The 144,179-nt window shown below is 40.9% G+C and overlaps 1 long non-coding RNA gene across 3 annotated transcripts; it reads right to left on the bottom strand.

Moving 5' to 3' along the window:
- Nucleotides 1-73,793: 73,793 nt before the first annotated feature.
- LOC120395282 lies at nt 73,794-127,443 on the bottom strand. 3 transcript variants are annotated; one of them, XR_005592560.1, is made up of 6 exons: nt 127,378-127,443; nt 127,060-127,121; nt 120,428-120,587; nt 119,282-119,435; nt 89,214-89,277; nt 73,794-73,958 (listed from the first exon to the last, which is right to left on the bottom strand). It is a non-coding gene; the product is annotated as an uncharacterized LOC120395282 (long non-coding RNA). The 3 variants fall into 3 exon arrangements; XR_005592562.1 differs by having other exon boundaries at nt 127,032-127,121; nt 127,378-127,406; XR_005592561.1 differs by lacking the exon at nt 127,378-127,443 and adding an exon at nt 123,975-124,051 and having other exon boundaries at nt 127,060-127,120.
- Nucleotides 127,444-144,179: the final 16,736 nt, after the last annotated feature.

Below are 144,179 nucleotides of genomic sequence, written 5' to 3'. Positions count from 1 at the left end.
AGGGTGAGTAGCAAACAGCAGGTATGTTCTGCTGCTGGTACTCCAGCCTCAGGATAGACACCATTCCCCCAACTCCCTCTTCTGAGGGGGCAATGGGTAATGGTTTGCCACTGCCCAGCCCACAAAAAACTTCCTCGTGCAACAGATCGTGGAACGTCCAAAGGGCTGGACTTTATGAAATTGGAAGCAGACCCCAGATGAATGGGGCCATGAAAGTTAATGCAACTTTGGACAGATAATCTGCCCCTGAAGTGGATAGGCATTGTGCCTGATTAAGTACTGCAGAAGGTGGTATATGTGACTCACTGGTTGGTGCACCTCCCTTGTGGCTGGGCATTGTGTAGAAATCTCTTACTTTTGTGAACATTGCTCCAGCCCAGCAGAGACTGGCTTCTTCTTGTGACTCAGCCCTATGTCAAGGCCTTTCCCCTCTACTAGGTTTTGGTCCAGGGACACTTTAATAAGCAATAAGAGCACCTGTCTCACTTCCTACTTTGTCCTATATAGGCCTTCCCAGGTTCACTGTACGTCAGCATCACTCTCCCCAAGCCTCCCTAGCAATTTTAGGGTGTTTTTAACCTGTTTCATGAAAACATGATGAAAGGCACAAAGTCATAAGCTTTCCCTTATTTGAAAGGCCACCGTCTCCTATTACTGTCAACGAGGCTGAAGCCAGAAAGATGGCTGCCATTTCCCTACAGTCTATCTGCATGTGGAAGTGAGGCTACCCTTAATAAAGTTGGGCATCAACTCCCCCTGTATCCAATTGGATTGAAGCCATGTCACAGGCAAAACATCTGTTCCTCTCTATGGTTCAGGGGGACTTGACAGAATACAGGGACTGTGTGGAATAGCAGAGACACTGAAAAATGGATGGGAAAAGTGAAGGGGGAGAGGGTACCGGGGAAAATAGGAGGTAGTTTAAACTGGTCTACAGGGGAATGAGTTACAGAAGAGGGGTCTGGAGCAATGGGAGGCAGAGGAGAAGTGTGTGGGAGGATGTGAGTGCAGCACAGTCTCAGACAGAGAAGTATGGTGGAGCCATGGGGGTTAGTGGGTGAAGGAACTGTTGTTTCTTGCAAAAGGCTAAACCAATCCCATATTGTTTTTCTCTGATGTTATTGCTTATATGAATGCTTGATATACATGTAGAGTTCTTTAATATGTGTATCTCATCAACCCTAAAAGTAATATAAATTCTATGTGTGAGTGTGAATCATGATGCATTAAGTCAGTAGTTCTCAAACTATTTACCATCCAACCCTTCTTTTATTAAAGGAAATAAAGGAGGAGGGGAGAGAGTATAGGCAGTCATAGGGAACGGGTGGCACTTCCCCTATCTCAGGAATCTCCACTGAGCAGCCAGGGAGAGACATACAGTTTTGTGTGCATTCAAGGTTGACTTTTTAACGTGAAATTACCACACCTGCATTGGCAGACAAGAAGCATCAAAAAGACAGACTGAAATACATGATTTGATGGGTTTTTTTAATCTCATGTTTTTTTTAATCTCATGGTTTAATCTCATGGTTTCTCATGATATTTTGATATGTTGAGATTGGCAGTTCTGTTACCCAAGGTTCTTTCAACCCAAAGCTCTCGGTAACTTTATTCTGTGCAAGGTAGTGTCAGGAAATAAATTATTTGAGACATGGCTTCCGACTGATAGATGGCTGGCACAAACAGTACAATACGAGAGTGCACTTACTTAAAGCTACACTTTACTTAGTCTCAATCACTTACACACGTCTGCAACACGTTAGTAAAACAGCCCAATCCACAATAATCACCAAAGTTTGGTGTGGTGTGGCTCTCGAGTGGTACAGCAGCAGCCCTCTGATTGGCCTATCTTTCAGCTGCTGTTTGGAGACCCCAAACTGTGTCCCTGAAAAGATCCCGAAGAGCCAAACTTCTCCCCCCTTACTTATCTTTGTTAGTAGACAATGGCACATTAATCAAAAGACTTGTGAGGCAAGCAGTTTCAAAAGCTAAGCAAGAGATTTCCTCAGATTACTAATTAGCCAAATGTGTTCCTGCAGGTTCTGCATGACTTGAGTTCCTGACATACATATCCCAGAAGGCAAATAAAAATAAGTGTCTTACTTTACTCCTAGAACACAGACCCCTAGCACACCCAACAGAGATTTCATCAGGAAGGGGTTCAGGGTCAGGCAAAGGTTGAGCAAGAGTCTTAGTCCTCCTGGCTTAGTCATACTAAGGCTGCACAGGCCTGCAAAAAGGCCCATTAGTTTGGCTGCTGTTAGCAACAAGTATGATAATCAATATTATACTATTGGTAATGATCCCTGGCCTTTTACTGGTCTGTCAAAATCTCCTTGTACAATACTGCTTTCAGCCACCCAACTGGTTCTTCTTCAAGAGACTTTTCTCTAATCCCCAAGCAGAAATATTTCTACTCTCTGTAGGCCACTCCACCATCATAAAGAATCCTGGGCAGTCTCACTTTCTCTTCCTCCAACTTCCTTTCCCAAATATCTTGGGGTCCCTGTGCAGGCCCTGTGTGTGGGTGTCTCTCACTCTCTCTTGCTGAGGTGGTTCCACTTTGAATTGATTCATGGAATATTAATTGGGTCAGAAAAAAGTGTAAATGACTGTGTGCTCCAGCAGTTTAGGACATTCACCTGAGAAAAGGGAAATGGCTGTTCAAATCCCTTCTTGTCATCAGGAAGGACTGAACGGGGGCCTTACTTATGCTGGCAGATTTCCCTAACCACTGGGCCAAAGGTGGCAGGTGGTTGAATAAAGCATTGATCCTACAAACACTTACATATATAAGTAGCTTTAAGTACATGAGTTCCACTATCTGCCTGAGGAGGGAGAAAGGATCTGAACAAAGGTCTCCACCACTCAGGAAAGTGATGTAACCATTGAACTATGGGATAGTCAGGGGTTGGCAACCTCTGGCACGTGGCTCACTGGGGTAAGTACCCTAGTGGGCCGGGCCAGTTTGTTTACCTGTTGTGTCGGCAGATTCGGCTGACTGCGGCTCCCACTGGCCGCAGTTTGCCGTCCCAGACCAATGGGGGTGGTGGGAAGTGGTGCAGGCGAGGGATGTGCTGGCCATGGCTTCCCGCCACCCCCATTGGCCTGGGATGGCGAACCGCGGCCCAGTGGGAGCCGTGATCAGCCAAACCTGCCAACACAACAGGTAAACAAACTGGCCTGGCCGACCAGGGTACTTACCCCAGTGAGCCACATGCCAGAGGTTGCCGACCCTGACTATCCCATAGTTCAATGGTTGCACCACTTTCCTGAGTGGTGGAGACCTTTGTTCAGATCCTCCCTCCCTCCTCAGGCAGATATTGGAACTCATGTGCTTACCCTGGCGAGCAGCGTGCCAGAGGTTGCCGACCCCGGGATAGTCTGATGTGCATATGGGAATGTCCACTTTGGGTAAGTACTTAGTCATTAGGCTAGAGACAGAGAAAGACAGTGAGAATTACTCTATAGCTTGGTGGGTGGAAGAGTCAGGGTCCAGTACCACTACCCCAGTGACTCCTTAATCATTTATATACAGTGGAACAGCTTCAACAGGGCAGCTTGAGGTAGCCCTTCATCAGAATATTGCATACTCAATGGTTAGAACAATTTCCTGAGAGCTGGGAGACCCCTGTTTAAATCCTTTCTTTCCCTCATGCAGAGGGAAGAATTGGATCTGGGTCTCCCACATCCCAAGTCAATGCGCTAACCACTGGGCTAAAAGTTATAAGGTCACTACGTCCTCCTCCAGCCACCTTGTATGGAGAAAGTCACAAGCTATTAAAGCTGCATTCCTGCAGCACAGATTTAGGTGCTTATCTCCAAGAGAGGGGAAGGTCTTAGAACACATCCCTATCCCTGGCATCTCCCATTGTCTAGTTTAGGAAGTTACACTCATTCTTAGGTGCCTATTGCTCCTCATTCATTGTACAGGGGTGCCTAGGCACATAAATTAAGGCTTCGTGGATTGCACTGTTGTTCCACTGATTTTCTAGATGCCTATAATCCTTTGTGAACCTCAGCTTAAGAGGCATCAGTTTGTATAGCAGAGCTAATTAATACACACTAAAGGTGCTTAGTGAGACCAGCTCGGTGTTTCCTAATTAGCACAACACAATCTGTAGTATATAATTACAATGATAAATTAAGTGTATGAAAACATGTTTAAACTGCTAATATTTTAAAATGTTTTGATCATTAATTTGTATAAAGTTCTTTAGTGCTAAAACACTGGGGACCTGTCCTTATGGAATTTTTAAAGTCAAAGTTAACTTTCTTATTTGTTTTGAAAAAAGTTAATTGATTATATTTTCAAAACAACTGTAGTTTGGGAGTCACCAGGATGTGTTTTATAGAAAGAGAAGGGAATTTGTTGGGGAATTAGGAAGAAAAACAGGTGCCTTCTCCTAACCCTTTCAGGTTGAGAATGCCCCTCTTTCTGCCTAACCTATCCACAGTTCAGAACCATCCTAGAGCTCTGAGCACTCTCTGACAGAACACTAAAATGTGCTTAGTGTACATCGACTCTCATACCCACCCATACCTCAAGGCTCAGATAAACAGTCATTACATTCAAAATTCTTCCCTGCCCCACTTGCCACTCACCATCCCCATGCTCAGAAGCCCTTATCTTCATCCCTCCCCAACTAACTTGTTCTGGGGTTTGGAAAACAAGAGCAGAGGCAGGAGGGAGGATGTGCATGTGATCTAAATTAAGCTTGTGTTCCCTGATCTGCATTCTCTCTTTGCAGCCGGCTGCACATGTGCTGCAGGACCAAAAGTTCCCTTGTGGCAGGGTTTCTCAAACAGGGGTCGCCGCTTGTGTAGGGAAAGTCCCTGGTGGGCCGGGCTGCTTTGTTTACCTGCCCCATCTGCAGGTCTGGGCGATCGCGTCTCCCACTGTCCACAGATCGCTGCTCCGGGCCAATGGGGGCAGCTGGAAGCGGCGCGGGCCAAAGGACTTACTGGCCGCTGCTTCCAGCAGCTCCCATTGGCCCGGAGCCGCGATCCACGTCCAGTGGGAGCCGCTATCGGCCGGACCTGCTAACGGGGCAGGTAAATGAACCGGCCCGGCCCACCAGGGGCTTTCCCTACACAAGTGGCGACCCTGTTTGAGAAACCTGCCTTGTGGCATTCTAGGTCTCCTATGGCTAGAACGGCTGCAGTGTCATCAGGGGGCCCTAAGAGGAAATAGGTCATACAGGCCTCTTCAGTACATCACTTTCACTGCAGAGCTGAGAGGCTTAGCCCTATTAGCCTTAATGACTAGAAACCCCTGTGAGTAAAGCGCTGCACTCTCATGTGCCTCTCCAACTACCTTTTGCCTCCCTTCAGGACTGGTTGCTTCAATCAACATCCTAAAACTGGGGGAGATTCTTCCCTCTCTGTAAGCCAGGACAAATGCAGAGGTCTCTGGCTGAATGCAAGCCGACTGGCTCAGAAGTCTGTTTCTGAGATTACTCAAGGAAAACAACTTATGCTATTGCTTCTCCCTTCCCAGAAATGTGGGAGATCAAGAAATGGATCATATATGGCAGTGTCTGAAGAGTTAAACAACAAAATTATTCCTAAGTAATGAGAGCAGGTGGAAGAGAGCCTCACACTGATGGTTAAAGGCAAAATAGGATGGCAGACTCTAAGAACCTGTATAGCAATGCAGGGATCTTCTTTTGAGTCAAATCCTGGGCGCCCCATCATCTCAGAAATTGGCACCCTGACAGCAGGATTGTGGCTTTGTAGACTCCCTCCCCAGACCCTACGCTACCAGTACTCCTAGCTATCTTCGAGACACCACTGACTTCCTGAGGAAACTACAATCCATTGGTGATCTTCCTAAAAACACTATCCTAGCCACAGGGCCGGTGCAACCATTTAGGCGACCTAGGTGGTCGCCTAGGGTGCTAGGATTTGGGGGGCGGCATTTTCTTCGGCAGCAGCCATGGCGGACGGATCTTTGGCTGCCCCAGTCGCCGCCGACATTTAGGCGGAGGGATCTGGGGCAGGGGAGCGTGGGGAGGGCCGCCTGCAGCAAGTGGGGTGGGGGCGGCATGCAGGGGAACTCCCTGTCCCAGCTAACCCTTGCCTCGCCTCCTCCCCGAGCACATTGTGGCTGCTTCACTTCTCCCACCTCCCAGGCTTTCGGTGCCTAAGCTGATTGGCACCGCCAGCCTGGGAGGAGGGACAAGTGAAGCAGCGACGGTATGCTCCGGGTGGAGGTAGAGCAGCGGTGAGCTGAGGCAGGAGGGTGACTCAGGGTGGGGAGCTGCTGCAGGGGGGCACCTCAGGGCAGAGGGGGGGAGCTGTTGGGGGGGGTGCCTCAGAGCAGGGGCTTGGGGACAGCGCAAGGTGGAAGTTTCGCCTACGGCGTGAAACATCCTTGCATCGGCCCTGCCTAGCCACTATGGATGTAGAAGCCCTCTACACCAACATTCCACACAAAGATGGACTACAAGCCATCAGGAACAGTATCCCCGATAATGTCCTGGCAAACCTGGTGGCTGAACTTTATGACTTTGTCCTCACCCATAACTATTTCACTTTTGGGGACAATAAATACCTTCAAATCAGCATCACTGCTATGGGTACGCGCATGGCCCCACAGTCTGACAACATTTTTATGGCTACCTTAGAACAAAAAACTTCAAAAACAGACTCCAAAGAGAGACTGATGAATTGGAATTAATTTGCAAAATGGACACCATTAAATTAGGCTTGAAAAAAGACTGGGAGTGGATAGGTCATTACACAAAGTAAAACTATTTCTCCATGTTTATCCCCCCCCACCCCACCTGTTCCTCACAACTTCTTGTCAACTGCTGCAAATGGACCACTTTGATTACTACTACAAAACATTTTTTTTCTCTCGTTAGAGTGTCTATGGTAACACCCATTGTTTCATGTTCTCTGTGTATATATATTTTTCCTACTGTATTTTTCACTGCATGCATCCAATGAAGTGGGCTGTAGCCCATGAAAGCTTATGCTCAAATAAATTTGTTAGTCTCTAAGGTGCCACAAATACGCCTGTTCTTCATACTACAGTAAGCAACAGTGCAAAGTCTCTGCATTAAGATTCATGGTAATTAATGTTCAGCCACGTTGTCAGGTGGATCCATTAAGCTTCAACCAGAATTTAAAGGATATAGGACAGTGGAACTCATGGAAGGAACCTTTAGGAATATCTAAAGGTGTGAAGGAAAGTTTGGCTTTACTGGTAAATCAAAAGCAAAATAAATCAGCCTAACTCCACAAGGGGATGAAATTTGGGATATGGCTATACTGCAATAAAAAACTGGTGGGTGACCCAGGTCAGTCGACTTGGGGTTGTGGGGATCAGGCTATGAGGCTATAAAATTACATTGTGAATGTTTGGGCTCAGGTTTTGAGGCCCCACATGGGAGGAGGGTCCCAGAGCCCAGGATCCAGCCCAAGTCCAAATATCTACAGTGCAATTTTATAGCTCCACAATCTAAGCCCTCTGAACCCAAGACAGCTGACCTGGGCCATCTGTGGCTGTACCGTAGGTCTTTTATCACAATGAAGACATACCATTGGATGCTAATTCAGACCCTCTGAAACACTCAATTACATATATTTATTTTCCCCTCCTGAATTTTTAAAAGCAAATTTAGTGTTTCATGAAAGTCCGGGGCAAAGTTCCTCTTGGCATGAGACCCAACTGTGCATAAACAGCTTCATACTCTCTTACAATGCGGCTCAAACTTGCACTAGTGGGATCACCACCAGGCTAAAGGAGATATTTTGTACACCATTTTCATTCATTCTTTTGTGTGAATGCTGAAAGATCTGCAGTAACTTTACATTTAGAAATGTAAGCTAATTATAGTAAAATGAACTGAAATGGTTGAAATCAAAACAAAATAATGATTGATCTAAACAGAATTTTTTTTGGGGGGGTCACAAAATGTTTCAATTGTTTTTCTGTCTCAACTTGAAAATTTTCACAGGATAAGAAAACCATTTCCCACCCAGCTCTAGTAATTTGTCTAATGAAAACTGGAATGAAACCATCAATTCATTTCATATAAACCAGTAAACGAGAAGCAGACTTCAGCATTACCAGCTTTAAGCATCTGAGTCAGCCTCCTCAAAATAATGAGATTGGCTTAAAAATCATGAGATTTTAAAACAATAAATCTTGGGTTCTTTTTATTTGATTTCTGGAGTTGGAGCCTTTCAAGATCACATTTTCAGGTTTCTCTCTGCAATCACAAAGTAAGTGTACTTTCTTTTTAATGAAAAATAATTTTCTAATGTAATTACATGACTCCAGCAGCTGGGGTTTTAAGGGAAAAAAAACATGCCCTCCTCCCCCGCCCAAAAAAACAAAAAACAAAAACAAAACACCAAACATTGTGACACTCATGATAAAGTTGAGTTTTGGCTACATTGAGAGAGCCACAGCATTTGATATTTACCAACCTGGTCTAGATTTAAACCAGTGATCTAGATCTGTTCATACTTCTATATATGGAGACATCCATATATCATGACACAGTCCCTCCCAATCACAGAAAAATTAATAAGAAGCCCTGAAGGGAGGGCCATCAAGCCCAATAAAGTCCTGAGCTGCAGCCATATAAGAATTACTGCTTGAGTCTCAGCCACAGATGGTTGCTCTAAAGTACATGCAGATTGAGAGCCTGGGAGTGTGGGAAGTGGATGGCTCATTTGCATAAATTTTAAATCATCTGGGTCAATGGCTCTGCAGTTTGTTGCTTTAGAGATGGTTTGCAATTTGCAGAGAGGAACCTTCCATTGTAAGCCAAGTTTCTTTCTGAATACGTTGGCACATTGAAGACCCAGGGTCTATTGCGTTCCAGGGTAGTTTTGGCTGGATTGGTTTCTATGTTCTTACACGTTATTTGCATTTTCTATGTTACTTTCAACAGTGAATTACACTTTCTAAAAAATAAACAATAGAATGCACTAGGAAACCATATAATACATTAATAGTAATGTTGCTTAGAGAGTTTTACCCTCTCTCCCTTGTCAAGGCAGTGCACAGAATTTTAAACGTATAGTAGAATTAAAATCACCATATAGCAAATAATGTAAAACCAGATAAAATATTTAAAATGGCAATCAGTGTGGTGCCATTAAAGCAAAATGGATTGTGCCCATAGGGGCTGGTTAAAGCTGAAAATACCTCTGAAAAAGTATAATGTTCAGACTATACACTAAAAGGCTAAAAATTAGTTTAGATAAGCACACATACAAATCAAACAACCTTGTAGGTATGATTCTGTGTGCTCTGTAATATCTAAAATCAACTCACATTCACTCTAGTCTTGTACACACTACCCTCCATGGATTTAATGGAGAAAAACTCAGCGGAGAAACTGTAAATATAACTAAATTTTGAATATGTGCATCCTTAATTTGGTAGGGACATAACTGCAATATAGAACATATACATATTTGTTTATTTGAAAACACCAAAGATTGCATGTTTAGAAAAGCATGTATGAGATGTGTTTGGTAGACCCTAATCTGTGGACCCTAATCAATGCAGGACAGATGCAAACACAAAGGAGAGGAGCAGAAGCAAACAGGAAAAATCTCGCTTCATTAGAATAGCGCGGCTGAGGATAATCACATCCATAGCTTTTTTTAAAGACATGGGGCCTGATCATCCACTGTCTTACACCTGTGTAAAGTGAGGGCAATGGGAGGCACAAGGAGAATAGGGGACCCTGGTATTGGGAGAGAAGAGAAATGTGGCCACACAGGATCCCTAACATGGGGGGGAGAACAAAATGGATGGAAGAGGGGCAGACAGAGACACTGGTATGGGGGGAGGAGGAAATGGGGGCAATGGGGGACAATGGCGACATGAGGGAGAAGGAGTGCGGATACCCCCAAACTTTCCCATGGTAGGGAATGGGAAACTGAAAACCTGCACTGGAAACTGTAAAGGACTAATGTTTAACTTTTCAAAGTACAATGGTTCCACACATCAGGTAAGAAGCTCTTGAATTCAAATGGTGAAAGGGAGACACATATTAGTTATCTGTGTGCTGGAGGCACATCTTTGAAGTCAACAAACAATGGAGACCACTTACCTTCCATTAAGAGAGAAAGCATGAAAGGGACTCTAATCCTATCAGTGATGCCATTTGTTCTATACTCAGCAACATAGGGGTAGATCCCAAAGGCTAAAACTGTGAGGAGAGAAGCTTTTGTCTTGTCTTAATGAAGGTAGCACAAAGATAAAATTGAAAGATGGTTCCACAGTAAGAGGGAAAAAATAATACCATGGCTGGGATGCTAATGTCTGGAACTGCTTCGTCTTCACATTTTGTCTGAATCTTAACATAAGAACATAAGAACGGCCGTACCGCGTCAGACCAAAGGTCCATCTAGCCCAGTATCTGTTTACCGACAGTGGCCAATGCCAGGTGCCCCTGAGGGAGTGAACCTAACAGGCAATGATCAAGTGATCACTCTCCTGCCATCCATCTCCATCCTCTGACAAACAGGGTAGGGACACCATTCCTTATCCATCCTGGCTAATAGCCATTTATGGACTTAACCACCATGAATTTATCCAGTTCTCTTTTAAACGCTGTTATAGTCCTAGCCTTCACAACCGCCTCATGTAAGGAGTTCCACAAGTTGACTGTGCGCTGCATGAAGAAGAACTTCCTTTTATTTGTTTTAAACCTGCTGCTATTAATTTCATTTGATGACCCCTAGTTCTTGTATTATGAGAATAAGTAAATAACTTTTCCTTATCCACTTTCTCCACACCACTCATGATTTTATATACCTCTATCATATCCCCACTTAGTCTCCTCTTTTCCAAGCTGAAGAGTCCTAGCCTGTTTAATCTTTCCTCATATGGGACCCTCTCCAAATCCCTAATCATTTTAGTTGCCCTTTTCTGAACCTTTTCTAGTGCCAGTATATCTTTCTTGAGGTGAGGAGACCACATCTGTACACAGCATTTGAGATGTGGGCATACCATGTATTTATATAAGGGCAATAATATATTCTCAGTCTTATTTTCTATCCCCTTTTTAATAATTCCTAACATCCTGTTTGCTTTTTTGACCACCTCTGCACACTGCGTGGACATCTTCAGAGAACTGTCCACGATGACTCCAAGATCTTTTTCCTGACTCATTGTAGCTAAATTAGCCCCCATCAAATTGTATGTATAGTTGGGGTTATTTTTTCCAGTGTGCATTACTTTACATTTATCCACATTCAATTTCATTTGCCATTTTGTTGCCCAATCACTTAGTTTTGTGAGATCTTTTTGAAGTTCTTCACAGTCTGCTTTGCTCTTAACTATATTGAGCAGTTTAGTATCATCTGCAAACTTTGACACCTCACTGTTTACCCCTTTCTCCAGATCATTTATATATAAATTGAATAGAATTGGTCCGAGGACTGACCCTTGGGGAACACCACTAGTTACCCCTCTCCATTCTGAGAATTTACCATTAATTCCTACCTATTGTTCCCTATCTTTTAACCAGTTCTCAGTCCATGAAAGGACCTTCCTTTTTATCCCATGACAGCTTAATTTACGTAACAGCCTTTGGTGAGGGACCTTGTCAAAAGCTTTCTGGAAATCTAAGTACACTATGTCCACCGGATCCCCCTTGTCCACATGTTTGTTGACCCCTTCAAAGAACTCTAATAGATTAGTAAGACATGATTTCCCTTTACAGAAACCATGTTGACTATTGCTCAACAGCTTATGTTTTTCTATGTGTCTGACAATTTTATTCTTAACTATTGTTTCGACTAATTTGCCCGGTACCAATGTTAGACTTACTGGTCTGTAATTGCCGGGATCACTGCTAGACCCCTTTTTAAATATTGGCGTTACATTAGCTAACTTCTAGTCATTGGGTACCGAAGCCGATTTAAAGGACAGGTTACATACCATAGTTAATAGTTCTGCAACTTCACATTTGAGTTCTTTCACAACTCTTGGGTGAATGCCATCTGGTCCCGGTGACTTGTTAATGTTGAGTTTATCAATTAATTCCAAAACCTCCTCTAGTGACACTTTAATCTGTGACAGTTCCTCAGATTTGTCACCTACAAAAGCCAGCTCAGGTTTGGGAATCTCCCTAACATCCTCAGCCGTGAAGAGTGAAGCAAAGAATCCATTTAGTTTCTCCACAATGACTATATCATCTTTAAGCGCTCCTTTTGAATCTCAATCATCAAGGGGCCCCACTGGTTGTTTAGCAGGCTTCCTGCTTCTGATGTACTTAAAAAACACATTTTGTTATTACCTTTGGAGTTTTTGGCTAGCTGTTCTTCAAACTCCTCTTTGGCTTTTCTTATTACACTCTTGCACTTAATTTGGCTTTGTTTATGTTCCTTTGTATTTGCCTCACTAGGATTTGACTTCCACTTTTTAAAGGAAGTCTTTTTATCTCTTACTGCTTCTTTTACATGGTTGTTAAGCCATGGTGGCTCTTTTTTATTTCTTTTACTGTGTTTCTTAATTTGGGGTATACATTGAATTTGGGCCTCTTTTATGATGTCTTTAAAAAGCTCCCATGCAGCTTGCAGGAATTTCACTTTAGTCACTGTACCTTTTAACTTCTGTTTAACTAATCCCCTCATTTTTGCATGGTTCCCCCTTTTGAAATTAAATGCCACAGTGTTGGGCTGTTGAGATGTTCTTCCCACCACAGGGATGTTGAATGCTAATGTATTATGGTCACTATTTCCAAGTGGTCCTGCTATAGTTACCTCTTGGACCAGCTCCTGCGCTCCACTCAGGATTAAATCTAGAGTTGCCTCTCCCCTTGTGCGTTCCCGTACCAGCTGCACCATGAAGCAGTCATTTAAAGTATCGAGAAATTGTATCTCTGCATTTCATCCTGAAGTAAAATGTTCCCAGTCAATATGGGGATAATTGAAATCCCCCACTATTATTGGGTTCTTAATTTTGATAGCCTCTCTAATTTCCCTTAGCATTTCATCATCACTATTACTGTCCTGGTCAGGTGGTCGATAATAGATCCCTAATGTTATATTTTTATTAGAGCATGTCATTTCTATCCATAGAGATTCTATGGAACATGTGGATTCGCTTAAGATTTTTACTTCATTTGAATCTACATTTTCTTTCACATATAGTGCCACTCCCGCCCCTGCACAACCTGTTCTGTCCTTCTGATATATTTTGTACCTCGGAATGATTGTGTCCCATTGATTGCTCTCAGTCCACCAGGTTTCTGTGATGCCTATTATATCAATATCCTCCTTTATCACAAGGCACTCTAGTTCACCCATCTTATTATTTAGACTTCTATCATTTGTGTACAAGCACTTTAAAAACTTGTCCCTGTTTATTTGTCTGCCCTTTTCTGATGTGTCAGACTCTTTTTTATGTGACTGTTTATCATCTGATCTGGCCCTTATATTATCCTCTTCCATCCTCTGCTCCTGAATATAACCTGGAGATTCTCTATCATTAGACTCTCCTCTAAGAGAAGTCTGTGTCCGATCCACATGCTCCTCTGCAGCAGTCGGCTTTCCCCCATCTCCTAGTTTAAAAACTGCTCTACAACCTTTTTAATGTTTAGTGCCAGCAGTCTGGTTCCACTTAGGTTTAGGTGGAGCCCATCTCTCCTGTATAGGGTCCTCCCACCCCAAAAGTTTCCCCAGTTCCTAATGAACGTAAACCCCTCCTCTCTACACCATCGTCTCATCCACGCATTGAGACTCTGAAGCTCTGCCTGCCTACCTGGCCCTGCGCGTGGAACTGGGAGCATTTCTGAGAATGCCACCATAGAGGTCCTGGATTTCAGTCTCTTCCCTAGCAGCCTAAATTTGGCTTCCAGGACATCTTTCCTACCCTTCCCTATGTCATTGGTACCTACATGTACCGCGATCACCGGCTCCTCCCCAGCACTACACATAAGTCTGTCTAGATGCCTCGAGAGATCCGCAACCTTCGCACCAGGCAGGCAAGTCACCATACAGTTCTCCTGGTCATCACAAACCCAGCTATCTACATTTCTGATGATCGAATCTCCCATTACTAACACCTGCCTTTTCCTAGCAGTTGGAGTTCCCTTCCCTGGAGAGGTAACCTCAGTGCGAGAGGCAACCCTAGCACCATCTGGAAGGAGGGTCCCAACTATGGGAAGGTTTCCCTCTGCTCCCATTGACTGCTCTGCTTCCCTGGGCCTTTCATCCTCCTCAGCAGTGCAGGGGCTGTCTGACCAGAAGTGGGACAATTCTACAGTGTCCCGGAAAGCCTCATCAACATACCTCTTTGCCTCTCTTAGCTCCTCCAGTTCCACCACCCTGGATTGGAGTGTGTTCATCCAGTGGTGACTATAAAGTGGTCCAGTGGGATATGGCTTACAAATAGTGTTTCTTTACCTACCTCAAGTTTTGTCCCTAAGACACAAGATGTATGGTATTCCCAACTTATCCAAGTAATATTTCATGTAATATCAGTCAGCTACAATTTAAATGGAAAAAAATGGAATGTGAACAAACAAAAGGGATTTACATAAAACACTTGAACTCCCACAAAAAATATCAATTATGCAAACAAATGCATAATACACAAACATTGGCATACAAAATAATATGTATTGAAGCAACTAGTCTAGCTTTGTATAACAAAACATTTAATCAATAAATGTTGAAGACTTGAGCTAATCTGAAATTAACATGAATTAATTAAGAGAATATGCATAACAAAAGACTATATAACACAGTAAACACTCTTTCATTGTGGCCACTTTGTAATTCCTCAGAATAAACATTCAAAGTTGTGAATCTTCCTTAAATATTCTCAGTCACAATAAGTGCTTCTTGTTCAAGGCATAAACAAATAATTGCTAACTAACCATTCACAAGCTAGTTGTACTTGAAAATAACCCACTCTAGGCTATTCTGCTTCTGTGATGAAATTTCATCTGTATGTTTGCCAGGGACCTTAATGAATAGATAATCATCTAGAATTCATTAGAACAAGAACAAAGGGCATTATTTGGTTTGTTGCAAAACTTTTTTCCCTTCCAGTCTTAAAATACGAATCCACCCATCAATATTTTCTGAAACTTGGGAAAAGTTACAAAAATGTATTCTGATTGGTACCCTGTGAGGTATCTATAATGTCATTATAACCCATTGTGGGCTTGATTCTGATTTCATAACTCAGTAACTGGATTGATTTTTAGCACACTTAACATAAAATGATGTGAGAGAAGAACCAGGTCTGCTGATGAGAATCAGTTGGACCTACTTGGATGTGCAAGAGTGGGGAAAGGAAGGTGAAAGGAGTCTTTTCCCTGAGTTGCTCCACTGTGCAGAGGTCAGTCACATATAGAGTTCAATCAGTGCATTAGTTTAGTGCTGTTGCCAGCACAGCATTCCATAAATGGATATGGGAGGGCTGGGACATGGTCCTGCTCTTTCTACACTTGAGCCCTCACATGGGAGCAAATGCTGTACCCTGGGCAGTGCTTTTCTATAGCCCCAGAAAGTATTCTGGGAAAGTTATCCAGAATTCCTCAAGATTCTCATTCCTGTGAATCTCCTCTTTATCCCTCTATTCTGTCCCACTCAGTCCCCTCTCCCCCCACCCCAGATACCCTTGTCCTATCTCTCCCAAAATACAAAATATAGCCAATGAATTAAAGCCACAGTCTGTCTCATAATATAGAGCACATTATGAGTGTACTTGATATGCTTTGTTATATACAGTTGCGGATGCTGTATTTCTGCATGTCAATTTTTATAGCAATAATGTAATTACTTTTCAGAAATGATTCATTATAGTGGGCAGAATGCTAATTTTCATTGCTGGAGGATATACAGATAACTGGCAAAGACAGTCTAGATTCACAATGAAGTCATGGCATCTTAAAATGTCATCTGAGTAATTTGAAACACAGCTCAGGGTGTTAACATTAAAAACTCTGCTTTGCGAGGCTAGATTTGCCTGAATGCCTTACCATAACTTACTGCAGTTCTTCTGAAGGTAAGTCCATATTTCTTTGTCCACAAAAATCAGTTAGACTTGTTGACCTTTAGTGATACAGCAAAATGGTGCTCAGACACTGAACCCAAAGAAGATGTGCACCAATTTTTATGTTAATAAAAAGACACTTTTGTTAATGAAATATGAGGATTTTTGCTTATTTTGTGGACTATGCTAGTATCTCATACCATATAATTGATTTTTCCATTAAACAGATTTGCTTCTAATTTTGATGTATGGCTGCAGAGCCAAAATAAGTCTGTAAAAAAGGGAAAAAAATGTTGGCAAACACTAACAATCAGTAACTTTAGACCACAAGATTTAAAGACAGGCCCATATTCCACCGCATTTGGCAGGTACAATATGAATGAAAAAATGAAGATCTGTGAAGCTGCAAACAAAGGCTTTCAAGCATTTGTGCAACAATCCAGTAATGCAATATCATTCAGACAGAGACACATGCTAGATTTTGGCTTGCTTCCTCACACATTAGAATTGAGAGACTCCAGAGGGAAAGCTGAGGGTCTCCTTCTATCCCTTGCTGAGCTACTTACGCCAACAGTCAGGATCAGTGCAAAGAAATCTCCAAAGCCATTCAATTGGGACATAACCCTTGCTCCCTTCACTCCTTCCCTGATCTCAAGGTTCAGGATATGGTGTGCAACCTATTTTTCTTACCTGCCCCAAACTCCCACTGCATTCAATTCTATGGTAAATTAGCAAGGGGAGTTGTGTATAATCAGCATATTTTGAAAAGCAGGCCACTTATTGGATGCCTAAATTGAGATTTTGGTGCCTAGATTTAGGCACACAAGTTGGAATATTTTTTTCGTGGCTTCTTAACGTCTGATTTATAACTGGGCACATACTCAAATTGAGTTGCCCCTCCTGCCACTCGCACCACTGCACCTCCTCTTCCATCTTGAGTGGGCTAGCTCAATCAGAAATAGTGTGGGTATGTCTCCTCAAGCTGCAATTTACGTTGCCAGCTTGAATTGTTGGCACACTCTCGATTTGAAAAAGGGGTCCTGGCTCCTTAGGGTATGTCTGCACTGCAATTAAACAGCCTCTTAGCCTGAGCCCTGTGAGCCTATGTCAGCTGGCATGGGCCAGCCATTGGTTTTTGATTGTAATGTAGAAATATCTTTAGTCTTTTGGTTAAACTACAAGAGTTGTGCCTCACTGAGGCAAAAAGGAATTTTAGTTTATGGGCTTGATTCTGATCTTACTTGCTCTAGTTCTACATCAATGTAATTCCACAGATAGTGTAATTGTTCCTGACTTAAACTACAGCAACAGAGCTCAGACTTAGGCCCTATATATTTACAGCTCTTCTTGTCTAGAAATGATTTCCTGAGAGATTGACATAACAGGGCCACCATCCATTTGGAATGTTTTTTACAGCAAAAAGGGACAGACATTTACATTAAAAAAAGAATGTATGAATTCTGGAGAAAGCACAAACAAGCAAAGATTGTAAATAACAACATCCTTAATATGTGCTACTACCTGTGATTTTCTACTGAGTTTTTCAGTAAATTGCTTTTATATAGCTATGCTTTAATTTTTATCACAAGGAGAAACTGATTCTTTTCCTTATGACCCTAGGTGTCTCATCACTATGTGGCTGAAGCAATGCTTGCTGAGTTATTTTGGGATTAATCACATTTATTGTGTGCAAGACTACAATTCTCTTGTTCTTGGGCACTACCCTTGGGAATGCAGGTCACTGTTATCTAACAGCAGTATCTACAGCTGCTCGTACTGACTTGAATTTGAGACTTACTTCCTTGACAGAGGTCATATAGAAGCAATTGAAGTTAATTTTATGAGACATCTGTTATATGTGTGGTTATACTCATTCTTCAAGATTGCCCTCCAAAGTATCAGTTGCTAAAAGAAAATGAATGTAGCAGGCACCCTAAAATGAAAAACAGTGTAATGAATAATGTTTAATATAACAAAGTGGGAAACCACTTTAAATGAACAAATAAATACATTTGGAACTGAAATAAGCTAATATTGCTTATAGAAAAATGTACACAAATAGAATGGACCAAATTTTGCCATATTAGGCTAGTGTAAATCTGGAGTAACTCACTAAAGCTTGATTGAGTTTCAGTAATCAGATACAGGTCAAAGAAAGTACACAGAAGATGCACATCTTTAGTCTTTGTCTTAAATAATACCACCTTAGATTTATATAGTCCTTGTCAAGATGAGGTGTGTAAATATTATCATTTTCCATTGTATGGATGGGCATAATGAGGAACAGCCAAGTTATGTGAGTTAACCAAAGTCTCAGGGTGTGTCTGCAGCACAGTTGGAAACAGAACCCAAGTGTCTTGATTAGACCGCCATTTTGCTTACAGTGTTCAGTTATACACACTGAGAATGTCATACATTTGACTGGCTGTCTTGGAGAATATGCTATTTGTGTCTTGAGCTGTCTTGTCTGGATTCATTTGTGGATGAGTTTTCTGTTAGCAATTAGATCCATTGGTTTTCCATCAAATGTTAGTGCACAAACAAAAAATGGTCCGAGACCTCAGCATTTACTAGTTGGTGGTATAGGACAATGAAAATGATAATACAGGGAACCTAATAGCTCTTAGCAAATGTGACCTGGGTACTATGTCTACTAGAGATACAACTGTCAGGAATGTAAATTTACTAAGCTACTTTGACTGGAGCTGATTAAAATTTAGAAATATATATATATATATATATATATATATATATATATATATATATATATATATGCTCCTACAGTAAATGAACTTTGAAAATAAGGAATGCCAGACATATGGTTGCCCATGGAACCTTAACTTTGCCTCCTTGTCTGTCTATAGTGTGCTCTGAGTGAGACAGGGTCCCGTAGAAGATTGGTCCAAACTGTCCAAATCCTGTTGATAACCCAAGTTGGGGCGACAAAGGGTTCCACATACTAGAATTCATGTTTTTGGGGAGGTTTTTATTAGGAAATTACACTAAAAATGCTACACTAAAAGAACATTTTCTCTGCAGAATCAAGGAGCCAAAGTTAGAAATAAATAGTATGTGGCCATGAAGTTAACAATTGTACCTCTGAGTACGTCTACATTGCAGTTAAAAACCTGTAGCTGGCCTGTGCCAGCTGACTCAGGCTTGCTGGGCTGTTTAATTTCAGTGGAGACTTCCAGGTTTGGACTGCAGCCCAAGTTCTGGAACCCTCCCACCTCACAAGGTCTTTGAGCCCAGGCTCCCACTGGAACCTGGAAGTCTACATTGCAATTAAAGAGCCCTCTAGCCAGAGCCCTGCAAGACCAAGTCAGTTAGGAGGGGTGTCTAACTACAGTTTAGACATACCCATGATGCACTTGCCTTTGCATTGCCATTGCCCATATTAAGGGCCAACTCCCTTAGTACCCAACCTTAGTATCTGAGCTGGTGCTGGGCCGATGTGGAAGTAATCAGAAAAGGTTGGAAAGCAACTCCCTCAGGCCTGCAGAACTCTTAAGCTGAGTGTGTGTAATGGCTGAAGTCACTTCTGAAGCAACATGGAACAAATTACAGGTGGGTTCATGTGTAGAAATATCTGCCCTTCTCTTGCCTGTCTGTGCTTTGTCTCTACTCCCCTCTGAGTGCAGCAGTATAGGGAGCCTCAAAATGTCAGGACTCCATCCTGTGTATGGGTTTGGCCATCTTGCACAGCCTCGTGCCCAAATCTGGCCCCTTCCCACTGTATGCACAGCAAACTTCAGCAGTTCTGCTGACAGAGCACCTTCCACAGTCACAGAGAAAGTGTCTGATTTGCCTTATAGAGCCTAATGCTGACTTAGTGATTAAGCTAGTAGTCAGAGATAAATACCTTAGCTGCTCTGGCACTGTGTTAGGGAGAGATTTTAGGCTTAATGATTAAAGAGGCACCACTCATCTGTGTATGTGATGGAGTCCAACACAGGGCTTCATAGGGAGCACAAATGAATTGGATAGCAATTGATGGGTGGATGGTACAGTCAAAGCAGGGTCACATGTTTGCTGTTACTGTAAAAAGAAGATGCAAGGGCTTCCCTACCTGCAGTGCACACTCTGATCCCTGAGACAGGTTGCAGTGAACCCTTTCCTGCTCAAATCTCATTCAGACTCCTCAATCATCAGCAATCCATCAATGCCTGTGAAGATTATATTTTGGGAATGCATGCTCCTTAGTTTGATGCTCCTGACATATCTTCTGCTCTAGGCAAGTCCCTATACTGCCAAATCCTAACACAGGCACTGATGTCTGAAATCCCAATTCATGCCATCATTTCCTTTTGTCTTGATTGTTACCACCCTCTGCTCCATGATCTTTCAAATTCTCCACACTTCAGACTTCAATATGGACAAAAAACTGCTGCTTGCTTTCTCACATTGCCCCATCTTCAAACAGTGCTATTGGTTCTGCTTTCAATTGCAACTTAGCTCTACTTAGTTCCATTTAAGAATTGTTGTCTTTGCTTCTAAAACTCTCCCTCCGGCTTTCACCATCTGCCCTCTTTGAACTTTCCTTTCACTACTTCCCATCCAGCCTCTCTAGTTATACAGTGCTGTCCTGGCTTTGTTGGGAGAAGAGTCTTTGTCCTCTGCAGCTCCTGCCATCTGGAACATCCTTCCTCTCTCTCACACTCTCTCTCACTCTCTGCTTCATCAGCTCTCTATCTCATTTCAAATCTCAGCAGAAAACATATCTTCTCCCGCCTGACTATTTTTCTTAATTACTTCTCTCTCTGGTGTTATTACTTAACTCTGCAAAGCATTACAGGCTACAGCATATATGAGAAACAATATGAAAAAGAAAGCTGTGTAATATTAGTCTATTGCAAGTATTTTGAAAGTGTTGCAATTCAGCTGCAAGATTTGTTTTTCTTGGAAGATTAGCAAATCTGGTACCTATCACTGGACTTTATTTAGTGATAATTTAGTTCCATGGCTGCAAACTCACAAAAAGAGAAATCAGACATACTGTAGAGGTGATACACTCTCTCAATCTGGGAGGGGAGGCAAGGCAAGGTGCCAATTTAGTAACCAATTTCTGGAACAACATTAACAGTGGCCTTGGAGAAGCCTGCATGATTTGATCTCCTTGTTGGAGGGCAAGTGTAGTTATATAATGAGAGCTGCTTGAGAGGCGGGTGAGGAAAGCACACTGAGGGAAGATCACATTTTAATAACACAGTGAGTGAGAGAGATTGTGTACTAAAATCATGTATCAAAAAAGTATAACAGTATGGTTACCATGAAGTGAGTATAGTTACTATGTACCTGAACTCTTTAAAAATCTATGCATTATATATTAAACTTAAGGGGTAATACTAATTAATTCAGGTAGTAAATACAGCTTCTGGTTATATTAATTGGTAGTAATTGTATGTAACAAAACTTAGAACGGTAATGTAACTACAGTGTAATTATAGTTTATCTCTACTGTAGTTAATAAACTACCTTTAATTGAAGTGTATCTGAGAAGGTAAGCAATATCTCAGGAGTGAAGAATATGAAAATACAGAAGTTATAAAAATGAAGATAGCTGCACTAATTATCGGTGTGGAAGAGGTTGTGCTGATAGACACCCCATGCAATCCTATAGAAATAAATTAAATTCTACAATCTACAAATCAATATGGAATGTGGCCCTTATACATGCAATAACAAAATTAATTAAATAAATAAATAAAATATACTGCCACTGACAAAACAACAACAACAGCAAAGATTTCACTTTTATTTGCCTCCTACTAATATTATTCTGGAGACACTATCTGAATAAACTTTGAGTAAGAGTATATTTCAGTCTTGTACATGTATACTTTCAGTCTATTTCAGTACAAGGATTTTTACCTAGTAACTTGTGTGCAGGGGAAGTTGTTAAGCCATTTTTTTATAAGTGGCTGGCTGCAGATTTTTTTTTATAGCACGTAAACTGTTTATGGTAATTAGGTTTCTCAATCATTTTGTGGAGCAAACTATAATGGAAGTTTTTATAGCATGATCAAACTTACTGAACAAGGTTTATTCTAGATGCAAGTGAATTCGATATCAGAAGAAATGATCATATAGCTAGAACAGTACCAACCATCACCTAATTTTAGCAAATGTCTGTACGTCAGTCCTCTTTTAAATATGTGTATTCATCTAGGGCAGATAACAGATCATCTGCTTTTCATCTTCTTACGGAAAGTGACTGTCAGCATTTTCAATGTTATTAATATTATACATAGAATTCTTGAATTTCTCCTGTCATTTTTCTTGCCTGTGTTTGTATGCTTTTCAAAGCCAAAAATGTGACCTCTGATTTACTTACTGCAGGGGTCGGCAACCTCTGGCACGCGGCTCGCCAGGGTAAGCACCCTGACTGGCTGGGCCAGTTTGTTTACCTGCCGCGTCAGCAGGTTCAGCGGATCGTGGCTCCCACTGGCCGCAGTTCACCGTCCCAGGCCAATGGGGGCAGCGGGAAGCAGTGTGGGTGAGGGATGTGCTGGCCGCGGCTTCCCGCCTTCCTCATTGGCCTGGGATGGTGAACCACGGCCAGTGGGAGCCACGATCGGCCATACCTGCCAATGTGGCAGGTAAACAAAGTGGCCTGGCCCACCAGGGTGCTTACTCTAGCGAGCTGCGTGCCAGAGGTTGCCAACCCCTGATTTACTGGATGATCCCCATATGTTGTCTCTCTTGCTTCACAAATGAATGTGTATAAAGGCATCAGACTAGCTAAGTTTCTTTTGTGAAGATTATTTAATCAGGGCAAGCCACTTGGAGACCCTTGAGATCTTATATTTAGGCTATATCTGAACTTGGTGCCTAGTAGTTTCACTGAAGAATCAAAAACCCCTTATTTTAGCCCAAGACTACAGTTGTTTCATCAACAGTATTGACTTTTGTTGTATTCACTGAAAAAGCATTAATCATCATGACAAAGTGGGTTTTCAATAGAAGAGTAACGTGATTTAATGGAGTGCCTCTTCCATTGTGTTATTACTGCAGTTGCAATCATGGTAGGCACTCAAGCTAAAGAACCACTGTTTTAGGAAGGAAGGATCTAGAACCCACTCTCCCCATCCCTTTGCCACAAATAGTTCAAATCTGGTTATCTACTGTATATGCTACAACACATAGTTTGTGGGCTTTTGATGAACCTATTCTCTGTTCATAGAAAGGCATGAACCTCTGGCTAAGTCAGGGATGGGGAATAGAGAACCTATTTCTGAAATGGTCATGGTGCTTTCTACAATCTGTTGCTGGCCTTCTGCCTCAATAGCTAATCTGGGGGTTTTGCTTTACGAATACAAAGTTGAATTAGGTTTTATCTTTATGGTAGAAGCTAATATTTAGATATTTGCTTCTTTGTTTAACAAACAAATATAGCAGCCTATTTTCCTCAGAGCTGTACTCTCGTGCAGTCTGAACTCCTCTGTGCCACTCTGTTCTTGGCCTCCCTAAGCACCTACAAAGGAAGGGCAGGGAAGCCTTTAAAGGCCTTTAAAGGCTGACAGAATTTGGAAAAGCATCCAAATAATTATTGAAAACAATTGCACCTCAAACCTTTTGAGGTGTTCCTATTTCTTGTCATAGACACTAATACCAGTGGTGTCTGTGCTTGGATACATACAGCCTTTGTCTTATGCTGACATTTCTTCTGGGTGTTGAACATAGGCATAACCACTCAGCCAGAGTAGAGTATCTGCCCCTTACCACAGGTTCCAGACTGGAGGGGACAATATTGGTTTCCTCCCCCAACTGTGAGACTTTATAGGTGGGAGGCAAGGGGAAGCCAGTTTCTACCTAAAATATGATACTGTGTACAATGGCAGCAGTCTTCTCTTTACTCACATGGGGCTATTTAACAGGAGGAGAATGGAGACTCAGTTGACAGGCAGAGGCAGAACTAGACTCGGCCAATAGGAAAAGCCAAAGGGATGAATCAGCCCCTCTTCTGCAAGCATGGGAAAAGGAGAGAAGAGTACCTTCTCCTTGGGGCTGGAATACATGGGAGGAGAAGAGTGCACACCGTCCCCTCCAATGAGAAGGGGATGTTCATTTCCTATTGGGGAGATTGGACCCGAATGGGAGGTGAAGTATATAGGGGAAATATGGAGAGGGGAGCAGACAGAAAGATTGGAGGACACTGGGAGATAAAGAGCAAAGAGGGTTTCAGAGTACAGGACAGGAGTTACATTCAGAGGAGACAGAGTGGTGTACACATACACACAGTACAGTTATGTACACACACAGAGTTTTATAGCATGGTACTACCCGGAAACAAGAAGAAGGTATCCATGCTCAGCTGTGGAAAAGGCTTTTATAGACTCCCAAAAAGGACTCCACTGGAGGAATTGCACCAGTGGTATGGAGTCATGTTCCAACATAGTGTATTTTTACCTTTGACCTCACAAAAGGAGTCATTGTATTGGCATTAATATAAAAGAAGATAGCCGTAACACAATTTGGGGATTGCCTACTGTAACAATGCCTCATTTTCAGAATATCATGAGATCACCTGTGTCAGGTCTCTTACATTCATGCCCCCACCCCTTTTAGTTTGTGTTGAAACTGATAATAAATTAAGATGAACTTGAATCCAACAGCCACAAATCATAACCTAAACCCAACTCAGAGGATTCTCTCACATCTTTGTCAGAGATTTCCTTTGTTATTTCTTAAACATTCATTAGTGAATTTTAAATATTAAAATATTTCTGAATTACTTTTGGCTTTAAGTGATTAGAGCCAGCAAACACTTTCACACTCTAATAGACTCCCTCCTTCCTGGCAGCTTTGGCTGCCAATACAGCTTCAAAAAAGAAATTAACTGTTTGTATGCAGTATTTTTTTAAATTATTTCATCTGATTGCAGTTAAGTTCAACTATATAGATAGTAATCCCAAATGTTATATGTGAGCAAACCTAATTGTTCTGGATTTCTTTAAACAGTTCATTGGAAAATAACATCTAAATGAAGTTCAAGACTGCATTTATACCTGGAACAGGGGTCTCCAGACAACTTTATATCCCCACATGGCGTGATGATCACACTGGTACATATTTTCTCTTCTCAGCCTGCGTCATTTGAAGTGTATTACATTAGAATTGCTTTAACCTATATAGATTTTCTATTTTTGAATGTTTATTGAAAGACTAGCAGGGACAAAATATGAACGAATTTTAGCTGTTCACTGTTAGTACTTCTCTCATTAAATATTTTCTATAGTGGGATAAATATACATTGAAACTACTCATTTCCTCCCATCAATATTGTTCGTTCTTTTCAATAATATAATTACAATACAATATTCTAGTCTTTGAACTGTTTCATAAGCTGTCCATAATAAATCACAAGGCAAAAGAGTCAAAGTAAAATTGTTTATTAAAAATAATTCACACCTTGTTATATTCTAATATTTAAAGGAACACTACCAAGATAAAAACACTATGTTTTAAAAACAGTTACCTATTTCGAAATAGCACTATAAGTTATTAAAAGTGAAAATGTGTATATATATGCTTTACACTCTTTGACACTCTGTCCCTTGAAGTAGCATCCTGAAACCCGCATATTTATCACTGCCATATGAATACAATATGTTTTATACAACGTATTCCATGTGAGATATCATTTAAGAAGTCTTGATTTGTTGAACATTACTATCTCATTGGATTGTATGCACTATCATTGTATGTGAAGTTATGAAGTATTGCTATATGTGCTACTGAACTATGTTGTGAGGTTGGGAAACGCCCACAACCAGCATTTCAGTTGCAACAAAGGATGGCCAGACAGGTATTGGTGGCTCAGCATAAAGAATCCGCTATCGCAGAGCATTCTCAGAAGGTACATACACCCTGGTGGCGAACTAGCAAAGATACTTCTAGCAGCTGGAAGAAAGTATAAAAGAGTGGCAGTGAAATCATCACTTGCCCTCTTCCCCCAACATCTGAACACCTGAAAGACTGCCTGGAAGGCAAAGACTTTTGTCTTAGGGAGATTGGACCCCCCTTCCAGCCTGGGACCAATCTGTGTCTTGAGGAACTGTAAGCTGTCTGTACCATCTGTTAGGGTGAGAGACTATTTGATTCAAATCCTGTTTAGTCAGTTTAATTTAGAATTTAGACTGCATATTTATTTTTATTTCTTAAGTAACCAACTTTGATCTCTGTGCCTGCTCACAACAATTAATTAAAATCTATCTTTCTGTAGTTAATAAACCTGTTTTATACGTTACCTAAAATAGTGTTTGAGTAATCTCAGCTCAGGTTACAAAGGCTGGTGCATGTCCACTTTCCTGTGAAGACATGGTGAACTTATTAATGAGTGTGCACTGTCCAAGGGAACCTTGAGCAGCGCAAGATTGTATATTTCTGGGATGCAAGGCTGGGGCGGGGTGGGAGGGGAATGATTGGAGCCTCTCTATTGATGGTTCATGAGTGGCTGGGAGATCATTCATGTATAGAGTGACCAGATGTCCTGATTTTATAGGGACAGTCCCGATTTTTGGGTCTTTTTCTTATATAGGCTCCTATTACCTCCCACCCGCGTCCCGATTTTTCACACTGGCTGTCTGGTCGCCCTATTCATGTAACTCATTTGAGTGTGTCCCTGTCTGTGGATGGCTACAAAAATGCACTGCCTGTCAGAGGCTTGTAGTTTCACTTTAGCAGTAGAGTGTGAGGGACAGACCAGGCTGATGGGTTTGGAGGGCTCAGTGGTCCCACAGTCCAGCTTGCATACTGGGGACCCTGTCACACACTCTATGCGCAATTTGTTACTTTTTACACTTTGATAATCTCACTGCTTTCACTTTTGTTTATAGACAGTTTCACTTTAACCTTTTTCAGCCTCTCTCTCTCTCCTTCTCCCACTTTCCCTGTTCCAGAGCGCTCTCTTTCCTTATTTCCTTCCCTTGAGTTCTTTCCTCACATGTTCTTTTCTGGAGATCTCTCACTCTCTCATTCTCTCTCTCTCTCCATACTCAGTTTATTCTGCCCCACAGATCTTCAACTTTGAAGAGAATACAAAGTTCTCCAGCTAGTGTCATTGTCTCTACCAAGGCACTGCTGAACATGAATCCTTTAGCTTTGCTGTGTAGACTCTGTGGTAACCAGAGGCATCAGACCTTAACAGCTGCACCTAGAAGTGGCCTCTTCATCATCTATTGCATGTTGCCTCCTGCTGCTGTTAGTGGCACATAAGGATACATAAGCACTGACAACTTGCCATCTTTGCCTTCGGCCACATATTTAAGCTTATTTAAGCTTTAAGAAAAATGAGTTACATTACAGAAAATATTCCTTACCTGTACTGTCACACCATTTTATCATTCAAAGATATGGTAAAGTAACATTTTGACCGTTCACTCCTTATTCCTCCTCTTACTCCCACTTTAGGTAAACTTCACATTTAGCAGTAAACAGAGTAGAAACTATGATACTGATGCAAAAGCTGTTGCTAATGACATGATTTGCTCTCAGTCTCATTATTTTGCGAATAATAATGACAGCTAATTTAAACTTAATGCACAGGCAATTTCTTAGAATATCCATGCCAACAGCTTTAGAAAGACAATGATGCCAAGGCTGAGTTAAGAAAGTGAAGCATAATTTAGCAGATTTTCAGCTCGTTGAGCAAAGATAAAAATTCTTTCAGAAGAAGCTATAGTGCTGCAAATGTAAAATAATTCATTATTCACCAAACATACAAACACATCAAGGACTCATTGTAATTCATGTATCTTGTTCTATTAAATGCACTTATGCATGGATCTCCTCAACTCTAGTAAACCAATGTTTTTGTGCATGTTTGAAATTGCAGCCATTGTGTAAAATCTATAGCTGGATATAGCCTTTATTCGTCAGTTATAAAAAAAAAACAGTTATAGGAGGTATGTAAGTCCATTAATGACATGATGGTGAACCACGGCCAGTGGGAGTCGCAATGGGCCGAACTTGCTGACGCAGAACTGGCTTGGCCCACCAGGGTGCTTACCCTGGCGAGCCGCATGCCAGAGGTTGCAAACCCCTGGCATAGAGCCTTTCATCACCAGACCCCTTATCTCCATTCTCAAAGTGGGAATAAACTTTATCTAGGGGTAACCCTCCAGAAAATGGATTTCCAAAGAGTGACTGAACTATAAATTTAATGGGTAAAACACCCCAAGTTATCTCTGCCTATCCATCTCTCTCTCTCTTTTTCCTGAGAAGACAAAAGAAACAGCCATTGGATTTTGGGAGCAGACCCTGGCCTGAAAATTTGGACAGCAATGGTACTGGAAACATGCGGTAAGGGACTTCACCTTTAACTAAGTCTAGTTTGTAATCTTTCAGTGCTAGGAAGTATTTTATCTTTATTTCTCTAGTAATCATTTCTGATTTTAATGACTTATACCAGGGATCGGCAACCTTTGGCATGTGGCCCGCCAGGGTAAGCACCCTGGTGGGCTAGGCCGGTTTGTTTACCTGCTGCATCCGAAGGTTTGGCCGATTGTGACTCCCACTGACTGCAGTTCATCGTCCCAGGCCAATGGGGGCTGTGGGAAGCGGTGCGGGCCAAGGGATGTGCTGGACGCTGCTTCCTGCCACCCTCATTGGTCTGGAGCGGCAAACTGCTGCCAGTGGGAGCCGCGATTGGCTGAACCTGAGGACGTGGCAAGTAAACAAACCGGCCCAGCCCGCCAGGGTGCTTACCCTGGCGGGCCTCATGCCAAAGGTTGCTGATCCCTGATTTATACTGTACTCACTTAAAATCTATCTCCTTGTAGCTAAATAAACTTGCTTTATTCTTTAATCAAAAGTAACCCAGTGTTGTAAACTGTGTTTATAGCTCCTTTTAGGGTAGCAAACTGTTGTATATTGATCCCCTTAGAGGTGCAATGCACCTAATATACCTGGACTGTCCAGAAGAGGGCTGGACAGTGCAGAACACACATTTTGGGGGGAAACTCTGGGTCTGGAAGTGAGTTGGAGGTCACCCTATAAGTGGTAACCAAGGCTGGGGAAAGCCAGAGTGTGACTGCAGTGTGGCTGGCAGCTGCAGCTATGCACAAATATTCAGGGTGTTACCTGCAGGCTGGAAGACTGTGAGTGACCCAGGTGGAAGCTACAAGAAGCAAAGCACTGTGAAGCACAAGTTTGCAGGGCAGGGGTGACAACAAATCACTGGTCTGGACTGCACCTCAGAATGTCAGACTCGTCCACCTATTGGTGGTCTGCTGTGGAGGCTGGCAGGTGTTGGGTGTTAATCATGCTCAAAGCATGTCTACTGGCCCAGGCCCCAATAGAGGAGACAGGCAGGGGAAAGCTAAGTTTGTGAATCTTGCTGGGACTTAGGTGTGAGTTAGGTGCTGAGTTGCCCAACAGCCTCAGGACTTAGGTGGTTGTATGCATGCTCACTGGGGGAAATGAAGGTGCCTGAAGGAATTTATCTGTGGAAACTTGGGTGCTGTGGGAATTTAGACATATCGAGGGTTAAGCAACAGCTGAGCAGGGGCTTTGAGGATCTCTGTGGTGCCTAAATGTTGGATTTAGGTGCCTAAAGTGGCAGTTAAGGCTCAATCTGAAGTGAAAGTAAAAAAGGGGTTTTGTGGATTGGAGTGGTGCCTAGATCTGGGTTTTAGGCCTTATAACTCCCTTTGTGGATCTCGGCCAAAGTGCCTATGTCCCTCTTGTGAATCCCACCCTTAGTACATTGGGAGCATGTCTTCACTAGCAATGTTTAAAGCTCTGCTGTAGCAGTGCTTTAACCTGGCTGTGTAGTCGCGTAACGCCCCCCACCTCCACAAGGGGAATAGCTACCAGTACTGGGAGCGCGGCTACCAGTGCTACTGCACTGACTACACTGGCACTTTACAGCGCTGAAAGTTACAGCATTCAGGAGGGTGTTTTTTCACACCCCTGAGTGAGAAAGTTGCAGCGCTGTAAAGTGCCAGTGTAGACAAGCCCTGAATTAAAGAGGCATCCTGACCAGCGCTGCCCACACTCCTAATTAGATCTGATGCTGATGCTGTTAGCAACACATAAGAATTGGCATCTTTTGGTAGATCCAGTCTGAATGTAAACATCAAAAAGAATTCCAAGGTCAATGTTCTTGGTCATTACAATTCTAAACATGTTTACTTACAGAACATTGTGTATATGATGCATTCAAATAACTTCACTAAAAAGCTACATATAAAAAAATAAGAGTTTCACATTGTGTTCCTTATATTAATCCCAAATGTTCAAGTTTGGAAGTTTAAAAGAAAACAAAATGAACATGCAAGCACCCTTCCATAGTTCTATTTGTCTATAATGTTTGTGTAGCCCCCACCACCAGGATATCTAAGTGTTGAATTATCTTAGGTTCATTTTTCTACTTCATGTGTATTTGTGATCTTGTGATTATTAAAGTAAATGTAAACATCAAGAAATTGATGAAGGTTCCCAATCACTTGTGTCAGATAAATTCAAAATCAGAATTTAAAAGTTCTAATACTGGCAATCTGCAAATGGGGACTGGAATTCCTTCCATGGCTTTATAAACACCAGTAATTAGGAGCTCATGTATCATTCCTAATGAACTTAAATGAAGTAATCATTTTATGATACATTTTTTAAAACCTAAGTAGGATTACAGGTAATAAATGGTATTATTGTACATTTATTATAATTAAATAGGAATTAACCTATGATGCTTTCATGAATTCTAGTGCAGGAATCATTATTTTATCACATTCATAATTATCCAATTAAGAACCTAAGTAACATATTTGTGATTAATTAAAACATATTTATGTGTTATTATTGGGATGATGTTCCGGTAAAAACTAGGATTTCAATGGGAGTTATACGGGGGTGCTTTTGAGCTCCTCTTCCCTCATCCAGCATCTATCTGCATTTTTAGACACCTAAGTATCTTTAAAAATCTGATCGTATGGCCCTATATCCTGTGAACACTTACGATGAGCATAAAGTTACATGTGTTCATAAATGGTTGCAGAATCAGGCCAAAACTGTTCATAGAATCATAGACTGGAAGGGACCTCGAGAGGTCATCTGAACTCATAGCACAGGGTTTCTCAAACAGGGGTCGCCACTTGTGTAGGGAAAGCCCCTGGTGGGCCAGGCCACTGTGTTTACCTGCCCCGTCCACAGATTTGGCTGATTGCGGCTCCCACTGGCCGCGGATCACTGCTCCAGGCCAATGGGAGCTGCTGGAAGTGGCGGCCACTAAGTCCCTTGGCCCGCACTGCTTCCATCAGCTCCCAGCTCCTCCAAAGCACTTGCAAGCCCTCCCAGCTTGGTATCATCTCTATGCCATTATCTAAATCATTGATGAAGATATTGAACAGAACTGATCCCTGCAGGACCCCATTCATTATTCCCTTCCAGCATGGCTGTGACCACTGATAACTACTCTCTGGGAATGGTTTTCCAACCAGTTATGCACCCCCCTTATAGTAGAGCCATCTAGGTTGTTTGTTTATGAGAAGGTCATGTGAGACAGTATCAAAAATTCTACTAAAGTTGAGATGTACCACATTTACTGCTCCCCCCACCTCCAAGGCTTATTACCCTGTCAAAGAAAGCTATCAGGTTGGTTTGACATGATTTTTTCTTGCCAAATCCATGCTGACTGTTACTTATCACCTAAATATCTTCTAGATGTTTGCAAATTGATTGCTTAATTATTTGCTTCATTATCTTTCTGGGTACAGAAGTTAAGATGACTGGTCTGCAATTCCACAGGTTGTCCTCATTTCCCTTTTTATAGTTTGACAGTATATTTGCCCTTTTCATCACTTCCATTGTGCTGGAGCCATGATGAGTGTCAGTGTAGTCTGAGATGAAGACCCTAGTCAGACATTTCACTCCTGTGGCATAGCGACCCTTCTACAATAAGGGTAAAGCCAGTCTTTGTGGTACATAAAGCTGGTTCAAGACTGTGGAAGGAAAACCAACAGGAACTAAAGACCACAACAAACCTCACTAACTTCTGCTCCAAGTGTAAGGCTCAATTACTTGACCTGGCTTTCTCTAATAAAGATTTATAAACATGCAAGAATAGTATTATATATTTTAAAAGTCCAAAACATTCCATTCCTCACACTTCTTCCTCTTGGAAGAGGATAAGAGGGGGGGAAAAGGTGACAATATGCAGTACAGGAAGGCAGTCAATGCTACAGTAATGGTCATGGTATATGATTCTATATAGGATAGACATTGAAAAAACAATTTTCCAAAGCTCACTGAACTGAATGGGAAACTTTCCACGGAATGGGAGTCTTTCAAATAATTTAGCAAACTGCTGCATTGTGAATGTTCAGTACAAGCTTTAGAAAAAAAATAACTAATTGAAATAAAAATCAATGTCCACTGGAATAAGCTCTTACTCAGGGAGATCTATTTCTGTACCAAATTTCAGCTTTTGAGCACCAGCCATTTTGGCTATCAGGCAGTTTAAAAAAAACAACAAAAAAACCCAGCAACGGTCACATGACATTTCAAAATAAGAAATGCATGTTTGGGTTTTTGTTAAAACCATTCAATAACTCAAAAGTGTCTGGTTTCAGAGTGGTAGCCCTGTTAGTCTGTATCAGCAAAAGGAACAAGGAGTACTTGTGGCACCGTAGGCCTGGTCTACACTAAGGGGGGGGGTCGAACTAAGGTATGCAAGTTCAGCTACGCGAATAGCGTAGCTGAACTCGAACTACTTTAGTTCGAAGTACTCACCCGTCCAGACGCCGCGGGATCGAAGTCCGCGGCTCTCCCGTCGACTCCGCCACCGCCGTTCGTGGTGGTGGAGTTCCAGAGTCGACGGGAGCGCGTTCGGAGTTCGAACTATCGTGTCTAGATTAGACGCGATAGTTCGAACTCCAAGAAGTCGAACGCTATGCGTCGACCCGGCAGGTAAGTATAGACGTACCCTTAGAGAAATAAATTTTAGTCTAAGGTGCCACAAGTACTCCTCATTCAAAAGTGTCTAAAATTCATTTGTTTATACTCTTCAAACAATTCATCTTCAGCTTCAGACAGAACATGGACATTTTTATTCAAAAAGTCAAATTTGTAAAGTTATTGCCATCTGAAAATAGCATTTTATTAAGGTGTCATTCTGTACCACAAACGATAGAGGTAACTGCAATCCAGCGGCAATATATTTAAAATTACTTTATTTAAGTTCATTAGAAATTTGTATGTTAATACCTATGTAATTACAGATGATTGACAATCACTTATTGTCAAGTGTTACCATTCTAACCATTTAGAAATCTGAATGGATCATTACACCTGACACTAAGATTGTCCTTCAATTATTTACTGAAAGTCTTTTTTTCCCCCTAAGGAAAAAAAATAACACTTGGAAGAGCTTTTTAAACACCACCACCTGCAATAATGTGAAAGATCCTAATGATGAGTAACCTTGAATCTAATTTGGGAGCACTAATACAAATTTATATTTGAAAGAAATTATCCCACTAAGCAATACTGTGAAACTAAAAGACTAAATTAAAGAAAATAAATGTAAGCCAAAAGTGTCATCAACTAGAATATAATAATAATCCTTAGGGAAGAATTTCAGTCTTTTATATTAAATGGGATTCTTTATTCTGCAATCGATTAAAATGCACTAATATAATTCTGTGCTCAAAGGACATGATTTTGAAGACCAGAGCATGTGGACAAGTTTTTGGTGATAAACTTAGCACACCTCCAAAATAATATAATCAGGCTCATAAAATCTACATATGAGATTATATTATTTTTATATTAACCACCATTACATCTTTAGACCATATATATCTATGAGCTAAATTTAAAATATTAATTTACTGAATTGCCTTTACAAAAAGAAAAAGCTTATAAAGAATAATAGAATAAGTACTAAGGCCCATCCTAATGTATTCCCTCATGGACAATTTCCATTCATTCTTTTGTTGTAATAACTTTGATTCACTCAAACTGCACTAAATGTAGGAAAATCACTTTCAGGATGAACATGAAATAATACATGTGAAGTCAGTTGGCATAACACATGGAAATGCTGGCATATTCCTCAAGGAGGATGGAGTGAAATGAAAATACCATTTTTTTTTAGGAGGTCCAAAATGGAGATCCAACAGCTGGATCAAAATCAATAACACCATTTGTTGCAGAGCTAACCAGAAGCTTATCCTGAGACTCCTTTTACCCAAAAAAAAGAAGCAGAAACATTGCCTTGTAAAGCTACAGGGAATCAGTGATTACAGTGCTATGATATAACATTGTGATTATTACTGACATAATCCTTTGACTATACTTGATAAAAATAACCAAATCAGACTGAAGGAGTTATTTTATCTCTAACATTATTGTAGCAGTAGATGGCCACTACCTGTTCCTCCTAAATATCCCTCTTCGTGGCCCATTACTGCCGTGATGTCTACAAGAAATACCAAGTAAGGCTGTGATCCTGCAATTTGTTCCATGCTGGTAGAGCTCTACATTGGAACATTGACTTTAATGGAGATCCTATGACAGACTGCTGGCTATAGTGCCCGGGTCACAGAAGTTGCTGCAGCACAGAGAAGGCTGTGAGTTTAACTGTGGCCAATCAATCTGTTTCTCATGGGGATTACTGACATTGGATGGTAATTGCTGGGCTGATAAGACAATTGACCCAGTAATTGGGAGGATAAATAACTGGGAGGAACAGGAAGCATAGGGGAGATCAGAGGGTGAGCTGGGTGGAGGAGAGAACGGTGTAAAAGATTCCTCCGACTGTTCCCCTGTGCTATGTTCTGCCATGTTTGGAAAAAGGATTAAAAATGCACATGGTGGAAAAGAAATAGACTGTATGTGTTTGTGACTGGGGGACCACAGAAACAGGTTGGCTGAAGAAGAGCCTTCTGACAGCCCCCCATTCAGAACAACATTCAGGACAGGCTAGGTTGTGGAGCAGTTGAAGATAGCTGATATTATTCAGGTAATCACTTATTGGCTTCCAAAAATACCTTGACATACTTCTGAACCATCAGGTTTTGCCTATGAAATTTCATTGTATATTTAAGAATTGGCAAAGTGCCCAGAGCTAATGGATCAGAGATTTATTTTACTATTTATAAATCCAAATAGACTAAAATAGAATAAAACTAATAAAACCACACACATTATTAGCCTATGCAACTGTGTGATCTTATTACTGTTACTGTAATTCTTCTTCTCCATTCCCTCCTATTTTTATCTTTCTACTCTCTGTTGCATCTTCTTTCAAATCAGATTGAAAGTTGTCCAGAGCAGGGGCTTTGTTTTCTTACAGGTTTGTACAGTTCCTGGCATAGTGGGGCCTTGAACTTGGCTGGGGCCTTAGGGCACTACTACAATACAAATAATTAATAACTCTAACATACAGAGTTATATAAGACACTAATAAATGGATAAGAATACCTGTGTTATTTGTTCAGCAAATTCTGCATCTTTTTCCAGTAAAATACATCAGACTCCAAATCGGTAATCAAATAACTGCACAACATAAAGTATATATAAGTGTCTGTGATTCTCTCAAAAAACTTAAGGTAGATCTTCAGTCATTATCAGAGAATTTATAGGAACTGTTGTAATAGGATATATATATACACACACACACAAATTGTTAATACTTTGTTTTTTTAACACAATGAAGATTATTAAAAGTTTCAAGTAATATTGGACAAAATGCATAAAAATAAGTCAATTGGTTTTAACAAGGGACGTGCATCTTAGATCCAGGATGTTCTTAATTGGTATAGTCAAACCAGTTTGGACAAGAAAGTGTATGTTTTTATTCGTGCACACCACTAGTCATGAAGTTGGTGCCTAATAAATTATGATAATCAATACAAACTATTCCTGAAATCTCACATCCAAACTTGTTATGACTTCCAAGAGAACTCAATCAAAAAATCTCTTCTCTCCATTATTACATACTGGTTTTGCTTGGGACCAGAGCTCCAACGCTTTTGTCTCTTATTCAAATATAAATCTACGGTTATTTTAAAGTGTGACAAAGAGCAAATATGAGACATGCAACAAAATGTAATTGCAGAAGAAGCTTTCTTTTAGGTGGGTTCTTTTCTTCATCATATTTAACAATTTAACAATTTTGGAATTAAAATAATAAATGTCAATGAGTTGTAGGAAAAAATGATGTGTGGGATGGAGATAAATATAGCTCTAAAATGAATTACATACTTATCAAAGAAGTACATTTGTAAGTTATGCCTGAGACAGAAAGTACTGAAGTGAAATTGGCTATTCTCTCATGTATTTCAGCCCTAGTTAAAACTAATAGGTACTGGATATATTGCCAGAATAACATTTCTAGATCAAAGAGCTTTTGTAAATCATAAAAACAACCCAGTTGAATGGAAACCCTTTCAGATTATTACTTCAAGTATCCACTTATCCACAGGGCTGGCTCCAGGCACCAGCACAGCAAGCAGGTGCTTGGGGCGGCCAAAGGGAAGGGGCGGCATGTCCAGCTCTTCGGTGGCAATTCGGTGGCTCTGGGAGTGAAGGACCTGCTGCCGAATTGCCGCCAAAGAATGAAGCGGTGGCGGTAGAAGTGCCAATCGTGGCTTTTTTTTTCCACCGCTTGGGCCGGCAAAAACACTGCAGCTGGCCCTGCTTATCCAAATACAGTAAAAGGTGTTTTTTCCAGCATGTTAGGCTAATGGGGGCTACCGGTAAGTGAAAAATACCAGTTAACTAAGAGGGAGAGAGTTTGGATGAGGGAGAGGGGTGTGGGGCTGGAGGTTGGGGCACAGGGTGCGGCGCACAGGCTCTGGGAAAGAGTTTGAGCATGTGAGGGGGCTCAGGGTGCCGGATCCAATGGGGGCTCACCTTGGGTGGCTCCCTGCAAGCAGCGACCTTTCACGGCTGCTCCTAGGCAGAGGCACAGCAGGTGGCTCTACCCGCTGCCCCATCCCTGAGCACTGGCTCTGCAGCTCCTATTGCCTGGGAACCACGGCCAATAGGAGCTGCGGGGGCAGCACCTGTGGGCAGAGGCAGTGTGCAGAGCTGCTTGCTGCACCTTTCCTTAGGAGCAACAGGGACAGGTCACCGCTTGCAGGGAGCTGCCTGAGGTGAGTGGCCCCCAGATCTGGCACCCTGCACCCCTTCTGTGCCCCAAGACCCCTCCCACACCCAAACTTCCTCCCAGAGCCCACACCGCTTTGCACCCCCTCCAGCACCGCCACTTCATGCCAGCCCTGCACCAACTGGACTATAAACCAGACTTTCAATGAAGATCAGAAATGCCAGTTTATAGAGCTTTCCGGATGGTGAAATGCCAGATAAAACAGCTTTGACTGTAATCTAAAACACTCTAGCTTACATTAGTCACTATATTTTTTGATCATCATTATAAAACAATGTAGTTATTTATAGTTATATACAATCAAGGGCCTTCCATCTAAACAAGAGTATATTACCCTAAGTGCTGCTCAGCATAAGGAATAGTTGAAGAATTGGGCCCTGATTTCAGACCTCTATGTGCCTAAATTCCTATCTGTAAAATGGGGATAGTAATACTTTTCTAGCATCCTAGCAGCAGTGGGAGAGCTTGGGATTTTCAGAGTAGGCTGATGACTTGTGGGGACATAAATAAGCAAAGATATCCTCAGGCTAATGTTTCTGATCTTTGGCATTCATAGTTTCTGTTCACCTTGAACAAGGATGGGCAACACCAGCAGCACAGTTTCTGTATAGTTAATTCCATTTTCCAGAGCTTTAATTAAAAACAGCTGGACTCTGGCACATTCATCTAAGAGCTTGTATATTCCCCAAACACATCTGCTACACCGTATACTCCCATGTGCATCTCTGTATTAATTCTATCCCAAAGCACACCCCAATAAACCCCAGCTGTCACTTGGGAATCACTAGTCTGAGTTTTCTGCTTTGTTTCCCCTACTGCCCCACCCTTTGTTATTTGCCTGATCTTAACCTTCCTTGTTTTTTCTTCAGCTCATTTCAGTTGAGCTCAGTTTATTTGGTCCCTCCAATCTTCTTCCCAGTCTCATTTCTGTGGCATGGTACTTATGGGAGAATCTCCTTGCTCCAAACAGATCTCAAATGGGTAAGATTATTTTTTCTTCTCACAAAACCACATCAATCTGATTTTAGGTGTTGAGAAAGCAGGTTTGCCTGCCCATTCCCCCCTGCCCTTCCTTTAGGTGGTATCAACGTTTCTGAGCTTGATTTACTAACAAAAATGGAGCCATTTTGGCCTATTATAATTTGACAGGCTCTTCTGTCATTTCATTTATTTTACTATAACTGATAGGCCAGTGTTTAACTTATCTTCAAATACCTAACTAGCTTATTAATCATACCCATTAAAAATGATGCTACATGTAGTAATCCTTTTATAGAGAATGTCATATCACATTCATTCCACTAGTGGGTTTCTTCATCACCTTTGCCATTTTAATAATTGTCTACTCCAAAAGACTATTCATATTCATTCATTAATATTTGTGAAACAGGTGTCTCCTCTGCCTATATTCTCTGACTTTGTGTACTGCTCTGGGGCATATGCAGGAGACAGGAGTCTGGAAACAAAGAATGTGCAGTAGTGCAGATGCCCAGAGGCAGAAACCTAGGCAACTAGGAACTTTTACAGAAGAAATTTAGGTGCCAAGTGAGTTTAGTCAGGGCCGGATTAACCTTTTGTGGGTCCATCACCAAACATATTTGTGGGTCCCCCATGTAGTTGTTACGTGTCCTTTCCATGTGTGGGCATCATATGGTGGTGACATTGGTGCCATAGTAAACTCGGTACTGAATCTCAGAGACATTTTTCATTTTGGTCATACACTTCTGCAAGACTATATGTATTACCCATCAGCCCCCAGTTTTTATCACTGAGCTGTTCACATGTGGTGTCCACAGTGAACAGAACTTTCATAGTCATTAGGAGAAACTCCACACAGATTTATCTTCTTCCTGATTCAGAAGTTCGGTAGCCAAGTCTCCAGTACCACCCTCTTTCACCAGTCACTGTATGTGGTCCTGGCCTCTGCTCAATAAAGTTCCACAATGAGTAGATACCTGACCTGTTCTGAGAAATCGCTGTCCCAACTCCCATCCTGCCATTTGAGCAAGCCACTTCCAAACATAATTTCCCCAACCCTGGCTCAGTGAGCACTTGGCTCCTGGTACCCTGAAGTCACCAATCTTCTTTCTCCCTCTGCTCCTATCTACATGTTATTCCACTACCTTGTCATCACCACCTCTCCCCATGCTTTTTTTCCACTACCTTGTCATCACCACCTCTCCCCATGCTTTTTTTCCCTTCAATATTGGACATACTTTCCAGCCAGCTGGTCTGACTTGCTTCCTCTTTCCCTGCTTCCCTTGAAATCCCTTTCCCATTGGTGACCTCTGTTCCTTGAAGTTAACTCCAGTTTCTTTATCTACTCCTAGCTTAATGGCCCCCCAGTAGTCACAGAGCCCTCTGTATCATCTCTGGCTACATCCATAGGGCTAATTGCCAGAGGCCAGCTTTAGACATCTCCAGCTATTAGCTGTGGGTGGCAATTCCCAGGCTGAGCATGCTTGAACCTTGCAACGACAGCACTAGGGACTCCAAGTCCTCAGCACTGGCCCTAGAAAGCTGCAGATTTTGTAATTAGGTGCTTCCCTCCTACAGTTCATGGCTTTAAGTACTTGAGATGCCCATCACCTGCAGCAGGGGCCCCCAATTCCCATGCACTCCTCAGCTAGCACACAGTTATGCAGAACGTGCAGCCTGAATGATTTTGGAGGCTGGGGTGCCAGGAGGCCAGGTGCCCCAAGGTGCCCCAAGCTCTCACCAGACATGGCAACTTCCGTACTCCCTCCCCCTTCCATTCTGGTTGATAGCAGCCAAGGGAATGCTAGGAGATGTAGTTCCTTTCTTTCTCCAGGGTCAGCTCTCCAGGCAGGGAGCTGGCCAAGGAATTACAACTCCCAGAGTCCCTTGGGCTCTCGGCTCCCATGCTGGATCCCTGCAGAGGGTGAGATCTGGAGCATTGTTGCCTGTCTCCAAATGTGGCAGGGGATACAATGTATCAGGCCCCTGGATACAATGTATCATGTACCAGGGAGAGGCGGTGCATGGTGATGTTACCATCACAGGGACTGGCCAGGCCTGCAGTGGGCAGGGAGATCGGATGTTCTCTGGGACTGGAGACTGGGTGCTATGATAACCAGGGTGCTCCTCGCTCTTGAGGCCTCTCGCTATGCTGCACGAAGGGAGGAAGTGGGTGTTATGGGGCCCTTCTGAATGTGGGCCTATTGCCGTGGTTACATTGTAAACCTGGTACTGAGTTTAGGCACCTACAGGATTAGGTAGCAGCTGAGCAGGAGTTTTGGGGAGCATAATGGTGCCTAAAAATGGGACTTAGACACCTCAAGTGCATTGCGTGAAGGTACTCAGGCACCTAAGTACCTTTGTGAATACAGGTATGATGCCAAAATCAAATTATTTAAAAGAGCAATAGTTTAGTGCTGCTTTGTAACCCCCACTCTGTATAACAGGAGTTTAAATGCTCCCAATTGCTAATACTATTTGCTTTCTTTGCAGGTGAATCTTTTTATATTCCACCCAACATAACTGATCATTCAATCAATTAACTTCAGCTGAATCAATTGCAAACCACATAATGCAGATTATGTTTAGGTAAGGGAACTCAACTGACAAATAGATAACATTTCTTTATGCGGAAATTGGAACTGTGGGCAAGCTATCTAATCAGACAATTCTTTTCAGCTATCACTTCAGTAGTGGATATTCGGATTCTGGCTAACTTCCCCAGAACAGGATATATAACAAACAGAATTGGCTATTAACGCTTAGATGACATATGAAGGACTTTTTATACTTATTGTCTCCCGCATCCCCAAATAGCCTCTGAAAAAGTAGATATGGAAGAAAACTGCCGAAGGAACTAGGCAGAGGTCATTATAAGGAATGGGTTTGGCACCACCTAAGGAGAAGATATGTACTGAGTGTAAACAATTTGGGTCACTTCCTCAGTGGATGTAAATCAGCATGGGCCATTTAAGACAAAGGAGTTATGCCAATTTTACACTAGCTAGGGGTGTGTGGAACTAGATACTGATGAGTAGTAAAATCATTTACTGGTCTCTTTCAGTGGTTAAGCTGACAGGCAAGAGAGGAAGATGACAAGAAACATGAATATCCTCTTCTGTATGCATATCTGATTATATTCTGAAAAGGCACAGGAGGAATAATAAAAGGAAGTCATTATAGTCCTCTTTGCAATTAAATAGTCTTATTCTGTAAGTAGCAATGAAGTAACAAAAAAGATCCAACATAGCTGTAAAACTAACCCTGTGAGGGAGGGATAGCTCAGTGGTTTGAGCATTGGCCTGCTAAACCCAGGACTGCAAGTTCACTCCTCAGGGGGCAATCTAAGGCCAGGAGGTTGGATTAGATGACCTCCTGAGGTCCCTTCTAACCCTGATATTCATGAGTCCCCTCTTTTGATATAACTAGCATGACAGTAAATGGTGTTAAAAACTTCTTTATACTGTCATCTGTTCTTTTTATTTTATAAAATGTGTGCATTTGATGTGAGGATTTTTTTTCATACAATTACTCATTATCGATGAACACCAAAATAAGTCTTCAAGCAAACTCATATATAATTTAGAACTACGTATGTTTCAGCAGCTGCCAGTACTGCAGTACTTTACATGTTTCATTTCTCAATTTTAATATTTTTTCCTACTTTCTGTATCTAGAACCATTTCCCCTGTTTTTATCTTCCCCCCACACACACCCTCCTTTCATGTTTTGGAGGAATTCACCACTGTTTTCACATACTGAAAAACTCTCCCTTTGCTGTACACACTGAGAGGAATCAAGGAAAGTCATGTTTTAAGAAACATTCTGCTCAGCTATTTTCTGTATCAAATAAGAGACATGATTTTTTTTTGTCAACAGTCTCCTTAAGTACACAAAATGTGTATAACACTCTTTCCAATTAAACTACACCAGATTACCAAGAACTGAAAAATGGGGCATGGAGCTTTAAATAAATATGGCCCTTGGAATAAAAAGAAATATAGCCACAGGAGATCATATTTAATTGCATGCTTTTCTCTTTGATGATCTGCTGCATTGCCCACAATGTTTGCTATTATGGTTAATATCCCTTATGAAAAAAAATTACTTTAAAATCCCTTTCCACAGACAACTTTTGTGCACTCTGTTTTCAAACCAAGGCTAATTAACATTTTCTGTAATAAATTGATAACAAAAAGCTGTTACTTTATTTTTATTATACACAGCAGATTAGAAGTTCTAGTAGATATTAATTCTTCAACATGTTTTAAAATCTTTAAGAATTTTTTGAGAACATAAATGTAATTAAAAAAAGTCGTCACATGAAAAAATTATGCCAACCCATTAAACTCCATCTCTCTATTTTCTTGAGGAAGGAAAAGTGCTAATATTTTTCCCCTGTAGCTATTATGGGATTTAAAACATATAAAAAAAACTAACAATAAGTGATTGTAATGGAAAATATCCTAAAGAAACATTATACTATATTCCAAACAAAACAAAAACTATGCTAAAATAATGTTAAAGTTTCAAAGTCAAAAACTCTCAAGTCAGGAAATGCCAAAATGAATACTGCCTGTGCAACATTAACTTGACCCCCTTGCCTATAGGCATTATGATACAATCTTTAATTACATAATGAAGTACTATTTTTCCTGTTGCTCAGGCAATCTTAACTTTGGTACTTCCTAACTTATGAGTCCTTGACTTTGAAACTTTGACATTCTTTGATGTAGAGCTTTTTTTACACATTACTTAAAGTTTTGAAATACTTAAACATTTAAAAACAAAAATATCATCATGTGGAACCATATTGACCTGCCATGTGGGTCATGGAGGGAGGGATAGCTCAGTGGTTTGAGGATTGGCCTGTTAAACCCAGGGTTGTGAGTTCAATCCTTCAAGGGGCATCTGGAGCAAAATCAGTACTTGATCCTGCTAGTGAAGGTAGGGGGCTGGACTCAATGACCTTTTAGGGTCCCTTCCAGTTCTATGAGATAGGTATATCTCCATGTGTATATATATATATATATATATATATATATATAGGCAGGCTTGAGATCTTTAGATTCACAGCACATACCCCTACAATGTGAACTAATGGGTACCAGTTATCTTCTGTGTAGACATTAGACAGGGATAGAAACACACACACAGTTTGCAAGTGAGTTTCATGCCTATTTCCTAGTCAGGCAAAGGAACATTGATAAGCAGGAATAATTATTTCACATGCATCCGACAAAGTGGGTATTCACCCACGAAAGCTCATGCTCTAAAATGTCTTAGTCTATAAGGTGCCACAAGACTCTTTGCTGCTTTTACAGATCCAGACTAACACGGCTACCCCTCTGATACCCTTCTATTTCAGAGTGGAGGAGAGTGTGTCTAGTGGTTACATACCTCTCTGCCCCTGTTTCCCCCACAGCTTTTTCCACAGATCCTATCCCCGCTCTCCTCAGCTCCTACTTATCCCATCCCCTAATGCTGTTCTCAGCTACTGCTTCTGCACACCCTCCTCCCTGCTACTGCGCTATCTCCCTTATCCAGGTTCTGAACGAGTTCCCTTCCCTCTGCTTCTCTTCTTGACCATGCCTCCTTCCATAGCTTCTATAGATCTCACTTGTAAAAGGAAGGACGATGGAACAGATTCTCTGGTCAGATCTAGCCAGCTGAAAAATATCCCCAGTTCTGCTCCCCCATATTCTAATGCATCCATAATTTGGCCCACAAAAATTAGAAATGAAAAACATCTATTATCCAGTCCATCTCTCTGCAGATGTAGGAACCTCAACTGGCATATATCTATCAAACTCAAATCCTAAACAAGCCCTCCACCTGATACTGGAGTGAGGGGCGTATTGGGGCATTTCAAAGCATAACTATAACCTGACAGTTGATGGTCTCTTAAAGACTGTTGACCGCTAACATAATGTTGAAGAGCCCTAGGTGGTTCTATCCTATTAAAGGACTGGAATCTACAAAATGGGCTCCCTGACGGCCTCACTCAATCAGCAGCACTATGAGATCACTAGATTTTGTGACTGCAGGCTTGTAAGCTCATCCTGTATTGCAGATTAATGCTGGTGAAAAATTAAATTGATCAAATATATCATGGCCAAGTTGTGTAATTTAAATGACAGTATAAACTTGATAAATGTAATTGCATATATTAAGGGTATTCATCACAATTATTAAAACACTAATAAAAGTATAGGTCTAAATTACACCTTTACATATCAGAGCTACACAGGGAAAGGAAAAGGGTAGACCACCTAAATAGTGGTGCCTAGCATAGAAGCAATCTGTCTGCATAAGGAAGCAGTGGTGCTCAAACTTCTATACTGGGGACCCCTTTCAGACAACAAGTGTGACCCCCCCCCTTATAAATTAAAAACTTTTTTTTTCATTTAACACTATTATAAATGCTGGAGGTGAAGTGGTTTTTGAGGGTGAATGTTAACAGCTTGCAACCCCATCATGTAATAACCTCATGACTCCTGAGGGGTCACGACCCCCAGTTTGAGAACCCAGGGCTGGTGCAACCTAGGCAGTCACCTAGGGCGCTAGGATTTGGGGGGTGGCATTTTCTTCGGCGGGGACCGGGGCGGCCGGATCTTCGGCCACCCCAGTCGCCGCCGGCATTTAGGCGGAGAGACCTGGGGCAGGGGGACACGGGGAGGGCCGCCTGCAGCAAATAAGGGAGGGGGCGGCACACAATCAGCTTAGGCGCCACAAGCCTGGGAGGCGGGAGAAGTGAAGCACGACAGCATGCTCGGGAAGGAGGCAGAGTAGGGATGAGCTGGGGCGGGGAGCTGCAGCACGCACCCCGGGCTGGGGGGAGCTGCCACAGGGTGCGGGGGCTCAGGGCGGAGGGGTGGTGAGGAGCCGCAGGGGGGTGCCTCAGGGCAGACGGGGGAGCTGCCGCAGGGAAGTGCCTCAGGGTGGGGGGGCAGGGAGCTGCCGCAGGGCTCGGGGACAGGGGAGGGCTCAAGGTGGAAGTTTCGCCTAGGGCGTGAAACATCCTTGCACCGGCCCTGTGAGAACCCCTGGAATAATGTATCCAGAGGTAGGAGATCATGGTAAGCAAAGTGTTTTGCTGCACATTTGAAAAGTTATAGCTAGGTATTGCTCTCCTCTGACACTTCTGAAAACATAGGGTCATGGCCCCACCCTGAAATGCCCTATTTTGGATTTGCTAGCACTGTTGGAAATTCTGGCTGTTCTATTTCCACTCCAGTATGTCTTGTTTCCAGTCACAACCATGCAAACTATGATTGTCTATTGTGTGAATAAGCTAGTTGCTCTGAGGCTCCCATTATCGTTCTGCTCCCCCATATTCTAATGCATCCATAATTTGGCCCACAGAAATTAGAAATGGAAAACACCTATTATCTAGTCCATCTCTCTGCAGATGTAGGAACTTTTCAAATGACACATTTTCTAATATTTTGTCCAGTCAGGGTTTAAGAGTCCCAAAAAATGGGGCTCCCATCATTTCTCTGTGAAGACTCTTCCACAAATCCAGTCCACTTCACCAGTAATAGTATTTCACCCCTGATATTCTGACTACATTTTTCCATTCTTGTACAAATTTGGAACAGTGCACCAGTTCTGGCCTACATATTACTAGAAACCTATTGACAAACTAGAGAGAGTTTAGGAAGAGGAATAAGATGATCTGGGGACTGAAAGGATTGATTCATAAGGAAAGATTAAAAAAGCTAATGTCTATAGCTTAGCTAAGTGAAGACTAAGCAGGGATATGAAGTCTATAAGTATTTGACAGGCATTTCTACTCCATTAGTATATTTACTTTCTAATACCCACCATAAGTTCCCTTCAACAACAATTATTTCTATGGGATTTTTCTTCCTTAATATATATTTCTTGCAGGAAGGATATTAAAAATAGCATTTCAGTGCCATGTCAAATTGACCCCACTCATGTCTTTGTAACCCTTATTTCTCTCTATCATTCTTTTTATCTTGGTGGGTTTTTAAGTCTTTTATTTCCCTTAATCTCTTATTTATAGGCATTTCTATGCAGCTTCTTCCCCTATTTGTGCATCTCTATAGCATTGAAGTGTCTTTGCTTAGCATTAGCTTAACTGGAAATTTGTGCCACCCTGTCTCTTCCTTTCAAATCTTAAAGAACATTCAGTGTTTTTGCATCCTTTCCCCAGGAATCCTAATCTAAATGTAGCCTATGGGGAGGCAGTAGGAGTATTCCCTCTTCCCTGCTATCCCTACAGCCACTTTTCCTATCTGCAGCCATGAAGGGGGCAGATATTGCAGTGAGCAAGTGCTACCTCATGTCAACAGCTATGCACCAGCTGCCTGTTAAATGGCAGAAGGAGGAAGAGATAAGAGAAAATGATTCCGATTTATCCCTTTTTAGGCAGTAAGAACCCTTTTGGAACCAGCATCCAGAGCAGGCAGGAGGCTCCACTAGCCCTGCCTGAGCCCAGGGAGGTAAACGGAATGGCTCCTTATCCCTCACAGGGGAAAGACACAGATATACAGGCCTGTAGAAGTAGAAAAGAGCAGGTAAGACTCATTCCGTGATTTGCCCAATGTCATATCGGAAGTCTATAACAGAGAACCCTAGCTGGGAAATAAACCCAGGTCTTCCATTTCCTATGCTAGGGCCTTAACCACTGAACCAACCTTCTTCTCTCTAGGTGTAATTACAAATTCTACTAGCTGTGTACAGTGGGGAACAGCCACATTTGTCTATCTTTTCACACTCAGGCTGCTGGAGTGGCCTGGTGAAATGGGATATATCCAAAGATATATTTTCATTCACGAATATCCCATAGAACTCTTCTCAGCTGTGAGTTTGTTTTTGTTTTTTGTTATTGTTTTCTGACTGTGGAAGAAGCAGTGCAGCAATGGCTGACCCACATCATCCTCGTGTGGTGAGGGAATATACTCACCAGACTATATTTATGCAGAAATTCTATTTTTATGTAATGTATCCAATAATGTTTATTGCTGAGGGTTGGGCAAGTGAAACTCTGGCTCCCTGCGATAGGTCCTGTTTACAGTACAGAAATATAAACCAGAGTAACTACATGGATGTAACAAGATGTGCTGAACTGATACCTAGCAGAGTTTATCCTGGTTTGGCTTACAGAGATAACTTACAGTTGAGTGCCAAAGCAAGCAGGAAAGCCTTGCTTTACCGATGATGTAGCATGTATGCATGAAGGCCTGGCAGTAGTGTAACTATCTCAATATAGCATATAGCTACACTGCAGTTGGAGGTATGATTACAGCTCCAGTAGACTACCCGTATTAGCTTTACTCTACCTAGCATGGTACTTATATAGATATGCCTACCTGAGCTGCAATCACACCTCCAACCCATAGTTACACTGGGTCAAATGTCTCTAATGTAGGTATGGACCTAGTGCTGTAAGATTTCAGAGTAGCAGCCATGTTAGTCTATATCCTCAAAAAGAACAAGCGTACTTGTGGCACCTTAGAGACTAAAATTTATTTGAGCATAAACTTTCATGGGCTACAGCTCACTTCATCGGATGCATGAAGTGGAAAATACAGTGGGAAGATATATATATATATATATATATATATATATATATATATATATATATATATATATATATATATATATATATATATATATATATATATATATATACACACACACAGAGAACATGAAACAATGAGTGTTACCGTACACACTCTAACGAGGGTGATCAGTTAAGGTGAGCTATTACCAGTAGGAGAGAAAAAAAAACTTTTTGCAGTGGTAATCAAAATGGTCTATTTGCAGCAGTTGACAAGAAGTTTTGAGGAACAATGTGTGTGTTTGGGGGGAAATAAACACAGGGAAATAGTTTTACTTTGTGTAAAACCCAACCACTCCCGGTCTTTATTCAAGCCTAATTTAATGGTGTCCATTTTGCAAATTAATTCCAATTCAGCAGTCTCTCATTGGAGTCTGTTTTTGAAGTTTTTTTGTTGTAATATTGCAACTTTTAGGTCTGTAAGAGTTTAGACAGGCTCTGCCACTACCTCAAGGATTTTGCAGCTTGTGATGAGGATACTGTAATTGTTTCCCATAATCTGTGCAGAGTGTCACTGTGCAAAACTCACCACATTTTTCATTGCCCTCTTTTTAGGGACCAGGTGTTGACGTGGGCTTGCTTGCCCGAGACCAGAAAGGACTGAGAAGGCTTTCAGTGTTTTATCTAAGGTACTAATACAGCACCATTATAATAGTATTCAAGTACCTCAGTCTTTCATATATTTATTATATCTACAAGGTAGGGAAGTACTATGATACCCATTTTACAGATAGAGAATGAAGGCACAGAAAGATTAAGAGCTACATTTTCAAATGGGGACTTACACTTTGAAATGCTTAGCATTGCAGTACCTAACACTTAGGTGTTCTGTTGCCTAGTGGAATTCAGAGTCCTGAATTAGGTGTGCAGTCTTCATATACAACGAAAGAGAGTTAGGTGCCAAAAAAGGTGATTCACAGAAGCTAGCAAGCTGAGCAGGGAACCATCTAAGCTAGCTAGAAGGAAATGCTATGGAGAGGGGTGAGGCTCACATCCACAAAGGGGTACCTTTGGGTTGGAGGGAGATGCCCATTTCCACTCAGGATTCTCAGCCGTGAACCATCTACAAAAATAACCAGAAATCCATCATAATAGAGACGAGCAATCAAAGAGCAATCAAGAAACCATGCACTGCTACAGACTAGGGACCGAATGGCTGGGCAGCAGCTCTGCAGAAAAGGACCTAGGGGTTACGGTGGACGAAAATCTGAATATGAGTCAACAGTGTGCCCTTGTTGCCAAGAAGGCTAATGGCATTTTGGGTTGTATAAGTAGGGGCATTTCCAGCAGATTGAGGGATGTGATCATTCCCCTCTATTCGGCATTGGTGAGGCCTCATCTGGAGTACTGTGTCCAGTTTTGGGCCACACACTACAAGAAGGATGTGGATAAATTGGAGAGAGTCCAGCGGAGGGCAACAAAAATGATTAGGGGTCTGGAGCACGACGTATGAGGAGACACTGAGGGAACTGGGATTATTTAGTCTGCAGAAGAGAAGAATGAGGGGGCATTTGATAGCTGCTTTCAACTACCTGAAAGGGGCTTCCAAAGAGGATGGATCTAGACTGTTCTCAGTGGTAGAAGATGACAGAACAAGGAGTAATGGTCTCAAGTTGCAGTGGGGTAGGTTTAAGTTGGATATTAGGAAAAACTTTTTCACTAGGAGTGTGGTAAAGCACTGGAATGGGTTACATAGGGAGATGGTGGAATCTCCTTCCTTAGAGGTTTTTAATGTCAGGCTTGACAAAGCCCTGGCTGGGATGATTTAGTTAGGAATTGGTCCTGCTTTGAGCATGGGGTTGGACTAGATGACCTCCTGAGGTCCCTTCCAACCCTGATATTCTATGATTCTTCTATGAAGGGGTCTCCTGTTGAAACTGTTCCACTTTGTGTAAGTTATTACATATTCCTTGGGACAGATAGAAAAGTGAGAGATTGACTCTGTAGCTCAGTGGTTAAGGCACTCAGCTGGGATGTGGTATAGTCTGGGTCAAGTCCCTGCTCCAGATCAGAGATTCAACCATATCCCAGGAGTTTGCTCTAATCAGTGGGCTATTGGGTAGAATGAGGAACACATACCCACCCAAAAAAATCCTGATCTGCTTTCCCTGGCTGTGTTTTGGGTGGAGCATACCTATGGGATCAGGCGCTGCTGCTGAGGGATCACCTAGTCTGAAAATCCTACTGAGTCTTAAACGTGAGCTAGGGCTCTAAGCTGCTCATTAGCTGTGAGGCAGTGTGAGGAGTTAGGTACCTTTACACATACCTGCTGGCAGAAACACAGTTGCCTACAGGGTTACACAACAGTTGAGCAGTGCTTTTGTGAATGTCAGTGGTGCAGAAAAGTTGGACTTAGGTGCCTAAATCCTTTTGTGAATCTAGCCCTAACTGATTTTCCCACATGGTCACATAGGAAGTCTGTGGCACTGCAGGGAATCAAATTCAGGTCTCCCAAGGTGCAGGATAGTATCCTAACCACTGGAAGTGTTTCCCCAAACATATTAATCTAAATGTTGAATTAACATTAGGTGGTGCTACAAGGTGACCCACTCCCATTATATACCATGAAGTTAATTTAATGTCTTTGATTCCGGTCTGTGAGCTGGAGTTTTTTGTGAAACCAGATGTAAAGCTGACATTTGTGCTGGTCTTCTCCTTTAAAGAAATTATTTCTGTCAATATTTTGAATGAATAGTGTTCCTCTGTAAATTATGATGGGTCTAGAGGTAAATTTGCAATTCTTAATAATGACAGGGCTAAGTATGATGAGTTCATTTAGTGCAGATTTATGCAGCTTGTTGCTGCTGACAAGAAATGTATTAAAGCCCATGCTATAATAGAATACTTCCTTCTTTTCCCTCATATATACAGAGCAGTGTGCTGTGACCATTTTAATTGCTTATTGCTGTTGATACGTCAGCATTTTCAATACATTTTTATTGTTTTGATCTACCATTATTACTTGAATTATTTGTGTTGTATAGTTATTTCATGTATTTTATTATTTCAAATATTATGCCTATCAAGTGCTTTAGTTGCTTTTAAAAATATTAAGGTACCTATTGTCATAAGACAAAAATCTTCTACAGAAATACATGCCAAAAATGCCATCTTCCAACTTCCCTTTTAACTATAAATCAAAATAATTAACATACTAACTTCCAAATTTTCCTCAATGTCCCACAAAATCCAGTAAATTCATAATCATAGTTAGCCCCAAAATAAAGTCTGTGTCACATTAGTTCATTATCCTAGCACCTGAGACAAAAAGTGGGTGCATGTCTATGAACAGTTGTGCACACATTTTGTGCAAGACATTAACTCATTGATTACCTTTGCCAGATTTTTCCAAGTGGAAAAATTAACAGATGTTTCTGTTATATACATAAATATGATTGTTATAACCATAGGGCCACAACATTATATGAACCTAAATTGAGCACAGAATTCTCTATCAAAATGTTCCCAATTCTGCTATTCAAAATATTCTAAATTTATTTTTAATTATACCAGCAACTTGTATGTTTGTTTGTAGCTTTAAGTATAGCTCATATTTGTTCATTTCATTAACGAACTAGTTTTTTATTGCAACAGTAAATTACAATGGGAATGGCAGGCTGGAAAATATTTTTATTATTTCTAGCTTGCTACCCTAGTGAAGAACATTTAAGAAAAAATACTGTATCATTAAAACTAGTAGACGTCAGTTATAAATCCAATCGTTAGTAGACAATAAGCTGCTCTACACAGTAACATCTAGCCAACTTATTTCAATAAATGCTCCCTTTGGAGTTTCTTTTAATATTCTTTTGTAAACTAATATTAGGTTATATAAGAGTAAAGTTAATTAAGCAAGATGTAATTTGTAAAGAGAGCATGTCAAAGGCAGTAAAATGTTTCCTACAGAGCTGGCTAAGACTGAGGCTACTTCTTTAATATAGCTATTGCTAGACATGTAAAAGCATTTGTATGTGTAGACATCATCTGGGAATTCAAATTTGAATCCCACCCCATTGAGGTTTGACCATGGCCTGAAGCTTGTTCAAATTGAGGTCATTGTGTGATGTCTTCCTTTCAATCTAAAGCTTCCTTTTCATTTTTCTTTTAACCCTTGAAGCCTGAAGGTTAAAAGTAATGGTTATACAACCATTGCATTCATGCTCCAGCCAAGAAAGGGAACCACAAGACAATGGTCATGCTGAAAAAAAAAATCCAAACAGAAAGAGTGATGCTGGACGAAACAAAGGGTGATGGCAAAGATTCCTACATCAGCCTATGGGATACAGGATTGTGTGTATTCATTAACAACTTTACGTCACATGTCCAGCCTAATAGCTAGAGATCTGACATAGTCAAACAATACTGCCTCAAACAGATAAATACCCTAAACCCAAAGCAGTGAATCCCAACCAGACTGAGAGGCAAAACAATAATAGAGAAGATATTGCTCTGACAAAAATGCTAAATCACTTCCAGGGATGACCTCTAGTGTTTCTGTGTGTATGAGACAGGGTGATAATTTAAAAGAAAATCCATTAAATGGACAAATACTGAAATTCTGTATTATGTTTTCACCTTGAAAGGATTAATATTTCATCACAATTACAATCATTAGCTTTTGACAGCTGAAACACTGTGTTCCTCATCCTATTGAGGATATATCTATATGGGCACAGGAAAACAGGAATGGAAGACATGCTCACCATTAGACTTTTATCTCTAATTCCAGTATCTTCAGCCACATCTGCAAACTGTGAACCACTACAGAAGCAAGTGCCAGCCACACCAATACCACATGATGAAACAGCACAACACAACGGTGAAGCTTTATACAAAAGAAATCTGTATGAACAAGTGGAGCAACCCACTAAAGAAAAGGGAGAAAGCACCTCCTAAATCTTAGCACAGTGGTTAGATTAATATATTCCAGGACAGAAAGGACCATTGTGATAATCTAATCTGACTTCCTGTATAACTCAGACCACAGAACTTCCCAAAATAATTCCTAGAACACATATTTTAGAAAAAGATGCAATTTTGATTTAAAAATTAGTAGTGATGGAAAATCCATCCTGACTTTTGGTAAATTGTTCCAATGGTTAATTACCCTCACTGTTAAAAATGTACACCTTATTTCTAGTTTGAATTTGTCCAACTTCAATATCCAGGCATTAGATCATATTATGCCTTTCTCTTCTAAACTGAATGGCCCATTCTCAACTATTTATTCCCCATGTAAGTACTTATAGATTGTAATAATGTCACCCCTTTACTTTCTCTTTGTTAAGCTAAATAGATTGAGCTCGAGTCTATAATACTTTAACAGTTCATATGTCTCTTCTCTGAACCCTCTCCAAATAATCAACATCTTCCTTGAATTGTGGGCACCAGAACTCGACACAACATTCCAGCAGTGGTCACACCAGTAATGTAAGCTCTCCACCTCCTTCTGGAGATTCTCCTGTTTGCACATTCAAGGATAGTATAAGCATTTTTGATCCCAGCATCACACTGGGAGCTCATGTTAAGCTGATTATCGCCCCAAATCTTTTTCAAAGTCACTGTTTTCCAGGGTAGAATCCCCCACCCTGTAAGCATTGTCTATATTCTTTCTTCATAAATGTATACATTTACATTTAGCCATTTCAAAGCACTTCTTGATTGTTTCCATCCAGCTTACCAAATCATCCAGATTGACTGCATCAATGATCTGTCCTTTTCATTATTTACTACTCCCCACATTTTTGGATCATCTGCAAACTTTTGTCAGTGATGATTTTATGTTTTCTTCCAGGTCATTGACAAAAATGATAAATAGCAGAGGGTCACAAATAGATCCCTGTTGGACCTCACTAAAAACATACCCACTCAGTGATAATTCCCCATTTACAATTACATTTTGAAAGCCAGCTGATATTCCCTAGCATACATTTGCTACTTGCACAAATACTTCTGAATTGTTTTCTCCACCTCAGTCTTGCAGTCAGTTCTAGTAGGAGATAAGAATGATTCAGGTGCTCTTTGTAGTGAATGGAAGATAACAAGACAGCATACTACTGCTCCCAAAACCATGATGGACTAGGGTGGCACTGATCTTAACTACAGAGTATTGGAAAACCTAATTCTTCCCCTCACTCCCCGCACAAATATATATCCTGAGAAAAATCTCCTTTAAATCTTTCAGCTGAAAAATTTAGTGTTTTGTGTGGGAATTTTCTAAACAACATGGCATTTTCCATCTAGTATTTTCCAGATGAAAAATCAAAAATATTAATTGTGAAAAATTCAGTTTTGACAAAACCACATTTTCCATGGGGAATAATTTTTTGTTCAAAAAAGTTATGACTGGCTGTAAACGGGTCGGGACTCACCCCTGCGGCGCCTCCTACTGGTGACTCTGGGAATTTGCTCTTTCTAGTGGAGCGCCTCCTCCTGGTGGTGGCCCGTCCGTCGTTCTGTCCTCTGTCGTTGTCTTTGGACCCGCGTTGCTGCGTGCTCGGCGGCGTCCTCTTCGAGGCCACTGCCCTCCAGCAGTGCCCCTTAGTCCATCTGCACCCCCTTCCGGGGGTCAGTGATCAGCAGTCCCACACCTCAGTCACTATGTCCAACCACCCTCTGAGTCCAATCCCTCTTGTCAGGGATCTGGCATAGCAATATGGCCGCTCCCTACGGCCAATGGCTGGGTGCACTACAAGGAGTGAAGTGGGGGACCCAGGCCTGCCCTCTACTCTGTGTCCCGGCCCAGGGACCCTCTGGCGTCAGCCTCGCTGTCCTTCTCTCCCCTTCCGCTGTCTGTTTCCCTGGGCCGCTTCCCCTACGGCCCCTTGCACCCGCTAGGCCCTTCCCTTCAGGGCCTGCAGCCTGGCAGGCTACGGGTTCAAGCTCCCTAGCCTCCCCGAGCCTGGTCAGCACTGCGCTGTCCGTGGTGCTAGTCTCCTCCCTTGGAGACTGACCTTCCCCTGTCAAAGGCCTGGGACAGACTGACTGCTCCAGCTCTGGGCAGGCTTTATATACCTCTGAGCCTGGCCCTGATTGGCTGTCTCTAAACTGGGCCCTGATTGGCTCACAATAAGCCCCTCACTGATTGGCTCACAATAAGCCCTGTCTGCGCAGGCGCCCTGGCCTGCTGCAGCCCGTTCTCACAGGGAGTGGGGCAGTCCGCCCCACTACACCGGCTATAGTCTAACTCAAAGCTGTAAAATGAAGGAGTGGCCAGTTGGAATGGCCAAGCCCACATGGAACAGTGTTACTATCCTGGGGGAAGTTCTGAGTTCAGGTGCATTTAAAATGATAGATAAAGCATCCACACAGTTCTAATGCGTTCTCTATTTTGATTATGTATTATTTGTTGTAGTGCTCCTGATGTTCTCGGTACTTCCTAAGCTTTCAAAGAGAGACTGTCCTTGTCCTGAAGAACTCAGAGTGTAAGGACAGTCAGGTAAATTGGCAATTATTTTTATACAAGTCAAATTTACTGTAATCAGCACAAGCAGAAGTGGGTCTTTAAGAGGGATATAAGGGTAGATAGGATTGGAGACTTGCAGATGTTGCAATTTTGAACATAAGAACAGTCCAGGGAACTACATAAACCATCATAGGGCATTAATGCAATACTTTTATGGTACTAAATAAACAACAATTATACATTGCTGCAATCCTTTTACAATCTTGCATATATTAAATAGTATACTTTGATACAATATGTTTCATTTAAAATGTATGTGAGAATATCCTGAGTCAAAAACTATGTCCCATATCAAATCTTCCATTGTTGGTTATCAGAAAGGATATGAGGAGACAACTCTCCTAGTGCCTGGATGTCTCCTTATCCTTGTTAACTGTCTACAGACCAGAGTGCAGCATGGAATCCTTAGTGAAGGACTTTGAAGTATGCTGGTGAGACAAAGGGAGTGGGAACTCAGGAAGGATGGGAATACTGGTCAACTGTGGTGAGGCCATCTTCCAAACAGGCTTTTAATTCCAATATATATCAAGACTAATGAGTGGGTCCTGGTCTCACAGGGATGAAATGGGGATTCTGAGGCTCTTAGGGATATTTTGGAGTTCATAAATGTAGTGGCAGAAATAAGAGTGGCCTTTTTGTGTTTCCCCCTCCTGCATTACAATGGTACTGACTTACACTTGTTTTCTTTCTGTCAAATTTATGGTGTCCATTTATATAGTAACGGATGTCTGCTTAGTTTGGTTGAGTTTCTGGTAACTTTCTTCTGTTTTTCTGCTAATTTACACTTTTTCATAGAATCATAGAACCTCAGGGTTGGAAGGGACCTCAGGAGGTCATCTAGTCCAACCCCCTGCTCAAAGCAGGACCAAACCCAACTAAATCATCCCAGCCAGGGCTTTGTCAAGCCTGACCTTAAAAACCTCTAAGGAAGGAGATCCCACCACCTCCCTAGGTAACCCATTCCAGTGCTTCACCACCCTACTAGTGAAAAAGTTTTTCCTAATATCCAACCTAAACCTCCCCCTCTGCAACTTGAGACCATTACTCCTTGTTCTGTCATCTTCTACAGTCTAGATCCATCCTCTTTGGAAGCCCCTTTCAGGTAGTTGAAAGCAGCTATCAAATCCCCCCTCATTCTTCTCTTCTGCAGGCTAAACAATCCCAGTTCCCTCAGCCTCTCCTCATAAGTCATGTGCTCCAGCTCCCTAATCATTTTTGTTGCCCTCCGCTGGACTCTCTCCAATTTATCCACATCCTTCTTGTAGTGTGGGGCCCAAAACTGGACACAGTACTCCAAATGAGGCCTCACCAGTGCTGAATAGAGGGGAATGATCACATCCCTCGATCTGCTGGAAATGCCCCTACTTATACAACCCAAAATGCCATTAGCCTTCTTGGCAACAAGGGCACACTGTTGACTCATATTCAGATTTTCATCCACCGTAACCCCTAGGTCCTTTTCTGCAGAACTGCTGCCCAGCCATTCGGTCCCTAGTCTGTAGCAGTGCATGGTTTCTTGATTGCTCTTTGATTGCTCGTCTCTATTATGATGGATTTCTGGTTATTTTTGTAGCTCTCAAAAAACTAATCTCACAGTTTAAGAAACTTCACTGTGAAGAGAGCTTTCCAGATATTCGGCAAAAAGTTCTCTTTGATTGGTTTCAATTTACTTCTCTAAATTACACCCCGTAATCTCTCTACATCCCTAAACCATTCCATTTCCACTTTAAAGCCTGAACTTTTCCTCAGTGAAATCAATCGTTTTACTATTGAATTCCATGGATACTCTATTGAGCCATTAGTGTTTACCTTTCAAGTATTTGTAGACAGTTATATCTATTGTCATCATTTATCCATGCTGTACATATTAGAGTCTGTTCCAGGGATGTGTTAGGCACATCTTAAGAGATGCTCAGCATTCCCAGCTCCCACTGGCTTCAGTGGCCGCGAAGACAGTGCTCAGCTTTATGCAAGATGTCCTCAGCACCTCACGGGGTGTTCCCTCCATTCTTTTATTCTTCCTTCCTAAACCCAACCCTTAATAATTTTCCTTACTTTTCTACAAATTCCTCCAGTTAGTTGACTTAAAATTAAAATATATGATTTTTTTAGCATAACACTATAATTGACTTTTAATTAATTGTATTTCTTCTGTAGTGACCTAGGATCATGTCAAATTTTGATAAGGTTTTAGGGATAGATCTTCCAAAATGGAAGACACATTTTTTTACCCTCACTATAAAAACAGTTCAATAATAGACGTGAGCATGTTACCCTTGATGACTATATTTCCATGTCAGCTTATACGTGCACTGTGTAAATGCAGTACAAGTGGCAAAGACACACACAATTATATGTTTCTTTCAAAAGGTTAACAATGCAATAATGATAAACATTTAAATAAATGAATCTTCAGTAAGGTGGTGTAATTATATTTTACCTTAGTTTCAATCTCATTTGCAGTAACTTTATACTCAAATCTTTCAGCTGAAATTTTCTGTATTGCCCTTATATATCTGCTGCCATTCATGCAGCAAACAAAGTAATAACTGCCTTGTTTTAATCAATTTGCATGAGCAATCCATTTTGCATGAGCAATCAGATTTACTGATTCAGTATATGGCTCGTTAGCATCCCTTTAAAACTAGGATGCTCACTAGGGGTGTTAGAGTTTCACAAATTTGTTCTTGTATATGCTATTGAAGGAAAATACATCATGTGAAATGTGCATTACTGAGCACCCACAGAGGAATGATAAATCTCTAATTCTCTCCCAGCAGTTCCTCTTCTCTGTATTCAATTTATTATACCTAAAACTGAATACATTATCAACTTACAATTAAAAAAAAAAAAAAAAAAAACCAAAACCACCACACCACATATACACAAACTCAAGAGAGACACAAAAATTTAACAAAATTCTTAAGAAATGAAATTTAGAGCTGACATAGCAAGAGAAGGTGGGTAAGGTAATATATTTCATTGAGCCAACTGCTGTTGGTGAGAGAGACAAGCTTTCAAGCTTACACAGAGCTCTTCTGGTAGAACAGATTGTTTAACATAATTAGTGAACACATATTTCAAGAGACCATTCAAGGTGAAGTGGCCCGTTAACACCCCTTCAGTCCTGGGGGGGGAAAGGGAAGCAGTGGAGGAGGTTGTTAGTGGGATATAGGAAACCCACCACACAACATTTTCAAAAGACAATCCTAGGGTACATCTATACTACCCACTGGATCAGTAGGTAGTGTTCAATGTATCAGGGAATCGATTTATCGCGTCTCATCTAGATGCAATAAATCAATCCCTGAATCGATGCCTGTACTCCACCTCAGTTGGAGGAGTAAGCGGAGTTGACTGGGGAGCCGCGGCGGTCGACTCACCACCGTGAGGACAGCCAGGTAAGTCAAACTAAGATACTTCAATTTCAGCTATGCATAGCATAGCTGAAGTTGCATATCTTAGTTCGAAACCTCCTCCCCCCAGTGTAGCCCAGGCCCTAGTTTCTTAAATTCATAACTTTTCTAGAAACTAAAAATCATGAACTGAATAAAGACACTGGATTTATGACTTATTACAACAATCTATATCCCATTATCATCCTCCCCCACAGCTACCCTTTCTCCCCCCATAATTGAAGAGGTGTTAATGGGCCACTTCACCTTGAATGATCACTTACAATATGTGTTAAATACTTATGCTAAACAATCTGCTCCACCTTGTATTTAGCTATAGTACTCAGAGTTTGTTTCTCAGATTTGAAAAAGAGCTCTGTGTAAACTTGAATGCTTGTCTCTCTCACCAACAGAAGTTGGTGCAATCAAATATATTACCTCACCCACCTTTTCTCTCTAATATTCCGGGACCAGCACAGCTACAAGATACCTACATAGAACATTATAGCAGACTTGCCTATTTGAAAGTCCAATAGAATCCTTCTGTTCTACACTGGCGTGTGCTGGTCTCTGTTGGGGTCTACTGACCTCTGTTGGTTTTGGCTGGAGTATTAGTTGACTGACAGGTTTCAGAGTAGCAGCCGTGTTAGTCTGTATCCGCAAAAAGAACTTTTAGTTGACTGATAGATTCATGTACATAGTACGCCAACAGGAACCAATAAGAAGTGTTGGAAGTTTTCAGCTGGAACTTCTGCTTCTGTTTAGGTCCAATGTTACTCCCACTGAAATCAGTTGCAAAGCTCACACTGATTCAGTGTAAGCAGGATCAGTCCCTTCATTGGCAACATTAATAGATAACAGCAGCATGCTAGAATGAATATTTGGGAACTATGGTCATTTTGCTAAAGCTAAGAAAAGATAAGGGAAATGTAAAAGCAGAAGTCTCATTTTAACTATCTCATTGTCAGCAGTTACAAAAAGTAGTAGTGAAAAGGTAATACTGATTCATATGCTCATTCTACTAGTCACTATCTCAGAACAAAAATATCTGTGGCACTCATTTTACTCCAATATGGAGATAGCTACATGCCTTTTTTAAATTTATAAATAGAAGGAAAATTTACAACTAAAGAAATATATTCAAGGAGTGCTCATGCTAATTTAGAAATTTGATCAAAAAATTCCACTAAAAACATATATTTGAAGCACAGTAGATACCTGTTCTATACCATTTCCTGCAATCCGTCATTCAATTTTAAAAAGTAAGCTACCCACACTAAAACATCTGTTTGGTAAAAGATATTGGGGCTGCAAACAAGCCCAGATTCTGGAAAATTCTTGAGCATGTGCTTAGCTTTAAACATGAGAATAATTCCATTGACTTTTAACTAGTCAGAAGAGGAGAGTTATGTAAAAATGAGATTCTCTGTATAAAAGTAGTGTCTTTTTGGCATATCAATAGATGTAAACAAAAATGGTTGTTCAGCCATTAAAAAAATTGCATGGTTAACAGGACTGTTAATGATAGTGGTGGCTGTGTTATTCAGAGATATTATGTAATTGTTTAATTTTTATCCTTTCTTCGCAAACTATCATGTCGAGTTAATAACGACTGGTGTGACATGTAAAGGAAAGCAAAATTTAAGGTATGGATGTCTACTCCAGTCTTCCCCATTTCTCTGCATCTGAGCCTAGATTGCATGATAAGCTGCGTACAAGCAAAAATACATATGTCAAGATTTCCAAATGTATGATCATTCTTCCAGGATCAAAGAATGTAGGTCATATGTGCAGGAAGGGAGATTATCATGGGATGCAGTGACTCTGAAAAAGTCTTGGGGTTCATTGATGATGATCAGTTGAACATTAGCTCCCAGCACGTTGCTATGGATAAAGACTAATGTACTCTTTGGATACATAAATAGGAATATTAAGTAGGAGTAGGGATTTATATTATCTCTGTATTTGGTATTGGTGTGAGTGCTACTAATTGGTGTGACTGCTACTGCAGTACTGGTGTTCATACTTCTAGAAGGATGTTGAAAAATTGGAGAGGGTTGAGAGAAGAGCCATGAGAATGATTAAAGGATTGGAAAAAATGCCTTATAATGACAGAATCAAGGAGCTCAATTTATTTAGATTATCTAAAAGAAGATTAAGGGATGATTTGATTTCTATGGGGAATAGAAATTGGAGAGGGATCTTCACTATAGCAGAAAAAGACATCATAATATCCAATTACTTATTAAAAGTAAAATCAGTGCAGTTTCACTATTTTTTTAAATTCTAAACTCCCACTCTAATTACATTGCTGATTAAAAGTTACATTTTCTACAGTAATAGTGATTAAGAATCCAGTACAACACAAAAAAGGATTCACACTATGTTATCATGTTACTTTGTTTGAGGGGCTGGTATAGTTTTTAGCTGTGATAATTAAAATATGTTCATCTAATCAAACATAGAGGTAACAACTTTTTTTTTATTGTTGAACAGATGTAGTGAAATTAAATTATTCTCAAGACTGTAATATAGTTCCAAATTTCAGTACTTGAATGTATTTGAGATTATATTTTACTACTGGATGTCAAAAATAGAGCTTATAACATTTCCAATATCAATGAGAAATTTACTTTTTAATTCTAAAAAGACAGATATTCTTGAAAGGGGGAAGGGAGCTTTATAGTGAATGTAATAGGTAACTTTTAGTGATTCTTGATCATTAGTTTTTTGTAGTTTACTTATTGGAGTGAGGTCTGTGAAAGAGGAAGGAGCTTGCCTCAAGCTAGAAATGTCTAAGATCTTAACTCCATAATGCAACCAATACAAATAGTACATAGATTTTTATTTGCCATTTCAAAGTAGAGCTGGGCAATTTTTTGGTTGAATAATGTATTCTCCCCTTACCCCCCGCCAAAAAAAAGTTAAGTGTTAACTGAAACTTTGAAAATTTTCTTTTATGCTGAAATTAGTTGAATTTGCAAAGAATTTAAATTAAATGTTGCCAATTTTCATTTGACAACAACATTTATTTTAGAAATTTAGCTTGATTTACTGGAGGAAAACAAGGTAAAAATACCTTCCTGTTATGGGTCAAAAGAAATGTTTTGTTTGATCCAAAATTAAATTAAATATTTCCCCTAATTTCAAAAAGGGGAAAAAGGAAGACCTAAGGACTTATAAACCAGTTAGCCTGACTTTGATACCAAAAAAGATACTGGAACAAATTATTAAACAATCAAGTAATAACTAATATGGATTTATCAGGAAAAAATCATACCAAAACATTCTAGTTTCCTTTGGTTGGTCTGGTAATCAGCCTATGGATAACGGGGAAGCACTAGATGTGATATATCTAGACTTGAGTAAGCACTTCACTTAGGAAGGAAAAAATCAAATGCACAAATACAAAATGGGAAATAACTAGCTAGTTAGCAGTACTGCAGAAAAAGATCTAGGGGTTATAGTGGACCACAAATTAGCTAAGGGCTTGTCTACATTACCCGCTGGATCGACGGGCAGCAGCCATCCAGTGGGGGTCGATATATCGCATCTAGTCAACGGGAGAGCGTCAGCCGCCGACTTACTGAAGTGAAGACACCACAGTAAGTAGATCTAAATATGTCTATGTCAGCTATGTTATTCATGTAGCTGAAGTTGCATAACTTAGATTGATCCCCATCCCCCAGTGTAGACCGGGTCTAAGAGTCAACAATGCAATGCAGTTGCAAAAAAGGCCAATATCATTCTGGAGTGTATTAACAGGAGTGTCATATGTAAGACATGAGAGCTCACTGTTTCATTCTACTTGGCTTTGATGAGGCCTCAATTGGAGTATTGTGTCCAGTACTGCTTGCCACATTTAAGAAAAATGTGGAGAAACTGAAGAAAGTCCAGAAGAGAGCAAAAATTATAATAAGTTTAGAAAACCTGACCTATAAGGAAAAGTTGAAAGAACTGGGCAAGTTTAGTCTGCAGAGGAGAAGGCTGAGGAGGGACATAGTCTTAAAATATGTAAAAGGTTGTTATTGATACGAGCTGAGTGACACCTTATTATGGATTGAGTTAAAATTAATGTGTGGATACACCCTTCACTTAAGATAGTGATAAGAAACACCATAAAGGGCCATTCCTAAAATAAGGCCTAATAGTCTGCCCAGAAACTAGCAACAGGTGGGCAGAGAGAGAGAGAGAGAGTGTGTGTGTGTGTGTGTGTGTGTGTATGTGTGTGTGTGTGTAAAAAAGACAAATGGACAGACAGAAGAGAGACCAAATGAAAGTCAATCAGGAGCCTGTGAGCACAGTGTATGACCCCGGATAAAGCTAGCAAAAGAGTTTTTTAGGTTGGTGTTGTCTCAAGAGGCTTGATGCTGAAAACTAAGAAAATATTCTTTAATTTCTGATTTCTCCTGCATTTAGAGAAGCAGGACCTTATACAATTCCTGTAAATAAACAAGACTGCATCAAAGAAAATACCAGACTCCATTAATTTCAGCCCCCAGTTGGAACATTTCCCAGGGCCTTGAAAACGTTAGCTAGATACTTGGGTCAAAAAATGGCAATATTATAAAAATACAGATCCAAAAGAGAATTCTCTTTAGATGTTTAGGTTCGGCCACCAAACCAAAACATCAGTAATTCATTCAACTCTATTCCAGAGTTTATTGTCACTATAGGGAAAACACTGGTGCCACCTGTAGGCGCAATGGGCCATAGCTACAGCAACATTGCATAGTTGTGCTGTGCTGGGTGCATGTCAGGATTTCTAAAGGCTCCCACACTTACAGGTACGCAGTCACTGTGCACTTTGGAGCCCACCTCTGTTTACTCTCCTTGAATTGCCCAGATCAGAAGGATATGGAAGCAGGTAAGGGGTTGGCCAGGGAGCAAGGGTTGGACTCTTTAGATGCAGTAGTAGTAGTAAAAGCTATTAGAGCTGCCCAGAGGAAACAATAACTCCATCCCCTCAACTCTTCAATTATGAAGTGGGGAGAATTTGGTCTTGGAAAAGCAATAAACATTTAATAGTCTTCATTAAATTGACCTCTCCCATAGCAAAGTAATCCTTCTATGCTAAAATGTTCAGAGGTATTTTGACTATTGGCAAGGTGATGTGATACAGCAGGATTCACCATAATGGTTTAATAAAATGCCATAAGGTCCGCTACTGCATTATCTGAATTCATACCACCCACTTCTAATGGTGTATAATTACAAACCAGAATAAAAGTCAAGTTCAGTTATTAAGGATTTATCTTGAAATGAGAAAAAATCAGAAAAGACCAAGAAACACAATTTCTGGTAAAAAAAAAAATCTTTATTAAAAACTTAAGGACAAATTCTGTATAGCCTAAACCCCATCCACATGAATGGGAGTTGTGTATACATATTTGAGAGCCAAATTTTGTGTACATTATAGTTTTTAAGCTCTTTGGTATATTCATATTTTGTTACATGTCTTACACAGGGCGAAGCTCCATTGTTTCCACAGAACACTAATTAATACTATGCAAATAATAAGTACAATTATAATAATTCATTAGACCAGTTTAAAATCACAACTGTAATAAAACGAGGTCAACTTTATCATGCAGACACGTCCAAAATGGTGTAATGTATATGTTCTTCTGCTCCTCTTAGCATGTATGGTACATTATATTTTACTAACCTCTGATTCTGGCTCTGAAACACCATCATTGGTTCCCCTCAAGTCTGTATATTAAAACTCACACAGCGGTTTCTATAAAGGGCCAGAGTTTGTCAAAACATACCATATATTTACCACAGTTATTTAGGAGTAAACTGTGGTATCACACATACAACTGTTGTGGTAACTGTTGACAAATTATATAGTTTTAGAAGGTGACCACTGTATATACCAAACATAGCTCCCTAAAATTTGAAAGGAAGAAAAAGGGGGAAAAAAATCCATATGATGTTTTCACATTCAATCTTTAGTTTTAGTCTAAATTTAGAATAATTGCTTTCTCAACCTTAGTGCTAGTTTGCATGAAGTGTTACAACTGATTTTAAGTGAGCAAGGAATGCAGGACTTTGTCCTTATTGTCTTTTATTATTTTTATTGAGAGGGTGGATAGTTTTCAGATTTAGGCACTGCAGTGAGACTGGGGAGATCTAGGTTAAATATTAGTTTCTTTCAGGGTACCTCTTCACGGCAGAAGTAACTAAGACGATCCGCATCCAAGTCTGAGCACCCAGGTTAGCCTAGCTTGAGTGTGAGGGTATGTTCATGCTGCAATTAAAAACGTGCCGCTGGCCCGTGCCAGCTGACTCAGGCTTGGGGGTGCAGGTTAAGAGACTGTTTAATTGTGGCGTAGAGTGACATTCCAACTTTGGCTGCAGCCTGAGCTCTAGGACCCTCCCACCCCACAGGGTCCATGCCAGCCTGAGTCAGGTTTTTAATTTCAGTTTAGACATAGAGTGAGCACCTTCACTGCAAAGCCATACTCAAGTGCTACAACACTGGCACTGTACTCATTGGTGTAAGGTGCTAGGACTTCCGAGATCATATACCATAGTTTTTATTGCTGCAATAAGCTGAATCTTGCTCTGATTCTTTCCCAGTGAATTGTGGGGAAATTATCTGTCTTTCTGGGTACATGGGGGAAATTGTGGGTAGGCATTGGAGGACTGTCAGCATTTAAGTTGCTTAGCTTGAGTCCTCACTGCAAAATGGGCAGGTTACCAGCCTGAGTGAAACTATCACTTGGCTTTAACCTATATCCCAGGACAGACCAGCACCAACACCAAGCCATGCTCCATCCCTCACACAAAGTGGGTGTGGGGGAACAGTCATTCAGGCTCCGCAGGAAGTCCCAGCTCTACCCTTCTTATATGGCTAAAGGCCAAGAGCTAGTTCTGGGATTTCACCAAAAGAAACAAACTGGCCCATCTTGTCTTAGTGGGATCAGGCTGGCATTGCTCTTTAGCTCTTCTCTAACACATAACCAGTGCTCTGGTCTGAGAGCTCTAGCTTTGCTTGTTTCAGAGTGCCACCTCAACTCCTTTGACAGGGCTTGCCACCAGGCCTGCCAAGCCACACAGATCCGGAGGGTGGAGCTGATTGTGACCACAGGAGTTCAACTCCTTCTTGCCTTGTGGGGATTATATGCCCCACCACACGTCTTGTGTGACACAAAGTAAGTTACTCGGGCCCAGATCCATATAGGTACGTACGTGCCTAAGTCTAGGGGTTAGCCACCTACGTCCCATTTTTAGGTGCCAGTGCCATCCACAAAACACCTGCTCAGCTGCAGCCTAACCCTGTTGATGCCTAAACTCACTTGGTGCCTAGGTTTTACTAAAGTTCCCTAGTCACTTATGATCCTGACTTCAGGACTCACTTTAGATATCTGGATGCCCATTTCCTGCCAACACCCAGAGTGATCAGTGTGTGGGGCCCAATCTGGCAGGCATGCACCGAGGCCACACAAAACAGAGAGGAGAGCCTGCCTATACTAGTGGTACTCAAGGGATGTGGGACTGCCCCAGTTCAATTAATCTCTCTGCCTGATGAGAATGGAGTTGAACAGGGATGTGCTACCTATTGGGTGTACTCTAACCACTGGGCTATAGTGATTCTCTTTCCCTATTAATATTTTGTTATTCAATTATTTTATTAAATACAGAGATTCAAGGACTCCCCCCCTCGCCCCCACACTAGGATACCACACTGTCAGGTGATTAGAGCACTCACTTGAGAGGTGGCACATCCCTGTTCAAATCCCTTCTCATCAGGCAGAGAATTGAACAGGCAGTCCCCCAGATCCCAGGTGAGTACCCTAGCCACTTGGCTAAAAGATATAAGGGAGGCCCACCTCTTCCTTGGCTGATATATGTGGAATTGAGAAGTCTCTAAACATGCCTACTGGATTGGGCTCTGCAAGAATATCGGTGGAGGAGTGCCTATCTTCCCCCAATTCATGAAACACAAGCAAAGACAAGCATCTCCCTGCAGAGTGGATCTAGGTGCCTATGTCCATGAGAGGGATAGGGCTTAAGACACACCCCTCTTGGTTAGCTTAGGTATTGGTTAGCTTAGGTGACTCCCCGCATCATATTCTAAAGCACCTATCTTTCCACATGCATTGTATAGGAAGTCCAGGCGCCCCACTCAGGCTTTGTGGGGAAGATGATTGTGCTCTCAATCTGTAAAATGAGGATATTTATTCATTTATTTACAATCTGTATTACTGCAGCACCTACAGACTCTAATCCTTGACCAGGACCCCATTGTTCTAGGCAGTGTACAAACACATAACAAAAAGACAGCCTGTGCCCCAAAGAGTTTTCAATCCAAGCATAAGACAAGAAAAAACAGATGGCGATAACAAACAGATGGGGGAAAACACACGGAAACCGGAGGCAATATTTGTGAGTCTGGTAAAGCAATGACACAGCATACACATTCCATAACCACTGTCAGGTTTTCTGTATGCATTGTGGCAGAAGAGATAATGATACTGGTCAATTAGACTGTAAAGTCTGTGGGACAAGGGTTGTCTTTTACTATCTATTTGTACAGTGCCTAGCACAATGGGGCTCTCATTCTTAGTTGAGCCCTGTAAGCACAAATAATAATAAACTTTTTAATTTAATTTTAATTAATACACCTCTACCTCGATATAATGCGACCTGATATAACACGAATTTGGATATAACGTGATAAAGCAGTGCTCGGGGGGGGGGGGGGAGAGGAGGGGGGCAGGGCTGCGCACTCCGGTGGATCAAAGCAAGTTCAATATAACGCGGTTTCTCCTATAACATGGTAAGATTTTTTGGCTCCCAAGGACATTATATCGAGATAGAGGTGTAGTTAAATGTGTGTTACACAGAGCTTGTATTCTCTACATCAAGGGTCGGCAGCCTCTCGCATGTGGCTCACCAGGGTAAGTATCCTGGTGGGCCGGGCCAGTTTGTTTACCTGCCGCGTCTGCAGGTTCGGCTGATCGCGGCTCCCACTGGCCGCGATTCACCGTCCCAGGCCAATGGGGGCAGTGGGAAGCGTGGCCAGTACATCCCTCATCCGTGCCGCTTTCTGCTGCCCCCATTGGCTTGGGACGGCGAACTGCAGCCAGTGGGAGCCGTGATCAGCCGAACCTGCCGATGCGGCAGATAAACAAACTGGCCCAGCCCGCCAGGGTACTTACCCTGGTGAGCCACGTGCCAGAGGTTGCCGACCCCTGCTCTCCATCTCCACTAATGAAATGTGTCTCTGGTTGTTGAACACACTGGTAAAAGCTCATGTACTACTGGGAGACCAGTACAACAATTAAGTCCTACAGTGTGAATTAAATACAGAATTTCATCCACTTTGCTGGATTTCATTGCTTTCATGGTTTTCAGTCAGATGCTTATATTTACTGTGCCATATTTTTGTTGCTATTTAATTCTCCTTTTTATTGCTGTACAAGGGGGAAAAAAGCAAAAGAAATTTAAAACACATCAAACTGACGCAGTAGAAGGTCAGAATCACCTTCAGACATTTTAGCTTGTCTATGGACCAAATTGGATTTAGTCAACTTTAATTAATTAAAGTACTGTTAATATATATTCACAGCATACACAAAGCAATTCCTTTTACATGTGCTGTGAATGAGTATTAATTTCATTATATGAACTCATAATATGAAATACGTAATAAATATAACATTAAGTACTTAATGTGTTCTACATGCAAATTTGATGCTTTTAAAATCTCATTAATTTGGTTGTTTTCCCCCTAAAACTACAAAAAAAAAATAAAGATTGGTTGTCAGCAATAATTCATTTTAAAAATCAATTTTAAAAGTTGGAAAAAAATTGTAAAAGTTATAAAAACGTGTAAGTAAATAAATGGCATCTCTCCTCAAGTTTACAGACCTAGTCTAGCATGGTACTTTCCTTAGTATACATAAAAGTATGAAGTTTGTTTTTGGAAGCCAAGGCCTTTAAAACGCTAAACTAATGGGGAAAAAATTGCTTGGTGTTTTTTTTTTAATCAATATTTAGGCACCTGAATATAGGAGACCAGATTTTCAGAAGTGCAGAGCACCCACAGACCCACTGAAGTTAAAAAGAGTTACACACTGCATATATTCAGCCTCTTTGAAAATCAGGCTATTTTTATTTAGGTGCCTAAATATGTAGTCTAACTTTAGACACCCAGATTTCAAAACATTGTCTTTAACCAGAATTTCAATATTACCTGAATAACATCAGCTTCAGCTGTCAGGTACTTTTCTGAGAGATTCTCAGTCATAGTCCTCATGTTATTCCTCTCCATTATGTCAGGTATTTTAATAAAGCATTGCTTCTTTTATCATCACTTGCATAGGTGCTTGAGTATTTATTTTGAGATTCCTTACTCTTTCTAGGGTGACCTTTAGCTTTTTAATTGAACTTTTGTTTTTTTAAGTATTCATGGACAAAATCATCAGCGCTATCCTCTGATCTCTCATCCATACCTAAAAAAACACTATTTCCATCAATGCTTCTGTAGAACCTCATTTCTCAGAGGTGCAGTCCCTGTGTAAAGTCAGCCAGCACCTTTGGGGAGTGTTTAACTGCCATGAGCAAACTATATCATTAAAGATGCCCCCGCTGATTTCAAGTGATACTCCTGTCATCTTTCCAACTGGGATTTTCCAATCAATTTTATTTTTCCTTAGCAGCATAGTGCTGTAACATGTTGGCAGTAAAAGGATATGGATAATAAAAGTCTGAATGAAAAGATCCAAAACAAACAAACAAATAAACAAACAAAAAAACATTTGTAGGCCTGCTGTGGCTAGAACTCCAAAAGATACACAATCTCCAAGTCCAAATAGATAAGTGATGAGCCCTTGTCACTCATTCAATTAGTCTTACTTTGCTCTCCCTCAGACATGTTTTTTGTGTTTTTTTTTAAATACTTCGTGGGGATTCACTTATAAACCAGAATTTATCGTGTGGAACAATGTGTCTATGTATATGCATAAAACTCATTTGAACTTCATTTAGGCATGCAAATTGTCCAGATATTCAAAATGTGGTTCTATATATCCAAATAAGTAAATTTAAAAGAGGAAGGTGAAGATCACCAGATGTAAGCAGAAGTATTCAAGCAAACCTAGGTATATTTTGCATCTCCCCATCCATATAGCCATTTATCGTGGACCTAGCATCACTTATTTATATCTAAGTACAGTTTCCCACTGGCTATATATTAGCAGAAAGATAAACAAAAAAACCCAAAACAAAACAAAAAGAAAAACACAACCACCAACAAACACTAACATGCTCAACAGGGAAGTGAACATATAGAGCAAGATTCGTAGAGCAAGATTCTGACGTCCTTGAGTACTACCATTCTCCACTGATTTCAGTGGACTTACTCGTAGGGTAAGGTGCTGCCATCACTGAGTAAGGACATCAGAATTTGGACCATAGAAATTAGAGCTGGAAGACATAGAAAATAAGCAAATGTAAATTATGAACATACTAACAGATTACTCAAAAGTCATGTTGCAAATTATACTGATTTCCCAGCAAAACTGAGTTTTTCTAAGAAACTGCCTATTGCATTTGAACTTAAAGCCAAAATGAATTTAAGCTTGTAAAACAATTTAATGCTCCTTAAGCATATTTTTAATGCAGAGTAAATTGTGTGCATAGATAGTGAATACTGAAGCAAATAAACAGCCAATATTCACTCTAAAAAAGGAAGATAAACATCATATAATATGATCAGTCTGCAAATTTTACAATGAATGTTTTTCTGACCTTGTGCAATAACATCATTTGTTACTATTAAGCTTCTGGCAGAAATGTTTAGATGGCAGCTTGCATTTTGCTGTTCCAGAAGAATGATTAGAGCACAGAGTATATTTTCCTTTTTTCCTTTGCTGACAATTAATAGGTTAAAGAAGCTCTCACCTTTTATGGAAACCTAATTTATTAAACACTATGACAAGTCTGGTGGCATACACAGAATAAAAATGTGTTTGACGCTTTGTTTAGCTTTTTTTGGTAAAACATCCAATTTGAAGTTTCTATTTTCTTTCATCATAAATGAACACATTCATCTATTAGCAATGTATTTGTATTTTTAATATAGTGCTAGTAATATTACATTACTGATAATAGGGCCCCTGTCACATTGTGCCTTTTGGTTTTATCATGTATATTTTATGATGTTTTCAATATTTTAATTTATTTCTGAAGAGCCTCACTAAATCATGCTACTTGCAGTGACACTCCTTGGGATTTATTCTATTGTGCAGCGGACAAAAGTCTGCTGCCATTGAGGTCAGCAAGGGTTTTTCCTTGAACGTCAATGAAGTAGGACTGGTTCCAAAGGGAACAAACACAATTAAAAAAGAAGAGTACCCATAGATGATGGATCCCGACGAGTACTTTGTTCATATATTTTTGACAGGCGGGGTTTAGTTTTAATGAGAAATATTTCTTTACATACTCTTTTATTGTACTTTAGTACATTTTATAAAAATAACACAAAGTCCTACTAGTATAAGACCCTGCCATAGCTACACAGCTACATCATTTTGGGGAAGTGGGGAAAGGTCACCTATTTTTATGTGTATATTTTAAAATTGTGTGGATTAATTTGTTTCTGCTGGAAGATATTTTAATTGTTTGTGTAGCACCCTAAATATCAGGCTAGAATGTGGGCATATAAACTAAACTAAAATTATTATATTGGTGCCTCAGCTTTTGAGGCCCACAAAGTCCATAGCCACACCCTTCTCTTTCCTATTAGTTGTTTGGGGGATTTAGAAGTGTCAGAACTAATCTCATCTTCCATGTCAAGAGAAATCAAATGTGCAAATTAACTGCTACTGTTCATAATGAATAACTCCAAAAGATCATATTCATTTTTCCTTCTTCTCTTTCCCTGCCCCTCCATTCTCCCAGCTCTGTCCCTCAGGGCCCATGAAAACCATGATGGAGGTCAATCTGTTTTTGAGAGGACCCCAGATCAGTTTATGGCTGTGGAAGACATTGCTGCTCACTCTACTGTTGATAGACCACACCAGAGACACCACACTGTCATCTAAATCCATCTGAACAACCAGAATGTACAAGGAGTGGCGCCTCAATAACATCGGAGCACCATTATTTAATAGATAAAGCATGAGACTAAACAATGGGAATACCTGAATTCCAATCCCAGATCTGATGCTGATTCATTCATAGTCAAGTCATTTAACTTTTTCTGCCTTAGTTTACCCATCTGTAAAACTGAAATAAAATTCTAAGTAGTTAACATCTGTGAAGCACTACATAAGTGACAACATTCACCAAAATGTACAGATTCCAAGACCAGAAGGGACTATTATTGATTAAACCTCCTGTTTAATTCAGGACATAGAATTTCCCAAAAATAATTCCTGGGGCATATCTTTTAGGAAAACATCCCATCTTGATTTAAAAACTGTCAGTGATGGAGAATCCATCACCACCTTTGGTAAATTGTTCCAATGGTTAATTTCCTTCACTGTTAAAAATGTGTGCCTTATTTGCAGTCTAAATTTGTCCAACTTCCAAACATTGGATCATGTTATACCTTTCTCTGCTAGACTGAAAAGCCCATTGTTAAATATTTGTTCCCAATGTAGGAACTTATAGACTGCAATTAGTTTACCAAAGAGAAGGTTATGGGGTGACTTAAGCAGATGGAATGCCTTGAGTCTAGCATTCTCAGGCATGTTTTCTAATCCTTTAAAGGTTACACACGGCTGTTGAGTGAAAGCTTCACTGTCTGTAGTCCCCTCCCCCATAACTCCGTTAAGGGACTATCACTTAATGGAATCTGAATTGTTACCAACTACAGCACAAGCAGTTCATTTTGTGAGTAATTCAAAGAGTCACCTCACTATATGTCCCCCAAAATACTGGGCTGGCCCAGCACATAGTACTGTGATTATGGTGCAGAGGATTTGGATGTTGAGGGAGGGAATTGTTTTGCAGGCATGCTCCAAAATTCTAAGGGCAGCTGTAACAGAACATGGACATCTTATTATGATATTCGGTACTACTACCTGACCTTAGCATATATAGTGCAATATTATTCTAAAGGGGACTATTTCTCCTCTGACTTATTCAGCTTTTACATAGCTGTAACTCTGTTGATTTTGATAGTGTTATTCCTGATCTATGCCTTATAAGTCAGAAGAGAATCAAGTCCAAGATATTTTGACCTTTAGTGATGAAAATGTAAAATGTTAGATATAATCTGAAAGTGAGAAGTCTGACATTTTAATGTATTGCCTTTTTTTTTGAACCCCAATGTGAAGACTAACTGTTTTTTGTTTGTTTGTTTGTTTGTTTGTTTGTTTTTTAAATATCTGGTACCACTCTTTTCCCCTTGACATGTGAAAATCCTTAAAACTATGTCCTTGGAGGAATATACGCTCAATAAATACATGCTGTAAACCTTTTGGCCACTCATTCTTATAGCCATTGGAGTCAGCAGCAACATAAATGACATTCTGTCTTTGCCATTCATAGGGAACAGGCATTTTTTCCTTGCCAAAGAAAATAGTCTCATGCCCCCCAAAAGACAAAAACTAACAAATTTTTGCCATAGCTTCTAGCTGTACTGTTGTTAAGATTCTGGCTCGGAGCATGAATTGCTCTAAAAGAGTAAAATGAAGAGATCCTATAGTAGAATTGTTAAAGAAAAATTAGGTTTAAAGTCAATTATTTAGGCACTGGAGGTGCAATAAAAAGAAGTAGGCGTGTTTGTTCCCTTCCCTTAGCCTTTTGGGTGAAGGTAAAATATAATCTTTTGGCCTGCCATCATGAGCACGTTTCCACATCCAGCCAAATGTAATGACTCTCTCTTCAATAGTTAATAAGGAAGGCCTGAAGGGTTCGAACCAGCCTGGCTGCAGATTGTGGTTTTCAGTAGAGCTGGTCCAAGATATTTGTTGAAGAAGTTATTTGGCAAATGTTGCTTGTTTTCAAAGGATTTATTTGCTGATAGTAGTAGTAGTAGTATTTTTGCAACATTTGCAACATCTCAATCACTAATCAAATACTGTTAGCTGAATACATTTCCTAATGAAGAATGGCAACATTTTATTTTCATATAGCACACTTCGCTGTGCCTTTGATGTTGTCTTTGCAATATCTCCCCACTGGAGGACACACAGGAGAGAATAGGTCCATGTCACCCTAAAACAAAGTGCATGGTCATCAGGTCCAGGCACAGCACAAACAAGGCCAACATCTTAGAGAGGAGGAGAACAGTGGCCACATTTTCCCCACCTTTTATCTTTATGTTACTGATACTAAGGAAGCTTTGCAGGAGCCTAGGTCCTGCAATACATGCTGTAGTTATGTATTCCCTTCCTCAGGTTCAGTGTCTCCGGGCATTTTTCATACCGATAAGTCCATTTTTACTTGGCTTTGCATCATCTCTTAAGAAAAAGAAGCAATGAGAGTTAGGAGGATGTATCTGAGGCTACATCTTTGGGTTGCCAATGAATAAAAGTACATGCTTCGATGGGGTATAACTAACCATATGTCAAATGGATTCCCTTAATATAATAAAATACAAGTCACTATTTTGTGGGGTTCTTCTGGGAGCTTCTTCTCTTTAGTTCCCTCATCACCAAGAGGCTGCATCACTATGAAACATTTTCCATCAGAGGAGGGTGGATGCTACTGTGCTAAAACCAAATGACATTGTTCTTAACATTGACCAAAAGGAATGCTAAAACAATGCTTGCACAATGCTCCCAAATATTGCCAGCCTGGGTAATCTGGAACAAGTTAAATATGAGAGTTTATAAACTGTGTAACACATTGTGCTCTGCACTACTTTGCTGACTCAAGCTTCACTATTTAAAAATAGGTCCTACAACACAAACTAGGATGGGCACTACTGATGCTTTAATTACTTGAACTGACTGATGATACTCCCACTGAAGTCAATTAAAAAAAATCCTTAATTTCAATAAAATGTAGCATGAAATCCTTAATTATTACCACTGTCACATGAACAGCTAGTGCCAAATACTGCTCCTATTAAAATCAAGGAGATCTGCAGTTGCTCAGCACACCTGAAAGTCAGGCTACTTATTTAGTTACCCAAAAATAGATTTAGATTACGAACTCTAGGTATTAGTCTTAGAAAATTCACTTAAGTGACTTCCCCAAGCTTATGCAAGAAGTCAGTGGCACACTATGGAATAAAACTCAGTAGTTCTGTCTTCCCATATACTGCTTCAGTAATCAAATACTATGATTCCCTTAAGAAATGTTTTAATACCTACTGTACTGTGCTCCTACCCAAAATTCAGTTTTCCTAAAGAAGAAATATTAATTTGTCATAAACAGCAACATTGGGCTCCAAATTTTGCAGATGCTGACTTCCAGAGGAGATTTAAGATAAGCATAGACAACATATTGTTTACATTATTTTATATATTTTCTCTGTGATCTTGCTTAGATGAGGGCCTCCTCTGTCCCTCCATAAAAACAGAGAAATGAGCTTCCTTTTACTGATGCCAGGAGAAAAGATTCTAAGATGACAGCTTATTTTAAAGAGAAAGATTTTAAGATGGTATTTTTTCATCTTAAATTACATCCATTAAAATTAATGCAAATTTTACTGTGATAATGTGCAAATAAATAAATAATACTAAGATGTACTATATATTCAAGTGGATGTCCTCACTTTCTCAAATAAAATTATGGATGCAACAAAGAAGTTTTACTTAGTCAGATGTTCTAGTCCAGGGGTCAGCAACCTCTGGAATGTGGCCCACCAGGGTAAGCACCCTGGCGGGCCAGGCCAGTTTATTTATCTGCCGCATCGGCAGATTCAGCCAATCGCAGTTCACCATCCCAGTCCAATGCGGGAGGTGGGAAGCAGCAATGGCGAGGAATATGCTGGCCATGGCTTCCTGCCTCCCACTTTGGCCTGGGACGGTGAACCGTGGCCAGTGGGAGCTGTGATCGGCTGAACCTGCTGACGTGGCAGATAAACAAACTGGCCCAGCCCGCCAGGGTGCTTACTCTGGCGAGCCGCATGCCAGAGGTTGCCGACCCCTGTTCTAGTCTGTTCTCAGTCTATCATCAGGCAATAGTCTCATTGATTTCAAGGGAAGTTTGGCCTAATTCACGACTGCAGACAGTGGTTTACAACCTATGGTCTGAAGACCCCTATAGCTATGGCTAAAGAGTCCATGAAGGGTTGTCATTACCATAGTACAGTAGCTTTCCACCTGTGGTCTGCGGACCACTGAGGGTCCACAGACTATGCCTAAGATTTCCAAAGAGACCTCCATTTGACATTTTTTTGGGTTCCACAAATGAAAAAAAGGTTGAAAAACACTGCTGTAAGGCTACAAGAGACCACCATCATCAACAAGCCTAACTTGCTGAGTAACACAAGCCATAGAATGTCACCTGGTAATTTCTGCACTGGGCCCATTGGCATGTAGTGATGACTGATGGAGGGCAAGATTTAGCCTACTATTAGGGGGAAAATACTCAAAAAAAATCACTTGAAAGGCTACATGAATAAATTTAACATATCAAGAAATACATGCATCATTTAACAAAAGACTATTTAATTTTAATTATATGTGAAATTGTGTTAAATAAAAGTATTTTAGAGATCTTGCTAAAAACTTACATGCTGTTAAGTTTAACTGCAGTATTGTGCACATACTTGATGATAATTTTCAGAAATAGCTAATCAGTGGTCACACTTTTATATTGCTTAATGATTTCATCATGTGTGATTACTTGCATAGCTGATTTAAATATTATGAAGAATTCAACAAGCTAGTAACATTGTCCTTTTCTGCCAGACAAGGAAAATAAGATGATCTTTCCAATGCAACAAACAAATTTGAAAAAGGATCTAGATGTGATGGAGCAGGGAGGTCCTGTCTCTCCACTCCCATGAATACTACATGAGAAATGGGATGTGTGGTCTGAAGGGGCTGAGTAGAGGGGCAAACTGGTTTGATGTCCATTCACCCTGGCAACATTGCCAGACCAACTGTGCAGAAAGCCTACCAACATTAACCGGCTTTGAACTTTCTCCTCTCCACTTAAAGGGATATATGGGAGCACAGCTGCCAAGAGGGAAAAAGTATTCCAAAAACTGAAGATGATGAAAACCCCATAGGTGAAATCCTAGCCTCTTTGAAGTCAGTGGCCCTTGGATTTTGCCTCATGAATTGTTCCTAAATTACACTCCCATGTGCCTGGATATGAAACCAGGTAGTGTAAATGAAAGTGCAAAGCCCATACTCCAAAGCACTGCAATAATGAAACATGTTTATTTAAGGACAGAGTTCCTAAGCAGAAATTGATTAAAAGTTCTGTTAGCAATCTGGTTTGATGAATGCCAGGATGCCGGCCAACATGCAAATTTTGAATATATTTTTAATATTAATCAGAACAAAATCTGAATTGCAAAATCTAATCTTAAGCAAGTTAAGACATTTATTTCTACCCTTTTTAATAACTTACAAAAATTTTATAGCTGTTCAATAGTTTTGCATATTTTAAAGCCACGTGGCTATACAAGAGCGTTTGTTTTTGTTAGTTTGGTTTTTTTTACTTTGACTTTGATAAGGAACATTTTGAAGAGAGTTGGAATTTTTTATTGGTTTTTCTATTTTTTTATTATTTTTTTTTGTCTCCTTATCCTGCCCCACACTGGGAAAGAGAATAAAAATGTAAAATTCCAAGAGCAAGTGAAAATTTCCCACAAACCAGAAATCCCAGTTTTGATAAGATACAATATTGGATAAGAAGGTTGAGGCACAGTGCTGAAGGGTCTTAAAAGAGTGCATTAAAATCAATTTGTTGAGGAGGAGCTAATGGAGGGTCTCAAAGAGAAGAGGTGACATGGTCAGAACAATAGGTCAGCTAGAGGCTTTTATCATCAGCATTTTGAATGGATCTGAGTGTGAAGCAAATGTAGAGGAAGCCAGATAGAAGGAACTGCAGTAGTCAAAAAAGGGAAAGGATAAGGCCCAGGATATGAGTTTTATTGCGGTAGACAGGGAGAAAAGGACAGACATTGGAAACAGATTTGGAAGAAGTAGCATGATTTGGATAAGGCACGGATATGTGTGGTCAGAGTGAAGGCAGAGGCAAAGCTTAAACCCTAGTGTATGTGTCTGAGAGATAGAGAGGATGTTGGCGCTGTCAACAGTGACTGATATAGGGAGGAGGCTAAGAAAGGATGGTAGTGGTTGTGGAGAAATACCTCCTAGAGGGTTCCTGGGAACTGCATCAAAACTAACCAGAAAGATTCTTTCAAAAGCTGTCCAGAACTAGTATTTGTATTGGTGCAATATTAAAAAGAGAACACTGGTTTGCATCTTCACAAATATTTACATTATGAGGAATAAACTTTTGCACAGTGAATAAAATAAAAAAGTGTCCTAGTTCACTTCACAGCAATAACCCTCAGGCACCATGCAGTACAGTATACTTACCACATAGCATTAACACACACAGAAGTAGCCTGCACTACAATGACCCATAAAGAAGAAATGGATAGGATTTGTGTTGGAGTCATGGAACAGAAGAGAATGTTTATAAGGGGGTTAAGTATCAGAGGGGTAGCCGTGTTAGTCTGGATCTGTAAAAAGCGACAAAGAGTCGTGTGGCACCTTATAGACTAACAGACGTATTGGAGCATAAGCTTTCATGGGTGAATACCCACTTCGTCAGATATGCATCTGACGAAGTGGGTATTCACCCATGAAAGCTCATGCTCCAATACGTCTGTTAGTCTATAAGGTACCACACGACTCTTTGTTGCTTTTTTTAAGGGGGTTGGGATGGAATGTTAAACTGCATTATACAGTTCAGCCACTAGGTGGCAGAGTGTCTAAAGTACCTTATTTAAATAAACCGAAGCCAGACCTGGGAGAGAATTAATGGATTTTAGGAAGAATATCTTTGATGTATATAAGCAAGCTCTGTGACCAGTTCATATCTGGTACAGAAGAATTTGACATGGTGTCAGGAGTAAACTAAGAATAGAAGCAGAAGGAACAGCAACAATGGTTGCAGATAGAAGGAACAAATCAACAAAGGTTGCAGGATCTCATCAACATGCCACTCTTCAAAGCCCCTGAGAACTTCACATTTGACAATCCTTCACAATGGACAGGCTGGAAAAATATTTTGCAAGATTTCACATTGCAAACAACTCCCTAAAGGAACTAGAAATCTACAGGTATCTTCTTTAATCTATGCTAGGGATAAGCAAAGCATATCTTTAAATCCTTTGATTTTACTGAATGTGTTTTATAAAAGAGCATGATTCCACTGGAGAACCATGAAAAAAGGTTTACTATTTTATAAGACATCTTCATACACGGCTGAAAACTGTGATTTTGGGAATGCAAAATAAGAAACTATCAGACAGGCTGGTTATTGGGTTAACAGATAGAAATCTTCCATAGCAGCTACAACTGAAGAGAGATTTAACCCTAGCCACAGCTATACAGATAACACAGCACCCAAAATTAGTCAAACAGAACAAAAGGCAACTTGAAAATCCTGAAACTAGCTCAGAAACTACAAAACATACATTTGAATGTTAAAAACAGGGCCAGCTTTAGGCCGATACACCCGATTCCCCAGAATTGGGCCCCGCACCTAGGAGGACCCTGTGCCAGGGCCCCGCGCCTTAGGCGCCTTTTAATTTTTAATTTTTTTTTTACTTACCCGGCGGCGCTCTGGGGGTCTTCAGTGGCATTTCAGCGGCAGAGGGTCCTTCAGTGATGAAGAAGACCCAGAGCGAACCCCCCACCACTGAAGTGCCGCTGAAGCCCCGGACCACCGCCAGGTCTTCAAATTGGGTCCCGCCCTTCATAAAGCCAGCCCTGGTTAAAAGTCATTATCATAAATCCTGTGAGGCAAGCAGAGAGAACTCCCAGTGTAAGAGGAACAAATTCCATGCACAAGGTGTGTGCCATGGGGTGTATATACCCCCATGATGGTCTAGCAACCAAGGGATTAATGCAGGGGCTGCTGGCCAACACTGGGAGAATAAAAGATCTGAAAAACAGAGGGGTGGGGTGGTTGCTAGAGGAGCAAGCAGGCTGGAGAACGTAACTCCTTCCAGCAAGCTGCTGAGAAACTGCCCTGAGATAGCACCCAGAGAAGGGATAACTGGATCTACAGACTGGAGATAGCAAGGGAGATAGGAAGGAGTTCAGAGCACAGCAGCAGGAGTTGTTGAGGCCTGATTCGACCTGCCTGATTTAAGGGCTCTCAGCTGGAATCCAGTGGAGTGAGTGGTCATGGATTCCCCTACCAACTCCTCAGAGAATTAAGAACCAAAGGGTTTTACAGACCCCTGAGTACCAGAATCAGCCGACTCCACCATGTATGAGCAGAAACTCCTACACTCCAGTGGGGACTGAAACTAATACCCTTCATAGCCCAGAATGGGACTACCATAGAGACTCAGGCAAGAAGAGCAGATTGACCACCCCACCAGATCAAGCAAACTCAGTGCAATGCTCTGTCTGACCAAAGGGGATACAGTCACACCAGCACTTCAGCTCACAGTGTGAAAAAAATAATATCTTTAATTAATTAATATCACACTTTGAGACATGTCTACAAAGACGCACATGGCATAATAAATATATGAAATATGGACATTTTGCAGCTGTTTGCCTTGCCGACTCAGCCAGGAAGTTGACTTATATTACAGACAATCAAGAGCCATTGTTTTCTGGGATCTATCAGTTGTGATGATATATAGCCTGCCCAGAGAGTGAAATGGAATTTTTTAGGGCAAGGCTATTGACTTTTAAATTGACTTAGGAGCTGATGGCACAGTCATCTCAGAAGGGACTTACAGTCATACTCAACCCCTCCCAGAGCTGAAGTCACTTGACACAGCTCTAGGGTGACCAGATGTCCCAATTTTATAGGGACAGTCCTGATATTTGGAGCTTTGTCTTATATAGGTGCCTATTACCCTCCATCCTTTGTCCTGATTTTTCACAGTTCCTATCTGGTCACCCTACACAGCTCAGACTAGCCCAGGAGATATTCTGAACTTTATGGGCCAATTAACCTCAGAAGCAACTTAGAAAGCCAAAAGCTGTGCACTCAGAGTGTATGTGAATAAAGAACCACAGATGAACAGACTGTTTAGCTGCACTGTGGCAGCCATGATGGACCTAGTGAGAAAGTTGAAAGAACACAATGGAATATTTGGTGGTATTGAACTTTTGAAAGGAGATCCAATACCAACAACCTTTAGAGACAATTCTGGACCACAGAGTGTGCATACATCTTGCAGGATTTCTATCCTATTACTCCATAAAGTAGAAACTGAGTTAAAGAGAATGGCATAATTGAGAAAAATCTCTGAGCCAACAGCATAGTGTGCCCCAAAGATACCAGATATAAAGAAAAGTGGACAAACACTAATCTGTGTTTATTTTCAAAGACTTAATGAAGCAATTGTGAGAGAAAAACATATGCTCCAAACACTAGACGACTTTTTCCAGTATTCTCCAACCTGGAGGCCTCAAGCGGATTTTGGCAAATTCCTTTGGCAAAATAAAGTGCTAAACTGAGTAAATTTATTGCATCATTTGGGAGATTTTTCTTTTGAAGGTTACTTTTTGCGATTACCAGTGCATTGGAAATTTTCCAAAGAAAGATGGCAGAACTGTTAATAAACACAAATGGAGCTGTAGTTTTAATGGACAATATTCTGATATATAGATCTTTGATGGAAGAACAGAACAAATCCTCAACCAAGTCATAAAACTAATCAGTCAGTCTTGACTGAAGCTAAACAAGGAAAATGTATTTCTGCCTACCCCCAATCAAGTTTCTGGGACAGACAATCAACAAAGATGCAATAAGTCCTGGCCTTGAGAAAGTAAAAGCAATTCAAGAAATGAATGCATCAAATAATGTACCAAAACTAGACATATACTGAGGGAGGTATATTATGTTGGTCGATACCTACATGATCTTTCTACAGTGACAAAACTGCTCAATGAATTGTTAAAATCCAACACACCTTAGTTTGGTGGGGGGTGTCAAATTAAAAAATTGCCTTCAAAAAGGTAAAATAAATGATCTCAGCAGCTCCAGTTCTCAAATACTATGATGTGGATGCAAGCCTAGGTGATGTATTCTTGCAACAAAATGGCCATTTGCATTTGGTTCTTGCACACTTTCAGAAGCTGAAAAACAATATGCACAGATTAAAAAGGAGTGCCTGTCAGCCATATGTGCATGTGAAAACTTTTAGATACATCAGTGTGGACTGGATTCATTTAAACTGATAACAGACCATTAACCACTTGTAACCCTACCAACGGAAAAGACCTGGGTCAAGCACCACTTAGATGCCAACGTCTATTGCTAAAGTTAATGTGGTTTAACCCAATTGCTCATACGTTGCTTGGAAAAATCTGGTAGTAGCATACACCCTGTGATGAAGTGCAGAATTGCACTCAATTTACCCATGAGCTCAAATATGATGTAAAGATTTACATGGATGCTGTGGACACATATAGACCAGTGTCAAAAAAGAGACTATGCCAGCTACAAAATGCAACATTGACAGACACATAACTTCAGGAAGTTCTAAGTTACATTAGGGGTGGCTGGCCTAAGTATTTAAAGGACACTAAAGAAGTGACCAGAATCTACTTTGCGGTGTGTGGACAATTAAGCAAGTCAGATGGACTCATGATTAAAGGTAATTGCATCATAAATCCAAACAAAATGAGAGGAATAATCCTAAACCTCATCCATGAAGGACATCAAGGATTAATTAAATATCATGAATGGGCCAACCAGTCAGCATGGTGGCTTGGCATCAGCAAGGAGATGAATAAATTATCTGCCTGTGAACATTGTAGAATTAACAGACCAACACAACACAAATAACTTTTAACAGCAACACCTCTATGTGACAGACCTTGGAAGAGACTAGGGGAAGATTTATGCAAATTCAGATGACACCATTAACTGGTCATTGTGGGCTATTTTTCAAGTTATATAGAAATAATGTACATGAAAGACATAACATGTCACAGTGTTATCAAGAAACTGAAGTGCACTTTTGCTCACCTCAGAATTCCAGAACAACTAGTGATGAACAATGGCCCTCAATTCACCTCAGCAGAATTGAAGTAATTCGGAATGAAACATTATTTTGATATTATTAGCAGCCTTCGTTATTCACAAGTGAATGGAGAGGCTGAGAGAGTTGTACAGACAGCCAAGAAAATCCAACAGTAGGAGGATTCATTTCTTGCTCTTCTGAGTTAGAGATCAACAACAGGAAAAGTCCAGGGTAGAGACCGTCGAATCGTGGAAATCAACGAATGGCTACGCAGATGGTGTCGGAGAGAAGGGTTTGGATTCTTTGACCATGGGATGGTCTTCCAAGAAGAAGGATTGCTAGGCAGAGACGGGCTCCACCTCACGAAGAGAGGGAAGAGCATCTTTGCAAGCAGGCTGGCTAACCTAGTGAGGAGGGCTTTAAACTAGGTTCACCGGGAGAAGGAGACCAAAGCCCTGAGGTAAGTGGGGAAGTGGGATTCCAGGAGGAAGCACAAGCAGGAAACTGCAAGAGGGGAGGACTCCTGTCTCAGACTGAGAAAGCGGGACAATCAGCGAGTTATCTTAAGTGCCTATACACAAATGCAAGAAGCCTGGGGAACAAGCAGGGAGAACTAGAAGTCCTGGCACAGTCAAGGAATTATGATGTAATTGGAATAACTGAGACTTGGTGGGATAACTCACATGATTGGAGTACTGTCATGGATGGATATAAACTGTTCAGGAAGGACAGGCAGGGCAGAAAAGGTGGGGGAGTTGCGTTGTATGTAAGAGAGCAGTATGACTGCTCAGAGCTCCAGTATGAAACTGCAGAAACACCTGAGAGTCTCTGGATTAAATTTAGAAGTATGAACAACAAGGGTGATGTCGTGGTGGGAGTCTGCTACAGACCACCGGACCAGGGGGATGAGGTGGACAAGGCTTTCTTCCAGCAACTAAGAGAAGTTGCTAGATCGCAGGCCCTGGTTCTTATGGGTGACTTTAATCACCCCGATATCTGCTGGGAGAGCAATACAGCAGTGCACAGGCAATCCAGGAAGTTTCTGGAAAGTGTAGGGGACAATTTCCTGGTGCAAGTGCTGGAGGAACCAACTAGGGGAAAAGCTCTTCTTGACCTGTTGCTCACAAACAGGGAAGAAATAGTAGAGGAAGCAATAGTGGATGGGAACCTGGGAGGCAGTGACCATGAGATGGTCGAGTTCAGGATCCTGACACAAGGAAGAAAGGAGAGCAGTAGAGCAGAGACCCTGGACTTCAGAAAAGCAGACTTCAACTCCCTCAGGGAACTGATGGGCAAGGTCCCCTGGGTGAATAACATGACGGGGAAAGGAGTCGAGGGAAGCTGGCTGTATTTTAAAGAAACCTTATTGAGGTTGCAGGAACAAACCATCCCGATGTGTTTGAAGAAAAGTAAATATGGCAGGCGACCAGCTTGGCTCAACAGTGAAATCCTTGCTCGTCTTAAACACAAAAAAACAGCTTACAAGAATTGGAAGACTGGACAAATAACCAGGGAGGAGTATAAAAGTATTGCTCAGGCATGCAAGAGTGAAATTAGGAAGGCCAAATCACACTTGGAGTTGCAGCTAGCCGGAGATGTTAGGAGTAACAAGAAGGGTTTCTTCAGGTATGTTAGCAACAAGAAGAAAGTCAAGGAAAGTGTGGGCCCCTTGCTGAATGAGGGAGGTAACCTAGTGACAGAGGATGTGGAGAAAGCTAGTGTACTCAATGCTTTTTTTGCCTCTGTCTTCACAGACAAGGTCAGCTCCCAGACAGCTGCACTCTGCAGCACGGTATGGGGAGGAGGTGACCAGCTCTCTGTGGGGAAAGAAGTAGTTCGGGACTATTTAGAAAAGCTGGACGAGCACAAGTCCATGGGGCCGGATGCGCTGCATCCGAGGGTGCTAAAGGAGTTGGCCGATGAGATTGCAGAGCCATTGGCCATTATCTTTGAAAAATCATGGTGATCGGGGAAGGTCCCGGATGACTGGAAAAAGCCTAATGTAGTGCCCATCTTTAAAAAAGGGAAGAAGGAAGATCCAGGGAACTACAGGCCAGTCAGTCTCACCTCAGTCCCTGGAAAAATCATGGAACAGGTCCCTCAAAGAATCAATTCTGAACCACTTAAAGGAGGGGAAAGTGATCAGGAACAGTCAGCATGGATTCACCAAGGGCAAGTCATGCCTGACTAACCTAATTGCCTTCTATGATGAGATAACCGGCTCTGTGGATGAGGGGAAAGCAATGGATGTGCTATTTCTGGACTTTAGCAAAGCTTTTGATACAGTCTCCCACAGTATTCTTGCCAGCAAGTTAAAGAAGTATGGGCTGGATGAATGGACGGTAAGGTGGATAGAAAACTGGCTAGATGGTCGGGCTCAATGGGTAGTGATCAATGGTTCCATGTCTAGTTGGCAGCCGGTATCAAGTGGGGTGCCCCAAGGGTCGGTGCTGGGGCCGGTTTTATTCAATATCTTCATTAACGATCTGGAGGATGGTGTGGACTGCACCCTTAGCAAGTTTGCAGATGACACTAAACTTGGAGGAGTGGTTGATACGCTGGAGGGTAGGGATAGGATACAGAGGGACCTAGACAAATTAGAGGATTGGGCCAAAAGAAATATGATGAGGTTCAACAAGGACAAGTGCAGCGTCCTGCACTTAGGACGGAAGAATCCCATGCACTGCTACAGACTAGGGACCGAATGGCTGGGCAGCAGTTCTGCAGAAAAGGACCTAGGGGTTACGGTGGACGAAAAGCTGAATATGAGTCAACAGTGTGCCCTTGTTGCCAAGAAGGTTAATGGCATTTTGGGTTGTATAAGTAGGGGCATTTCCAGCAGATCGAGGGATGTGATCATTCCCCTCTATTCAGCACTGGTGAGGCCTCATCTGGAGTACTGTGTCCAGTTTTGGGCCCCACACTACAAGAAGGATGTGGATAAATTGGAGAGAGTCCAGCGGAGGGCAACAAAAATGATTAGGGGGCTGGAACACATGACTTATGAGGAGAGGCTGAGGGAACTGGGATTGTTTAGCCTGCAGAAGAGAAGAATGAGGGGGGATTTGATAGCTGCTTTCAACTACCTGAAAGGGGGTTCCAAAGAGGATGGATCTAGACTGTTCTCAGTGGTAGAAGATGACAGAACAAGGAGTAATGGTCTCAAGTTGCAGAGGGGGAGGTTTAGGTTGGATATTAGGAAAAACGTTTTCACTAGTAGGGTGGTGAAGAACTGGAATGGGTTACCTAGGGAGGTGGTGGAATCTCCTTCCTTAGAGGTTTTTAAGGTCAGTCTTGACAAAGCCCTGGCTGGGATGATTTAGTTGGGTTTGGTCCTGCTTTGAGCAGGGGGTTGGACTAGATGACCTCCTGAGGTCCCTTCCAACCCTGAGATTCTATGATTCTATGATTCTATGAACAGCTACTGGATATAGTCCAGCAAAACTCAGAACTACTGTTTCACTTTTGGAAAGTAACCTATTTCCAAAGTGGCCAGACAGACTAGCCAAATCAAGTAAAAAAGGGTAAAAAAAACCCTTATGAACACTTTTACACTTCTATAATGTCACTCAGAGAACTGCTGGGTCTAGAACAAGAGTCGGCAACTTCCGGCACGCGGCTCACCAGGGTAAGCATCCTGGCAGGCGGGGCCAGTTTGAAGTGCCGCAGGCCGAGGGATTGCTGGCCACGGCTTCCTGCCACCTCCACTGGCCTGGGACGGCGAACCGTGGCCAGTGGGAGCCGCAGTCCACCAAACCTGCCGACGCGGCAGATAAACAAACTGGCAGTAACACAGACTTTAAGCAGATTTTATTTTTATGTTTCTCTGATAAAGATAGTGTACAAAGTATCAAATGTGTGTTTCTGATATCTATGTTAAAGCTCTAGAACCGATACCTCGCAGTTTGAGATTGGGAATATCTTGCTGTATTATCTCCTAATTATTCTAAATTTACATATAAACTTTAAACATGGCTTTAATTGGAGTTTGTATATATGTTTTTCTTTCTTTATATAACAATTAGATAGAGTGCTCCTGTCAGCTAATTCCTAAGTTATTATCTGCAAAAACCTTAGAGTTTTCATGTGCCTAAGTAATCCCTGGAATCATGGTTAAAGTCCCCCTCCCTCAAATCTGAAATGGCGCCCTGGGTGAGTCAGGAGGGCCATAGGCTCTGGCAAGATGCAGCCCCCATGTGATAGTGTGAAGCCCACCTTGAGCCACATACCGAGCATGAGGCACCAACAGCAGTGCAGAAAGGTGGCAATACACCATATGCCATGCCAACCTTATTTCTGGTGGTAGTGGCTTTGCTTTCAGAGCTGGGTGTCCTTCCGGCACCTGCCAGTATCAGGCCGCCCTGCCAGTGCTTAATTTGTGCCAGGGCTCACTTCTAGCCTCCGGCATCTCCAGAGGTGAAAGTAAGCCAGTTCGGTCCATTACGGCATACCAGCAAGAGCCAGTACGCCGTGCTGGACCGCACCGGCTTCCACGGCGGGGATTGAAAGGGCTCTGGGCTGCCCGCAGCTGCAGGCAGCCCAGAGCCCTTTCAATCCCGGCCACGATTCTGGCGGCCGGGCTCGGGCCGGGATTTAAAGGGCTCAGAGCTCCCCGCGGCTGCGGGCAGCCCAGAGCCCTTTAAATCCCCGCCGCATCTGAGATTTAAAGGGCTCAGAGTTCCCCACTGCTGCGGGCAGCCCAGAGTCCTTTGAATCCCGGCCACAGCTCCGGCAGCCGAGCTGGGGCTGGGATTTAAAGGGCTCAGAGCTCCCCACAGCTGCGGGCAGCCCAGAGCCCTTTGAATCCTGGTCACGGCTCTCGTGGCTGGGCTGGGGCCAGGATTTAAAGGGCTCAGGGCTCCCCTCAGTGGCAGACGCTCTGGGCCCTTTAAATCCCTGCCCCAGCCCCGCAAAGCTTGGGGTTCCCCCTGGCGGCTGGAGCCCCGGGGCCTTTAATTTGCCCCTGAGCACCGGCGGCTCCCAGCCACCTCTTCAGCTGGGAGCCCCTGGTTGATTTAAAGGCCCTGGGTCTCCCAGCCACAGCTGGTGCCCCAGGGCCTTTAAATTTTGAGAGGCCACGCCTCTTCTGGATGAGGCCACGCCTCCCTCAGGACTCTGGCAGTACCGTTAAGTCCATTAAGTGACTTTCACCCCTGGGCATCTCTTTCAATACAAATTAAACACTGGGGGAGGCAGCAGAGCCCAGAGGTGATGGAACGCCAAGTAAGAAGACATATAATTTTAACCGTTGAAATGGGCAATTTTAATGCCAGAGAAATGCTGAAAAAAAATTAATTGTGACCATCAGACAGAGAAATGAAAGAGGTGAGCACAAACAAAAATGCGTCTCTTTTACTGTAACAGGATAGAGGACCACAATGAGATAAAAGGAGCCAGATGGCAGGAAATGTAGATTGTGTTATGATAGGTAAGTTATGTGGCATGAGACCCCCAAAAAATATTGTAATGCACTGCAATCACAAATTAGCACAATGGATGCATGAGTAGAAAATGAAGGAGAAACTTAACAACAGAGCAAATCCAAAAGTCTAAAATATAGAGCTGGAGAATTTCAAGTTGCATGAGGTCATTTTGTATGAGTATAATAAAATGTTGGAAATTTTAAAAGGTTGTTCTATTAAAACTGCAAGTTTTAGAGAAGTCTAAAATGTAAAAGTTGAGAGATGAGATTCTGTAAATGCATTGAAAAATATACAAAGGTCTATGAAACAGGCTGGCAGTGCTCAAGGACAAGACAGCTGTTCACAATTATGTAAAAAATGTACATCAATTCTAAGTTATATTTAAGAATAAAATGATCCAATCAATAGAAATGCTAAAACATTAACATTTACCACCATTATACCCTGCATGAATGGCTTTAACAATACAGACCTGATCCATTGAAATGATATTAATGGCTAGATCCTGGTACCCATGTGGAATCAGACTGATTTTGTTGATTTTAGTCATTTATTTTTTACCCAGAAGGTTTACCTAGTTATTACGGATCGATTTTCTTTTTTTGACGCATCAGCACAGGCTACTGTTCTAATTGTAGCTTATATCAAGGGAGTAAGTCAATTTACTTACCAATTTTGTTCTACAGAAATCCTCTGACAAAGTATTTGTATAGACCATTAATTCATACCCTTGTGAGAGACTACAGATTTTTTTTTCTTTTTCTTTTAGGAAGCCAGTACCAAGCTTTACATAAGAACATAAGAACAGCCATACTGGGTCAGACCAAAAGTCCACCTAGCCCAGTATCCTGTCTTTTGACAGCGGCTAATGCCAGGTGCCCCAGAGGAAATGAACAGAACAGGTAATCATGAAGTGATTCATCCCCTGTCGCCCATTCCCAGCCTCTGCCATAAGACAGCTATGCACATATACAATTAGCAGTTTTAAATTTATTTTCATTGAAACATACTTTAAACATAAACCATGACAGTACAATAATCACAATGCTACCAAGTTAGACTAACATCACTAACAAGAGATTGATTATTTTCCTTTAAAATAAAAAAATGTAACAGAGGGTCTACACCCTAATGTTTACATATTTAAAACTTACAAAATAAGTACAGGGACTGGAACTTCTGACAATTGGAGATCTTCTGCTTTCACGTAGGTGCAACCTGGATATTTTAACAGCAATTAGAAAAAAACATTTAGTTGTACCACATAACCAATTGTTTCAGCATCCACACTACTGAGCACATACACAACTTTAAACAAGAAACACTGACAATTATTGTAGCTACGAGACTTACACAGTTTCTTTGGTTCAATGATATAATTCACCTGTTGCCGGCACAAAAGGCCTGAGGCGACAGCAACAGTGGTTCGTTGCCCGGAGTGCCTAGCTCCAATTAGACACACCAGGGTGGAGAAGCAAAAAAAAGTTTATTTGAGATCTCAAAGCGCACGTGCTCGGAGACACACGTCTCAGATCAAGCACACCCCATACAAGCAGCTCTCTGTCTTTATACATGATTTTAGCTAAGCATGTCTATTACCCCCAATGCCCAGCTCCCCCTTCCCCCCCTCTTCTCCCTCCTTTTTAGTTCCCATACAGCAAATACATTATAACGTAGCAATTACTCTAAACAGGTTAGATCATACTTGGCAAAAAACATATTATCTCGTTAGTAACTTTTCTTGACCGGTCATTCTGTTTCATTCCCTTTAGCCAGGTGCAAGCAGGCTGTATAATTGCCTCCTGGTACTGATAACTAGTTGCCACACATTCCATTCTTTCCATCTAGCCTGTGGGGTTAATTAAAGTCTAAACATGGACGCGGTTCGGACAAGCAGAGGCCTAATACAGGGAGCCTTCATTGGCACTGTCATTTTCCACCCCTCTGTCAACACTGGGCTATACCTGGTGCCACCAACACACCTTACAAAGACATTTGGCCTCCAGTCTGTGATTCCTCATTTATGGTGTTTTCCCATCTCAAACTCAGTGAATTCTGTGAAGCTACAGGAAACTGTATTGAGATCCAACCCACAGATTCAGGCTGAGTTACTTCAAGCAACTCTGCCTTATCCCTGCAGGGCTGAGCTGGATCTGATTGGTGCTCAACATGGCTGCCCTTAATGAAGACTTCCAGAACAGCTTCAAAACAACTACTGAGCATGGTTAACAACTTCCTGCACTCCCTCTAGTGTGCTGAAACAGCAAGTTCTAATTTAAAGTCACTCAAGCCTCTATGCTGCCACCTTGCCTGGGAATGTTTCCATATCAAGTCAGAGCAAATAGAAACAGCAGCTGTAATTAGACCAATAAAGGGGGGGGGGGTTGGCCAAACACCAGAAAATAAGGGAGAGAAAAAAAGAAAAAGAGGTTACATAATGTTACATAATATTATCCACAAAAGGTATTTTGTAACGAATTTTAGGAATACTTTGAAGATGGAGTCACAAGAATCATTTTTACTCTAGGTTCTTGACCTCTCTGCAGAGGCAAGGAGGGATTGGTTAAGATCATTCCAGTAACTGTAAATTATTCCTTTCTGGCTACTGAAAATGAGATTCCATCTTTAATTATGTCTGCAATAGTGTTCTCCCTAGTCACTATCAGTATTCTTGTTAGGATTTTTCTGCTGCCTTCAACAATATATGTTATGAATCTGGTAAGCTTTCTTGTGGAACCATATTCTGGAAACACTTGTGTTTAGCATTATGCAAAAACAGCATTCCCATTGATTTAAACTATGGGCTTCTCTTTTTCTCTTACCCCCCCCATATCAAATGTATTTATTATCAATCCTTTTATCTTTTTACCTGTTGCCTGTATTAACCAATCAGAGGTACCTATTGGGCCTGCTTACATTATATCATCTGTGGTAATCTCTTTGTTATAGCATTCATGCTACAAGGCCTATCATTCCAGCACAAGCAGCTTTCTTTGAAATCATTGGCCTTCTGATAATACAATTTTAGCTTCCCAGTTTAGGATCACCATATCAAATTTTATTATCTATCCCCTCTCCCTGAAAACCTTACAGTCTAATTCACGATACTGGGATACAGGCACAGAATGGGTAGAATATTCTGAATTGTGTAAATTACTTAGTAGCTTAAATCCCATTGGAAGTCAATAGGATGAAAAAGCCTATGAAAAATTTACTTAATGTGACCAAGCATCCAACACAAGCAAACATCTGCTGAAACAGCTGTGTCAGGCACTTTGAACCATTAGTCTGGGAAATGGTGCAAATGCTATTTGAAGTGATTCTTATATTTACTGAAGAACATGGTGAAAGGGTAAGAAGTCGAGGGATGAATGGGAGAAAATTATGGCTTTTTGTGACTAGTCAAAAAAGAAGGGAATCACAGAATATTCCCAAGTACATTGGGAATACCCTAACCACAGGAATCAAATCTCAGCATGCAGATAAGCAAATAACAGAATGAAACAAAAAAAGAACTGATGTACTTAAATATTATAAAACTATAATCCAAAATGATAAGCATACATGATTTTAGCAAGAGGTTCAAACATATTAAGAAAATAGTGTGAAAATACCTTAATTATGCCTTTTGTGAAAAAATTAAGAAATGAGATGGAATTCTAAACTTAAGGACCAATTAGTAACATGTCATATACTTACAATTTATACAGCTATCCTGTATTTAACTGAATAACACTCATTTTAAATCTTGATGTCACACTCATGTTTTATAAATAGCTTTCATGGGGTTGACCAAGAATAACAATCAAATAAATAACAAAGAAGGAATTTATACCAATATCCACTGGGTTTAATCGATGGATTATGGAACACACTTGATGAACAGAGGGTTTATTGAGGAAACACATACACTTATGTCAAGTATGCAAAGGTATAGTAAGTCTATAAGAATCTGCAGTGAAGTGTTAGAGATGTAGTACCTTAGATTTCATTTTAAAAGTCTCAGGGAAGGAACATTGTCAAAGATACTTTAAAGTTTAAATATGTTTACAGAACGCATTTAAGAAGGCTGAATGCATTAAGATAAATTCTTATAAGCTAAACCACCTGAAACTGATAATGATGTTGCAATCAATTCACCCTAAGGGTACTGATTCTCATATGGTGAGCCTGTCATCCATAAGGAAGCTCTAAACTTTCCAATGTAGACCTTAGTAAAACTTGACTAAATAAACAGTGAAGGGAAACAAGTGTTCTTCCTTGCTGTAAAGTGTATATTAAAATATGCTTTGATCAGATTGTCAACAACCTTATATTCCCTCTCTGCCCTTTTAATCCCAGGAAGCTCTCACTCTATCCCTATATCAAGGATACAAAATAAGGTTATAAGTTGCACCTTATTTACCCCATCTCTGTTTGCCCAGAATAGAAGACCAACCATCCATGTTTTGGAGACACATTGTCTAAAGAATCTTCCTTAACTCAGGAATAGGAAATGCAATGTTCAAATGAAATCTACAAACTACAGTCAGCCACTAGGCAAGAGACTCTCATAATTACATATGGATGTAACTTATCTCTCCTTTTATGTAACTTGAAAAAAACTACAAAAATTTGTTCTGGAAGTTAAGTTTTAGAGGGGAGCATAGAAAAATGTAGGTTTACACCAGTTGGGAATAGCTTACTTGTGACCCAAGAACCTGAAAGTTCCAGAGGCCAACCTTCTTGATACCTTAAGAAGCACTATAAATGTGCATACAATACATAGATATCTTCAACCCAAACTTGGAAACTGTAGGTTTGATTGTTTTATGATTCAGATCTTCACCTCTCCTACATGGACAGTCTGTCTTGTTCCTCCAAGGTAATGTCTCATATCCTGTAAGCTTGAGAGATGTGAAGTGAAAAATGTGAGAGAGACTCAAAGAATGTATGGATTGTGTCCACTATATTTAGAGGAATTATAAAGGAGTTTCTGTTTCTGATTGCTACATTAGAGAATTGATAGGAATTGTTTAGCACAAGAAAATTAATATTGAAATTATGAGCACATGACCAGGATATAAATTTGCAATGTTAAGAGAAATTGCTAAACAAGAGGATTCCAATTAATAGTCAAGGCAAATAAGGAAATACAATCCATAAAATGAATTAAACCCTCCTGCGAAAAGAAACAGAGAAGAAATTTGTTATTAAACACTGTTGTCATCTACTGGATATCAACAGAAGCATCAGAAAAACTGAAAAAGCTGAAAAGCTGAGAACCATTTGGCAAATGACCAATAGAAATCAGAGTATATAAAACTGAGGTCTCCAAGAGTTTTCCCAGAGCTCACTGAACCCTTGTGTGGGAAAGACTTTCCCTTTTAAGGATCACATGACCAAAAAGCTATCTGAGCCCCTCAGATAACCTCTCCCCTTATTTAGGGTCACAGAACCAAGAACTGACTAAATCCATGAAGAAGCTGCAGAATCCCAAGGATGACCAACACCTGGAAAGGAATCTTCCTTATTCCAGGGTTATCAGGATAAGAACTAGAGGTGAGATTTCATTTCAAATATTGCAGTTCCCCTTCTGTTAGTTAACAAAAATTATTGTAGTTATCTCCTTCAGCCTACAACCTTTAGTGAGACATCAAGTAACCATACTTTGAATTTTAACTAATGCTATATGCATACTGTCCTTTATAGAAGTCTAAGTAAATTGGCCTCAGAGAGATTTGAACTATGGCCTGGTCTACACTACGCGTTTAAACCGGTTTTAGGAGCATTAAACCGATTTAACGCCACACCCGTCCACACTAAGAGGCCCTTTATATCGATTTTAATGGCTCTTTAAATCGGTTTCTGTACTCCTCCCCGACAAGAGGAGTAGCGCTAATATCGGGATGAACATATCGGAATAGGGTTAGTGTGGCCGCAAATCGACGGTATTGGCCTCCGGGCAGTATCCCACAGTGCACCACTGACCGCTCTGGACAGCATTCTGAACTCTGATGCACTGGCCAGGTAGACAGGAAAAGCCCCGCGAACTTTTGAAATTCATTTCCTGCTTCCCCAGCGTGGAGAGCTCATCAGCACAGGTGACCACGCACAGCTCATCTGCACAGGTAACAATGCAGTCTCCTGAGAATCGAAAAAGAGCCCCAGCATGGACTGCACGGGAGGTAGTGGATCTGATCGCTATATGGGGAGAGGATTCAGTGCTAACAGAACTGCGTTCCAAAAGACGAAATGAAAAAGTATTTGAAAGAATTTCTAAGGCTATGATGGATAAAGGCCACAGCAGGGACTCACTGCAGTGCAGAGTGAAAGTTAAGGAGCTCAGACAAGCCTACCAGAAAACCGAAGAAGCAAACGGAAGGTCCGGGGCAGGGCCAAAAACATGCCGCTTCTACGCTGAGCTGCATGCAATTTTAGGGGGCTGCGCCACAAGTACCCCACCCCTGTCCGTGGATTCCGAGGTGGGGGTTGTAATCTCTGCCATGGCTGAGGATTATGTGGATGGGGAAGATGACGATGAAGAAGAGGAGGACGAGCTACCAGACAGCACACAGAACTCCGTGAGCCCCAACAGCCAGGAGCTTTTTCTCACCCTGACGGAATTACCCTCCCAAGCCACTACCCCAGACAATGAAGCCATGGAAGGGACCTCTGGTGAGTGTACCTTTGCAAATATCAAACACTGTTTTTTAAGCAAGCGTTTTTTAATGATTGATTTGCCCTGAGGACTTGGGATGCATTCGCAGACAGTATAGTTACTTAGAAAAGTTTGTTAACATGTCTGGGGATTGAGCGGAAATCCTCCAGGGACATCTCGAAGAAGCGCTCCTGGAGGTACTCCAGAAGCCTTTGCAGAAGGTTTCTGGGCAAGGCAGCCTTGTTCCGTCCACCATGGTAGGACACTTTACCACGCCATGCATGTAGCAAGTAATCAGGTATCATTGCATGGCAAATTATAGCTACGTATGTTCCCAGTGATTGCTGGCATTCAAGAAGCATCCGTTCTTTATCTCGCTGTGTTATCCTCAGCAGAGTGATATCGTTCAGGGTAACCTGGTTGAAAATCAGGAATTTAAGTAAGGGGGATGGCCATTTTCCTACTGGGTTCATGGACTGCAGCATCTTAAAAAAAAATCCTTTCCTGCATGTAGCTAAGTGGGGGGAGGGGAGGAGTGAAATGCCGATGATAATTTTCGTGTTTGGTCAGCGGGGATCTTCCCCAAGCTACCAGCCACGCAGTGGTGGGGGGAAGGGTGTTGATTAGCAGGGAGCTAGCATGGTATTAGCCATGCGTTGTGGGGAGGGGTAAATCACTGCAGAAGCTGAAAGACAGTGGCTTACCATGGCCGCATGCAAGCTGAATTCTGATGCCCGGACCTGTGTCTGTGAGATCTGTAACCTCAGAGCTGCAGGCACTCAGTATTAAGATGAAAAATGCGACCTTGTAGGGAAATCACATGTGCTATGTAAGGTGAATAGTACTGTTCACTGTGAAAGAGTATAACCATTGTTCTGTAAAATGTATCTTTTTAAATACTTCTCTCCCTCATGCAGCTGCAAATTTTTCAAGCCTCCCTGCTCCATCCCAAAGGCTAGCCCAGATAAGGCGGAGGAAAAAGAAGACGTGAGATGAAATGTTCTTGGATATTATGGAAGTTACACGCAAGGAAAGAGCTCATCTGAATGAGTGGAAGGACGTGGTATCAAATTACAGGAAAGATGCCAGTGAACGTGAGGACAGGAGGGACACCCGAGATGAGAGGTGGTGGCAGGAAGACCGGCAGGAAAATCAGCGGTGGCGGGATGCAAATCTGGGGCTGCTGCGTGATCAAACTGACATGCTCCGGCGTCTGGTGGAGCTTCAGGAACGGCAGCAGGATCACAGAGTGCCGCTGCAGCCCCTGTATAACCACCCTCAACCCTCACCATGTTCCACATCCTCCTCACCCAGACGTGTAAGAACGCGTGGGGGGAGGCTCCGTGCACCCGCCCACTCCACCCCTGTGGACAGCCCAACCAGAAGGCTGTCATTACTGTGAAATTTTTTAAGTGGCCTTCTCCATCCCTCCTATCCTCCTCCCAAACCACACCCTTACCTCTCTCCCTCTTTTTATAATGAATTAATAAAGAATACATGATTTTTAAACGAGAGTGACTTTATTTGCATAAGTAAGCTGTACTCGAAGGGGGAGGGTGAGTTGCTTACAGGGAATGAGTCAATCAAGGAGTGTGGGGGTTCATCAAGGGGAAACAAACACAGCAGTCACACCCTACCCTGGCCAGTGATGAAGCTCGTTTTCAAAGCTTCTCTGATGCGCACCGCTTCCTGGTGTGCTCTTCTAATCTCCCTGGTGTCTGGCTGCGTGTAATCAGCGGCCAGATGATTTGCCTCAGCCTCCCACCCCGCCATAAAGGTCTCCCCCTTACTCTCACAGAGATTGTGAAGAATACAGCAAGCTTCAATAACATAGGGGACATTGGTTTGGCTGAGGTCTGAGCGAGTCAGTAATGTGCGCCAGCGCGCCTTTAAATAGCCAAATGCACATTCTACCACCATTTTGCACTTGCTCAGCCTGTAGTTGAACAGATCCTGACCACTGTCCAGGCTGCCTGTGTATGGCTTCATAAGCCATGGCATCAAGGGGTAGGCTGGGTCCCCCAGGATAACGACAGGCATTTCAACATCCCCAACTGTTATTTTCTGGTCTGGGAAGTAATTCCCTTGCTGCAGCCGTTTAAACAGAGTAGTGCTTCTGAAGACGCGAGCGTCATGAACCCTCCCTGGCCATCCCACGTGGATGTTGGTGAAATGTCTCTTGTGATCCACCAGTGCTTGCAGCACCATTGAAAAGTACCCCTTCCGGTTTATGTACTGGGTGCCCTGGCGCTGCGGTGCCAAGATAGGGATATGGGTTCCATCTATCGCCCCCCCACAGTTAGGGAATCCCAGTGCAGCAAAGCCATCCTCTATGGCCTGCACATTTCCCAGAGTCACAACCTTTCGTAGCAGCAGCTTAGTGATTGCTTTGGCTACCTGCATCACAGCAGCCCCCACAGTAGATTTTCCAACTCCAAATTGATTCCCGACTGACCTGTAGCTGTCTGGGGTTACAAGCTTCCACAGGGCTATCGCCACTCGCTTCTCTACTGTGAGGGCTGCTCTCATCTTGGTATTATGGCGTTTCATAGCAGGGGCAAGCAAGTCACAAAGTTCCATGAAAGTGCCCTTACGCATGCGAAAGTTTCGCAGCTACTGGGAATCGTCCCAAACCTGCAACACAATGCGGTCCCACCAGTCAGTGCTTGTTTCCCGGGCCCAAAATCGGCGTTCAATGGATAGAATCTGCCCCATTACCATCAGGATCTCCAAAGCGCAGGGGCCCGCGGTTTGAGAGAATTCTGTGTCCACGTCCTCATCACTGTCATTGCCGCACTGCCGTATCCGCCTCCTCCTGGCCTCGGTTTGAAGGTCCTGGTTCACCATATACTTCACGAGAGTGCGTGAGGTGTTTAAAACATCCACGATTGCAGTATTGAGCTGAGCAGGGTCCATGCTTGCTGTGTTATGGCGTCTGCACAGTTCACCCAGGAAAAAAGGTGCGAAACGGTTGTCTGCTGCTTTCAGGGAGGGAGGGGTGAGGCTGTACCCAGAACCTCCCGCGGCAATGATTTTTTCCCCATCAGCCACTGGGAACTCAACCCAGAATTCCAAGGTGCGGGGGAGGCTGCGGGAACTATGGGATAGCTATGGAATAGCTACCCACAGTGCAACGCTCCAGAAATCAACGCTAGCCTCGGACCGTGGACGCACACCACCGAACTAATGTGCTTAGTGTGGCTGCGTGCACTCGATTTTATACAATCTGTTTTACTAAACCGGTTTCTGTAAATTCAGAATAATCCCGTAGTGTAGACGTACCCTATAACTTTAAGTAATTGATTTTGATATTTTATATTTGTCCCTTCCATGCAAACCAATTCAGATAACAGGAAACATACTCTCAAAGGTGCCTTAAAGACAAGTGCATCCTTACTTCTTGGATAAATGCTGTTCAGTACTAAAGAATTGACATTTGATGATCATAAGTAAATGTCATAAGATATCTTGATAATGTGCATTATTCCTTGATATAACAGCTGAGCCTTAGCCCTAGCCTATAACAATTGTATTGTTATCTATTGTATTGTAATCTAGAACACTGATTATGTATTCTCTTAGTTGATGAACAATTGATTGTATACTGATGTCGTTCTGGATGAATTAATAAATTGTTGTTTGGTTACATGTAACCAAGTATACTGATTTGAGAAATACTGTCCAAGATAACAGTTGATCTGAAAATAACTGTTATATTAGTAAACTAATGCCCCTGGATCATTAAAAAGGGGTTATCCTATTAGATTCCATTATAGGATTGTCTGTAACACTTATCAAACTGGGAAATCTAGTTTGTTAAATTTGAACTATTAAATCAATTTGGGATCTCGGCAAATTCATATAATTGACCCTTTTCACACTTAATTGTTTTTTGCTAGGATTCAGCAAAGCTGAACCGTCTATTGCAGGGATTGGCATGCGGATGCTTCAGGTAGACAAACCATCCCGGCCCATGAGCGTCTTTCCCTGATGGTCCACATGCCAAAGGTTGCCAATCCCTGTTCTATTGTATATAGATTACACACAAAAACAAACTACAGCAAAAGAACATTAGGCTGCAAAATAAAGCACTCAGAAAAACAGGAAAAATATCAGCATGAAGGTTGCCTGTGCAACCTCAATTCATCCCGCATGATAACAGTCTTCAGTTACATGATCCCATACTATTTTTTTTTCAACAGGATCCCTGCCTCATTCAGTGCACAGAATGGATTGTGGTCATTCAGTGAGCAAATATTCAATATTTTGTTTTATTCTAATTGAACAGTGTGTGGCCCCAGGCCTTATTTTCTGCACCCTATTCAAACCCTGCCTTGAAGACAGAACTATTCATTTCCTCATTGGCTTTTTCTTCATTGCTCATCAATATAGTGTCTGAGTACTTCATACACACATAAATTTACATTCATAACACTCCTGTAAGGTGTGTATGTAGCATATTATCCCCATTTTACAAATTGGGAACTGATACACAGAGAGACTGAAGTAAAAAATTACCATTCATTTTGGGTGCCCAAGTTGAGACACCTAAGACTTGATTTTTCAGAGTACTTCACATTATATATGTTGAAAAGCACAGCTCCCATTGATTTCAGTTGAAGCCACAAGTGCTGTACATTTCAGCTAACCAGACCACAGATTATCAAATCAGGCACCCATAAAATGAGGAACCAGTATTAATGGCCATCAGTGAAAAATTTGTTTTAAATGACTTGTTAAACATTACACAGGAACTACATGGCAGCGGTAAGGATAGATTCCAGTTCTCCAGAGCAGAATTGTGTCTTAACCAGGAGCCCCCCTTTCTCTTCCATCAGTTCCCTGCCTCATTCACTACACAGCTTCCAACTCCTGCAATAAATGAGAAGGAGGGTCACTACAGATAACAACCTACTGTACAACACAAACCTGATTCATCCTGAGAGCAGACACATCCTGTGCACTGAATGAGGCAGGGATCCTGCATAAAAAAACCCCATATAATTAAAGACATAATGCATACACACATGTGGGATGAATAAAGATTGCACATTTCTGAAAAAAAAAAGGGGGGGGGTCTCAGCAGAAACTCTTCACTAAATTTGAACTGAGTTCTAAAATTAGTTTTGGTGTTCTGAAAAGTAAATTTTCCAGTGAATTTACTATTCACCAAAAAAAGGTCTCCTGGCTCAACTTAATAGTTGGGACTACCAGCCTTTGCCTATAATTGACACACATACGCACATTCATACATTTCACCTTCAAAACTGATTTGATACACAGTATCAAACACAGTTTAGATTTGATACACAATAGAGGGAAGATAACTTATAATTATCAAAAATCCCTTTGAGTACTCAGGCTAGCAGCTGGGACCAAATATCGCTCTTGAATTTGAGTAATCTGGTTTATCTATCCCTATATGCAAGCCTCTTCCTCATGGTAATATAGAGTTCTACTGAAGGAGAGTAAATACTCAAATTAGGACTGGTTTCTCAATTTATATTGTAACTTTGAAGTATCTAGAAAATAGAGTATAATGACCTATTGTTGTAAGTGCAGATACATATCAGATATGTTTTACATTGAACTCTCTAATTCTAATTCTTCCTGCTGTGCCAGCTGTGATTTGAAAAGTGCCTGCTCCATAAGCTAAAAAGCCAGAGTCACTTTTTGTTAGTATCATAAAGTTCCACTACATTATTTTGACATCAAGCACCACTTTGAAATCATGTGCTAGTTTCATTTACTATAATTCTAATTATTGAAATGATGATCCATATATTTAAATATATTGTATGTCCACATTTTACTATATTCCAAATACATACTTTTAAAATTATATATCCCTATTCATTTACATCAGTGAACAATTGATTTTCATTGTTTGTTTGAATGGCCCATGAAGTTCCAAGCAGCATAACTGCCATGGGAATTTTAAGGACTTGGGAGAAAAATGTTTTTTAAGAAAAATCTGTCAGAATCTGTCAATTTCAGTAACCGTGTATATTTGATAGGCTTTTCAAAATAGTTCCCATTACACCTAATATCAAATAAAATGTGGGTATTATATATTATTTTTAAAAATACGTATTAGCGCTTAAGACTGCACCCACTGAAATCAATGTCCATGGATAATTACCTAGACATATAGATTCTTAATAGAATAAGGATCCTCTGACATTTAGATAGTACTGTAATGGTTGCAATGTAAATATATGACAAAAAGATATATTGGTCAATGATTTCAATCCCCAAAATGACTTAATGAAATCAGTGTAGTTTCTTGTAACCAGGGGTCCATAACACAAAAATAGTACAACTGGCACATGTATTGGCTGTTCCATCAGAATGAATATACTCTCATTCTTAGTGGAAGGTTCCTCCAGGCCTACATTGAGGCTCTGTTGGGTTGGGGTCAGGTAGCTTGTAGTGCCTGGTGTGGGTGTATTCAAAAGCACTCAGTATTGGCCTAATTCTCCTCCCATTGAATTAAATGGCAAAAATTACACTGATTTCAGTGGGAGCAGGATGAAGCAAGTGCTAAGCACATTTGAGAATTTCTCCTCAGTGGATACTGCTCTCACTCTGGCTCTTCCCACAAACACTGAGATTCATTTGACAGTTAAAATAAAGAAAAATACCACTCTGTTCCATTCCATGGGAATCCATGATAGTCAGGAAACCAGGGTTTTCTTTTTTAATTGAACTGAGTTCTTCAGTTGTCTTTTTAGCCCGAAACATGGTATCAGTGGGAGTTTTGTACAAAGATTAAAAGGTAGGCTATGTCTCTGATTCCATTTTTCTTTTCTAGGCTAGAATTGTTGCAAGCAGAAAAACATGCCACATTAGTGCAAAACAGTTCAAAATGTCTCTAATTAAAAGGGACACTTACAGAGTAATTAGTGCCACTTTATGAAAAGTTTAACCAAGAACAACATATACTGTTAGGCAAAACTGCATTACAGTGGCCCAACACAGAAGAAAAACAAAGATCTTTTAACTTAAATATCATTCAAAGAAAATAAATTAATCTACCTGTCAATGAATCTATAAATTCAATCTTATTAATCTGAGCACTTTTGAAAATAATATTGAGCTTCTTTTTATATAATGTCTTTTAAGGAATATAAGAAAAGTATCCTATAAATTTCAAAGAGTCCTGTGGCACCTTATAGACTAACAGACGTATTGGAGCATGAGCTTTCGTGGGTGAATACCCACTTCGTCGGATGCATGGCATATTCACCCACGAAAGCTCATGCTCCAATATATCTGTTAGTCTATAAGGTGCCATAGGACTCTTTGCTGCTTTTACAGATCCAGACTAACACGACTACCCCTCTGATATATAAATTTCAAGGATAATTACAATCTAGATATCATAGTCACCTGCTTTATGTTTGCTGTAGAGTCTTACATTTTATAGTCTTCTATGTCCATGCAGCTTTATGCACTATTTAATTTCACTGAAATAAACATTTGCCATATGTAAAAACTTCAAGTGCTGGTAAATTGGCCTCTATTTTCATCCATTAACTTCAGGGTTTGGACTTGGTAATAAATTCTCAATATGTTCGTTCATTACCTTTCTAAAGGTGCCAATGGCTAAGATGTTGCATTGCCACAGTATGCTGGAAAAGGTCCATTCTTTTAGCACAAAAATAATAAAGTGTTCAGAAGCCACTCTATATGCAGGTCACTTAACCAGTAGCAAATGCATTTTATAGCTTAGAAATAAATTGAGTATTATAGCCACCACACTGAAATTATACTGGCCATAGGCACAAATACAAGGCACGTTTCTGAGTTTACTGAAATCATTAGAAAATATTGGATATTTCAAAAATTTGACTCGTCCCTCCTTCCCATCCCATAATTAAAGGAAAAAAAACGAAAATCCTCTCTGTTTTCAAGAAGTGGAAGGAGGAATATAAGCAGCAATGTACACTCCATGAACAGGAGGAAAAGTGATTAAGTGATCTGCTGAAAATGTTGTCTCTATGATACATCCCCTATATCTTATTCTCTTGGTTCAGTATTATCTGTTACATCGTTTACTATTTGCTTTACTAGCTTGAGTAATACTTAAACATGTGAGAATCTATGGCTAAATAGGTTAGAGAAATGTGGCTTATGTGGAGCCTGGGGAAGAAAGTAAAAATGATTAGGATTGGAGGAAGGATATATAGAAAATAGTATGAAATAACATAATAGTTATGGGGAGGAAGATATTTAAATTTTCGCAGGCACTTAACATTTTGTGAATTGGTTTATACCTTCACTGGAATTTTGTGCAAATCCAATTACTGGGAATTGTTCCTAAAGTCTCATAGCATAAGTACCATCAATTTCCAGGACCTGGGATAGTATTTTCTGTGACTTCTGTTATTTTCTATCCCTTCTTCCTTAATGAGAAGTAAGATGGTAAGTTTTGAGTGCTAGAAACCCATGGTATTTGTGCCTGGATTCATAGGTAGTTGAGCATTCCAGGAGTGAGAGAAGCCAATCTCAGCACTGCAGCTGGACCAAAACCTCCAATCTGCAGCAGGGAGTGCTGCCCCCTGGACAATGAAACTGGTTTAATTAATTCTGTAGTAAGTTTAGCAAGAGCAAAACATTTGCTGGGATTGATTCCTATATGCTACACAGCAAGAGCAGCTAGCCATTTGAACAGGCAAATGTCTAATATCTCTAACACCAATGTGGTAAGCAAAGTCGCATAAACTTGATGCCAGATTGGAGTTATTCAAAATCCTCTTGACAACTATATAGGTGACTTACCTCTCTCTGTCACTGCCTCAGATTCCGCATCTCACAGTGCACCATAAAGTAGTTTAATTAAGCTCTCCAGCTTAATTAAAACAAGCTACACACCTTCTGGGATAAAAGCAGAGCCCAAACAAATACTGGGTCCAATAAGCCTTCTACTCCCTCCCACTCACCAATTTAGGCCATAGACCCTTTTGTAGGGTTAATGTGACCTTTTTTCCCTAGCAGATGGAATCATAGAAGATTAGGATTGGAAGAGACCTCAGTAGGTCATCTAGTCCAACCCCCCTGGTCAAAGCAGGACCAACCCCAATTAAATCATCCCAGCCAGGGCTTTGTCAAGCCAGGCCTTAAAAACCTCTCAGGATGGAGATTCTGACACCTCCCTAGGTAACCCATTCCAGTGCTTCAACACCTTCCTAGGTAACCCAGTCCCATGCTTCAACACTCCCCTAGTGAAATAGTTTTCCCTAATATCCAACCTAGAACACCCTCACTGAAACTTGAGAACATTGCTCCTTCTTGTGTCATCTGCCACCACTGAGAACAGCCTAGCTCCATCCTCTTTGGAATCCCCCTTCAGGGAGTTGAAGTCTCTTCTCTTCTGCAGACTAAATGAGCCTAGTTCCCTCAGCCTCTCCTCATAGATCATGTGTCCCAGCCCCTAATCATTTTTGTTGCCCTCCACTGGACTTTCTCCACTTTGTTCACATACTTTCTGTAGTGGGGGGCCAAAAACTGAATGCAATACTCCAAATGTGGCCTCACCAGTGGCAAATAGAGGGAATAATCACTTCCCTCGATCTGCTGGCAATGCTCCTACCAATATGCCATTAGCTTTCTTGGCAACAAGGGCACACTGTTGACTAATATCCAGCTTCTCGTCCACTGTAATCCCCAGATCCTTTTCTGTAGAACTGCTGCTTAGCCAGTCGATACCCAGCCTGTAGCAGTGCATGGGATTCTTCCATGCTAAGTGCGGACTCTGCACTTGTCCTTGTTGAACCTCATCAGATTTCCTTTGGCCCAATCTCCAATTTGTCTAGGTCATTCTGGACCCTATCCCTACCCTCCAGCATATCTACCTCTCCCCACAGCTTAGTGTCATCCACAGACTTGCTGAGGGTGCAATCCATCCCATCATACAGATCATTAATGAAAATATTTGACAAAACTGGCCCTAGGACTGGCCCCTGGGACACTCCACTTGATACCGGCTGCCAGCTAGACATCAAGCCCTCGATCACTAGTCGTTGAGCCCAACGATCTAGCCAGCTTTCTGTCCACCTTATAGTCCATTCATCCAATCCATACTTCTTTAACTTGCTGGCAATAATATTGTGGGAGACCATATCAAAAGCTTTGCTAAAGTCAAGGTATATTACATCCACCACTTTCCCCATATCCATAGACCCAGTTATCTCATAGAAGACAATCAGGCTGGTCAGGCATGACTTGCCCTTTGTGAATCCATGTTGATTGTTCCTGATCCCATTTGTCTCCTCCAAGTGCTTCAAAATGGATTCCTTGAAGACCTGCTCCATGATTTTTCCAGGGATAGAGGTGAGGCTGACCAGTATGTAGTTCCCCAATTCTCCTTCTTCCCTTTTTAAAGATGGGCTCTACATTAGCCTTTTTCCAGTCACCTGGGACCTGCCCCAATCGCCATGAGTTTTCAAATATAGTGGCCAATAGCTCTGCAATAACATCATCCAACTCTCTCAGCACCCTCGGGTGCGTTGCATCTGGCCCCATTGACTTGTGCATGTCCAGCTTTTCTAAATTATCTTTAACCTGTTGTTTCGCCACTAAGGGCTGCTAATGTCGTCCCCATACTCTGCTGTCCAGTGCAGCAGACTGGGAGCTAACCTTGTCTGTGAAGACCGAGGCAAAAAAAAGCATTGAGTACTTCAGCTTTTTCCACATTATCTGCCACTAGGTTGCCTCCCCCATTCAGTAAGGGTCCCACACTTTCCCTGACCTTCTTGTTGCTAACACAGCTGTAGAAACCCTTCTTGTTTACTCTTCACATCCCTTGCTAGCTGCAACTCCAATTGTGCTTTGGCCTTCCTGATTACATCCCTGCATGCTCAAGCAATGTTTTTGTACTTCTCCATAGTCATCTGTCCAAGTTTCCACTTCTTGTAAACTTCCTTTTTGTGTTTAAGCTCACCAAAGATTTCACTGTTAAGCCAAGCTAGTCGCCTGCCATATTTGCCATTTTTTCAGCACATCAGGATGGTTTATCTTGTGCCCTCCATAAGGCTTCTTTAAAATACAGCCATCTCTTTTGGACTCCTTTCTCCCCTCATATTAGCCTCCCAGGAGATCCTGCCCATCATTTCCCTGAGGGACTCAAACTCTGCTTTTCTGAAGTCCAGGGTCAATATTCTGGTGCTCTCCTTTCTTCCTTTTGTCAGGATCCTGAACTTTTGACCATCTCATGCTCACTGCTGCCCAAGTTGCCACCCCACTTCTACTTCCCCTACCAAATCTTCCCTCTTTTTGAGCGGTAGGTCAAGAGGAGTATGGCCTCTAGTTGGTTCGTCCAGCACTTGCACCAAGAAGTTGTCCCAACACTCTCCAAAAACGTTCTGGATTCTCTGTGTATGGCTATATTGCTCTCCTAGCAGATGTCAGGGTGATAGAATTCCCCCATGAGAAATAGAGCCTTTTACCTGGAAACTTCTGTTAGTTGTCTGAAGAAAGCCTCATCCACTCATCCTCCTGGTCTGGTGGTCTATAGCAGAAGCCCACCATGACACCACCCTTGTTGCTCTCACCTCTCAACTTAACCCAAAGACTCAACAGGCTTTTCTCCAGTTTTGTACTGGAGCGCTGAGCAATCATACTGTTCTCTTACATATGGTGCAAATCCTCCACCTTTTCTCCCCACCCTTCCTACCATGACAGTGATCCAGTCATGCGAGTTAACCCACAAGTCTCTGTTATTCCAGTCACATCATAGTTGCAGGCAATTCATATTGGGCAATAGCTGACTGGCATTTTCACAGTGTCGGTCTGCAGCTGTCTCTTTGGGTTATAACCAGCTCACACCTGACTGAGGTGTGACTGGGTGATAGGGGACCTTTCTCCCTCTTCTAGAAACCCTGAACCTGGGTTACTAAAGGAAACAAAGGATTACCCTAGGAGGATTCCCTCACAAGGTAAGCTTTACTCCCATGGGTCACTTCCTTTACTTTCTTCTACAGCTTTAGGCTAGGCCTCCTTGATTATTCCTTCTATAGCAGGGGTCAGCAACCTCTGGCATGCGGCTTGCCAGGGTAAGCTCCCTGGTGGGCCGGGCCAATATGTTTACCTACTGCGTTGGCAGATCTAGCCAATTGTGGCTCCTGCTGGCTGTGGTTTGCCATCCCAGGCCAATGGGGGCTGCGGGAAGCGGTGCAGGCGAGGGATGTTCTGGCCACAGCTTCCCACCATCCCCATTGGCCTAGGACGGTGAACTGTGGCCAGTGGGAGCCACAGTCGGCTGAACCTGCCTACACAGCAGGTAAACAAACTGGCCCGGCCCGCCAGAGTTCTTACCCTGGCGAGTCGCGTGCCAGAGGTTGCCAACCCCTGTTCTACAGCCCTTCTCAGCCTGTTCTCTGAAGATCCTACTGAGACCCCTGCTCTATCCCACACTGTCACATACCTTTGCCCCTCTCCAAGTTCCTATTTATGAAGAGATCCACAGCTCCTGCCTTTTGTCCCACAAGTGTGGAAGTCCTACAACTATCAGCGGAAGACTGACACATGTAGAGAAAGCAGAATATTGATGATGAATAATGTGTTGATTTGGTGGTTTTATGAAATATTTATAAGTATAATGAAACATTTTCCTCCTTAATTTAAACCATTAGTTTAAAAGGCGTTTTATTATTAATTAATTATTATTACAGTAACTCCTCACTTAACATTGTAGTTATGTTCCTGAAAATGTGACTTTAAGCAAAACGATCTTAAGCAAATCCAATTTCCCCATAAGAATTAATGTAAATGAGGGGGTTAGGTTTCCAGGAATTGTTTTTCACCAGACAAAAGACTATATATATAAATATATATACACACACACACACACACACAGCGTATAAGTTTTAAACAAACAATTTAATACTGGTACACAGTGATGATGATTGTGAAGCTTGTTTGAGGTGGAGGAGTCAGAGGGTGGGATATTTCCCAGGGAATGCCTTACTGCTAAATGATAAACTAAATTGGCTGAGCCCTCAAGGGTTAACTCTTACACTCTACAATGCAGCAGGAATGGAGAGAGGGGAGACAGCATCGCAGACAGAGACACACTGTGTGTGTGTGAGAGAGAGATGCGCATTTCCCCTTTAAGCACACTGCCTTGTTAATTAGATCAGCTTGCTGAGACCACAGCTGCTGCCAGCAAGCTCCCTCCATCCTGAGCCCTGTTGTGTGTCCTCCCTGCTCTATGGAAGATAGTGTAAGCAGGGTGAAGGAGCAGAGGGGAGGGGTAAACCCTGACATTAGCCCCCCTTTACCTCCCCTCCCCCCTGCACAGCAAGCAGGAGTCTAGGGGAGCAGCTCCAAGGCAGAGGGCAGGAGCTGCACATGGCAGTGGGGGAAGGGACAGCTGCAATTGCTAGCCTGGCAGCTGCTGCACAGAGAACTCAGGGGAGCAGGGAGCCGATAGAGGGAGCTGATAGGGAGGCTGCCGGTCCACCCTGGTTCCAAGCCCCCATAAGCTAGCTGCAATGGGCTGCTTTTCCCAAAGCAGGCAGCTGCCAAACGATGTTAGAAAGGAGCATTGAACAACTTTAAATGAGCATGTTCCCTAATTGATCAGCAACATAACAACGAAACAATGTTAACCGGGATGACTTTAAGTGAGGAGTTACTGTATTATTTTTAAAAAGCATCTAACTATAGAGATACTTGTAAAATGCAAACAGTATATATTCTTTTTTGAGAGAATGTTAATATCACCTACAGTAATACTATTGCAGTAAGTCCCTCGGCCCGTGCCACTTCCAGCAGCTCCCATTGGCCCGGAGGAGCCAGTGGGAGCAGCGATTGGCCGGACCTGCTGACGGGGCAGGTAAACACACTGGCCCGGCCCGACAGGGGCTTTCCCTACACAAGCGGAGACCCCTGTTTGAGAAATCGTGTACTATTTTGTTAGGTATATGTCGTAGAGGTATATATAGAGAAAAGTTAGATAGGCAAATACAGAGTAATACTTCCCCAGTTTCTAAAGGTCCTGAACCAGAATAGTATTTAGACATCTGAATAACTGTAAGGATGTAAATTATTCCAATCATTTCAACAAGAATATTCACATTGTGCTTAAATGCTTTTCTGGGTCAAACCATAGCCTTATATAATTTATTTCTCAGACAGTTTATGTTCCATTCTAAGGGCTGGTCTACACTAACGCTGTAAGTTAACCTAAGTTATTCTACTACAGTTATATAAGTTATGTAACTGAAGTTGACATAATTTAGGTTGACTTACACCGGTATCTATAATGCGCTATGTCGATGGGAGACGCTCTCCCACCTTTCTGGGAGGAGGAATACAGACATCAACGAGAGAGTGCTCTGACATTGACTTAGCTTGTCTTCACCAGCCCCGCTAAATTGACACCGCTGCATCAATAGCAGTGGTGCTGATTTAGCCAGAAGTCTAGAAAAGCTCTAGGACTAGCAGCAATGATTTTTGAGTGGGTTCTAAATTATTTCTTTCAGATTGATGGGCATTATGAAAAATCAGAGTTTATACAGTTAATTGCAAATAGGAGAAGTCACCACTCTGTCCACTGTGCTAGAGATGAGTAAAAGTAGGGTGGTTTTGTTTTTGCAAAACCTTGTTGATTGAGTTGCTGTTTTGAAATATCAGTACCTGAGGCGATCCAGATCCATGAGAAATTGTATCTACCTCGCCTGCATTATACTAGTCTTTGTTATTGTCCATCTATAGTCTATTGTCAGTATTTAAGAATTAGCCTGCCTAACTAACTGAACTGGCAATCACTCACATTCGACTGCAGTATGATTAGGTGTGTGAGTACATGAATATAAGTGTGCATAAGAGTTGAGCAATTGGGTCCATGGAGTAGATATTAAAAAATACATAAAACCAACTTCATGTTTTTATGTTAATTTTGTTCTTCCCATCCTGACGTTGTTCCAGGTGCATATGCATTCCTCCTCTCTGCCAACTCCTCCCACTGTTTCTTCTGGGGGGGTTCTGCCATGATTTTGGTGTGTATCAGGAATCTAATGACCAGGATTTTTGGTGCAGAATGAAATGAAGGGCAAAAAGTCCTCAGGGGAATAAGAGGCGGAGATGTGACATAAGCAAAATAATTCCATTTAATATCTGTTGTGTTGCAGCCGAATAGCTTCATCCAAAGCTCATAAATACACTTTATGCCTCCCAGCTTTAACTCTGAGCCAAGTGAGTTAAAACAACAAAAATATAAGTAAAATATATAGTGCCTTATCTGAATCAAATGATTATAGCTGCAGTTTATTTACAAAGTGCAGTCGCATTTTGGTGCCATGCACTTAGTAGACTAGCACAGATAGCATTTGCAAAGTATTGCTAATTAATTGTTAATAACCTGCTGGAAACATAACCAAGACAGACACTAAATTGTGAAACTAGTTATCAAGGGCAGTGGAGCAGAAATGATTTAAAGATTTTAATCAGAATTCTGTGTGCAACTTTTTTTTTCTTGGCTTCCTACATGTATTGTACAAGAGAGAAATCCTATGCCCAAAAGGGGCCTTAAAGTGAAACCAAACGTGATTGTTTGTGATTATCTACAGTAAACAAGGGAGTCACTTATCTGTCTATAATTAATAAACTTTAAAGTAGAAATCAGTCAGTGAGACACTGATTAATGAGATCACCAACTGCTTTGGGTCTACTGGGTTGGGAGAAGGAACAGTGCACTGTTGGAGAAGATAAACAGCAGCACAAGAATTTTAAAGTGATCGGTGACTGTATTTTTGAACTTGTAAGGATATGGTCAGATTGAGGCAAGAATCCTCTTGCATTTAATCTCACCATTAACCCTCAGTGATTTGCAAATAAGTGATATTCTCATAAACCTAAAACGTTTAATGGAAAAAGGAAGCATTACTGTAAAGAACATCAACTATCTGTGACTGGAAATAGGTTGGAGCTGTAATGCAGGTACAAAAATAATCAAAAGTATCTTTGTAACAGTGTATCATTGTTACATTATCATAGAAGAACAGCTATTAACCTTTGAACATGTTGAGTTTGCAAAAATACAACAGAGCCAGCCCCAAGGAGGCAAAGAAATCTAGCAGCTGGTCTGAAAATAGAGTTGTTGGGGTTTTGTGGGTTTTTTTCCCTGTTGAAAAGTGTTTTTCTTTTAATAAAATTCTGTGAAACGTTTCAACTTGTTAGAAAATACCAAAAACTGAAACACATCGGCTGAAAATTATTGATTCAAAATGGCACCACTGTGCCTCATGGGAGTTGTAATGGGAGCATAGTCACCCAAGCTACTTCTATGGGCCAGGATCTCTGGAGCTGGCTTTTTGGGGAGTCTAAGGAGAGTGTGATCTCAAACAGGAACAGCTGGGGCCTACAAGTGCCTCCCCTCCCCCACTGGTTGCATCTCTCAGTGCTCCATAGTGTGTGTGTATGGGATAGGGGAGTGTGCTACTTCTTTCTTGTTCCCTCCCCATGCCATGGGGTTGTGGCAGAGCCTGTTCATCCCATATCTTCTGCCATTGGACAGCAGTGGCACAGGGCCGAAGAGGAAGGAGGGGTAGGAAGTCTTTTCTAATCTTGTCTAATTAAGCTAGGTGAATGGGCAACATGGTGTCATATGAAATTCAGCATTGAAAAATACAAGGTACTGTCAATTGGAGGAAATGCTTTCAACTATTAATCTTCACAGCTGGGATATAAATTAGCTGTAACTTCCTTGGACAAAGAGCTTAGCCTCCTTGTAGGTAGCCCAGGTAAAACCTCTGTACACATAAAGAGGTAGTTACAAATAAAAATTAACCAAATGTTAGATTTTATAAGGATTATAATAGATACTGAAATACTAGTATACCACTGATATTCAATGAAACTGAAAGGAAGCAAATTTAAAACTGATAAAATGAAACACTTACATATAATTAGCCAATGGAAAGCATTGTCACTATATACCATTGATGCAAGAGCTCAGCATCAGTTAAAAGATTGGCCAGTAAGAACTTGCACAATTACATTCAATATTATTTTTAAATACTTGGAAGGAATAAAATCCCTAATGATCCAGAACATATGCCAACCAATAACTGACAGGGATCAAGAAGGTTATTCCCTACTTGTCCACTCTGAATTTTCTTGCACGTTTCTCAAAAGGATCTTGTTTGTTAGAGACCAAATAATGGTCTCTAACAAAGATGATCCCTGGTCAGATGCAATAAGGTAGTCAAGTTACTAGTAATAATTTTGTGTATGTTGTAAAACAGGGATCGGCAATGTTTGGCATGGGGCCCCATCAGTGAAATCCGCTGGCGGGCCGGGTGTTTGTTTACCTGCAGCGTCTGCAGGTTTGGCCAATCGCATCTCCCACTTGCCGCGGTTTGCTGTTCCTGGCTAATGGGGGCTGCGGGAAGTGGTGTGGGCCAAGGGATGTGCTAGCCACCCCTTCCCGCAGTCCCCATTGGCCTGGAATGGCGAACCGCAGCCAGTGGGAGCTGCGATCAGCCGAACCTGCAGACGTGGCAGAAAAACAAATCATCCCATCCCACCAGCAGTTTTCCTTGATGGGCCACGTGCCAAAGGTTGCCGATCCCTGCTATAAAATCTTTTAGTGGCTCCAAATATCTTTTTAAGAACATTTATAATTTTGATGTGTATCTTTTTCTTTTACAGCAAAAACATCACATATTATAGTTCATTTGAAGTAGACCCATAGCTTTTGGAGAAGCAAGTGTGAAAAAAGAACATTTTGGCTCACATGATTTTGAAAGCTATGCATATTTGTGCCAGGAATTCATTGTGAGAGTAGTATTGACTACATTATCTTCAAACTTGATAACATCATTTCCAAGGTTGAAGTAATTTAATTTGTGTATTTCAGAAGATTTGCAGTATATCTGGGCTGAGACCTGTCACATTGCATGATATGTTTCTGACCTGGAAGAAAAAAGGGAGGCCTTATTGCAACCAAACCAATCTTAACATGAAAAATGAAAACAAAACTGGATCTGGTGAGAAAACATTCATGTAGTGGGTCATGGTGAAGCTCTAAAAGATTATAGATGAAATCCTGGTGCCATTGATTCCCTATTAACTTCACTGGGGCCAAGATTTCACCCTGTAAGTGGTGAAGTCACATTCTGGGTGCTACAAGCACAGTAAAGTCTAATTCCTTGACTGTTTTGATGTTTATCATTTTCCAGTCCAATCTTGTTTATAGCAGCTTTTTCCATTACTTGTTTCCAGATGATCCAACTCTTCCCTACAATCTTTTGTTCACCTTTTCTCAACATAAATCTGTAATATAGCTCCCTTTCTTGATGTTAACATATGAGAAGTTCACAATGGATCAGACTTATGACTGGTGTAAATTGTGTTATATTAGGGAAATTCAGATTTAGCGTGATCAATTGTTACTTATTTTTCACTACATGGATGCACTTTTCAAAGAGATCAAATACAAATCCTGCAGGTGAAATGTCCTGTGCTTTCAATGGTCAATGAATAGATAAGAAGTCTTCAAGAAACACCTAAGTGCTTCAGGAAGTGGTGATGGTGACAAACTGAGATCTTGGTAATGTGTACTTGTTTAACAAACTGAGGGGGCTTTTCACAAGAATAGTCATATTAGAAATGCTAGCCTGCCCACATTCTGCCCACCTAATCTTCCCCAGTGGTTCTAGCCTTCACTTCCTGTCCCAAGCTACTGTGTATGTTTTTACTGAGCTGTTGCTCTATTTAATCCAAAAATGATTTATTTTTTTCTTGTGGATGATGGGCTCCTTGTGTATAGTTGTATACTCGTTTGTAAAGTGCTTTGGAAATACTTTGGGATTATAGATGCTATATAAATGTAAGTTAAGGTTTTAGAATGTTTGACTGCTCTTTGAGAAATCAGTATTTCTATTTTATGTTAAATGGCTTGAATATACTTTATAAAGCGAATTTTCGCTCTTAGTGTTCACAGAATTACTTCTTAAAATAAATGAAACAATCAAATGTATTTTCAAAAGCAGCATATTCAGAACATCTCTACAATAAATGTATTTAGCTTAGGAAAAGGCGAAGAGTTGATACAGAGATGCAGATCCTTTCCTTCTTGGTTCTGTATACCATTGTGGACAATGGCAAATTCATACTAATAAAGTGCAGCTCTCTTCTGAAAAGTGACTACAGTATGTAAAATGGCCCTTAACACACATAACTACTTTTTGTTTATACTCAGAGTTATATCTGTTGATTTTAGTGATAAAAATAAGTTTATACAATATTTTTACTCCTCAGAGGCACTGCAGAGCCAATACAGCTATGGGAAGGGTGAAATAAATTTTATTCTGGCATGTGCTTCATAGCTGATGAAGTTCCAATTGCAGAAATAACATAACTATAATAATAAAGGCATATTTAATTAATGCACAGTGGCTGCACAGATGTAAATGAGAACAGAATTTTTATTATTGGTAATGATACATTACTAGAACAGCTTGTATTTTAAATCTTAGGGTAAGGGCCAAATTCTGATCTCACTGACATATCTGTGATTATGATATTGCATGGGATGTAATTGAGTGAAGAATTTGGGCTAGAATTCATAGTGCTGGAAGCTAGAAGAAACATCTTACTTGTATGCTGAATACATCTGATTTTTGTGACACAACAGAAATGGAAATCCACTCAGCCATCTTTTACATAATCACTCCTCAGATTAAAATAATACTTTAATGAAGAGAATCAAAGTTTGCTTATGTATCCCTTTTTATCTATTTTGCACATATAGTACAGATGTGAAAGAATTACCACATGCACAAAGTCAAGTAACAGAGATCAGCCATACATCTCAGCCTTGATCGTTTACCTTAAACTGTAAGCTAGAATTTGTATCTAGGGAACATTTAGATGACTATACGTTGTTGATTAAAATCTATTATATGTTCCACACTCAAAAGAAAATATTTTTTTAACTTCTAGCTCAGTTAGCCACCACCCCCCCGATCCCCCGCACATTTAATCTTATCTTATTATGTGGTTACCCATAAAGAGAGATTTATTTTCTTTTTTTATTGTGTAGTATAACTATGCGGTTTACCTTGTTGGTTAATTTGGCTTCCTCTCAAGCCTAGTACATACACCTTAAATTTGCTTGTTCAAAGACATTTCATGAATGCATTGAATAGACAAGTAAATGTAAAGGATGTAGAATATATTAATTCTCCAAATGATTATTTCCACATTGTCCCTGGGGATGGAGACATTAAACGTATTCTGCGAGTTCAGTGAAATGCCTGAATTCAGAAGTTTTACTTCTCACGCATAATTAACAGGAGAGATACATGGTGGAGCAAGAATGACTTTACAACTCATCAGTAAAATACATTGAGAGGAGCTAGTATGATGATGAGGCTATATATGTACCTACATAGTTACATGTAATTAAATGGACTCCTAATGCCAGGAGTACGCTAGAGTTTCTTGAGATCACTGAGAATGAAAAATCATTTGGTTTTGCTAAACAAACAAACAAACACACACAAAAAATACAAGGGCATGGTAATAAACATGCCAAGAACTTTTTCATTTTTGTAAAGATAGATATCTTGGCAATCTGAGTTCCCTGCTTCAGGAGCCAATGGTTCTGTTTCAAGAAACCCTAAAAATATGTCAGAAGTCTTATAATTTTAATGATCAGACTCTGCACTATATAGAACAGACAACACTATTCTCTCCACCACCACCCCCAAACAAACAAACAAACAAAAATCTGGTGTTTCTGGATATGATTGCTAACAGGAATCCATGAACTGTAAGGAATTTAGCAAAATCTCAAGACTGCACATGACCTGACAATCAGAGGGCATATACCTTTGATAGAGTTAAAAGTTGAAGTTCCTGCCAATTCTTGAAAGTGTATTTTCATTCCTATTATGTTGCCATCCATCTTTGTTCCATGGTTTTGCCTGGATTTATTTTGACCAAGCTTCCTTTTATCAAGGCTCATTCAGACATTGGGATAAGAATCAAACATCAGTGTGGTTTAAACTAGAACTATCAATTGACAAAAAAAAATCAATCAAGATTAATCATGCGATTAAAAAATTAATTGTGATTAATTGTGCTGTTAATTGACTACCATTTATTTAAATATTTTTGCATGCTTTTTACATTTTCAAAGATATTGATTTCAATTACAATACAGAATACAAAATGTACAGTGCTCACTTTATACTTATTTTTTTATTACAAATATTTTCACTGTAAAAAAGAAATAGTGTTTTTCAATTTCCCCATTACAAGTACTTTAGCACAATCTCTTTATCATGAAAGTTGAACTTACAAATGTAGAATTTTGTACAAAAAAACCTGCATTCAAAAATAAAACAATGTCAAATTTTAGAGCCTACAAGTCCATTCAGTCCTACTTCTTGTTCAGCCAATCACTCAGACAAGTAAGTTTGTTTACATTTGGAGGAGATAATATTGCCCACTTCTTCTTTACCTGAAAGTGAGAACAAGTGCTCGCATGGCACTGTTGTAGCTGGCGTCACAAGATATTTACGTGCCAGATGCACTAAAGATTCATATGGCCCTTCATGCTTCAACCACCATTCCAGAGGACATGCGTCCATGCTGATGATGGGTTCTTTTTTATAATGATTCAAAACAGTGTGGACCAATGCATATTCATTTTTATCATCTGAGTCAGATGACACTAGGAGGAGATTGATTTTTTTTCATGATTTGGGTTCTATAGTTTCCGCATTGGAGTGTTGCTCTTTTAAGACATCAGAAAGCATGTTCCATACCTTATCCCTCTCAAATTTTGGAAGGTACTTCAGATTCTTAAACCTTGGGTTGAGTGCTGTATCTGTCCTTAGAAATATCACAGTGGTACCTTCTTTGTGTTTTCTCAATTCTGCAGTGAAAGTATTCTTAAAATGAACAACATGTACTGGGTCATCCTCTGAGACTACTATAACACGAAATATATGGTAGAATGTGGTTAAAACAAAGCAGGAGGCATACAATTCTCCCCCCAAGGAGTTCAGTCACAAATTTAATTAAAGCATTATTTTTTTAACGAGTGTCATCTGCCGAAGTATGCAGGTGCATACAAATGTTTAGCATATCTGGCACATTGCTACACCAGCTACAAATGTGCCATGCAAATTCCCGTTCTCACTTTCAGGTGATATTGTAAATAAGAAGAGGGCAGCAGTATGTCCCATAAATGTAAACAAACTTGTTTGTCTTAGTGACTGGCTGAACAAGAAGTAGGACTGAGTGGATTTGTAGGCTTTAAAGTTTTACACTGTTTTGTTTTTGAGTGCAGTTATGTAACTAAAAAAAATACCTTTGTAAGTTGTACTTTCACGATAAAGAGATTTCACTACAGTACTTGTATGAGGTGAATTGAAAAATACTATCTCTTTTGTTTATTTGTTATTTATTTGGTATTACAGTGCAAATACTTGTAATAAAAATAATAATAAAAAGTAAGCATTGTATACTTTGTATTCTGTTTTGTAATTAAGTCAATATATTTGAAAATGTTGAAAAACATCCAAAATATTTAATACATTTCAACTGGGATTCTATTGTTTAACAGTGTGATTAAAACTGGGATTAATCATGATTAATTTTTTAAATCACGATTAATTTTTTGAGTTAATCGCATGAGTTAACTGTGATTAATCTACAGCGCTAGGTTAAACTATACATTTAAGCAATTCAGGCTTACTCAATGACGGTGCAGGAATGTAGGATAGGGTCCTAAAGGAGTACTATATAAGTTACGATGTCTAGGGGAAATTTGGATTTGGAAACTTCCTTTCTATCACTTGCAATAGACATTCTACATCCATAGATAAGATTCCTTCAAAAATCAAAGGGCAAAATCTGATAGAAGTTTGGCCTCTTTTCCATAGTGCAGAAAGTTGTTGAGCATTCCTGTATAATATGGACATGCATCCGACGAAGTGGGTATTGTGATAAACTCAGGACAGACAGCTGCAAGGGAGGGGTAGGAATCAGTCCCAGAGGGTTAAAAGGCCCTTCTCCTTATCAACTGGGAGGCAACTACAGGTCAATCAGGTTCAGCTGAGAAAGGGTTACCAAGGTAGCAATTAGAATCAGCTGAGGGGGAGCTACCTGAGGTTAATTAGGATCAGCTGATTCCAACTTAGGGCTGCCTGAGACCTTTTTAAACCCTTCCCTGGGAGGAAGGAGGTGGGAGAGCAGAGAGAGAAGGAGCCCTGCTGCCAGGAGTGTAGGAGCAGCAAGACAGCAAGCCTCACCAGGAGGAGAGGCAGTACTCTCTCCCACAAGGGAGTAAAAATACTCTAAACAGGACTGGTGGAGATACGGGGAGTAGACTTGCCCTGTGTCCCAAGGGGGACCGCATTACCCAAGCCTGTCTCACCACGGCTAAGAGCAGCAGAGGCTGGGGAGACTGAGAAGGTGCCTTGCCAGAGTATTCACCCACGAAAGAAAACGTCTGTTAGTCTATAAGGTGCCACAGGACTCTTTGCTGCTGTATAATATTGAATGCCATAGCTCCCACTGAAGTCTTTTTGTAGTTGAGGGAAATCAGCATCATATAGGGATACTCATCAACATGAAAGATAGAGAGCCCACAGAACGCAGAGATGAACCCAACATTTTTTCATTGTGGTTGCCTTTTTTTTCTATCGAGGGCAAGATTGTCCAGAAGTTTAGTCTCAGAATATTTTACCTTAAATACTTCACAACTTTATATATTCTTTCACAAGTTAATTACCATTTATTAAATATGACATCTTAATGTCACTGTGTTCACATTTTATCAAAATGGTGACAGCTCCAAATCCATAATTCATAATTTTTATTTTAAGCTACTTAGTAAAGACATAAGAAATGGAAACAGTATTGACAGTGCTATGCACCTCAGATATCAACAGTAATAAATCAGTGTCATGACTTTGATATTAAAATGATATTACATTAAGCAAATATATACCCAACTTATGTATATAAACTAGCTGTCCTTTAAGACATCTCTGTCAGGTTTTTAGATACCACTGATATTATCATAAATATCGGGAGCATAAATACATTGATAACTAATAACCCATTTTCTAGACACTGGGCTGACATATTGATGTGAAATGGTTATTGTGTTTTGTTTAACATTACAATGAATTTTGTACCATGTTTAGCAAATTGCCTTCAGCCCAATGATGTGTGGTGCTGGGAAACAGATTCTAAGATGAACACGGGAATCTTGGGTTGCTGGACGGTACAGGCACTTCACTTCACAGTTGCAAATATGCTAAGTCAGCCTATGGGGAGAAGGGTTTTGGCTGTAACAATCTTACAGAGCCCTCTGGTAGTAGTTATACAGATCGGAATTTGCATCCTCTGTACTATTGCCCTTGGATAAATGCTATGATTGTGATCAGGCAAGAGCATTAGGAAATAGGAAAGCAACATTGAAAAAAAAAACAATTCTTTCAGCTTAATTTCAGAATGAATAATGACATTTTTCTCTTACAATGATCTCATCCCTTTATCCCAGAGGATCCAAAAGGGACTGACAAATCTAGGACTTAGTCTAACACATACCTCGCACATGCTTAACTTTCTTCAAATAAGTAGTTTCATTAAACGATAAATGGATAACTCAATGCAACCACTGCCTCTTAAGAGCATAAACCACATTCTCTCTCCTGGAATATGACCTGGAGCCGGGATGTCTCTCCATCATGTTTTACTCTCTCTGAAGAAAGAGGAAAGAACTGATATTTAGAAAAGATCAGTCAATACTGTCAAAAATTAGTCAACTTTCTGTTGTTTTACCTACACCAATGGGTGTCAGGCTGGTCTGTGGAGCTCTCATAATCTGCAGAATTAATTTTGAGACCCAAGCAACAGGAAAATTGAACGGGGAGGAGAGCCACAGGATTATCTCGACTACAAAATAGTAGTATTAAGACAACACCTGTTATATGGATGAAATAGCTTTTTATATAAACTAAAGCTACAATGCAAAACCATAGAGAAAATAAACCACTTTGCTCAGGCCTAGACATCTCTACCAATCCTTTGGTTCTGAACAAAGATTGTTACTATCTGAAATCACACATGAAACAGCTTAGTAGCTGTCTTTTTTCTGACCAAAAGTTCTATGTTGAGGTCACACCATTTGGGCGAAGGCAGGAACCTCACCTTGTACATCACTTCCAAGGCAACAGCAGTCTTGGGGTGTGCAGAATAACCCTGCAGATGTATCCCTTAGTAGGGGTATAGAACAGCCCAAATAAAAAGGAAAATAGTTCCTCGATCTTTGGGTGGCCTCCCTCACACAAAAGAGGAGAAGAAGTCATCAGACCCCATAGGAAATCTCAGCTCCCACCCTCCTGACTGTCTAAAGGAGAAGAGTTGAACCTGAGGATTTAAAAAAAAAGAAAAGAAAAAATAAAAGAAATAGACCAGCACATCTTTTCCCCAAAGGTCTCAGGCTGGCAGGGCATTCAAGCCATTCACCAGCAAGTAACCCAGTGCTCTGGTCTGAGAGCTCAGCTTGCTTCAGAGAACCTCCCTTCACCTAAGCTGATTCCCTCATGGTGTGTTTGGTCGGGACCCACAGGAGGTCTCAAACCGCTTCTTGCCTACTGGCAGTGGGACATATCTTCCCCAACAATATATGGGATACAGTACACATTTTACTTATTTTTGTTAACGTGTATTCTTTTGTGGTTAAATTCCTACCTGTGCCAGATGCTTCCACATTCTTTCCAAACCTCCTCTGAACTGAAGTAATTCAACAATAAACTAAGTAAATACCCATGTCCTGGTTTCACATCCACTGTTTTCCTCCCAAATGATTATCTTTTAACATTCCCCATCTTCTTTAATGGGTGTGCTTCGGCTAATTTGGGGAAAACAAACAAACAAACAGATTTATTTAAAAATGATTAGTTAGTATTCAAATATTATCATTGTAAAGCTGCCTGCAGAATGTGAGTACCAACCTCAGGGCAGATTGTTAAGAAGCAGGGCACAAACTCCAAACTGATTGTGAATTTGCTTAGATTTCACCAACCAATTATCAAGTGTCAACTCCTCAGGCACTATAACAGCCTAAACATGGAGTTGCAGACAATTTCCTTGGGTACTCCAATCAATCTTGCCACTCCGATGAACATAACTTTGTGATAAATTGTCTTTTATTCCAAGAATCACAGCAATATTCAGGTTACTCTCATTCCCACTTACCCCAGGTCAATTGTACCATGGATCCCACACCAAAGACAATGCTCCTAGCCAATCCTATAATAAACTATATAAAGATTTATTAACTAGGAAAAGGAAATGAGAGGTCTTTACAAGTAAACATAGATACACAAATGATTTCCAATCTTAAATTTCAAAAGGTAATAGAAACTTCTATGCAAAGCAAGCTCTATATGTCCTTCAGGGCTAACCCAGGATAAGCTGCTGGAAGGTGCTTGCTTATGCCTAGAAAACCTTGCTCCCCCCTCCCCAACCCCAGTCCAAGGAACATAGAGATTATCATTTTTTTTCTTTTTGGGTTTTTTTTTATCCCTCTCCTTCCATGTGCTCTGAGCTGCAAACTCAGCTGATGGGAGGAATTTACTTGCATGACTTATCTTTGTTTGTGTTGGTGGGGTGGGAAGAAGGGGGGAGCAAGACAAATCTTTTGTCCTCTGTAATGTTCCATAATAGTGTCTGGTGTAATGGGCCATCTCCATTGGGAAGAACATAACACCTTCTGTTGGAGACCAGCACTTTACATTAGCTAATGTCTCTCTCCTGTCTGCTCAGATATAACCTTAGTGGAGTACAGACGTTATAAGTGAGATTAATGCATGCAGCAGTTCACAAGCATTCAATAAAATCTGAAAACTAAGCACATTCTTATAATTCTAATTGCTATTTTAACAATACTAATACGTAGGTGAGCCAAACAGATTCCAGCTATGGATTTGTCAGTGTTCTACTGAGGCATGGGAACCTTGGCCTGAGCTAGCACCTGGTCTGCCAGCATCATAATCATCAACTCATGTGGATACTAAAATCATAGACTACAACTATTACTGAAAAAGGTTCTAAGGGTTTCATTGGGGCTTACCATTTTCAGGATCATACTTTGTAATATTCTCAAAAAGATAAACACATTTAATAAAGGACTTTCCATCTGGATCCCCAAATCTGTTACAAAGTGTGGCTGAAGTTGTGTAATCCTTATTCCAAGCAAGACTCCCAATCACACAATACATTTTGGGAGGTTCTGCCTGAGGGGGTTCTATTAGAGGAGAGAAGCCTTCCAGTGCTCCAAAGCTGCTGATCCAACAGAGGCTACCCAGTGGTTGCACATATCCTAACTGCTGTGTTATCAGCCCTGAGCCCTGCTGACCCATCACACCTATTTTATTTCTGTAGCACTGACCAGCTTCAAACTCCTTTTGGGTTGTAAGGCTTGGTGGGGTTGCACCCTACTGCAAGCAGACTTGCTGAGACCAGGGTCTCACAACCTTGGTTCTGCCAGTGCAAAAAGGTGAAGCCAGCCATTTATCTGAACAAAGGGATAATATAAAAGCAATTCTTCTCCTAAGCCTTCATATCTAGTATGACTGTTGTCAGCACAGGAAGTAAAATCAAATTTCTTGTAAATCAGTTTTTCCCTCCTCATGCTTCATTCCTCTAGTAGACAGCTTAATGAAATTTGACTCTGTAACCTGTCCACTTCATCCTTGTAGAGTTTATGTCATCTGTTGCACAGCAGAAATGATAAATCTTATCCTACAGCCTGGATACACTTTTACTGGATATACTTTTCATGGCAATTTAAATGACTGTTTCTTATGCTTCCTGCACAGAGCTTATCTGGTAGCTGTTTCTTTCACTATTGCTAACCGAATACATAAAGATAGCATCAAGGCACTACAGTGGAGTGGGAAGTAAAAAGCTTCTGATTATCCTAGAATGGTCAAATAATTGAAGAGAAGGTAACAATAGGCTATCATCTGCCTACTCTTCAAAGAAAAAAGTTTATTTCAAGATTAATACCTAAAAATGCTTAAAGGTGAACAGAAAGGCATTTTATCTGCCAAGTCCTGAGTTTACTATTCAGTATTTGAAATGCAACAATTATGACAACACTGACACCTACAACAGGGCAGGGATCCTAATTTCCTGTGTTTGTTACAGGGGTTTTGATGTCACTGTCGTTACCCATGGCAGCAGGGGGGAAAACATAGCCCAGAAATCATATCTGGACAAGCACAAAAAGAAGAAACAGCTTTTCAGATATTTTTGTCCAGACATATATGTATTTGTAAAGTGTAAGTCTCCCTGTCCTGTAAACTTAATAAATTTTAATGTCTTTTACCATTTTATCAGTATGTTAGAGCACTGACAGCAAACAATTCTATAGTGGAAGTTAGCCTTTCATTTCTAAATACATGCAAAGACAAAAGAGAGTGTCTCCTCGAACATTAATTAATTGCTAATACTGAGAGGTATTTGTTTGTATTCTTTTCTTATTTTGTTCACCACTGTAGTTCTTGTTTTCTTTGGAAATTTTGACTTTGTGCCATAATTATTTGTTCAGCTTGTGGATGATTCATTCTATTTGATCAGCCTTAAAGACCCTTTTGCACTCTTTATTTTAATTCTAGAATATGAGGCTCTTAATATACAACATTAATATTTATGGACCTTCTCCTTTAAGGTGCTGATCAGCTATTCTGATTTCAGATTCACAGGAGAGTCTCAGCACTTTATCATGCCGAATATTAAAGGATCCTGCTTAATGGAGATACTGTTACCCAGTGTAAAACTATTAAGTGATATTAATCACTATGTTATATAAATATGAAATTCTAACATCCATTTTTTTTAATTAGAGAAGTGGTCAAATAAAGATTAGAAAGAGAAGAAATAAAGGTCAACTGCAATGATTTCTTTTATTCTTAGAGAGACAAGGTGGGTGAGGTAATATCTTTTGGCCCAATAAAATATAGTACCTCACCCACCTTGTCTCTCTAATATCCTGGGACCAAGAGGGCTACAACAACACTGCATACATTGATTCTTGCAGTTCTGTTCAGTGTTGTATTTCATTTCACTTTAAGTATTGTCAAGCTTTTATAATGATCTCTTCTCTTAATGGGACTGCTTACTCAGGACAATATGCAGCTGACAATAATTTGTGACTGTCATCTACCTATCAACTCTAGAACCAAAAGGTAGACTTTATCATCTTCTGCACTTTATGTATCTGCCAACTTACTGGCCAAGGTCGCAAATGCAGCATTGCTTCAGCTATTTCAGGTTTTATATATTGTCTGGAGTAGTGCTAGGAAGCATCTAAAATATAAAAAAAACACTTTAATAAATAATCTTAAATTGACATACTCTCAACCGAAAAAGCTCTCTTACTTGCAAAAAACTCAAAACCTCCCTATTCAGTTTCCCTCTCATTAGAAGGGAAACAGGTGAGCTTCAAAAAGCAGCTGGTTAAAAAATGCCAATTATTTCTTTTGCAGGAAATTTTGAAAAAGATTTGGGTTTTAGTCTTACTTTTTATGACTTTTTTTATGAAGAACAAAAATATTTTGGTTTTCTGTAAGTGGTTCCATTTTTGGTTAATATTTACAGTTTCAAAAACCCCAAACTAAAAATATTTATTGAAAACTGACCATTTTTTCTGAATAATGTTATATTTCTAGCTTTTCATTTAAAAAGTATACAATGTCTATGGAAATTATATATATATATATTGATAAAAATTTACCATTGTGTTATAGAAGACACTTTTCCTTGAAAAATGTTTTGATGAAAGTACTTTGACCTGCTCTACTATAAAACATCCCCAGTATTCAGAAATAGGCTTCAGGCACTGAAATCATCCTCACTCGGGCTATTACTTTGTATCAATAGCTTCCTCATCCTTATTATTGTTATTTATTTGTATTACATTTAGCACTGGAAGCCCTAGTCATAGACCAGGACCCCGTTGTTCTAGGTGCTGTACAAACATTGAACAAAATGATGATCCCTGCTCTAACGGCTTAAAGATTAAGTATCCATCCCATCTTTATGCTGCTATGGTAGGTTCTGTGAGTCTCATCCCATACTCCAGGAGAATGGGAGAGGAAACATGGGAGTATCCTAAAAAAGCTCCATCAGGTTCAGAATTAGGTTGTTGATTTGCTGATCTCTCCATTGAACACACAGTTCAGTTTGATGTTTCTGTCTTGATCTTCAAAGCCCTGCTGCTAAATAGGTAACCACATGGCTAATATACAGAATAACTCGAAGGGATATAGTACTTGGTGTGCTCCCCCTCTCCTTTGCTTCCAGTGGGCTTCAGGAGGAATCCCAATGTAGGGCCTAACATACATGATAGAAATCCCCTTTCTCTTCTCCACTGAAGAATTCCCTTAAAGTTCTCCTCTGATTTTCTTTTCATAGCATAATCTTGTTTTTTTTTTCATTCACACTTGCTGAGTTAATTGGTGATCTTTCCCAGAAGTAAATGTCACTGATTGAAATTAATGATTTTAAAGGCTTTACTGTCATTATCAATCAGCCCCATATGGATGGATTGGGGTTTCTGGAAAGTCAAATTACCATTATATGGTGAGCTGCTCCGGGGTCAGAGATGTCTCCCAAACAATTTGGCAAAAGATACCAAGATCGTCTTGTGTTTGGGCATTGAATATGTTATTGCTTGAAAGTGATGGTCAAATCTCTTAGAAATGATAGGTTATAATTATTAAATTACATTTCTTTTTCTTTCAGAAAAGGGATTTCAAGTTTGAGATCAAGTATTTCTACCTCAGCATTTAATACATGGGCCATCTACTGCATTTCTTATGTATTTAAAACACATTGCGAAATCCTGTCTTATATGAGTTGTCTAAGCTCTTCTGATCCTGATGCTGCAATGATCTCTGCATGAGCACAGAGGTCTTCCCATTTGGAGATCACTGAGGATTGGGACCTTAGTTTGCATTGTCTTAAAGAGCTGCCTTTGTGTAGTATATTGTGTGAAAAAGAAACAGGTACCTGGGATAGCTCTGTTTGCAGTGAGCATCTTCTAATCTGTTCCTTTTCTTACCCTCACATGTACAAAAACCAATAGCTACTAAACACTTATTAGCTGGACTTTTTAATATGTATTGATAAAATTGTCACAATAGTTCACATTTGTATAGCACCTTTCATCCCCAAGCATCCCAAAATGTTTCATAAACTACTGTAAAACTCGGTTTAAGACAGAAGGACGTGTGTACAAGCCTAAAGTGAGTAAAATAACAATCTTGTTACCATCACTCATTGCCAAGTATTTAAAATTAGATTACACAACACACAAAGTATAGAACGTGTCTCTCTTTGTTCTGTTAAATATATAGTAGGGCTTGGGTAATAAGAGTTTTCATTTTTAATTTACATGCTTTTAGTACTGCTTCATATTAGTGCAGGATTAGTTTACACGAATCAAATCAACAATTGCTGACAGTGGGGAGAGCACCATGGCGAGCAGTGTTGAAGATGGCTTTTGAGAGATAGCAACAGACATATCTTGCACACACATATACACAAATAACTGCACTCACCTGAGTAGACTCACTTATATACTCAGAGGCTTTAGAGGTTCAGGACCAGTGTGAGTACCTACACTCTTACTGAGCAGCATTCACCTTGACCACAGAGGCTTATACCACAGAGACAATCATGCTGCTACTGGGGTTGCCTGCTGCTAAACAGTGGGAATGCTTCCAAGTGGCCACCTTTTAATTGCTGTCAGCTAATTTTAACAGCCTTCTATTTTAAATAGAAGTTACTTCAAGTTCTACTGTGGATGATTCAAAAATAGCCATGTTTAAAGATAGAGGCCTCTATATTTGCTAATTACCTGTAAATTGACAGTTATTTTGGTGATAAAAATTTGTCCAACCAGAGCAAACAAACAAACGTGTTTGTAAAGTGAACTCTTGTCCACTTTTTTTGCTTTTTTGGTTTGTAATGCATGGCTGAAGAAGCCAGAATTTTATGTATTACTGTGTCTATTTCTAGTTGCTGGTTAACTGACCAATTCTCTAAATTTGCTGTCAGTAAAATACAGGATGACACCATAGTTTTGATAACATAAGTGGAACAAATGGCCAAGTTCCACACAAAACAACATTATTATTTTAACAAGCACAATAAAACTGCATTTAAACACAGAGTGCAGGCATACTACACAGTTCAGAAAAAATCACTTGTCATTTGCAAGTGTAGGCTCCCCAGTATAGGAATTGCCTATTTTATGTTGAGTCAGATACAGTGGAATCTGTACCTAGTTTGCAAATTAGTTCCACATATACCTCCAGGTGTCATGTTTGCCCGCTCAGACTCAAATTGTCACTGATGTTCATTGTCCTGAACTCTGCAAGAAGAAAGGCAAGATATCAGGAATGCGGTTTAAACAGGCCACATCTTTATTAAATAACACATTGGGGAAATATCCAGCAATAACTTGTCCTGTGCAGGTCACCCTTCCTTTGTAATTGGTACCATCTGTCAGTCCCCCATCCCACTAAGCTGCTCCCAGCAACCTGCCCCTCAGACAAGAGTTAAGGAGGTGGAGAAGGGAGACAGGTTGTCTCCTCACTGCACCAGACATTAAGAGGAACATTCCCCACCTTCTCTAGGAATACTGAAGAAGAGTGGTGGTGCTGGAGTGTCCGCTCACTCCCTGTGGCTGGGTGTGGCACCCTAGTGATAGGGTTGCCATTATGGTTGCCTAGTGATAGGGTTGCCTAGTGATAGGGTTGCCATTATCCAGGTCTTGCCAGAAAAATCCGTTTTTGAGATATCACCCTTACAGATTTCCCAGGACAGCTGAGTGCATACCACCAAGTGTCCAGTTTTATGAACTCAGGATTGTCCTAGATGTTCTGGGTCTTTTGCACCTCAGAGATGGCAATCCTATCTGGTATCCCCTGCTGACAGTTGCTGTAGGCCCATAATGGTCTGCACCTTTCATGACTCCTGACAGGTCACATTTGAGTCCCATCCCTTCTAGGGGTAACCAAAAGTCCTGTAAAAATAAGAGTCTAATCCTTCTATCTGGCCTGTCACCCTTGATTATGAGCCCAGTGTCTGTATACCTTTTTCTCAAGGCTTCTAGTAGTCCATATTCCCTTCTCTGGGCTTCACATCACCTTACTAGTGGCTGGTAAGGGAACTCAGTGTTCACATTCTACACTGGGTTTCTAGGACAGGCAATCAAGATTCACTCCACCAGATTCCTTGCTGCCGCCTCCCTGGACTTCTTTCTACCAGGCTTTTCTGTGGGATTTCTCCTCCCCCTGCAAGAGCCTTCCTGTTTCTGCAAATCTCTTCATTCCTTAATGCCAGTCGTATTCGCCGTCGTCATCTTCTTGTATAGCATAGCAGACTCACATTCTGACTCTATGCCCACCAGATACTGGATTTCCTGATATATATTTGTCACTTTTCCCAGTATTTTTTTTTAAATTAATATTGCTTTCTTAATAGTGCCCAATTTTCCTTTTGCACTTACCAGGTTTGTTAGCGTAAACTTTGTCACCTTTAGGTCCCTGAGTTGGTCATACAAAATATCCCTATCCCAGGAGATGTGATCAACAGTTTCTTTAATCTTGCACATTTCACAGAGCCCATCTTTGTTTATTAATTGAGCCCAAGTTACTGTTTAGGCCTGAGTGTCCAGTAAGTGCTCAGACTAGAATTACCTCACTCTTTCTCAGTATTGTTGCAGTATGTCAACTTTTTCAGTTCTAGGGAATGTTTCATGAAATATTTTCTGGCTTGTTTCTTTTGTCCATACTTCCTGCCACTCCTCTCTTAGTTCATTTTTAATTAGATTTTTAAATTCTTGTTTACTCAGAGGGATCTCTGTCTTTTTTTTTCTTTTTACAGCATTTTTTGCTGCTTAATCTCCCAGCATGTTTCCTACTCTCTCAACACATGCTGGGATCCATGCTATTTCTGTATTTACTCCCATCTGTGCCAATTCTGTTGTTAGTAACAAAATGTCACTAATTACAGAATTTCTGCTATCTGAACTCCCATTTCTGATTGCCAGTAGCCCTGATAGTGAGTCTGACAAGAAGACAATGGAGGTAGGTTGCACATCCAGTATTCAAAACATCAACACTATTCCTGCTAGTTTGGCCATCATAACAGCTATACAATTTGATTGTTTAATGGATTTCTTTATTCCAAGTATTGAGAAACAGAATGCTGTCCCCGTTATCCCAGTTCTCATCTTTAGACCCATCCAGAAATATTGGACAATGTTTGCCCCATTTCTCAGATATACATCAGTTTGCTACATTTAATACACATAGCTCTCCTTTTCCCCTTTTAATTTCATTATATAGTTCCACATTTTATATGGCAGGGTGTGTGTATGTGTGAGAGAGATTTGCCCCATATAATGTATTTCCCCATGGCTATATATGCTCTTTAAAAAAAAATAATAATAATAAAAATCTCTTTTCTCTTAGTTCTTTTGTCCATACTTTAATCCTATTAACAGGAGACATTTTTGTTTTTTCCCCACCATGTTGTCCACTGAATTCCCAGCATTCTTCAGATATTTCTTTAGTATTTCAATCTTCCCTGTTTCTATGATATTTGACCAAAGGTTAAGTTCAGTAATTTCATTCTTAATGCTACAGGCATTTTACCAGCAGCTATCTGCATTACACACAAAGGGGTCATGATGAAGGCATCACAGTAATGTGTAATGCCTGGCTTGAACTGAGTCTAGCTTCTTTAGGTTCATTTTTGAAGCTGAACTAAACGTTTGGCATCTGCACTCAATGACTGGTCTTATTAGTGCTCTATAAAGTATTATCACTGCTTTATTATCTGCACCTCAGGTGATTCCAGAAATACTTTAAAGTAGATTATTTTTATTGTAGATTCATATCTACAATATTTTCAGTGTGGTCATTCCTTGTTAGCTTGCTATCAAATGTCACACCCAGGAATGTGTAGTTTTCAACTGTATCTATTTGCTTTCCGAACAAAGTCAATTTACAATTTTTTTTTTAATTTCCTCTTAGTGAATATCTTTTTTTTTAATTTTGAGAGTTGGAAATTTAAAGCTCCACATTTCCCATTCCATACCTTTCCAAAATACTTCATTAATTCACTTCTCAGCTACCTCCTGGGTTCTGTCTTTAGCCCATATGGCACAGTCATCTGCAAAAAAGGAAATGCCTATGCCTGCACTCAGCCTTTCGGGAGATTTTTTAATCATTACATTGAATAAGGTAGGGCAGATGACACTCCCCTGTGGAGTGCCATTTGTGATTATATATATGCTAGAGTATGGAAAGCCTACTCCAACCTGTATAATTCTTTTACTTTAGACAGACTTTATTCACCTATATATTCTTCCTTTTATGCCCCTGGATACTAGTTTATGCAATAAGTCCTCGCTCCATAACATATCCTATGCCTTTTCAATATCTAGGAAAGCTACTTTCTCATTTATTTATTTCTCATACTTTTTTGTTGTTCTGTCTCTACTCTTACTATATGTTCAACTATACTCTTTCGTCTCCTTAACCCACTTTGCAAGTTGTCCCTTTCTCTCAACAGAAGTTGTTATTTTAATAGGCAGCAGGTTATAAAACAAACAAAATGAAGTATTTTTTTCACACAACACACCATCAACTTTTGGAACTCCTTGCCAGAGGATGTTGTGAAGTCCAAGACTATAACAGGGTTAAAAAAAAACAACAACTAGATAAATTCATGGAGGATAGGTCCATCAATGGCTATTAGATAAGATGGGCAGGGATGGTGTCCCTAGCCTCTGTTTGCCAGAAGCTGGGAATGGGCGAAAGGGGGTGGTCCACTTGATGATTACCTGTTCTGTTAATTCCCTCTGGGGCACCTGGTATTGGCCACTGTCGGAAGACAGAATACTGGGCTAGATGAACCTTTGGTCTGACCCAGTATGGCCATTCTTATGTTCTTATGTTAATCTTTCGTTCACCATTTTTTCCATGGCTTTACCAATTGTCAATTGGCCTGTATGCATCAGGGTTTGTTTGCAACATACTGTAGGGGTATTAAAGAAGGTTTATATTAGACATGTTTTATATGAAAAAATATGTATTGTTAGAAATGATTTATTGTTAATTGATACTTTATAACTGAAGGTTTATATTAAAAGTAAATGTGATTCACAAGATTTAGCCTCTAACCTGCAAGCCACCAGCTGTGTCTGTGTGAAGCCTGCTCAAAGAAATACTTTGTATAAAACTTGTTAAACATTAATTAACTCTATGTAAGCCAAAACAGTAGTTTTGTTATAGTATATAGATAGAGACCCCCACCCTGTGTAAGTTTTCATCTCACTTTATTTTTGAATGTTAAAAGACAGGGAGTCTCACATAAATTGGTAACACCCCAAAAGGTAAAGAGACAGTGAAATAGATGTAATTAAGATAGAGAATGTATGTGAATGAGTGCCTAGTTTAAATAATGAATGAATGGTTAGGGAGCTACCAGCCTGAAAAATTCAGTGTCGGCTGAAGAAGGTGTCAAGTGGGATCAACCAGATGACCCCCGGAGGGCAAATTGGAATCCACCCCACCACCTCAAAGGAAGGAAAAACAAACATCTGACAACATGGATCCATCCACCTGCTGATTGATTTAGCAACAGCAGAATGAAGCAACTCTCATGGACTGACATAGGAATAAATTCCTATAAAACTGGACTCTGAAGACTAAGGACTTTGAGTCTATGGTTCTGCTGCCAGCCTCCAGGAGCAACAGGTGCATCTGACACAGACTCGGCTCCATCCTCATGACCAAGATACCTGGCTAGTAACTTGGCATGAGCAACGTCTAGGCTGGTAACTATAACACCTATACAGAACCTGAATGAATGATTGTGTGAATGAATATATATATATATATGTGTGTGTGTGTGTGTGTGTATAAAAAAAAGTAGTGATAGAAATAAGTAGTAAAACAACGCTGTTTGCTTTTATCGTTTGCTTTACTATTATATTTACAATAAATGTGGCATCTTTGCCTTATCCCTCTTAATAAGATCCTGCTGGTTTTTATTATATTGGTATAACAATACCTCATTTCCACACTGGGAGTATAACCATGTTTCCACGCCATTGGTAGCTCCCGTTTCCCCTATATACTGCTGTACATTTTTAGTAGTATTTTCCAACTCCCTTCATCCAAGTGTTTTATGTACACTATTCTTGCCTGGTGTAGAGTTTTGCTTTTATCTATAGCTTTTTGACGTTCCGTCATACAGAAGTTTTCATTGAGTATTATATCCTCATCTTCCTCCCACATTTTCCATTTCTCATGATTCTCTTGAATGATTTTCCCCCCTCACACAAATTTCTATATGATAATTTTCAACATTATTAATGTTGTGGAATATTTCTACTAGAGTTTCTACTTCTTGTTTATTATAGCATTTTGTCTTTAACCTTCTACAATGAAGTCTGGTATAGCATTGCTCCTACTCATATTCCATTCATTGTTTTAATCTGCCTGTATACCTCTGACATTTTAGTATTTTTTATTCATTTTCTCACAGTACTTTCTGCAGCTTTGTTTTTGCCTTTTTAATAGCCCTTTGCACACTTGCCTTGTTTCTTTTTTCTTTTATTTCAAGTCCTCACTACATGTTGCATTTTTTGCTTTCTTATATGTCTTGCTCCTTCCTTTAATTGCTTCTTTTACACTTCTCATTGTGCTATGGCACATAGTTTCTATCTTTAGGGTGACTAGGTGTCTTAGGTCAGGGGCGGCTCTAGAAAATAGGCTGCCCCAGGCAGCGCGGTGTGCTGCGCCGCCCTTCCTCGGTCCTGCGGCCGGTCTCCTCTTCCCGCGGCTCCGGTGGAGCTCCCGCGGCAGGTCCGCAGGCATGACTGCGGGAGCTCCACCGGGTCCGGCGGCTCCGCTTGAGCTGCCGCAGTCATGCCTGCGGGAGGTCCAGCCGAGCCGCGGGACGAGCGCCCCCTCCGGCAGGTCCGGTTGTCCGTGGCTCCGGCCGGTGGACCTCCCGCAGGCATGACTGCGGCAGGTCCACCGGCCCAGCCTGCCGCCCCCTAGATTTGGCCGCCCTAGGCAACAGCTTGGTTTGCTGGTGCCTAGAGCCGCCCCTGTCTTAGGTATAGCTAACTTTGCTGCTATTGTGATTCCCTTAGATATATTGATACTAAACTCCTCAGTGTTAACATTTATGCATTGTTCATTAATATTTTCACTACATTTGCTTCTAAATAGTTCCCAGTTTGATTTTTTTATAGTAAGGGGTCTTTCTCCATCCTCAACATTTCCTTTGCCTTGATGTACTGTACATTTTTGGAAGTGATAATTTCCCATTCCCTCCTCTTTAACAACTTTCCAGCTGCATTTGTTTGCTATACTAGTTGATAATTCCCAGGTCTAGACAGTTTATCTGCCGCGTTGGCAGGTTCAGCCAACCGCAGCTCCCACTGGCTGCGGTTCGCCGTCCCAGGCCAATGGGGCTGCGAGAAGCGGCGCAGGCTGAGGGATGTGCGTGCCAGAGGTTGTTGATCCCTGATATAATATATGGCCCTTCTGCATCTTCAGCTTTCTCTGTCAAATCCAGAATCTTCAGTTTTTCCATAAGGGTTGTATACATTATATATTCTAAAAGATGCAGGTTTATTTTGCATTGGAATCCCAGTAGTGTTATACTGTATATTTAGTTTCTTCACCTCAATTTTATGATAATTTAGGTTTTCCTTGATTTAGGTTTTCCCCTTCCTACTTCTCTGAAGTGCTTATAGATGCCATATCCTGGGTTCAGAATATTTCCTATTAAGTATGTTTCTTGTGTGCAAAATATATCATTTTAGTATCCTTATCAAGGATATTTTCTTCAGTTCCTGCCCATGTGCTATTAGAGTATGTGCATTCTAACAGCAAATAGTTATTACCATTCTATTGATCCTTCAGTATTTCCTTCACTAAAAAAGTGCCTGGAGTCATGCTGCTAATAAGTTGCTAACCTGTAGGTACTTTTCTTCTGCTTTAACTATAATTTTTCATTTTTTTTTGCTATCTGTGATGATCAGTTTATTACTTCAATCATAAAAAGTTATAAACCTTTCTTTGATTACACATAACGTGTCTTCTGTTCAGGCCGGCTCCTCCCCAATTGCTGAAGAAAAAAAAAGTCGATTGGCGGCATTTCGGCGGCAGCTCAATTATACCTCTTCGTTCTTCGGTGGCAAGTTCTTCACTCCCTCTCTTCCTCTTTGGCGGCACTTTGGAGGCAGCTCAAAGAGGAAAAGAGGAACTGAGGGACCCGCAGCTGAATTGCCACCAAAGGCCCGGACATGCCGCCCCTTTCTATAGGCCATCTCAAGCACCTGCTTCCTTTGCTGTTGCCTGGAGTTGGCCCTGCTTCTGTTTTCCCTGTATCACTCATTAAAGCCTTTGATTTGTTCCGGTGTATGGTTATCTCTTTCTCCATCCTAAGTTTCTCCTCCTCTTCTCTTTTTGGTCTTAGGTGTTACCTAGTAGCTTTTGTATATGATATGCTATTTGTAGTCTTTTTTTTTGTATCTTTTGATTGCTTTGCTGCTGTACAACCTCTGTGAGCTGCACTGTGCTTTCCTCCACAGTTATTAAACTTTAATTCTGTTCCTTCCACACACTTGTCATAGAAGTGTTCCCTTCCACATTTACTGCATCTAATTTTTCCTTTACCTAGATTTGTCACATGTCCAAATCCATTGGCATATGTAGCATGTCACTGTAGGTGGGATATATGGTTTTGTCCAAAAAAATCTGGTACACTATTGTTACCTTATCAGGAAGACTCTCTTTTAAATGCAACTAGCAGAGCTCTCAATGTCTCTTCCCCCTCCTCTCTTGTTAATTAGCAACTTAGCATATAGTAATTTGTCATCCCTTATGTCTTGCTTTATTACATCTTGACATTTTGATCTACACCCCTTGTACACTCCTCTTGTGTACATCAGCTACTTGGGTAGTTTACTTTCAGTTTCCCTAGCTTTAATAGTTTCCACACTTGTTCCTTATTTTCATATGTAACTAATATCTCCTCCTTGTAGCTTTCTAGCGCTACGTCTCCAGCACTTTTTAAAACTACTCTGCCACTTCTAGAGGGTTTATAGCCCCTGTCTTCACACCCTTGACTGACAATTTCATTTTTACAACTTAAACTTTTTCTCTTTATTCTTTCTTGTTGTTACACTGTTTTTTCTTCTTCTAGCTCTGACACATCCCCCCTTTTCTTTTTCCTAACCTGTGACCAGCCTTCACCTCTGCTATCTCCTCCATCACTTTCTAGACTGGTGTAAGTAGTTTCCATTATATCTTCCATCTCTCCACAGCAGTTCAGATGACCCCCCACCTCAAAAGCAGCCCCAAGTCAGCCAGTCATCCCAGCACCCTACCAGCTCTCTAGGAAGTGTCTCATACTCAACCAGACTCCAGGGCAGCCCCCTTCTTATTCAAACTTCCTCTATTTATAGTATCACCCAACCCTTCCCCAGCTGGGTTTCATCATTAATTAGGTCTGGCTTACCCTGCAGATACAACCAGGTGGGTTAATTGGACTCTCAGGTCCATGTTAACCCTTTCTTCACCTGTGTATGGACACCCAATCACAAATGCCTTTTCTTATCTGTTTCCAAATTCAGTTTCTCATTGGACTGGATCACCTACTGACTGATTATATGAAGTGGACATTTGCAAAGCTGTGACAAAATGAATTTTAAAGTGGACCTTACCAGCTGGGTCCTGGGATTGCTGAGTGAAAGGTGGCGGGAGGGAGAGAAGGGGGAACAAACATCCCACCCAGGCCAATCTGGAAATCAGGGGAAAAATACTTCTTAGCTCACAAAAGGTGACTAGCATGATGCCCACAGCAAGGCCCCTGAACCCAATTTTACTCTAATTCCAAAGCGAGGAGCTTTTCTTCAAAACACAGAATGGCACTCAAGGCAAGGGGAAGGTCTTACAAGCCATCCCTTGGAGCCACTAGGCTTATGTTGCACCTTCTATCCAAGCAATCACCCACAGAGCCTCCCTCCTCAAGCTCACAAGAAGGGGAGGGGAGTTCAATTCTTAAAAGGGCCAAAGGTTTTCTATCCTTAATGACCCAGAAAAAGACCCCATCTCCTCTGTGGTTGTGGGTTGTGCAATACAGAAAAATAAAGTATATACAGAGAGATTAACATAGCTTGGACAGTGAACACGTCCGTAAGATCCCACTACCCCACTTTGACAAGCCAATGCTTACCAGTGTAAAAATCAATCTTATTTTTATATTTTCGTTTATCAAACAAAATGTGCACATTAGAAATCAAGTAAACAATATTGCTATGTAGCTTTGGATAAGCACAGTAATATTGTCATAGGTAAGGGAAGAACACTATTTAAATAGGACATTTCATGTGGGTATTTTATTTCACTGTTGCAACGCTTCTTATAAAAAGATCTATCTCCAGACAGTACTATTCACTTTCTCTAAAAGCCATGGCTGTTAGTTCCTTATCTGACTTCATTTAAGAATAGTTCTGATGCCCCCTCAGCAGTGCAAACTTCAGAAGCAATTTACTTGACCTTGGACAGCAGTCTCATAATAAAGATCATGGACAGAAGGGGAGAGTGTATTTATTTAGCTCTGTAATTATCAGTCTAGCTATGTGGGAGATTAATTTCGGGGGCTAGGGTTGTTTGCCTTGTATTAGAGATGTCACCTATTATTTCAGACATGAAGAATGTCCCTGATTTTTGGATCGTTGGTGCAACAGTTCCCAAGACAAACTTCAGTGTAAAATGTAAAATACAATATAATAATAATAATTAATAATGATCCAGATCCTCCATGGGTGTTAAGGGGCATTGCTTCATTGATCTCAATGGAGCTACACTGATTTACACCAGGGGAAACTCTGGCCCTTAGTAGGTTCAGAAGAAAGATTGGCAACATAGGAGTAATGAGTGGCATATTCTCCAAAGATACTAATATATACAGATACTAATATATATATGTTATAGATCCCTGTCTTGCACATGTTTAATGGCAGGAACTCCTCATGATCAATGTTCTAAAGCTGTTGGTTTCAAAGGGCAAGTCTTACCCCACCTGTTGAAATGGAACATAGGTGTCAGCTTTTGCTGGAATTGCCAGCTCCTTTCCGACCATGGTAAGTAAAGGAAGTCCCCTGTGTAGCTGCAACCACTCTCATTTTGACTTTTTATCTAGTATTCTTAGAAATTTGTAACCTCTCTTCAACCTCAGAAGCTGCTGCTGAGTTTTCTTCAAAAAGCAGATTTTTTCCCCTCAGATCAGAGCCCTTGAAAACAAATTAATCTTGGCGTTAACTTGAAAGAAATTTGAACAGTAAACCCAAAACATCCATAGTTACCAAATAACATCACTATTCATTAATGGCAGAAAGCAAGAAATGATAATTTTTAACAGTAAGGGTAATTAACCATTGGAACAGATTACTAAGGGATGTGATGGAGTCTCTATCACTTGGAGTACTTAAATCAAGACTGGATGTTTTTTTCCAGCTATGCTGGAAAGAGGACAGGAGACACTGGATGTGGTTTAATTAGGCTGTTACTTTATTCCTAAATGTCTGAAAGTACCCAGCAGATAAAATTGTATAGTGCAGGCACCTTCATAATCATTTACATATACCCACGGGTCTGCTGGAAGCCCTCTACCTCCCCATCCTAATCCCTGCTGTACTCATCATCTGAGCCCCGAATGTCTCTGTTTCAGCTCATTTAAAGAATGCTTCCTTTAAATCCTTTCCCGATCTATTTTATCTGATCACCGTATCCCTACCCTTTGGAATGCCTGCACTGGACATCTGCCACAAGGAGGCACCAGCAATTAACTTGGCTACCTCCTCTCCCCCATATCTAGCCAGCTTCCCAGATATTTACTAATGTCCTCTTTAATATTGGTTAAAAAGCACAACAGCTCCCAAGTCTGACAGAGGGCCCCATCCTCACTGAATAACTCTGGTGCCCCATATGCTATGCCCAGATGACCAATTACCAACCCCTGTGCCACCTATGAATTTGGCAGCCTCCCTGTTCTCATACCTCCTAGCCTGTTCGATCCACAGGAGCTTCACAGCTCCCCACCAGATACTTTGTTCCCACATGTGTGTCCAAATAATTTTTAATCCGGGTAAAAGTTCCTGGAAGTCCCTCCTAGCCCTGAGCATTAAGTCCACCACTTTAAACATTCCCAAATCATTTTCCCCAAGATGAAATCACAGCCATATCTGGTGCCTGGTCCTTGGCCACCACACCGTACAGAGGGGCATCAGCTGGTCCTATAACATACCCCTCCTCCCATGCCAGCTCAGGACTGCTTCACCACTGAGTCGAGCAGCAAATCTCCGAACAAACTGGAAGTCCACGTATGTGTCCAATAAACTATATGGGCCCACATATCCACACCACATTATGCAAGTACTTATAATGCAAACACAAAGGAAAATTAACAACGATTTCCTACCAGGGTCTCACATACATTCTGTATGATTCAGAATGCCAGTTGCCCCAGCCCTCTGCCCCAGCTGGGCCACAGCTTTTGCTGCCCCAACCCTGAATGAGTGGGAACAAAATTTATGTGCTGGAAGCTCCAAACACTTCATTCCCCATCTTAAAGCTATAACAAAGTGGTATGTTGTGACAGCACTCCCCTCACTATGACTCAAGAGGGGGCCATCTCTCCCTGGTCTTACTTCCATGTACACCCTCACAACCACCACAGGGAAGATCCTAGGCCCACCATCCTCCTGTAAAATAATGGATTCACCTCTCCCTCTTTGACCTCTTCAAGTGTCATATCACCAACTGCTCCTTCCAATGTATATCCCTCAATTCGAAAACCCTTCCAGAAGTGTCCCTACAGGACCTAGATACTCGCTCACTGACCCTAAAAAGTTAAAAAAAAAAAGCAACCAGGAATATTGCCTTGAATGAGGCCACCTCCTGTCCAGAATGACAAAGAGGCTCGAGGATTCATACTAATCACATTAACAGTGATGATATGATCTGAATCCTCCATAAGCCAGTGCTTTGAGACCAACCCACTAAAACCCTCCAAACCAAAAAAAACCCTTACAATGATGTGGATATCCATTCAGTCTACTGACAAACATAAAGTCTGGTAGCTGAGTGGAGACGCTTGATGATGCCCCTTTTTGGAATGCTAATGAGACCGTGTACTGCAGAACCCAGTCCTCTGTAATAAGCCATCTTGGTGACAGGCCCTCCTGTTCTTGAAGTTAGACAAAATCATTAAGACTCATCTCAAAAGCCAAAATGTTCTCGGAGCCTCCAGTCTCTGTGTTACACTGGCATTCCTCATAGTTCAAGGTTCCATAGTGCTAGCAGTATCCATTCAGGTTCCTTACTGACTCCTGGTGCCTGCTGCTAAAATCTGTTGATTTAAAAATGAGACAATGAATCTGCTATGCCATTATCAACCCCAAACACATGTGTGGAAAAGAAATAGACATTAAAGCTTAAACACTGTAGTACTGTTGGTGCCACTAGGCCTGAGTAAACCAAAGTTGTGACTTTGGGCCTATGTGACCCAAAGTACCTTTATGTAAAGTGCTTTTGTTAGCCTTATAACTTTTTTTTAACTGTTGTTGTGTTGTGTTACTTTGCTAATAAGGTTGGTTGATACTACTAGATGTAGATATAAATAAATATAAATATAAAGCAGGTGCTGTAATTAAGGTTATATGCATGAGAATATGCATGACGGTGGGAAAAAGTGATAACTGATCACAGAAAAAAAAGTAAGAAAAGAGCGGTTTTTTTTTTTTGGTGGTGACTTTGACTTATGACTGAACTGCTGTGTGTATGCTGCATGGCATGGAAAGCTGCATGGGGGGAGGAGGGAGGGGGTGGGGGGAAGAATGGGGGGTGAAGTAATGTGTAAGAAGAGAGAAAACGAGAGTATAATTGAGATTTGAAGCATGCTTTTTAGAATGCTTTCTTTTTTGGCCTAAATAAACCTGGTTTTGCTTCTCCACCCTGGTGTGATAATTAGTGCTACGCACCACCGGGCATACCCCCCTGCGCCCAACTGGCTCTTTGAGTCCTGTCAGGTTTTGGTCAGGCTGGGTGGGCTCGAGGGCATTGGGCCTGCGGCTGCTCCTTGCGGACTGTGGGCGCGGCCGGTGGTCGACGGCGGTGGCCGATGCCGCCCGCGACGCCTCGCCAGCGCCAGAGACGCCCTTTACGCTGAGGCTGCACAAGTGCAACGACTGAGGCCAGATAGTGGAGAAGCAGGCGACGGGCGACGGAACCGGGCTCGTGAATAAGGTGAAGGTGACCTGAGTTTGTTAAACCTTTGCTTGTTAAGTTAACCTGGGACGCTTGTTTCTTCCCATAGCCTGGGGGCGGAAGGGGAGTACAGGCAGGGGTATAGGGGCACAGAGTAGAGGTTTTGAATGATTTGAATTATCCTTCAATTACTCCTGTTTTGTCAGCGAACAGGTAGCTTCTGAAGCTGTTTGTATGTAGAGCTCTGTAAAAAAAATCATCCATGCCCAGAGCCTGAGCTTGGGGAGGAGGGAGTGAATGGGGAATGTCTCTCTGTCTGGGCTCATGCCATTTTTTTGACTTTGCAGCAGCATAAGAAAATGCATCAAAATAATATGATAATATGGTCTTGGTGTGTGTGTGTGTGTGTGTATGTGTGTGAGTGAGTACCAATGTCCTCACCAACCATACAACCCTATGTGATCTGTAGGACTGGTGACTGATAACCTGAACTACCCCCAAACCAATACCTCCTGAGTCATCTCAGTGGATCTTTAAATCAGACTTGAATATCCATTTATCCCTCCACAATTACACTCTAATACAGGGATTGGCAACCTTTGGCAAGCAGCTTGCCATGGTAAGCACCCTGGCGGGCCGAGCCAGTTTGTTTACCTGCTGCGTCTGCAGGTTCGGCCGATCACGGCTTCCACTGGCCATGGGTCGCTGCTCTAGGCCAATGGGGGTGGTCGGAAGCGGCATCCAGCACATCCCTTGGCCTGCGCTGCTTCCCACAGCCCCATTGGCCTGGGACGGCGAATCACGGTCAATGGGAGCCGCGATCGGCCAAACCTGTGGATGCGGCAGGTAAACAAACCAGCCCGGCTCGCCAGGGAGCTTACCCTGGCAAACCGCGTGCCAAAGGTAGCCGATCCCTGCTCTAATAAAATCACCCAGAAATTGTTTCCATGTCCTCAAATCCTTTTTCATCTCTCCAGTAACTCATAAAATGGTGAGGTCAAGATATATCTGTGCTGGCAGTTGCAAGCTGGGTGCAAAATGCCTGCCCCAGAGCCACCATTCAGAAAGCAAAGTTAAGATGCCCAATAATCAATTGCAGTTCAGAGTACAACTTTTCTGGCTGCTCTACCTCTGCTAATCAAACCCCATAGTTCCTGAAACTTATCCTGAGGGGATCAAGATGTGTCCTCCAGCATGTTTAGCTCAGTCCAAGGTAGGTTTATGTGTGGAAGGCCTCTTCATTTTATCATGTCTAGAAGTACCCCCAATATTTCAGACTAGGCCTGAAAGGCATCCATCATGGTAACACTCTTTTCAAAATTTGCCCTGCACATGAAGAAAAAGTCATCTAAGTAATGCATTACCTGCTGTAAACCAGCTTCCCACAGTTCTGCCCAGCATTGTACTAAATTTCTCAAATGCCGAACAGGATTTTGCACATGCTACAGAAATAGCTTTCTCAAAATAAAACTGTCCTTCAAAAGAGAACCCCAAAAGGTTAAAGTACCAAGGATGCACTGACAGTGGTCAAAAAGCAGACTTGATATCACACATGGCCATCAGGGTCCCTGGGCCACAAGACCTAACCATGCACTCTGCCTCATCAGTGGAAGAATAGAGAAAGGAACACAAGGCCAAGTCTATTCCATTGTTAACTGAGCAACCCTGTGGTAGTAATACTCACACGGAGCCTTTGTAGGGACTAAGCCTAGTGGAGAAACCTGCAAATTCTGTTTAGGTAAATGACTGAATGTCTCTACTACTATATTATCCTTTTGTTTTTGTGTAATCCTTTTCTTTACAATATGAACCATTCCTAATGAGGACTTTAAATTTTGGGGACATTACATTACTTCTTTCTCCTGAAAAAGGGATCCTAAATCCTGCAGTAAACCCATCCCATAAATATGTGCCATCTATCTTGTTAGAGTTATCCCAAAGGAGCGCACCCTTAATACTTCAATCTTAACCACAGACAGAACTCTTGTCAAGCCCCCCATTTTCAGCTCAACCCCCTTCTCTTCCTGTTCCTTGGCCTCCATGCCCTGTTCCTGCACCCACAGGTCTGTGGGTGGCACCTGACTTATCCTCTATTCTGTTTCCATGCTGACTATTGTAGCAATTGTGGACTGTATAGTCCCCAAAGTACTTTTCACAAGTTGCCTCAATTTGCAGCTGCAAAACACAGATTATTGGCTAAATGCAGGAATCCCTGGGTGAAATTCTATGGCATGCGTTATACAGGAGGTTAGACATTGTGATAATAATGATCCCTTTTGACCTTCAAAAAAATCTATGATTGTATAATTTAAATGTTTCCATGAACTAATATCTAATCTATTTATTAAAAATGTAGCTACACTAATATATTTAGACAAATTATAATTCAATGACAAAAGTTATAACTACCTTTCACCAAAGACACCAACTTAAATAATTACCCTGATTGTTTTCTGCGACAGTTAGTTCTGAAGCACACAAGACAAAGGACTACTCTTATAATACACAGGAGCTGGTTCAAGAAGTAGATGTTGTTAATCACTAAGTAACAGTGATCAAAATATAATTAAGTGAAACAACTTTGTAGGAGGGATCACGTGAACACTTAGCAAATGACAATACATTTTAGATTGAGAATTTTAATTCTTTCCTGCTGTCACAATTGCAATTAAAGATATGAAACCAATAACAATAGAATGTGTCGAATACTAGGAATTAGTAGGCTAAATTCATCCTACAGCCTTTCATTTGTTATAATAATTTGTCCACTGCAAACAACCTGCACATTCATGCTATGATAATGTTTTCTATTTGTAAAGATTTCTTCCCTGGTTACAGGTGGCACAATAGATAAGTGGCTTGTAATGTGTTTGTGAATCCAACCACAGTATCAAAATCTTTCCTAACTTTCTACTGACAATGTGGCCTTGTGGGAAAGTTAATGAATACCTATGTTTGTAGTGCAAAGTATCTAGAAATTGTCTAGGTCACTTACACATTGAAAACTGATTCTTTTTTTTTTTTCTTATTCTTTTTTTGTTGTCCTTTGCAACTCTTTAGTTAGAGAAACAACATAGCTTAATATAGATTGCAAAGAGGGCACAGTATGTAGGACAGGTATATAATGACAGTGCTTCCTCTTAATGGAGCCAACCCTGTTCATGTTGAAATCAATGGATTTTTTTCCAATGACTTTCAAGAAAGCAGGAGCAAGGTTCTAAGCCCAGAAAGAAAATATGGCAAATATGTAACATGCATCCACTCTTACAGGGAGTTCCCTAGTAAATATATAATCAATTTTTTTCAGCAAAATTCAGCTAAATACTTGCAGAAGACAGAGACCACATTCCAATCTTAGTGAAACTGATTGAAATTAAGAATATCTTAATTGTACACTTTACTTTTTTCATGTATCTTTTCCTTTAATATCATTGATTACTTCAGTGGAGATACCTGGGAAAAAATGGGCTCTCTCTCCCTTCCTTTTATTAGTTCCAAAGTAGATGAATTTTAGAAGAATTCACAAACATCTATTCTAAACTTCAGTGTAATCCTGTATTTATTTATTTAAATAGAACTTTACCATTTGCTAATATGAAATGTACAAGTTAAACGGCCCTTAAGAACGCATAGGTCTGGGTCTGTTTGTATGTTATATAAATACGAATTTAGCTACAATATTTGTGTACTGCATGTGTTTATTTGTCTCTATTTCTCTTTCTCTCTCTGATCTCACTTCTCTAGCACTTAACATGTTTCCTTCTACATTTTAAATATTCATAAAAAGTACTTTTTCTCATTTTGGGGGCTGATGGATTACCTCTCAGACAGGAGGTCATTTCAATTAGGATTCTTTTTTTAAATGCTATTCCATCATTTCACTGGAAATTCTTATGATGAATCTTAAGAAATGTAGAAAAAACAAGTCAAATTTGTGTTATATTCATCTAGAAAAATCATAAGTTATATAGAGTGTTACTGGTAAAAAAATGATGAAACTATAGAGAACTCTATAAAGCAGGGTTTCTCAAACAGGGGTCGCCACTTCTATAGGGAAAGCCCCTGGTGGGCCAGGATGGTGTGTTTACCAGTCCCATCCGCAGGTCCAGCTGATCGCGGCTCCC

The sequence above is a fragment of the Mauremys reevesii genome, linkage group 1, assembly GCF_016161935.1.
Source record: "Mauremys reevesii isolate NIE-2019 linkage group 1, ASM1616193v1, whole genome shotgun sequence".
In the NCBI taxonomy this organism is placed as follows: Eukaryota; Metazoa; Chordata; order Testudines; family Geoemydidae; genus Mauremys; species Mauremys reevesii.
Note: the sequence above shows the minus strand (reverse complement) of the source record. Positions and strands in the feature narration are given on the sequence as shown.